This window comes from Micromys minutus (assembly GCF_963924665.1).
Source record: "Micromys minutus genome assembly, chromosome: 7".
In the NCBI taxonomy this organism is placed as follows: Eukaryota; Metazoa; Chordata; class Mammalia; order Rodentia; family Muridae; genus Micromys; species Micromys minutus.
Genome location: NC_137976.1, coordinates 339,843 through 461,738, shown reverse-complemented (window position 1 = coordinate 461,738; position 121,896 = coordinate 339,843). Strand labels below are relative to the sequence as shown.

The window sequence follows — 121,896 nt, the reverse complement described above, 5'->3', positions numbered from 1 at the left end:
AGGTTGCAGTCCACACAAAAGCTTTGGAGAGAATACTCTTCCCTGGAGAGTTACAGCTCAATGAGACAAGCACTCTCAGATAATCTTTAGTGAAGTAACTCATGCACCTTATTTCTGGTAGATTGGATTTTATAAATATTTTGGGGTGGGATAGGATCTAAAGGCAGATGCTTTCTATTAGCTTAGTCTAAAACGTTAGGGATACTTCATCTGCATGTGAAAGGACTTCAGGTGTTGTCCTCTAATGTGACTGATTGTCATAATCTTTTCAATGAGGTATCATGGTCACATGTTCCAGGACAAGAAACTGGTCAGGAGTAGATTTAAATGTCTACCATTTTGAGAATTATTGGGGTTCCTGAATCTGCTTGACCTTACCAGGTTTTTTTTTTTCTGTCTGGTGGTACAGTCCAGTGCCCCACAGTTCCCTCACAGTGCCTCACAGCCTCAGTCCAGCCTCACAAACTGCTCCAATGTGCTTGTACTTTTCTAGCCCAAGGAGCTCCCAGAAAGCCTAGCCAGCATGTGAAACAGCCTATTCTTTCTGGCCTTGACCAGCAATCTAGCTTTCTTGAGTCCCTAATAAGGGCATGCTACTGTCAACAGAAAGTAGTTATAGGAAATTTTACACCTCCCCTTATCTCTTATTTATTATTAACAGAAGACTGGGACGTTAGAGGTGCCCATTAACATTGTCTTAGTTTGAGTTTCTATTGCTATGAAGAAACACCACCAGCAAGACAAGTCTTAGAAGGCAAAACATTTGATTGGGATTGGCTTACACTTTCAAGGGCTCAGTCTATTATCATCCTGGCAGGAAGCATGGCAGCATCCAGGCAGACATGATGTAGGAGAATGAGAAGAGAGTTCTGCATGTTGATCCATGGCAGCCAGGAGGGGACTCTCTTCCAGGCATCGAGGAGGAGAACCTCAAGACCATCCCCACAGTAACACACTTCCTCCAACAAAGCCACATCTCCTAACAGTGAAGTATTCCTTCACATGTTTGCCACAGCAAAATATCATCCAGCACAACTGACTTTTCAAACAACCCTTAAGTTTCCACTTCAGTTGACATCTGGTTAAAGTATCTGAAAATGAAACACAGCCTTTGGCTGGTGTCTTTGTTACTTTTCTATCATTGTAATAAAACACCAAGACCAAGGCAACTTGTAGAAGGAAGGTTTAATTCCAGCTTTTAGTTTTTGAAGGATAAGAATCCAGCCCAGGGCTGTGGAGAACAAAAGCTGGACCAGCAAGCAGACTGAAAGCTCATATCATGAACTACAAACACAAAGCAAAGTGAACCAGAAATAACATGAGTCATTAAACTCTCAAAGCCTGCCCCAGTGACACATTTGCTTCAGCAAGATCACATGTTCTAAATTATTCGAGCAGTACACATTTAGTTGGAGCCTTCAGTTTACCCCCTCCTAAACCCCCATGGTCCAGTAAACTACATTTTTCCCTCTGTCTCAATACTACCTGTCACCTCAGAAGGCCTCCAAACAAAGAAAAGGCACCAAAGGCCTAGTTCTGCATTCCTGACATTCCAGATAGCTATTGCAACCTCCTCTCCTGAAGTTGGTAGCCACCCACATACCCACCCTATGTAGGTGCACAAACTAGAGCACAAGCTCGTCCTATAGCAGACACATCATTTTCCTCTTGTGGAGAGCCATTCCCAAGATAACCTGCCCTTTAAATTTTTTTAATTTGGCTTAAATTTGCTTATTTCATCAGTGGAGGAAACCCAAGTGTTCAAATGTTTAAGACTATGGGGGACAACTCATCTAAACCACCAGTGATAATCTGCCTACCTGCTGTGTATTTGGTGAGCATCTGCAGCAGTGTGTTTGGTAAGTAGAAAAGATGATGGGAGAAGTAGGACCTGGTGGTTACCATACCTTCCCTTTCTGTTAGGATACGGAAAGTGAGCTCTGGCTATGTGCTGTCTTTTAGCCCCCGAGTTCTCTTGCTCCTTTCACCTTTCCTCCCATCCTTTAATACAAACTCCACATGCATCTGTGCCTGTCTGCTCTGCTCTCAAGCTTTTCTTCAGTCCAAACACTGCATGAAACACAGGGTCCAGAGACCTCTCCTGAGGCAAGGACAGAACCTAAGCTGTGGAGGTCAGGGTTTGGTCTGCAATTCTTTCAGTCCTGGACACCAGCAAACAGTGTGCAGGCTGCTGCAGCATGGCAGCCAGAGCACAGGGCAAATGGTAGCATAGGCCAGGTGCTTGTCCTCCCATATCCAAGGCCACTGATCCCAGTTCAGCCCAGTTCTTTCCCCTGTCTCACAAGCTCTCCTAGGCCTCTTGTTCTCAGCACTGCCCATCGATAACACCCCTGCCCCTTCTCTAGTCACTGTGACCTCCCTGAGGTACAGTCCACTGATTCCAGCCTCCCTCCAGCTTCCCACTGAGGTTTAGCCCTGAATCAGACAGGCACAGACTGAATTAATTTCCCAGGAACCAGAGAAATGAAAGTGAAACTAAGTCTGAGCCAAGAAATGCAACAGGGAGGGAGGAAGTGGGAGGGAGTAGAAGGGAAGACAGCTAAACAATTCAGAGCATAGGGGGACATCACGTGAGCAGGGTCACTGACCCTTCCTCATGCTTGATCCTACTTCTGAGAGCTACTAACATGGACCACATATTAGCCACCAAACCTGCCTTAGCCTTGGGGCAGAGGTCAAGACCTTGTGACAAAGCCACAAGAGACCATGTGATATGATTTATTGTAAGAGGAGGCTGGTGTATGTCCCCCCAGTTCCCAAAACAGTCAGCAAAGGAAAGGGCTGCAGCAAACAAGATACTCCAAGGGCTCTGAGGAGGCACACTTCTCAGAGCTGGGGGATGTTTTCTGCAGAATAGGGCTCTACTCTGGAGAGTAGGACAAGGTGCATCAGGCCCCTGAAGGCCAGCACCTGTCACTCACCAGCCCTGTAGCAGCAGTGTGTTCATCCCTCTAAGGGACCCAGAAGGGCTGGCAGGGCTCCTCAGTGATTCCTGGTATTGTTTGTCTCTGACCCTTCCGAGTGCAGCTGGAATAATCCAGTAAAAAGAGAAAGCTAGTTTAGGCTGTGTTAAAGTGAGAGGAGATCAGGCTGAAGGTGCAGCTCAGAGCTGGGAGGACCCTGAGGGAAAGCAGGCAGCCAACTGAACTGGTGTCCAAGTCTTAGTGGGTTGAGAAGACAATATCAATTTCCGGACCACAGGACTGAGCAAAGGTCCCCTGAGGGTGAGTTTCATTTCTGAGCTCTGTGTGTGATAGAGGTGGGGGTGTGCAGTAAGCTCAGGCCTTTTCACTAAGTTTCAATTCTCCTGTGGAAGGGGTGGAGCCAGCACTGTTTAAAGAGGTCTGAGCTCTGGCAGCTGCACACTCTTGTCACCAGCCAGGAGTGGTGAGTATTGCACAGGATTCTGTGCAGGGATAGAGGATACATTCTAGCTGTTCCTGTACACACTGGTGAGCACTGCAGGGCATTTGTTGGTGCTGTTACAATGTTGGGGTCAGTGACAGTTCCTGTGTGTTGGGAAGGCAGAGAGCTCAGGCAATCTCTCTCAGTTTCGATTCTCTCTGGGAAAGGGTGGGGCCAGCACTGTTTAAATACACAGGAGCCCAGACAGCCAAGCTCTCTGTCACTAAGCAGGAGACTGGTGAGTATCTGGGGGCATCCCTAGCTCAGGGCAAGGATGCCTGAGTTCCTTGTGGATCCTGATGGGCACTGTGGGACATTTCTTGGTGCTATTAAAATAAGGGGTCAGTGAGAGCACAGGTGGAGCTTCTGGGCTAGACACAGTACCCTACCCAGCTGCTGATTGTGGTGGCAGTGTGAAATAGCTCCACTGATTAAAATTGTCTCTGCTAGGAGACAGCAGGAGAGGGTGGGGTCCCCTGGCCTTCAGGAACTGTGCCTAAGGCCTAGATGAGAAGTTCTAGATTCCATGCTGACTACGCCAGAAGTCCATAGAAAGCAGATGGAGGTCTCTTGTTAAGGGTGGGAGGGAGCCAGGTGACCCAGGGGAAGGCATTGAAATGCAGACAGAAGCCTGCTTTGGGGACCCTGCTAGAAAGGCTAACAAAGGATGTGTGTGGAGAAATGCATCTGTCCATGGTCTTCCCAGTCCCTAGTCAAGACATGCTCTGGGTGGTCTGAAGCCCTCCTTGTGCTCAGAGTGCAGGTGTCTCTCAGACCTTTGATTTGTTTATTGTGTGTGCCTGACCCTGACCTTCAGGTGAGGCATGAATCTACATGAAATGTGGTGGTCTCTTTCTGATGTGATCTACAGTGGGAAAGAGTTAGCAAGCTGTCAGACAGGAGACAAGGGTGTCCTAAAGGTTCCCTGAAAACTAACGTGGATCTAATTCTGGGAGCACTGTCTGCTTGACTAGACCAAGATCTGGATGGGCAGATGCATTTACCTCAGGTTGACAGTTCAGTTGGATACCCAGGGCACTGAATGTGCAGAAAAGGGTGTGATTTTTCAGGCTTCTCTTCTCTGAAGATCCACTAAGTCTCAAAGAGACTCCGGAGAATTGTACATGCTTATGATTTGGAAACAGAATAAAGGGTTTGGATCCCAGAAGAGGAAACAGAAATAGAGCAGATTCCTAAGTGCTCTTTTGACTGGTCACTAGGAACCTTTGGTCATGGAACACCAGGCTGAAACTAGTGATATTCCTTGATTGTGCAGTGAGACTAATCAAGACAGCCACGAACCAATAGATGAGGCTCCAATGAAGTAAAGGGGTGTCCACTCTGCAGCATGGGCCCCCTTTCCAATGCTGTGTCTGAAGGACTTTTTTAGACTAACAGACTCCATAAGTTCCTTTAGAATTACCTCCCTTTCATCATCCCCTCCCACAGGAGAAACAAATATCTGCCTTTCCAGAAGGTCCCTCAAAGATGAGATGGGCAGGAAAGGCAGGAGGTGGTAATGCTGGTGTAAGTCTTCGCCAGGGCCCATAAAATGGCTTTCTAGACCTTTCTAATTTATAATACTCATTTCCAACAGAGTGTCCAATTGGAAGAAGAAATAAAAGATGGTTCTTAGCACAGAAGAAAACAAAAGTGTTGATTCAGACAACTTACCCAGTAACCCACTGCCCAATGGAGAGACTTGCCTAGAAAAGAATGACCAGGTATGACCCATCTCCATCTGAGCTGCTTCTTTATGTCCTTCCCACTGGAGATGAAGTATGCATCCTGGAGCAGGATGCAAATGTGCCTGCTGTTGTCTTAGCTTGGGCCAAGATGAGACCAGTGGCCATCTCATGTCCTTCACTGAATGTGTCCAGTATTCAGTCTTGCTCTGGGAAAGGTGGTATTATTAGAGACTGGCAGGGCCCTGGACAGTGCTATCCTGTCCCCTGCCCATACCAAGGCTGTGTCTCCAGCTACAACACCTGCTAGGACTCATTTAGTCATTACCTTCTGGAGAAGTCACTTGGTGTCTGCTTTCATAGAGCTGGGATCCAGTTGAACCAAACCTGTTCTCTGGAAGGAGACCTATCATCATGGTCCCAGTATAACCCAGTCAGCTATCTGATCTTGGGAATGTCTACCTTTCTTTAGCAGTGAGTTTTCTATTTCCACAGTGGGATCAGCAACATCGTTGTTGAGAGGAGTCAGTGCAGCTGATGTTGGTACTCAGAACTCTATTGTTATTTTATGTTTGAGACTTTGGGCCACCTGGCTGCCTGTCAAAGTAAAGCTCAACACTTAAATCAGTATTACAACAGTAGCAAAGGTCACAGGCAATGAGAAGAATCACTGTTTCTCCCTAAATTTGTTTGCATTTCCTTCATGCTAGGCTTTCAACCCCAGAGTGAGGGGCACGAGAAACTCACACTCAATGCATCAATCAACTATTTGTTGATATGACCAAGTTCCTGACAAAATCAACTTATAAAGAGGAAAGGATATTTGGCTCACAGTTTCAGAGGTTACATTTCATGCCCATTAGACACCACTGTTCTACAAAGCCAATGTTTAAATGGCTGGGAAAGAAAAGAGGTAGAGGAAGGGGTAGGGTTCGTGTTCATTTCAAAGCCATGTTGCTTATGGTTAGTACCATTCCAGGTACCCCCAATTATTCTAATCTCACCACCATCCAAGAACAACCAGAAGGGACAAACCTTTACCAGGAGGACTTTGGTAAATGTTTTAGATCTAACATACTTTGAGAGCAGCTATCTATGTTTACTTAGCAGAATCTCTCAGCAGATAGGTACTGAGTTTCTGATATGTTTTCAGGCTCACGGTAGCAGCACAGCCTCCTCTGCCTTTGTAAGAGTCCTAGGGCTGGATCTACTTGCTTTAACAGGTGTGTTCTGTTAGAGTTGCAAGTGAGACTCCTATACCTCTTGGGAGTATAGCTGTTTTTCAGTAGTAAAGCAATCCCTAGAGGACCTGGTATTGCAGAACTGGGAGCAAGGCCAGGTGTGTAGGGTACTATTGCTAAAATTTTTCTCTAGGAGAGACAACTATATGTGTCCCTCCTTTTTAGGTTTCAAAGAAAAAACAAGGTGCAGTTCATCCAGCATTCAGCAGGGAAACTGCATTTATTAGGCTTCCTCACAGAGCAATGGGTAAAGGTTTACAATAGCAATGTGAGTGGCCTTAAAGCAACCTCACTGGAAGGTTTGCACCCAGCAGGAATGATGGCTTCCCCAAGGCTTTGCAGTGGAAGGTCTCTCTCATCACTTTTGCTCACATATATTGTCTAGTCCTATCTTCATCCCATGATCCTGTATTCTTCCCTCATGTGAGGGAAAGTCCAATAGTCTATAAACTTGCAAAGGAATTGGCTGTGTGCCTGCAGAAAGCCTTAGCAATGCTTCAGCATAGGGAGTAGCTTAGGAAGAGGCAGGCAAAAGATACTGAAAAGGAAGGCTATGGTTGCTGAGAGACCTGCTGGAGGGTAAGTGATGGGAGAGATTAGATATGGATGGAGGTTTCTGGCTCTGGCAATGGTAGTTTCCCTCACATGGGCATGGGGCACCTGTGCCTCAGCTTATTGCTCTATTTTATCCACTGTTCTGAAGGGATGAAAAGAAATTGTTACCAGGACTCCAACTCACTGCTGTGTACCATGGGCATAGTACGGTCTCAGACCCAGTCACCCAGAAGCTATCAAGAGTATATTCAGTGGGGTTGGACCACAGACGGCTAGGAGGTTCATGTCAGTGTTGTCTGTGTTAAGTTGGAACCGAGGATTAATCCTTTGTCAAAGATATACTTTGCAAACATTTGCCCCCAGCTGATGCCTTTTTTTTTTTTTTTTTTTTTTTTTTGAGACCAGGTTGCTCTGATGACTCTATGAGTTCTTATCTGCCTCCTGCCTTTTGGACCATTTCTAAGAAACGAGGACCAAACCTGCTTTTGTAGATTTTGTTATTGTTGTTTTCAAGAATGTCTATATTTTATGTCTTTTTTTTCCTATGTACATGATAGATTATGAGTCAATTTTTAAACTAATTAATGAATTCACAGCCTGGCTGCAGCAGTTTTTTCCTTTCAATTCTTTCCACTTTACAGTTCACTCCTCCTCCATTTCTTTTCAGAAAAGGGCAGGCTTCCCATGGATATCAACCAGCCATGGACTATGATGTTACAGTAATTCTAGTCACCTCCTCTACTATTAAGGCTGGATGTGGAAATCCAGTAGGTGGAAAGAGCCCCAAAAGCAGGCACCAGAGTCAGAGATAGCCCCTGTTCACATTGTTAAGAGTTTCACAAGAAGACCAAACTACACAACTGTAACATGTACAAGAAGCCCTGGTCAGATCCATGCAGGCACCCTGGTTTGTGGGTTAGTATGCTTTATGGTGTAATATAGCAATGTAGGCCTTTTCTTTTAAGTGTAGATAGTGAAACATTCCAATACAGCTTAGTTAAAAGCTGGTCCTTTCCTAGATACTTCCTTTGTATCTAATTTATGTCAGTTTCATGTAGTGACTTTCAAGGTTGTATGTTGTGTTTTACTAATACCATGTTCTGTTCTATGAAATACCACATCATCTCAGCTACAATGTTATTACTTTCTTGGAACCAGAGGCATCCATCCTTCCATTTCGTAGCTCTCTTTTAGAGTCCTTTTGCATCTTGGAGCAGAATGTAAGCCATTTATATTTAATGTGCTGTTGCTAGATGAGAACAGTTATTTCTAATTTTTTATGTGAAACATTTGATCTTCCCCTTAACTTTCCTTACATTATTACACCTTTGGGGTTAAACAACAATAATTTAGGAGTGCATGCCATGTCCTATGCTGGTGGTTCACTATGTTAGTGTGTAACTATGTAGTGTTCACCTTTAACAAGCACAAAATGTCTATCTATGAAGGAAACAATAACAAGGTTCTGTGTGGCATAAGAAAGGTTTTTCTGCTATTGGCCTTCATCCTATCTGTTATGATCTTCCTTTTCCATTCATCAGAAACCCCACAATGTATTGCTGCTGTTTATGTTCAGCTGTCATCAAAGGGTGGTGGAGTCATGAGAAACTGGTACAGGTCAGCCCCTCTTGTAGTGTCTGATCCATGATATAATACATTGTATAAATATGTGCTATAATAAATTATATAATTAAATATATCATATAAGTATATGAGATAATTTATATAGTTTATCTTAATTGCTTTACCATAGGGGTGGAGAGATTTATGCACAATGCTCAGTGACATACCCAACACTTACCACTAAGCTAAACTCTCTCATCTTCCTTTCTAACCGAGTTGCAATTTAGTTAACACTTCTAAAAAGTAGATAATTAAATAAATAATTTTTAAGAACCCTCCTAGATTCTTGCACTTTATAAGAGAAAGGCCGTATTACTGGCCAAAGACATACTAATTCTAAGCCATCAAGATTTTATTTCTAGTCCTCCATGTAGCTTCCAAAAAGATATTTGTTGCAGGTATAGCAGTTTTTACCATTACCCTATAAAACTGAATGGCTTTACTTCTGCCTTGAAAACCTATGTCTCTCTCACCCAGTCCCTGTCCCTGTCCCTGTCCCTGTCCCTGTCTCTGACTCCTCTCTCTCTCTCTCTCTCTCTCTCTCTCTCTCTCTCTCTCTCTCTCTCTCTCTCTCTGTCTCTCTGTGTGTGTGTGTGTGTCCTGGAGATGGTGACTCTAGAGTCAACTTTTAGATCCAATACTCATAATCAGGAGCATGCTGTTCTTTAGGTGCTTGGGAAATGCGCAACATGGATTTTGTCTCTTTCATCATCAAGACAGAAGAATCAACATTTTGGTATTTCCTCAAATATATTTTGCCTATTTCTCACTGTTTGGGGAATTCTAACAACACCTATATTGGTCCTGGACTCCGTTGGTTTTGCTGGAACATCTCCTGTGGAGCATGACCTCACTCTTGATTTTTCCCCCATCTAGGATTCTGTGAACAACCTCTGCAGTCAGTATGAGGAGAAGGTGCGCCCCTGCATTGACCTCATCGACTCCTTGCGTGCTCTTGGTGTGGAACAAGACCTGGCCCTGCCTGCCATTGCTGTCATTGGGGACCAGAGTTCAGGAAAGAGCTCTGTGCTGGAAGCACTGTCTGGAGTGGCCCTCCCCAGAGGCAGTGGTGAGAGCTCAGTTCCTATTACTCTGCTAGGCTGCAGTCCCTGGGACTTTAAGGTTAGGATCAGGTCTCCTCCCAGTTTGTTGGCATAGCAGAATAAATGTCAAGGTGATCTAACATTTTGCCTAGTGTTGTCATCTTATAGCTCCTTCCTCCTCTCACAAGGGCACCAGGTTCAGTGTCAGTCACTATGGTTCCACTCATGCACCTTCCTAAGCGCTCCATTAGACCCTCTTTTCAGGCTCTATATCCAACAGTCACTCCAGGTTTTGGGGTTGAACACATGTGCTGAGTGTGGAGTCACCTTTGAATCTATCATACTCTCCCATTGCATATTTTGAGAGTCACTTAGAATCTGCAGTTTGCAGGAGCTCTGACTCAATGGGTCAGTTCCCCAACCCCTTCCTTTGAGTGAATACTCCCTTCAGAGAAGATTCTGGTGCCCAGGTTAGTGTTGCCTTTTAAACTCTATGGCTGAGGCAGGTATTGGGCACTCAAAGAGACAGTGGTTCAGGACTAAGGTGAAATGTGACATATGTGACAGGAATTGGAAGGAGATCATGATACAAGGCATGATGAACTGGCCTAAGGGACACAGGGACCAGCATGTGTAGGCTAGTATGACATGTCAGTTATGTTAAAGTTTCAACCAAGGTCCCTGTGGAGCTGAGAGTACCACACTAGAAGGACTTCCTAATGGTTCCTTAGCTATCAGCTAGAGGTAGTTATTAGCTTTTACCCCAAGTACATAGCCATGACCTGGGTTCTTGTTCTCAGAATATAGGCCTGAGGTCACCCTGGATGGGAAGCATCAGAGCAAGGCCAGATGTTTCCATTCCCAGCATTTCTGTAGATGAAAGTGTGAAGGTGTGGGCACCTCTAGCTAAAGGCTCCATACTGGTGTGTGCTTCAGAACACTGCATTAACATGGATCTCACCTTATAGGCATTGTCACCAGATGCCCTCTAGTGTTAAAACTGAGGAAGTTGAATCAGGGAGAAGAGTGGAGAGGCAAAGTCACCTATGATGACATTGAAGTGGAGCTCTCTGATCCTTCACAGGTGGAAGAGGCCATCAACAAAGGTCAGTGCCCTATTTCTCCCTTATCCTCTCACTGTCTGTCAAGACCTTGCTCCTATCAAAGCTGCTGTCACCCAGACCCCTGCACAGAAGAGGGTCTGAATTCATTCTCTGTGGCTGTGGCACAGTACCTTACAGAATGTGTTATAAGAGGATTTACATTCTATCCTGGACTGAGAGAGTTTCATCCATGGTCACCTTTTCCTATTAACCTGGGACAAACATTATTGTGATAAGGACAAGTGGTATCAGACAAGAAACAGAATGCTAGGGAAATAAGACTTGAACCTGCCCCCAATACCTACTTCCTCTAGCATAGTTCCACCTCCTAAAGTATCTAGAAGCTCAAAATATGATCAGTTGAAGACCAACCCAACTTTTCAGTTTAAGATCCTGTTGGGTCACTGCATAGCCATTGCATTCTTTCCGAGAATTCCCTGGAATAAAATCCCCTCTATCTGATCCTTCTACCCTATAGTTCTTTATTCTACGCCACTATGCTTGACCAGGATATTTTTTTCTTTCTTTCCAGGTCAGAACTTCATTGCTGGGGTAGGGCTGGGGATCAGTGATAAACTCATTAGCCTAGATGTCAGCTCCCCACATGTCCCAGACCTGACTCTGATTGACCTGCCTGGAATCACCAGGGTGGCTGTAGGCAACCAGCCTGCAGACATAGGACGCCAGGTGAGACTCTAGACCCTACTCTGACACACAAGGCTGCAGGGGTGCTGGGATATGTCCAAGGCTATGTATAAGAGAGATTGTGTGGGAATGGAAGTAAGATTGGATGGCCAGGCTTTACCATGACTTTCATGTTTGATGGAGACAGTGAAACATTGGGTGCAGTCCACTGAGGCCAGGGCCCAAACCCTGAAGCAAGTGCATGGTCAGGACCATTTTGCTCTTGATCCTGTCTTTATAATTAAGGTCACCATCTCATTTCTTACAGATCAAGAGACTCATCAGTACATACATCCAAAAACAGGAGACCATCAACCTGGTGGTAGTCCCCAGCAATGTGGACATTGCTACCACAGAGGCCCTGAGCATGGCTCAGGAGGTGGACCCTGAAGGGGATAGAACCATAGGTAAGGAAAGTGGGACATAACAGTGGTGTGTAAGTGCAAGTGAGATACATCTTCTGGATCCAATGGACCAAGCTCAGGATCCCACTGAGGCCAGAGAAATGGAACCCTTTGTCTCATCTCCCTGATGCACAAGTCTCTTGGTGGGTTTTTATTTTGCATGAGTATTTTAATATGTCTTCTCTGCCTCAGCTAAGAATGGGATCCTGGTGGTCTATGAGAGCTGAGCTTCCTGCTATGTTGGAACTGTGTGTGTCCTCTGATCCTAATGCCTGTTTTTCAGGCATCTTGACCAAGCCTGATCTGGTGGACAGAGGGACTGAAGACAAGGTTGTAGATGTGGTGAGGAATCTGGTGTACCATCTGAAGAAGGGCTACATGATTGTCAAGTGCAGAGGTCAGCAGGACATCCAGGAGCGGCTGAGCCTGGCTGAGGCTCTTCAGAATGAGCAAGTCTTCTTCAAGGAACACCCTCATTTCAGGTGCCTCTGCTATACTGTCCCATATAGTGAAAATTGCTGATCAAGAGCAGACCTGACATGAGGGGTGTGTTTGTGCAACATCATGATGATGATGGAACCTTGGGAACCACTGTAGAATTTTCCTGAAGGAGATAAAAATGTACAAAGCAATTTTTAATGAGTAATAAGTAGTAAAATAGGGAAGGGGACTTGCCAAAGTGCCGCAGTCAAAGGGTACAGGAACCAGAGTCACAACTAAAGCAAAGGAAAAGTAGGAGACCCAGATCCTGGCTGTGCCTTTGATATGTCATAAAGGTAGACTCAGCTACAAGATGGCAAGGCTGACTGATCAATATCTTCAGAAAATACTTAATATGCTGAGGACAAGGTTGTGGATGTGGTGCAGAATCTGGTGTACCATCTGAAGAAGGGCTACATGATCATCAAGTGCAGAGGTCAGCATTTTTCTTGCAATGTTAGAGCAAAGTCTGAGCAGCAAAAGACACAGGTGATAAGAGCTGAGCGTCTATATGCACCTGCTGATGATGACCTAAAATCCCACAAGTCCTTTGGAACTTCCTACTGCACAAGCATTCTCTTTGAAATGAAAAGGCTTTCCTAATCTTAATGGGAACTGTTTGATATTTTTTTCATTCAGTGTAAATGTTGGCTATAGGTTTTTCATATATAGCCTTTGTTAGTTTGAGACTAACTTTCTCTATCCCAAACTTCTCCATGACTTTTTCACAAAAAGGATATTAGCTTTTTGTTAAAGCCTTATTCTGTGTCTAATGAGATGATTGCATGATTTGTCTTTGAGTTCATTGTGTGATGGATAATATGAATTGGTTTACTTACATTTAAACATTTATTTTTCTGAAATGAAACCAACTTTGTTGTGATGAATGATAGTTTTGTATGAGTTTCAATTTGGTAGCCAAAATTTTTTTGAGAACTTTTGCATAATTTCTTTATCCAGGAGAGTGGAATATAATTTTCTTTTTCTTTTCTTTTTTTTTTTTTTTGTTTTGTGTTTATCTGGTTTTGGATCAATACTGGCTTCATAGAGGAGTTTGAAAACTGTTCTTCATTTTCTATTTCTTGGAAAATTGGAACAGTATTGGTGTGAATTTCTTGAAGGTCTGGTAGAATTTTCAGTGAATCCATCTGGTACTGGGCCTTTTTTAATTAAGAGAGTTTTTATTACTGCTGCAGTTTCATCTTGGTTAAGGATATGTCTAAACTGTTTATTTCCATTTGTTTTAATTTCATTATGTTGTATACATCTAAGATTTTACCCATCTAAGATTTTAGGCTTTTCAGTTTCATGGAATATTTATATTTTTAAAGAGTGTTCTTATGTGTTGCTACGTTCCAACTGAATCTATTGCAATATCTCTCTTCTCTCTCTCTCTCTCTCTCTCTCTCTCTCTCTCTGTCCAATTTAGCCAAAGATTTGTCAATCTTGTTTATCTTTCCAAAGAACCACTTTATTGAATTTTTTCTATTTTATTTCACCTATTTCAGCCCCAATTTTAATTTTATCTTCCAATTCACTGTTTGGGGATATTGTTTACTCTTAATTTTCCAAGCCTTTAAGGTGCATCATTATTATTTTGTTATATCTCAAATTTTTGATGTACTTACTTGTAAACATTCCTCTCAAGACTGCTTTCAGTATATCATAGATTTTTATATGTTGCTTTCATTACCACTCAATTCTTAGGGTTTATTTTTATTTATTCCCTCTATCATCTACTATCTATTCATCTATCCATCTTAATTTTTCAAGACAGGGTTTATCTGTGTATCCTCTGTCCTGAAACTCTGTAGACCAGCCTGACCTTGAACTGGGAGATCTGACTGTCTCTGGCTTTCAGGTATTGGGATTAATGGAATGCCTTACCACCACCCAGCAAATTATTGAAAATTTAAAAAATTTCCATATTTCTTTCTAATGATAATCATTATTCAGTAGTATGTTGTTTAGAGTTCTTGAGTTTGTGTATTATTTGTAGTTTTTATTGCTGTTCATACATAGCTTAATTCTATTGTGGTCAGATAGAATGAAGGATGTTATTTAATGTCCTGTGTTTGTTGAGAATTTATTTGTGTTCTAATAGGTGATACATTTTAAAGAAAGATTCATGGAATACAGAAAAGAATATATTCTTTAGTGTTTGAGTAGACTTTCTATAGATGTCTGTTAGGTCCATTTGATTTTTATTACTTTTTTTTCTTTGTCTCTCTTCTCTCTCTCTCTCTCTCTCTCTCTCTCTCTCTCTCTCTCTCTCTCTCTCTCTCTCTCTCTCTCTCTCTCTCTCTCTCTCCTTTTTGAGGTAAGGTTGCCATGTGTTTAGTGCTATATGTTTAAGATTGTAGTGTCCCTTTGGTATTTTGTTTCTTTGGTAAGTATAAAGTGTTTCTCCTTCTGTGTTCCTCCTCCTTCATTTTTTTTGGGGGGTTTTACTTTTCAAGACAGGGTTTCTCTGTGTAGCCCTGGTTATCCCGGAACTCACTCTATTGACCAGGCTGACCAGGCCTGCCTCAAATGCATAGAGATCCTCATGCCTCTGTAACCCTAGTGGTGAAACTAAAAGTATGCACCACCATGCCCGGCGCATTCTTATTTCTATTCACTAGTTTTAGATTTACTAGATATTACAATGTATACTGTTTGTATCCTAGATCCATTAGCTTTTCTACCTTTACCCTGAGGTTATGTCTATCATTGATAGTAAGCTGTGTTTTCTGGTGGCAGCAAAAAAGATGGATTCTATATTCAGATTCAGTCTACTAGTTTGCCTTTATTAGAGTTCTCAGATTAAATTTTCAGAGTTATTATTGATGGGTGTATGTTAATTTCTGTCATTGACATTGTCTTATTTGTTTTTTTATTTGGCAGTTTGAGACAGGATCTCACTATACAGTTCTGGCTGCCCTAGAATGAACTATGTAGGCCAGACTCACAAAGTGCACTACCATGCCTGTCTTTGTTGTTGCTTTTGTGATGTTCTTTGACCTTTTTTGATAGACAGTTGTGGTATTGCCTATTTATTCCCCATATATTCTTGGGTATGTTTATTTTTCTGTTCAGATCCCAGAATTTTTTTAAGAATACTCTGTAAATCTGTATCAGCAGTCATAAATCTACTAAATCTGCTTTTATCATAGAAGTTTTTATTTCTCCCTCAATTTTTTTAACAACTTTATTTTACAAAACAAAGATAAATGTACAGATTTTAAACATTTTTTTGCTTAAAATTATACATTTTTGTCAGTACTTTTATTTCAGATTTTAACATAATTTTTACATAAAACTATATGAATATATTTTTAGTCAGTACTTGATTTTTTTCAAGGTTTGATAGTATGCCTTGAAAACTTAATAGTTACAGTGAGCTAAAGTACATGTAAAACAAAATGTAACATGGAAATAGTTAAAGTTTTCTTGTTTTGTAAATTTTTTTTGTTTTGTTTTGTTTTCTTTATTTCTTGGACTTCATACAGTCTGTGAGTTGTTTCTGGGGGAGTGCAAGCCTCTGGGGTTAGCATCCCACTATCAGTGACTGCATATTATGTCTGTTCTTTTGTGACTGGGTTATCTCACTCAGGATGATATTCTCTAGATGCAGCCATTTTCTTAAGAATTTGGTTAAGTCATTGTTTCTGGTGGCTGAGTAGTATTCCATTGTGTATATGTACCACAATTTTTGTATCCATTCATCTTCTGAAGGACATCTGGGTTCCTTCCAGCTTCTGGCTATTATAAATAGAGCCGCTATGAACATTGTGGTGCATATATCTTTGTTGTGTATTAAAGTGTCTCTGGGGTATATGCCCAGAAGTGGAATAGCTGGGTCTTCAGGTAGTACTATATCCAATTTTCTGAGGTATCGCCAGACAGATTTCCAGAGTGGTTGTATTAGCTTGCAACCCCACCAACAGTGGAGAAGTGTTCCTCTTTCTCCGCAGCCTCGCCAGCATCTGCTGTCATCTGAGTTTTGGATCTTGGCCAATCTGACTGGTGTGAGGTGGAATCTCAGGGTTGTTTTGATTTGCATTTCCCTGATGGCTAAGGATGTTGAGCACTTCCTCAGATGTTTCTCGGCCATTCGGTGTGCCTCAACTGAAAACGTTTTGTTTAGCTCTGTACCCCATTTTTTAATAGGGTTATTTGATTCTCTGGTGTCTAGCTTTTTGAGTTCCTTGTACACCTTGGATATAAGGCCTCTATCTGATGTGGTGTTGGTAAAGATCTTTTCCCATTCTGTTGGTTGCCGTTTTGTTTTCTTGACGATGTCTTTAGCCTTACAGAAACTTTGCAATCTCATTAAGTCCCATTTGTTAATCTTTGACCTTAGAGCTTGAGCCATTGGTGTTTTGTTCAGGAAATTTTCTCCTGTGCCTATGTGTTCTAAGGTTTTCCGTACTTTCTCATCTAATAGTTTCAGTGTATCTGGTTTAATGTGGAGATCTTTGATCCACTTACACTTGAGTTTTGTACACGGAGATAAGAAAGGGTCTATTTTCATTCTTTTGCATGCTGAGTGCCAGTTGGACCAGCACCATTTGTTGAATAGGCTGTTTTTTTTCCATTGAATGTTTATGGCTCCTTTGTCAAAAATCAGGTGACCATATACATGAGGGCTCATTTCTGGATCTTCTATTCTATTCCATTGATCCACATGCCTATTTCTGTACCAGTACCATGCAGTTTTCAGCACAATTGCCTTGTAATATAGCTTGAGGTCAGGGATAGTGATTCCCGCAGATGTTTTTTTTTTTGTTGTTGAGGATGGATTTCACTATTCTAGGTCTTTTGTTATTCCATATGAAATTGCACATTAATCTTTCCAATTCCATGAAGAACTGTGTTGGAATTTTGATGGGGATTGCATTGAATCTGTAGATTGCTTTTGGTAGGATGGCCATTTTTAAGATGTTGATTTTTCCAATCCATGAGCATGGGAGATCTTTCCATTTTCTGAGATCCTCCTCAATTTCTTTCTTTAGAGGTTTGAAGTTCTTGTCATACAGGTCCTTCACTTGCTTAGTTAGAGTCACACCAAGGTATTTCATAGTTTTTGTGATGATTGTGAAGGGTACCTTTTCCCTAATTTCTTTCTCCACATGTTTGTCCTTTGAGTATAGGAAGGCTACTGATTTGTTTGAGTTAATTTTGTATCCAGCCACTTTGCTGAACATGTTTATCAGCTGTAGGAGTTCTCTGGTGGAATTTTTGGGGTCACTCAAGTACACTATCATGTCATCGGCAAAGAGTGAAGTTTTTATCTCTTCCTTTTCGATTTGTATCCCCTTGATCTCCTTTTGCTGTCTAATTGCTCCAGCCAGGATTTCCAGTACTATGTTGAATAGGTAGGGGGAGAGCGGGCAGCCTTGTCGAGTCCCTGATTTTAGTGGGATTGCTTCAAGTTTCTCGCCATTAAGTTTGATGTTGGCTGTTGGTTTGCTGTATATTGCTTTTATTATGTTTAAGTATGGGCCTTGGATTCCTGTTCTTTCCAGGACTTTTAACATGAAGGGGTGTTGGATTTTGTCAAATGCTTTCTCAGCGTCTAGTGAGATGACCATGTGATTTTGGTCTTTGAGTTTGTTTATATGGTGGATTATGTTGATGGATTTCCTTATGTTAAACCATCCCTGCATCCCAGGGATGAAGCCTACTTGGTCATGATGAATGATCGTTTTGATGTGTTCTTGGATTCGGTTTGCAAGGATTTTGTTGAGTATTTTTGCATCAATGTTCATAAGTGAGATTGGTCTGAAGTTCTCTTTTCTTGTAGGGTCTTTGTGTGGTTTAGGTACGAGGGTTATTGTAGCCTCAAAAAATAAGTTGGGTAATATTCCATCTGATTCTATCTTTTGGAATAGTTTGAAGAGTATTGGTGTTATATCCCCAATAAATGTCTGATAAAATTTTGCACTGAACCTGTCTGGACCTGGGCTTCTTTTGGTTGGGAGGCTTTTGATGACTTCTTCTATTTCTTTAGGTGTTATAGGGCTATTTAGATGGTTTACTTGGTCCTGGTTTAACTTTGGGATCTTGTATCTGTCTAGGAATTTGTCCATTTCCTCCAGATTTTCCAATTTTGTGGAGTATAAGTTTTTGTAGTAGGATCTGATGATTTCTTGAATTTCCTCAGTTTCAGTTGTTATGTCGCCACTTTCCTTTCTGATTTTGTTAATTTGGATACTATCTCTTTTCCCTCTAGTTAGTCTGGCTAGGGGTTTATCAATCTTGTTGATTTTCTCAAAGAACCAACTCTTTGTTTTGTTGATTTTTTCAATGGTTCTTTTTGTTTCTATTTGATCTATTTCTGCCCTAATTTTGCTTATTTCTTGCCGTCTACTCTTTTTGGGTATATCTGCTTCCTTTTGTTCTAGGGCTTTTAGCTGTGCTGTCAGGTTGCTGGTGTGAGCTCTCTTCAGTTTCTTTTTGGAAGCACTTAGGGCTATGAGTTTTCCTCTCAATACTGCTTTCATTGCATCCCATAGGTTTTGGTATGTTGTGTTTTCGTTTTCGTTGAATTCTAGAAAATCCTTAATTTCTTTCTTTATTTCTTCTTTGACCCTGTTATCCTTTAACAGAGTGTTGTTTAGTTTCCATGTGTATGTGGGCTTTTTGTTGTCTTTGTTGTTGTTAAAGACCAGCCATAGATCATGGTGATCTGAGAGGATGCATGGGAGTATTTCAATCTTCTTATATCGATGGAGGCTCGGTCTGTGTCCAATTATGTAGTCAATTTTTGAGAAGGTGCCATGGGGTGGTGAGAAGAAGGTGTATTCTTTTACTTTAGGATAGTATGTTCTGTATATATCTATTAATTCTAGTTGGTTCAAAGTCTCTGCTAGTTTTGCAGTGTCCTTGTTCAGTTTCTGTTTCCCTGATCTGTCCATTGGTGAGAGTGGGGTATTAAAGTCTCCCACTATTATTGTGTGGGGTGAAATGTATTTTTTGAGCTTTAGTAGGGTTTCTTTTATGAATGTGGGTGATTTTTTATTTGGAGCATATATGTTAAGGATTGAGAGTTCCTCCTGACAGATTTCCCCGGTAATGAGTAAAAAGTGTCCTTCCTTATCTTTTTTGATAACTTTTGGTTGGAAATTTACTTTATTCGATATTAGAATAGCCACTCCAGCCTGCTTCTTGGAGCTGTTTGCTTGGAAGTTTTTTTCCCACCCTTTTACTCTGAGATAGTGTCTTTCTCTGTCTCTGAGATGAGTTTCCTGTATGCAGCAAAAGGCTGGATTTTGTTTATGTATCCAGTCTGATAGTCTATGTCTCTTTATTGGGGAGTTGAGACCATTTATGTTAATAGATATCAAGGAATAGTTGTTTCTGTTTCCTGCCTTTATTGCTTTTTTGGGTTGAGTTGTGTCTGTGTTTTTTTCTTCTTTTAGTTTTTTTGTTTAGGAGTTTTCTTGTTTTTACTAGGCTGTATTTTCCCTCATTGTATTGGGTTTTCCACCTATAATTCGTTGTAGTGCTGGGTTTGTGGCCAGATATTGCGTGAATTTTGATTTGTCTTGAAATATCTTCGTCTCTCCATCGATGGTGATTGACAGTTTTGCTGGGTATAGCAGCTTGGGCTGGCACTTGTGCTCTCTTAAGGAGTGCATGATGTCTGTCCAGGCTCTTCTAGCTTTCATAGTCTCTGTTGAGAAATCGGGTGTGAGTCTGATTGGTCTGCCTTTATATGTTACCTGACCTTTTTCCCTTACTGCTTTTAGTATTCTTTCTTTGCTTTGGGCACTTGATGTTTTTACTATTATGTGTCGGGAGGTATTTCTTTTCTGGTCCAACCTATTTGGAGTTCTGACGGCTTCTTTTATGCTCGTGGTCATCTCATTCTTGAGGGTAGGGAAGTTTTCTTCTATGATTTTGTTGAAGATATTTACTGTGCCTCTTAGTTGATACTCTTCTCCCTCTTCTATTCCTATTATCCTTAGGTTCGGTCTTCTCATTTTGTCTTGGATTTCCTGGACATTTTGGGTTAGGAGCTTTTTGTTTTTTGCATCTTCTCTGACTGTTTTGTCTATGTTTGCAATGTTGTCTTCTGCCCCCGAGATTCTCTCTTCGATCTCTTGTAATCTATTGGAAATGCTTGCTTTTCTTTTTATTTATTTATTTATTTATTTATTTATTTATTTATTTATTATTTTTTTTTTTTTGGTGTTCTGACTCTAGGGTTATCTCTTTTAGCGTTTTCTTTATTGTGTCAATTTCTGTTTTAATTTCCCTCTTCCATTCCTTTATTTCTTTGGTTCTGTTTTCCTCTAGTTCTTTGAGTTCTTTGAGTGTTTTTCTTGTTTCTTCTTTAAAAGCTTCTGAGTCTTTTTGCTTTTCCTCCCTTTCTTGTTTAAGTATCTCTATCAGCATCTTGAGGTATGATTTCAGGTCCGTGTCTTCTTTTTCTGGAGTGTTTGGAATTCCGATGTTTGCTGTTATGGGAGAGCTGGGTTCTGGTGTTGCTAGATTGTCTTGGTTTCCTTGGGATATACTCTTTCTCTTTCCTCTTGCCATTTTGTTGTCAGTGATATGTTCTTGATTTCCCTTGTATCTGGTCTGTGTCCCTGGTTCTCCACTGGTCCAGGTGTCAGATGGGCAGAGCCCTGTTTTATGCCTCAGAGTCGTTGTGTGTGAACAGAAGTTCCAACGTTCTGTTTCTTGTTGCTGGATCAGGCACGGCAGGGCAGGGCAAGGCAGGGGGTGCTCTTTCCGTTTGCACTCCGCAGAGATCTCTCTGCTCCCCTGCAGCCTAGGTCTCCCACTCACCAGTTGTTCAGCCTTTACAAGCTGCTGTTCCGGGTAGAAGATGGGCTGGGCTCCGCTCTGCATCCTGAAGTCGCCTCTGGGTGGAACCAGAAGTTCTAATTTTCTGTTCCCAATTGCTGGATCCGGCAAGGCAGGGCAGGGCAACGCAGGTGTGCACTTTCCGTGTGCACTCCGCAGAGATCTCTCTGCTCCCCTGCAGCCTAGGTCTCCCACTCACCAGTTGTTCAGCCTTTACAAGCTGCTGTTCCGGGTAGAAGATGGGCTGGGCTCCGCTCTGCATCCTGAAGTCGCCTCCGGGTGGAACCAGAAGTTTTAATTTTCTGTTCCCAGTTGCTGGATCCGGCAAGGCAGGGCAGGGCAACGCAGGTGTGCACTTTCCGTGTGCACTCCGCAGAGATCTCTCTGCTCCCCTGCAGCCTAGGTCTCCCACTCACCAGTTGTTCAGCCTTTACGAGCTGCTGTTCCGGGTAGCAGATGGGCTGGGCTCCGCTCTGCATCCTGAAGTCGCCTCCAGGTGGAACCAGAAGTTCTAATTTTCTGTTCCCAATTGCTGGATCAGTTTCTCAGCCTCTATGAGCCGCCGTTCCGGGTGGCAGATGGGCCAGGCTCCGCTCTGCGTCCTGAAGTCGCCTCCGAGTGGGAACAGAAGTTCTAATTTTCTGTTCCCAGTTGCTGGATCCGACAAGGCAGGGCAGGGCAGGGCAACGTAGGTGTTCACTTTCCGTGTGCACTCCGCAGAGATCTCTCTGATCCCCTGCAGCCTAGGTCTCCCACTCACCAGTTTCTCAGCCTCTACAAGCCGCTGTTCCGGGTGGCAGATGGGCCAGGCTCCGCTCTCTTCTCCCTCAATTTTAATAGATAACTTTGCTGGGTATAATAGTCTGGATTGACATTCACATTCTTTCCAAACTTGGAATACATCTTTCCACGTTTTCTTGGCTTTAAACATTTTGATTGTGTCCATGCCTTTAATCCCAGCACTTGGGAGGCAAAGACAGGTGGATGAATCTCTAGAAGCTAGAGACAAGCCTATTCTACATAGTGAGTTCTAGGACAGCCAAGACTACAGAGAGAGACCCTGGTTCAAAATAAAAAAAAAAAAAAAAAAAACTAAACTAAAGTTTTCATTCAACTCCATTTCTATTCTACCATAGTATGATTGTTATTTTTTTGTTTGTTTAAATAAATTTAACAGTATAGAAATTGGATCCCTAATAAGAGTAAGCTGTCACAGGTGGAAAGAGTTCTAACCTCCTATACCTTATATCCTACGTATAGCAGTGTACTGTGTGAACACAGAATTTGGCAGCATAAGTATACTGTAGCTTCATTGCTTTAAGAGCTTATGGAATAAATACAGGGTGAGTAGGGAGCTACTTTACTTGTTCATCACACATATGTAAATACATGTCAGTGAATTTGTATAAAGATCTGGATATATATGTATTGTGCATATTTCTGTGTATTATGCATGTGAGTGTGCATGCATATACCCATATGTGTAGCCTCTATAAAGGGTATGTATACTAATAATATGTTGTATATATGTATAGTATAAAACACTATACATTACAAGCTGTTAGCCTATTTTCTGGGCCAGACCCTCAGCTAGCCATCCAGAATCTACCTGTCTTTCCTGCCACTGTGTGTCTATCACATGGCTCTCTCTGCTGTATTTCAGTACTGCTACTGTTCTTCCTCTGCTTCAGTTCTAGCCTTCATCTCTTTATTCATCAAGAACCACACTCCTTTCTCATACAAAAAAGTTATTAGCATAGTGGGAGAGCTTCTACAGCTTACTCTAAGACAATCAGCAGAAGGCAGAACTGTGCTCTATATCTGCAGCTGACCAGAGTGAGAGCTACTTAACCTCCCCTCCACCCACACTAATGGCAAATTGCTTTCTGAACATAATAATCTCAGATGATCACTTTTTTTGATAGATGAGAAGGTGGCAAATGTTTACATTTAGGAAGTAGGTATTGTGGGTTATAGAAATGACAATACCATATACCCTGCCAGCACCTGTTGCTGCCAGCTCAGCAATTAACAACTGAGATACAGGAACACACCTTCATAGTCAGTTGATAAAATATCTGTGGGGATAGGTTACTCCAACACATGGAATGTGTGTGTTTACTCACTTACCACACATGGAAGAATTTTTTGTATACTTGTGTGCGTGTGTTCATGTGTATCACATATGGACAGGAATATGTGTGCTATGATAACATATCTGTAGCTGTGTACATGTGTTTTGTGGAAAGCAAATTTTACTCTGATTATTACATGAACCCAGAGGGATCATTGCAGCCCACTGTAGAATTCTCCAAGCTGATTCCCCTGCATCATTCCACAAACCCACCTCTGACTAGGTATACCATTCACTAATAGTACCCAAACTGTTCTGACTACCCACAGCAGACTGCAGACTTGCTACTGGACAGGTCTGATGTAACCCACCCTCCTCTTTCCTCAGAGTTCTTCTGGAGGATGGGAAGGCCACAGTGCCCTGCCTGGCAGAGAGATTGACCACGGAGCTCATCTCGCACATCTGTGTAAGCTTTAGAGATCCTGTTTAGAAACAAGAGTTCTTGGCACCTGTTGACCTGTTGAAAACAACAGAAGAGTTTAGGGGTCTTGTTGTTCCAACTTCCCGTGTTTTAGAAGCTACTAGAAGGTTCTCTGTCACATTTTCTTACAAAGATTTTATGTCTCTGATACAGAAGGAGGAAACCCTGTGTGGCTCTTTAAGTAACTAACCATGTGCAGTGGACAGGATTATGTACCATATGGAGGTGTAGGCAAACCTGGGTGGGAAGAGATGTTTCTCAACTACTGCTCTGCATCAGGAAAAATGTCTCAGGACTTTAGAATGTTGTCCATGTGTCATGATGACTGTGTAGTGTAGGTTTGAAGCCACCTTTGTATTCTAGTCTAAGTATCTATGCTACTTCACCTTTTTCCATTTCAGAAATCTCTTCCTTTGTTAGAAAAACAAATACAGGAAAGTCACCAGAATACAAGTGAGGAACTGCAGAAGTACGGTGCAGATATACCAGAAGATGACAATGAAAAATCTTTCTTCCTGATCGAAGTGAGCATTGTTTATGTTTTTAGACATAGTGACTACATCATTCTCTCCACAAGAATCTGTCTGGTAATCTTCAGATCTCAGGCCAAAGCTGATGGAAATACATCCTTCCAATTTAGTGTTAAAAGGGAGTCAGGATGGAGACCATGGTTGAGTCCTTGGGTGGAGCTGTGTGGTATCTTTATTTCATCCACACTGAGAGGAGAGTTCTCCCTGAGTATCTCAAAGATTTCTTTCTGTAAAAGACTCTTCTCTATACTATTCTGTTGGGCCCACCCATGAGTATGAGGTGATCCTCCTGCCTTCAGGGCACACATGTCCTTTCACTACCTTATCCCTTGCTTGAAAGATCTCTGCTTATATTGATGTTTTTCTCCTTAACAGAAAATCAATGCTTTTAACCAGGACATCACTGCTATAGTGCAAGGGGAAGAGAATGTGGGGGAAGGAGAATGTCGTCTGTTCAACATGATCCGTAGAGAATTCTTGTTGTGGAGTAAGGAGATTGAAAAGAATTTCCAAAAAGGTGAGTATCTTGTTCAATCTGTGTTGCTATCCTTAACAATCTTACACTCCATTGTTATAGGCACTAGAAGTTCATCATTCAAAGTTCTGGGTGCTAGGAAGTCCTAGTTTAAGGCACCAGAAGATGAGGTGTCTAGTGAGGTCTTCTCTCCTTCCACGTTGATCTATCCTAGTTCTTGTTTGAGGAAGATGAGAATCAGCTTCCTCTGTCCCCTGATCTGAGGACATGAGTCTCCTCTGTAAGGATGGGGCTGTCATGTCCTAGTCACTTCTAGAACACTAGAAATGAAGTTCTACTTATTAAGTTGGCTCAGAAAGGACCTGTCAACAGACCAAAATACTGATACTACTAAAGTCTAACTTGGTGAACCAAAGAGATTGGGGTGGGTAGGGGTTACTTACAGGAATATGGGTGATCACAGGCACAGAAATGACTCAGGGACATTTATATTTTCAAAGCCCTCCCAAACATGAGTGAATGCCCATGAAATGTAACGCATACTGTACAGCCTTCAGGGAAGTGTCCTGTCTATGTAGTTCAATTGTTCTGAGCCTCTGCCAGGAAGCTTGACTTATCTATTCTTCTGCCAAGTAGCCCAAATTATCTGAGAGTGACTCTCCATAGTCCCAAGTAGGAGGGGAGTTAGTGAATCTTATCAGTATCAGGAACTTTATAAAACCACTCAGTTGTTTACTTCCTAAGTTTAAGGAACTTCCCAATAGGTTGTAGTCAGGTTCTTCCCTTTGGAACATCCTGTTTTTCTTTTTGTTTTTTTTTGTTTGTTTGTTTGTTTGTTTTTTCCCCCGCCTCCTTTTTAACATTTTCTGCCTTAGGAGCCTTCCTCCCAAATGGAAAGTTTTAATCTTGGAGGTAACTGCTGCCTGTGCAGGACCTTCAGTCTGAGGTGACTTAATGTGTTTCATTATGGCAATGAGACAATAATAAAAATGCATGCAGCCCTCTACCTCTGCAGTACCCCACTTCTCCATCTTCATATCTTCAAAATCTGAAGCAGGGGAAAAGTGTTATGAATCTATTCTTTGATGATACATCAGTGCTGTCATGACTGAAAGGAAATCTAGGGAATTTGCTTTCCTTGAAGTTGCTTGATGAAGAAAGACATAGAATTGGTTGAACCAATCAGAGATTCAGACAAACAGTTTCCCTTGGCATGAGTGACAGATATATAAAGTGGAAGGTTCTATCTCCTGTAGGCCTCATGTGGAATCAGTTAGTCCCTAGCAGAGGGTGTGGCAGGTGGTCAGGTTGGGCAGCAATGTGCCTTTGTAGAGAGCCTTTTGAGATAGTTATTGAAATGCTGAGACGTTCCATGTCCCCACTGTGCCCACCATTTCTGGTATGCTCACCACTGAGCTCAGACAGCCCAAGCTGAACACTGTAGGCTCTGTGGTGTGGCTTCACTCCAGGGAAAAGCCACTGTCCCCTTCTGAAAATTGAGACATATCTGCCACTATATCTGATAGATGGGGACAGGGATGATAAAGAACAGAATATGAAGCAGCTTTACACCACCAAGATAAAAGAACAAGATCCAATTAGAAGATGGGCAAAGGACTATAAAAGACATTCTGAGGAGAAGATATACAGATGAATAGTAAAACACTTAAAATCCTTATGACCAGAGGCCATCAAAGATACAAATGAAAACACAAGAAGAATTTGTGTCCCAGGACCTAAGGAAAGTAGAAAGGCAGACACTACCAAATGTTGGAGAGGCAGGGAAAAAGAAAGTCCTGGTATACTGATGGGGATGGGAAATGGTACAGTTGCTGTGGAATACAGTAGTGACCCCTCAGAGAAGGGAGTACAAGCTACCCACTTTCACTCCCTGGGCAAGTGGGGTGGGGAGATTTTTTGAAAATTCTCAGGAAACAGACAACGTGCTAGTTCTTTTGCCTTGAACCTGATATTCTCCCTAGGTCTTTATAAGTCTCCTTCTCTAGGAATTTATGGATTCTTGTCAATGCATATAAGGGCATGAGCCACAGTGGATTAGAGACAACCCTAATAGCCTCCATTATACTTCTTTAGTCAGTACTTTTAAAAGCCTCATCTGCAAATAGTCCCACCTTGAGCTGCTAGGTGGTTAGGACCACAGCACAAGAGTTTTGAAAAAGGAAATTCAGCTCTTAGCATCACTCAGTGGAGTATTTTAACCCACAGAAAGTCATGGAAGGAGTAGACTCTCAAGGTACTTGGCTGATGAGCCTTGTGGGAAAGATACTGAGTGAAAACCACCAGTCACAGGAGCCCGTGTCCTGTAATTCCATTTCAAATACACTCAGAATATGCATATGGTGTAGACAGAGTCAGAGCACAGGATGCAGAGTTGGAGACAGAATTAGGTGAGGTACCAATACTGGTGAGAATAGTGGTTCCAGAGGGGACAGAAACTTCCCAGAACCAAGGGTAAGACTATAGAGCTTGACTTACAAGTCCGGATGTACTTTATGTCTTATTTAATTGGGTAAGCTTTCTTTTAATTAAAAAATATTCTTTGCAGGCTGGAGCTATGGCTCAGTGGTTAGGTGCACTGGGTATTCTTCCAGAGGATTTAGGTTTGATCTTCAGCACCTACATGGTGACTCACACAACCACCTGTAACTCCAATCCCAGGAGATCTCTATTCTGTCCTGTGGAGGCATTGTATGCACTCTGTGCACAGACATGCATACAGACAAAACTCACTTATATATAAAATGATTTAAAAAATAAAGCAAACACAACAACAAATGGAAACAAACAAACAAACAAAAAAGTACCCAGTATCGCAGACTAAATTAGTGCCATTTGAGTCTGCTGCCTACTTCCAGAGAGACTAATTGTTTTGTGTCATGAACAGAGGATCAAGTCACACTGGGGACAACAAATGCCTATTTGCTGTTATCCCTTGCTGAAGGGTTCCTCTCCTCCCACCCAGCTCATGATGCTGTCTAGGGTTCACAGGGCCTCTTGAGCCATGTGCACTGACCCTTCTTCTTTGGTCAAAATCCAGTAGGATTCATAAATCCACATGATCAGGTCTTTTTGAGGCTGTATTTTTCTCTGGTTTTCACCTGTTGGATTCTGCCATGATCTCCAGCTCTGATCTTGCCTTTTGCCTTAACTGAGTACACTTGAGAATGCATTTTTCTCATAACCCTGAATATTTTTCATTTTCCTTTCCCTTTTCATTTTAAAGATTTATTTGTTAACTTTATGTATATGTGAACAGTGTCGCTCTCTTCAAACATACCAGAAGAGGGCATCAAATTATATTACAGAGGGTCATGAGCCACCATGTGGTTGCTTAAAATTGAACTCAGGACCTCTGGAAGAACAGTCAGTGTTCTTAATTCCTGATTCATCTCTCCAGCCATCTTAAATATTTTTCAATGTGCAGACATTTGTTTGCTTCACTTTATTTTGGTAAATTCAGAAATATCAGAATGTGTTGTTTAGAAAAATGTGAAATACAGTTTTATAAACACGTAGCTGTTTCCTCCTATTGTAGGTTATGATGTTTTATATAAAGAAGTCTGGATATTTGAAAAGCAGTATCGTGGTCGAGAACTGCCAGGGTTTGTGAATTACAAAACATTTGAGAACATCATAAGAAGACAAATCAAAATCCTGGAAGAACCAGCTATAGAAATGCTGCACAAGGTCACTGGTGAGCACTGCACAGGGTCTCACTAAAGAATGTTTCCGTTGCTCTTACCCATTTTTAATTCTGGGATGGGAACAAAGGCAGTGCTGCACCTCAGAGCTGTCTGTCAGCCTGGGTTCTGGGCCAGTGGCAGGTGTTCTGTGGTCCCAGATACTACTGTGGTGTTCAGGCATCTAACCTATTCTGAGCCTATGGGCAGATTTGCTGTCAAAAGACAGAATCATGTAACTTCCTAGGTTCTTAGCACAATCCTATAGGAAGCACAACCAGAGTACTTCATGTAAGATGATGTCACCCTTCTCCTGAAAGTATATTATCTCTGGAAATCTGGGTGTACTCCTCTCTTCATTGGGCAAAGAGAAGAGAAAGAAGGGCAAGAGCAGGAGAGCAGACACATCCCTCACCTCTGCCCTGGTTTTGTATCTACATAGGGTGAGCACAGGTTACCCTTAAACACATTAAAATGTTTTTTCTCTCTCCAACCAGAAATTGTACGAGCTGCCTTTTCACGTGTTTCTGAGAAAAATTTTTGTGAGTTTTTTAACCTCCACAGAACTACCAAGGTAACACCAAATGTATTATCTTTAAAGCATAATGAATAAAGCAGTAGGGAATCATTGTTTTAGATTGAGATTATTTTTGATTTTATGCACTTGTTTGGAAAAAGGCTTAATTAAGTTCTTTCTTAAATTTTAATGAAAGGAAACAGAGGGTGGGAGGAACAGAAGGAGAGAGGGTTCAGAGATGAATGCTGAAGTCCACATATGAGTACGCAGTCAGGGAAGCTCCAGGCCCGTGCTTAGAAAGACATTCCTTACATTGAGTGAAAGGTGACAGATATAGCACTCAAGGGAGACATTAAGATGGATCATAGGAAGTAAAGACATTTATTAGAAGAGTTGCTAGTGTTATAGACACACAGTATACTAGTTGCTCTGGGGAAAGTCAAGCCTCAGGGCTCTAGACACCCTGACACGGATCTGAAGAGGAACAAATCTCACAGAATAGACTAAGGGTTCCTTATAAGTCTCTGAGAAAGAAGGAACATTTTATAACCCTGCATGCATGCTTTCTGATACACCAGCAGGAGGAAGGGAAAAGGCTGGGGAAAATGTGACCATTGGCAAGTATCAGATAACTATCAGTAGCCTTTTAATGTACTTTGATGTGTGCAATCTGTCTTAGAAAACATATTTCCCAAAATGGGAAATTCAGGCATCTGAAAGCCTGAAAGCTTAATAGGATAGCTGATATTCTCTGAAGCAGAGGAAAAGGAAGGGCTGCTGGATTCTTGGGGCCAGAGTAGCAGTCTGGGCTGTATTCCATCTATGAGGATGCTGAGTGAAGGCTTTCCTCTATGGCTATCCATAAAGCCCAGAACATGATGCCCATAGATGACTGACCCAAAGTGAGCCATTCTTACATCTGCACATTCTCAGATAGAAACTACTTCCTTCCTGTAGATGTCAAAGCTGATAAAATAGCAAGGAGAATAGCTGGTCAGAGCTGAGAGTCCACACAGGCCCCAGCCCTGACCTACCTGTTTCCTTACTTCTCTCCTTGTTGTGACCAAATACCTGATAAGAACAACTTAACAAGGGTTTATTTGGGCTCACATTTTGAGGAATTACAGTCTGTTGTGATCAGAAAGACAAAGCAGTAGGAATGTGAGGCAGCTGGTCACACTGCTCTGTTCAGAAAACAGATGAATGCTGATATTCAGAAACCTAAACTATAGGATAGCACTACTCACATTAGGGTGGTATTTCTATCTCATTCAAACATCTCTGAAAATACCATGTAAGGCATGCTCAGATGTAGAATTTTGTGTGATTCCAAATCTAGTCAAGGAACTGTGGGGGTGATTCAGTAGTTAAGAATCTTACTTACTGCTCTTGGAGAGGACTTGGGTAGTTTCCAGTACCCACATCCAATGGCTCCAGTTCCAGGGGATCCAGCCCTTTTGTGTGACCTTTATAGGCACTTGCATGAAAACAGTACACAAACACAAACACATCTAGCACACACATACACATAAAATAAATAAACAAATCTTTAAATTCACTCAAGTTGACACTGAAGATTAACCCCTGTGGCAAGGGGCTACTCATGCCTGGCTCAGAACTCTCCTGGTTTCTACCTTAAGCTCAGGGGGCCTCTGCACAGATGAGCTGAGCTGGGAGGAGGGGGAGACACAGGGACTGCTCCTAGATAATGACTGCTTTTATTTCTGCCAGTTGACTAGATGCTTGTTGACCTGTTGGATGTCCTGTGTTGTTACTCCATGGTAAGCATTTTTTGATGACTACTAGCTTGCTTTTATCTTTGTAGTCCAAACTTGAAGACATCAGATTAGAACAAGAAAAGGAAGCAGAGAAGTCAATTCGGCTTCACTTCCAGATGGAACAAATTATCTACTGCCAGGACCAAATTTACAGGGAAGCCTTGCAGAAGGTCAGAGAGGAGGAAGCTGAGGAGGAGAAAAAGACAAAGCCTGGTACCATCAGATCCTCTCAGCCCCAAGATTTACAGAACTCATCCATGGCTGAGATCTTCCAGCATCTGAATGCCTACCGCCAGGTAAGTGTGTGAAGTCATTGGAACTGGATTTTAGGCCATTTGTTCCCTTTGTTTCTGTGTGTCTTTCTGTATAGGGTAGAAGTCTGCAAGGGGATTTAGTACAACTATGTCAGGCAGCTCTAGGTGAGCCTCTGGGACGTGGTTCTAATTCATTAAAATGAGTGGGTAACGTAGAAAGTGAAACATCTGCATTTTATGGTCCATATGACCCTTGACTGAGTGGCTTAGACTCTTAGAACATCAGCTTCTTCTCTGTAAGATGTGGTGTCCCCATCCTGAGTACCCTTAGCACAGTATCAGGACTCCATGCACTTATCAAGTAGAAGTTAGGTCCTGACACCTGTTTGGTGGGGAACACATCCTGTAACCCAAGTAACACCAGGTCCTACTCAGTCAGAGCCACAGGGACTTGAAGCATCCATACAGGGGAAGTCATGGTGACCTCATGTACAGGCCTTTGTCCTAACGCTAGCTACCAGAAGGCCAGCCTTGGTTACTGGATTCTATGACCATATACCTGTAGACAATCAGGTTTGCTATCTGTCTCTGGAACTCTGGGAACTCTAGAGACCTCAACAAGTGGGGGAGTAGAAGTTTTATCCTTCCCAATTAGCTTTTTTCTCTCCAAGTATGATGTCCTTGATGTCACTACATGTCATACTAAGCATAAGAGCTTTCTGCAGAAGTCATCCCTTTCTTTTAGCCAAAGCCCTATTTCCACCAAAAGCACCCATCACTAGATATCTTGGGTCTCAGTGCCTTCTCTACGTCTTTCACATCTGTACCTCATTCTTTCCCATTTCCTCTGTCTGCTGCCAGGACACTGAGGGGACAGAGTGAAGCCTGTATCTGCCTGAATCTCACAGAGATGACATGGGCATTACATTAGCCATCTGTCCTATGTCCTGCCAAGACTTGAAGTTTGTTCTCCAACTGTGACTCAATCCTTATCACTTGTCTGGCATCTTCTTACTCTGGTGTCTTATGACATCCATTTAGCCATATTCAGAAGGCAGTGGTCCTGTATATTTGTGTCATAAAGAAGAAAACTGAGTACCAGAGAGACACCATAGGGGAAATTAGAGTCAGATGACATAACTTGAAGAGCAGCTTATCTCAGGACTGTGAAAACTGAGCTAGGAGCACAGATGGAGCAGGTGGAGGCTGACTTCCTTCAGGTAGCTCATTTAGGACTCTGCCTAGCCATATTTCCCTCCTACTGAGAAGCCTGGGTCTTAAGAAAAGTTGAGCAATGCTCTCAGAAGAAGGGACAGCCATTTTGAAATGGAGTTGGGTTATCTCTGTGGACTGTGTTCCACTACATATTACTCTTTTCCATTGAAAATTCATTTGATGGTTAGGGCAACTGATGGAATCCAGAGTCTAGCTGCCACTTAGAACCTGCACTGCCAGGACACTGAGGGACCTGAGGGAGGCCTTGTACCTGCCAATATCTTACTTCTCAGAGATGATACAGTAAGCTCAGGCTCCATGCACCTCTCCCTCAAGCCTTCTGTTTCTCCCTCTATTAGGAGGCTCACAACCGCATCTCCAGCCATATTCCCTTGATCATCCAGTATTTCATCCTGAAGATGTTTGCTGAGCAGCTGCAGAAGGGCATGCTCCAGCTCCTGCAGGACAAGGATTCCTGCATCTGGCTCCTGAAGGAGCATAGTGACACCAGCGAGAAGAGGAAATTCCTAAAGGAGCGACTGACAAGGCTGACCCAGGCTCGGCGCCGGCTAGCCAAATTCCCTGGTTAAGCTGGCTGTCTTTCCATGTGTCTCCTAGATACTGATTCAGAAGAGCTTCTGCTTTCCTGTAGCTATACTACCACACTTTATTCTTAGTAAGTGTTAGCACTAAGATTTGCAGGGGCTTTCTGCTCACTCTGGAGTGAGGAAAAGAAAGAGGCTCTTAAAACTCAGCAAGAAGATGGGTAGAGGCATCCACTTTGCTGATAAGACAATGGCTTCACCCTGAGTACCCTTCCTACCCACTGTGTCCTCTACCTTATAGCACCCTGCCAGGAACAAGTATTTGATACAAAAATGGGCCATGGTGTTGGGGGTTGCCTATTGCATTTCTTAATAAACCACTTTTCTTTGACTCACTTTGAATTAGGGGAAAGGTTTACACAGGACTAAAGAAGGTGGAAGGCAAATGGGAGAAAAGATGGGTCACTAAAGTCAACCCCCTTTGAATTGAGAACTAAGGAGAGTTTACTTTCTAGGGACCACAGCAAGTTTAGACAAGCTTGGAAAGACAAATTATCAAACACATGCATGCTTTGTGCATATGGGAACTGGCATGCAGGAATACAAAGCAGTCTCAGTGTGAGCAAAGCTGTGGAAGGTTCTGTATGCCCAGCTGAAAACCAGTAGAAAAAAGATCCAGCGTAGGATCAGGTCAGGTAGGTAACCAAACCTTCCCTGCAGGAGAGCTGCAGAGTCCCCCCATGACTGGGAGATAAGTAGATATCCTAACCCTCAGACTGACTCTTTCTGAACCCAGGTCTAAAGCCACACAGCACTTACTGACTTCAAGTTTAAGAAGCCTTGGCTGGAGGTCACAACACTAGCTGAGGAAAGATACCCAATAGAGGCTTTGACAGCAGGTTTGTTGAAGCACAGAAACATCAGGAATGCCAGGCCCAGAAGGGAGAAGATGCCTCCAGTAGGGAGAGAGAAACAAAGACCTGAAGGACATTCTCCAAGAAACATAATGAAGAACATGGGACACAGTAAGACTTCTAGAAAGGCTGACTGCCTCAAAAGTGCCTTGCTCCCTGAGGAGAGCAGCTGCATAGCCCACTCTTAGATGGCAGATGGGCAGTTCCCTTCTTACAGATCCAACATACATGTCTTCTGACCATTGAAACTCTATCACTGACTTTGGGATTCTTACAAGGATGCTAGAAAGACAATGGCCACTGTCCATATGCGATTCCATAGCCTGGGCTGGATGGCACCAATAGACCTCTTCAGGGCTCACTTAGTACTTGTCATTCTTATGGTCACTGGAGCTCCTAGAGGTTGGCTATGAACTGGAGCTTGAAGTAACCAAGCCTCTCATCACAGAAGATTCTGGGACAATGTGGTGGGCAGGGAGTTTAAGCACATCTGACTCAAGTGTGTGTCCCTCCAGCCTGGTGCCTTAGGAGTTTTCCATGCCCAGGCCTAGCTCCATCTTATAGGGACATTAGATTCTGATGGACCAGAAACAGAGGCATCCAAGTATCAGATACACCTTGTCTGGCTGCATTAGTTCCCTGTATATATAGAGGGGAAGAGGGGCAGGTGAGAGTCTATGCTATAAAGGAGGAAGTTTTTGTAGTCTGCTGAGTATGGTTCTCCCAAAGAGCTAAGAGGATTATCCTTTAGAGATATAAAGAACAAGTGTCCAGACTCTCTTTCTGTGGTGATCAGAAATCAGAGGGCTCTGGGAACCCTTCCAGGAGACCCAAGGACTAGGAGAGGCTAGGTTCAGGCCAAAGCTCTAGGATGACTATCATGTCCAAGCTATTGTCACCTGTTATGTACCACATGCCTGACATGATGTTAGAATTTGTAGCTTATCCTCTCCTGGATCCTCAGCCCAGGAAGGTAAATATTATAGAACGGGCCTTAGTGAATATTACAGAGTGGAGGACATTTGGTGTAATAAGGGGAGTAAGAGGAGGCCTAGACTGATATTAACAGACAGCAGTAGACTGAACACTTGGGTGGCATGCTTCAGGAGCTCAACCTATATGTGATTGGGATCCATGTGAGCTATGTTTCAGAGGTCATGTGAACATAATGTTTTCAACGAGGAGAGGCTTCTGCTTTTAATAAATCCTCTTCAAGTGGAGCATATACTTGCTGTCAGCCAGCCAGCTGATCCCCACAGAAAGCCTGGTATCACGGAGGGAAGTCAATATGAGTGTAACCCAATACCAGGTGACAAAGGATCTGATGAGCCACCATTCCCGTTGTGTCCCTATCAGACTCATTGTATCTAGACCAGGCAGAAAATAGTTTGTCAGTGATGTGTCCCCTTTGTTCCCATAGAGGATGCTTCAGTGGCCCAGTTTGTTGTGCCTCAAGTACCACCATGCAGGATGGTGTATTTGGGATTAGTTAGAACCCCCCCCCCCAGAAAGTACTTAAGGCTTCTTTCCAAGTACAGAGATTTTAATGTTCTTGTCAAACATTACACCCACCCAAGTGAGCCTGTGTTATCTCATGCCACATAGTCACCCCTTTACACTGTGACTGGACAGAACTGGACAGCAGGTATGCCTCTGAAATCATAACCTTGGCCTAAATGGAAAATAGCTTTGAAATCAGCGACCTAGATCAGAGGAGAACCTCAGAGACACTACCTCATGCAAAACAATCATTCCCAAATTCAGCCAACCAGTGATCATTTCAAGGCTGGGTTCAGCTCCTTGCCCAGCTATGAAAAGTGGCCAATGCTGATATTTACTCTAATGAATAGCTGGGTTAAATTACACTCAGAAAATTAATAGTATTATTCAACTACCCCAACATCAGTGTTTTCCTCATCTTGTTGCTCTTGGCTTAATCTTTCAAGTGAAGTAAGCACCATGTATAAATGAACCCACCTAAGATGAAATTTTCCAACATAGAAGAAGCAAACATCCCACCTTGTTTGCCCATGAATCACATTAAACCAGCATCAGTCTTCACTGTCCTCAGTGTCTGATTGTGGTAACCCCAAGGCAGGAATTTGTAGCTGTGAATGGGCATGCCACAGTGGCAGCCAGCAGCTAGCACTTCTCTTGCTGTTCCAACACACGCTGAGGCAAGTCCTTCTCCCAGCAATTTACTTCTGTTAGTTGGCTTTTTTTTTGTTTGTTTGTTTGTTTCTTTTTTGTTTTTTTTTTGCATGTTTCCATTTTCATTATAATTTTCCTGCTGCACAGCCACAAACACAGGGTTGCACATCTGTAATCTATCCTCATTGCCATAAGCAAATGGGAACATGTTAGGGAAGGTTTGTTCAGGCTGAGATATGAGGCTGACAGATGTGAGTCAATGGTGAGGAATCTGCAGGGTATGCTAGATATGCTGTTTAGGGATAAAGATGTAGCCCAGTTGGTACAGTGCTTACCTAATATCCAGGAAGCTCTGTGTTCAACTTTAGTACCACATAAACTCAGGGTAATACATGACTTTAAGTCTAGCACTCTGGAGGTAGAAGGATAAGTTCAAAGTTACCATCTATGTGTCTATATATCTTCTTTTTTCCCTTGTTTTTCTATCTATGTAGAGCTTGAGACTCCTAGTGGTCTTATATATAAGGTCCTGCTGGAAGGTAAGACAAGAAGAGGAAATGGTGTCACAGCAGAAACACATGTGTGCTAAGAACTTCAAGCAGGGTGGCTTTTAGCTCTTATGTAGAAAACCACATCCATCCTCCATCTATAACCCTAACTACAGGGCAGAGAAGTGAACACTGCATGAGACAGCATCTCTGTCACCAGGAACCATCTGGGACATTGGGGAGAAACCACAGGATACAGATTCTGGTCTTAGTCTAGGTCAGGTTGCCTTATTATGTGGGAGCCTGGAGCTGTGTATCCAGAGCTAAGGACCTCCACGTGTCAGCTGACAGAAATAGGCTTTACCAGGTGCCTGTTCTGCTCATTTTTAGAGCTAAGGGACTGTGAGGAAGGCCTGAGGAGGAGCTGGGATGGAGTGGAGTGGTGGTAATTGTAGTATGACTTTGGGAGGCTGTGCTGGGAAGCTGGTTGAGATCTTGCAGAAGTCACTGGAAGACTATGTCCAAACACAAAGTTCAACCAGAGCCTGCCAGTGCTGGAGTAGTGTTCTCATGGAATCTCTCCCCAACATAGCAGCAGCACTGGCATTCTTCCTGAACTGGGAACTGTAACTTACCCTGCCCCCTAGGGCACATCTACAGAGCAGATGAATAATGAAAAGAATTATACGCTTTATTCATATATTTCACAGTGGAATCTTACAGCTCAGGACAGACACAAAGCAGTAAATAATCAACCAACAGCAAAGTCATGGAGAGCTAAGGAGGGAACATGTTCTCACACTTCAAGGTGCTTGCACATTTAGTCTGTAAGTAGGTACCTTATAGCATCTAAAAAGGTCCCAACGGTTTTGTTCACAGAAAAAGCATGCAGAAACTCATTACATGGAGTGTCAACTATTCCTTGGGTGGGAGATCCTCCTCAGCAAAGATGGAGTGCCAGCTATGGCACATTCACTGTCATCTAAAGAGCCAGGCATAGAAAAGGAGGCTGAGACTCACCATGGGTAAGACATTCATACTTCATATTTGGTAATTCTGGCATGGCTTTCCTGGTGTAAACTCAAGGCCAGAAGAGGACAGAGACAGTAACTTGATCTTCTTTCATCTTTGTCCCAAGCTAGGAACTTCTAATTCCATCACCAGTCTAGAGAATAACCTACCATCTGGAAGAGGTCTAATGTCTGAGGCACAATCACACAGTCCAAATGCAGGTAAACTCCAGACATTCATCCAGACTAGTGTGCAGGTGCAGTGAGGTAGTAAGGGAAGAAACATGACCCAGAAACAAGGTGCCTGGAATCACAAGTCCCTGATTCTGGTGGAGCTCAGCCTCCAGATGACTAGCTGAGCTATACAGGCTCCACCAGATACCAGTTTGCCTTGCCTGTAGCCAAACCTAAGAGGTAAGCTTCAGGCTCTGAGAGGCTGAGAGAAACAGTAGGGGGAGCCAAGAACCAGTCTGAATTACACCATGTAGAGCTCACCCAAGGGACATGCAGACATTAGTTTCTTGCCCTGAGGGCTCTGCCTAGGCCTTCAGCCCGACAAAAGCTCTATCATCCTTGTAAATGGCTGTCATATCAACATGCAGGAGAGCAAGCCCTTTACTCCAAGCCATATTCACCCAGGCTGTTAATGAAGTCATTACTGTATGACCAGCCCAAATTGCACAGCAGAGCTAGGCCACAGGCAAAGGGTTCTGCCCCCCCCCCCTTCTCTCTTTCTCTCTCTCTCTCTCCCTCTCTTAGTACCTGTTCCTTGGCACTCTCTTGTCCCTCCTCTTCTCAGGTCATGAGGCTACTCAGAGGTCATAGTCCTCACACATCCAGAAAAGGCCTGAGCATGAGCCAAAAGAAATCCCAGCATGAGATTGCCACCCTCCTCTGCATTTGGCTTTATGTACCCGAACCCAACAGGATCTTGTCATCCTTTCTGATGGGAGCTGCAGAAGTGACTTGGGGGATGGGGCACTGAGCCCGCACAGGACTAGCGAGCACAGTCAGACAAGTCACTCTTTAATAAAGGTGAAAGGCCTTTTGGATCATCTCAAAAGGTACATTGTGCACAGGAAGTTAAAAATCAGCCTCTTGGTTTTCTTGCAGAAGGTGTTGAAGACAAAGGAAGTCTGGGACAAAGCCACAAGGATTAGCTGTTCGCCTGTGCAAACAGGAAGAAGAGATGAGGTTACTCTCCTAAGACAGACAAAGCTGCCTTTTTCCCCTGATGATGTGAGAGTCCCAGATTCTGACACAGGCCTCAAAGACTTCTGCAGGTAGAGCTTAGGCTATGCCTGCAGGAAGTACATGGGCCTCTTCCCAGAGCGTCACTTGGTTCTAGCCACTCTCTACCTGGAGAGGTCTTCCATCCATGCCTGTGGTATCCCTCCCACTTAGCACTCTTCTTCCTCAAGGCCATGCTGTGTGGCCTAGAGGCTTAAATATACCTGCTGGCCAGTGCCCTCCATTGTGCCTCTCCCTCTAGTCCCCTATTTATGCCCCTCAGCATAGTCTGGCTTGTCTGTTCCCAACTCTTCCTCTGCCAGGAGGGATTTCCCTCAAGAGATGTGACACTGTGAACCCAGGTGTCACTTGCATTGACATGATCAGGCTTCATGACAATGCCTCAGTCCCATTTCTTCTTTATCAGGCAGATACTAGGAGAGATGCTCTTTCTCTAGGAACCGTTCCTAGGAGTTTATGTCTAAGTAGACCATCATTTTGACCCCTAGAATGGAAGGGATCAAAACAGATTGTTATGATGAGCAAGGAGGGTAGGATCACAGGAACTCCTGGGCTTCTTCCTTGCTCTACAACCTCCCCTGGACCCTAGTTGGGGACTTGAGATCTCTAGCCCTCTGAACATGAACAAAATGCCCTTCATGAGATCCCTCTGAGGAACAGTACCATTCTGACTATTCCATCACCCAAGTATCTGAGTGGGTGAAAGCTGGGAAGGTTCCTGGTTCTGCTGATCCTGCACTAAAATGGGGAGCCAAGGGGATTCTATGAGTCCAGCTCTACCATCTGTGCTAGCAGAAAGCCAGTGAGGTTGACAGTACCACCCCTCAGGTATACAGGCACCATAGGTCTGGAGTGGGTGTAGAGGAGGATTGGGAAATCATAGGGATGGGGGATCTGGAACAGAGGAGTGAAAGGTGATCCAGGAGAAGCTTGCTCAAAAGTACTGTCTGCCAAGGTGCACTCCTCCCAGACCTGTGGCTTGAACTCAAGGAGATCAACAGCCCAGGAATTGAGGAAATTACCCTCATTTGCTGATAGATCCAGTCTGTAAATACTGTCACGTTCCCGTATACTCCGGGTCTGTATGCCTTGGCACAGCCCGAGCCCCAGCTCGTGTCCCCAATCAGCCACCAGATTCCATTCTTCAAAGTAACCAGCGGCCCTCCACTGTCTCCCTGGGGAACACAGCAAATTACTAAGAAGAAAAAGGCACACTAGATAAAACACACATGCAGAGGGACACAGAGTCTCTGGATACGAGAGAAGGTGTGGGTCTCTCTTCCCTGCAGGAGGCAGTGGCTGCAGAGGCATAATACAATAGCTGATGTTGGTTCATGCCAGCTGCAGTTAGCAAATGCATGTCAGAACACACTTCAGCCACAGCAACACTTGTGTCAAGCTAAAGCTTCTCTAGAGACCATAGTGTGCACAGCTTTGGTTCCTGCCAGAGGTATAAATGCTGCTAGTGGCCATCCTTCCCCACAGCTGCTCCCAACTGTTTCTGTGTCCCCGGAAGGTATCTCTGATACCAGCAGAACCCCATGTCTCACAGGGGCTCAGTGGGAACTGCACATACAAAGGTTAAATAAAAACTCACAATTACCTGGCAAGAGTCGACAGAGCCCTGGAGGAAGCCGGCACAGATCATGGCTGGTGTGACTAGGTTGTTGTATATGTATTTACTATTACATTTGGAAGGCTCAATCAAGGGTACCATGGCAGCATTCAGCACGTCCGAGGTCTTCCCTAACAAAAGAGGCATCAGCCAGCAGCTCTTGTGGACATTTTCCTCAAGAGGCCCATACTCCATGCAGACGATCTCATACCTCTCTCCCCTCCTCCCTCCCTATAATGGTTAACATTGATTGACAGGATCTAAAATCACCTAGAAAACAAACCTCTGAGCATGTCTATGAGGGAATATCTAAAGTGGGTACATCAAGGAGGGAAAATGCTCTAAATATAGATGGGCCCAAGACTGAATAAAAGGAAGAAAGTGGGCTGAGTATCAGTATTCATCTCTCTTTCTGAATCTGGAATATATTATAGATGTGACCCATCATTTTGTGCTCCTAATAGGGTGCCTTCTCCACAATGATGGACAGCACCTTCAAATTGTAGACAATAAATCCTCTCCCCTTCAGCTAAGTAAGTCCCTTGTGTTACTTTTGTCAAGAATTTTGTCACAAGAATGAGTAACTAGTATAGTCCCTCGGTCCATCAAAATACCAAGGTCTTCCTATATTGCTAGGTAGGGCTAATTTGATGATTTCTGTTAATCAAATGGGAAAATTAAAGTATATAACATACGCAAATTGTCCAAAGCCAAAAGCCGTTGAATAACTGAACTGGTATTCAAATTAAGAGGTCCCACTGTAGAAATCAATGTTTCATCCTGTGTTACACAAAACCTCACCTTTCTCATAGGTGGCCCCCCATCCTGAAATCCAGCACTTCTGGGATAGGTCCAGCATCATGCCTGGGTTTGGCAGACACACTGGCTTCACTACATCTGTTTAAAGAACAAAAGATGAGTTTCTCAGTTGTCTTAAGAGATATGGCTTAGTAGTTAGGAGCACTGACTGCTCTTCCAGAGGACCCATGTTTGATTACCAACACTCACATGGTTGCTCACAACCGTCCCAGGGAATTTGACACCCTCTTCTCGCCTAGTGGACACCAGGCACACAAGTGGTGCACAGATATACTTGTAGGCAAACACCCATACACATAAAATAAGTGTTAAAAAAATTAAACATTTTCAAAAACCAGTAATATTTACAAATTATCAACTGGATGGCCTCAGTTGGAGAGGATGTTGTTCCACAGGGACACTAAGTGTTGTCTGAAGCCAGCTCTGACCCACTCGTGCTACTGCCCTCTAGTGAGCTGAGTCTCACGTACCATTAAAAGTCAAAGGTGTCTGCAGCTTCATGAGAGCAATGTCATTATTCTTGGTCTTAGAGTCGTAATTTGGATGGGAAATCACTTTTTCTACCTGGTGTCTACTTCCATAGAACATGAGAGACTGTCTCAAAATTCCCGCAAATGCTGTCCAGTACCTTGGGCTGCTGAGGGGTCTGAGAAACAAAAGGACAAACATGGAAACTCAGGACCACAGATATGAGGTATTTATTCCCTTCACAATCTTTAAAACACATATGCTGAGTCCTCAGGTTAGATGACAACCTAAGCTACTGAGTAAGGCTGAGGCAGGGAGCTTCTTACTTTCCTCCCACCTCCCCATAGCCGAATGGCTCCCTGAGGAATCTCCCATCTTCTGCACCAGCCCACAAATAGAACATCACCTTTCTGTGATACTTGAAATTATATTCTGACAGGACTTTGTCTCACTAATCTTTATATACCAGTGCATTTACTGGCACAGGAGGTGCTTAATAAATGTATAATAAGTGTGTACCAATGGACATACTTGGAGACTTATAGTGGTCATGCTTTTCTTTCATCTGGGGATTTTCTTTGAAACTTTTAGTTTCAACTAAGAGGAACCTCAAAATCTGGAATGTGCGAGGAAGGAAGGTACACTCTCAGGAGAGATAGCTTCCCTAACTTCCCGGCAGTGCCTGGGAGGAAGAAGAGGAAGACACTCCTGTGTGGCAGCAATAGGCTAAGAGACACTGAGTCATTTGTCCAAGGATACACAGGCAGAGAATAGCTGGGCCAGGAGTCGAGCCAGGCTGAGGCTCACTTAAGGTAACAAGTGCTCAAAAGCTCTGTAATAAAGATGTAGTTTTGTTGTAAGTAGGTTGCACCTGTACACCCAGAATCCTGGGACATAATTATTCATTTGAGGCCATCTTAAGCTACATAATAAACCCCTTGGAAAGGAAAAGAGGAGATGGAAGAGATGGAAGAAGAAGGATGGAAGAAATAAGAAAGAAAACCAAAATGGGAACATTGTGTTTGGCAAGAGCTGACACTATGCAGTATGGTTGTTACCACCTTTCTTGCCCACCTGTGAGGGCAATGCCAAGGCAGAGGGAATCTATACAGCCTCCCACAAAGCCTACAAGAATAGTGTGAGGTTATCAAAGTGGGCTTTGCCCACTTTAGCATCTAGGAAAAATGAGCAGATAGAGCAGGAGCTCTGGAAACTTATAGATAAAGCACATCTAGTCACAATGCTTTTGATAATCATCCCTCTCCCAGGCTTGGATGCAGCAGCAGGCAGGAGATACCATGGAAACATTTGTGTAATGAGTGGATGAGGCTGTGCACCTGTAATGCCCATGTCCCTCATGCAGAAGCACTGTCACCTCAGCAGGAGATGGGAGCTTCCACACTGCTTGGTGTGGGTCACATGGTGAGAAACCACACACCAAACCCAAATGTCTGTGCCATGTGACTCCACTCTACTACCCCAGACTTCATAGAATGTAGACATACTCTTCCACACAGTGGGCAGCCGTCACAATCCACTCTGGGGTGATGATGGAGCCTCCACAGACATGGACACCTTGGACGTGCAAGCTGACCTGCCAAGGCCAGTCTCCTGGTGAGGCGTTCAATCCACCCACAATCCTGCTCTGACGGCTCAATGAACGAACCCCGCATTCTGAAGGTGACAAGCACATATCAGGTGTCAGTCAACAGAGCAGAAGACACCAGGGCCAACACAAAGCAATCATGTGTTCCACCCAGCTGCCTTTCCCTGACCTCATCAGGCAATGGGGTCATTAGAAGGTGACTATTGCTGTCTCTGTCTCCCTATTATTAGGAGTATGAAAAGCAGGTGGTGAGTAGATGCTCTCCTAGGTCCTCAAGGAGCCACTCCTTCCCTGACTGGAGCACAGGCTAATTCTTATTGCTACCTGATTTCATCAGATCTCTGACAGGATTAGGAGAGCAATGGATAACAGTCTCCTCATGGAGACTGACACACTCAGCACCTCAACCTTCCAGACTTCTGAGCAAAGAAGAGGGAAGTATATAAGGCTGAAAGTAAGTGAGGAGGCAAGTGAGAGCTTCAGCAGGTGGTATAAAAGTGAGCCAAGAGGCAAGATCATGTGTGAGGTGAGTCAGTAGGTAAGTGAGGGGCAATCAGGATTGATGAATGCCCACCCTCCAGGAAATAAGACACAGAGGTTCTTTACTGAGCAGGGGCGAGATCTACTTCAGGGTGAACAGTCCTTGCTAGTCTGGAAAGGGAGCTCTAGAAACTTCACAGCTGTGGGTCAAGCTCTCAGTTGAGAGAAGCCAAGGGAATACAAAAAGTAGTAGATGTTAGGGACTTCCTTATGTTCCAAAAGGTCCCCACACTAGTGGCTGGTGTCAAGGTACTAGCTGAGGAGGCCTGCTACACCTCAGCACAGTATGGGGCAGGACTTCTAGAAGCATTCTCTATGTGTGACCTGCACCTCTGTGAGCAACTGTGAGTACCTGTGAAGCATATGTGAACAAAGGGCTAACAACAGTGCTCTTCTGGATATGCAATAAGAGGACCTTAAGGAGATTCAGAGCTCCTTAGCTAAAGTGTAGGCTTCAAATCCCAGACCAAGGCTGGACCTCTATATTTACATAGTGTCCATGAGTAATTCACACACACACACAAAGAGAGAGAGAGAGAGAGAGAGAGAGAGAGAGAGAGAGAGAGAGAGAGAGAGAGAGAGAGACAAAGACAGAGACAGAGAGACATAGACAGATACAGAGAGACCCCAGTTAGCCACCATGCAAGATCCTGAGGGAAGGTAGAAAGCATATAGGCATACTTGAGGTCAGGCTCTCCTTAGGAAACTGTGTCCAGTGAAAGACTGAATGATACTGCTCTGGCTTTGGCCTAGGCTAGGTCACTGATGCTGAGGCTTCAGGCTTACACGTAACTTGCTAACCATTCTTCTGCTTTATGAAGAAGGATCCACCAAGGCCCCCTACTCATAGTGACACCTAAAAACAAGACCTGCTAGTATCCAATCATTACCTACCCTCAGTAGACACTACAGTGAAGCAAAGTTCCAAAATAGAGATCCTAGTGTAAGCAAGAAGCTTCCAGGTACATCCTTGCTGGTTCCTGGAGGACTTCCCTCACATATCCCAAGACCCAGGGACATTTTCCCAAAACCACAGACTAGATCCTACTCAGAAGCATAGAAAAGCACCACTGGGAAGTACTCACTCACCTATACAGCGCAAAGAAACCACCATGCGGGATGAACATGAGTCACTGGAAAGAAGAAGGAACTCCGGTTACCACAGGCAGGGAGAGATGCTGGTGTCTTCTCCTAGTGTTGCCTGTCCACTACTAATGACCCTATTAATATGACTAGACCTTCCTGAAGACAGGGGCAAAGAATGGATTCTATCAGAATACCAGATTTAGAGTTCAGCTATGCTACATTGGGTGTGATCCTTACCCTCTCTCTGCCTCTTCTCAACAGGTAGAATAAGATGACAACTCAAGTTGATCCTCACTGTGCCAAAAACTTACAACTTACAAATGGGAAATTTCACACCTAACCATATCTGAAGTGTCACTGTCAAACCATAGTTATACTAGAATGCAATGACATTCAGTTTATGCATATAAGATATACACAAGAGACAGAGATGGCTCAGTGGGTAAGGGTACTTGCTTCCAAGTCTGAAAGTCTGAGTTTAATCCCTGAAATCCACATAGAAAGGACTGATTCTTCTGACCTCTATATGTGTGCTATGACGGCATCCCCACCACAGACTAAACAAATTCTAGTAAGTAAGGGAACACATGAAATAAATGAATTCTGTCCTTAGATTTTATCCCTAACCCCAAGATATCTCAAACACAAGCATTTTAAAAACTGAACTCTGCAGGGGCAAGGTGAGCTGGTCTTAAGGGTACAAATGTAGGAAAGCTGACCCCACAACTTGTCAGCCATCCTGTGGGTGGGTGAGGGAGAGATGTCATTTCCCAACTCCTTGTCCGTTGCCATCTGCAGCCAGAAGAGCTGGCCCTGGGGTCATAAGAGTGGGAGAGATAGCCCTGCCCCTCACTGGCCATAGCATTATGGAAAAAGGGCCCTGCATCTTGCCTAAGCAGAACAATAGAACTGGGCCTGCTGGTGTTGGTGTGGGTGAGTTAGCCCCAAGGGCATAAGAGTAAGAGAGCTGGCACTGCCCCTTGCCAGCTGCAGAACTGGGTGAGCTAGCTGGTTCAACGCTGGAGAGACCACCCTGGTGGTGTAGGTGCAGGAGGGCTGGCTGGCTGACCAATTCAGCTACTATACAAATCCAGATCTAGGGCTTTAAGTTGGTCCACCCCCCAACATTTATCCCATCAAGGAGCTGCTGGAGTCCATGAAGGAACCAGTCCTTTAGAACCAAAGCTGCAGGATCTCCTTGACAACAATACATCTGGGGAAAGTCCTGGTAAGGATCTAGTTTTAATAGTGTAGCAGAAGCTTAATGACTTGAAAATGAACATTTGCAAGTAAAGAAGTGTGGACAAAAGGGTATGCTATGGGACACATAGTGACACACTACAGCTTCCACAATGAGATCTTTTCTTTTTTGGTAGGTGGAGGTTTTAAGGGTGATGGGTAAGTATAATAGGATGGAGAGATGAGTCGAACTAGGATGCATGATGTGAGATTCACAAAGGATCACTGAAAAGTTAAATTGAAAAATTTGAACTCTGAAATTCTTTCTGCCCCCAACATTTCAGATAAGAGTGTTCAACCTTTGGCACCCACTAGGATCGTGGCTTGGGGGAAAGGGTAACTCAGTTTTTACTTATCAGTTGTATACTTTAAAATTATTCCCTAGTTTTGGATCACCAGTTCAGAGCCAGTCTGAGATACACAGCAAGACCTTGTTATAAACAAATGGGCAGCTATCCAGTAGTGCCATCAGGACGTTGTTTGGAAACTTTTGATTTCCCTGAATGGCTTTACATATAAGCCACAGATCACAACATAACCAATACTTTGCCAGGAAAAGAAAAACAAGTCACTCAGTTTAAAGTCAACTTCTCACGTTGTGCATGAGAAAGAGTCAGTGCATTCTGTCCTATAGACACTGTCCCTGGTATGCTGATAAGGCCACGGCATGCCCTGATGGCGTCAGCTACCAGCTATGATCTGTGGGGAATCGCTGATTTCCCAAACATCAGTGTCCCAGCGGGCCACTTGGACCACGCACCAGTCCACTTCACTGTCACTCATGCACATACTGAATGGGGACCTTCTCAAACCCCCAAATAAGGAGCTACCATCACCTGTCCTGGCTACTTGTGCTTCCACCTAGGTACCAGGTAGGATGCCTACACTGGAAAGAGGGTACTTCTGCATCATATGACTTCATGAAAGCCTTGATTCTAAACACATACCATGGGCACTTTGTACTGAGCACACAGTCAGGCCATGTGCACCCATGAATCCCTCTGCAAATGCCTCAATGGAAGTTCTAGACATCTGTGTGTAATGAGCTGCAGAATGCTACTGAAATGCCTCATTTTTGTGTATAAAATATTCAGATTCAATTGCAGAATGCAGGGACTCCTGTATATGTAAGTATATTTGCATCTTTTTAAGTTATATTGTGCTACACATACACATCCATCTCATTTATTTTAGTATGCAAATTTGCTTTTATCTTTAAATCATATACACACACATAAACATAAATACATACATGCATACAGAAATTGTATGGAGATAAATTTCTTTATGATTTATTACCAGTAAACATTTGATTTGTATATCTTATAGTCTTATATACCTGGAGTCACGTAAAAGTTTCTAGGATGAAAAAAAGGGTCACAACTTTAAGAATCCCAATGCTAGACAATAGCTTTCCTGTCAGCCACCTCGGAGTTATAAAGGCCCTCACTTAGGCTGACAGCCTGAGCCTACTTTTTTCTGCTATACCTGCTGCCTCTTCTAGGCCTGAGTCCTTGTGGAAGACAAAGAGCAACTCAACTCACAAAAAGCACCCTGACTCCTGTGCTAAGCCCTGCTGTCTGAGTGAACACACACCAGGGCACTTCTCTCCAGCAAGTCCAGCCCTGCCACATTCTCAGGGACAGCCAGCCTACAGCAGAACATTCTGGCTGGTGGCCAAGAGGAAGGCAAGCAGCTCAGTAGAGATGTGGAGTGAGTGATTAGTTCTCCAGCCCTGATATGCTGTACCTGACAGCTGGCCCTAGAGGCAGCTGAGCCACCTGGTGAAAAGCAATGAGGCCCTCGAGGAAAAAAATCTCTGCACAAAGACATTATGGGTCCCCAATATCAAAACTATCAGAAAAGAGTTAAGGCCCTGTAAACTTACGCACAAATGATGGTTATTTTTGTCCTCCTCCAAACTCACAATGGCTCAGGCATCAGCCCTATTATCTGTGGTTTGAGGACAGCAAATGTTTATTGAACTAGCCATTCGCACCAGAGCCCCAAACATTACCCCATGGCATCCTCTCACTGACAGTCATAAATTGAAGCCAAGGGCCAGAAAGTCTCTTGAATTCTTGGTGCCCAGTGCCACAGTGTCATACAGCTTGTCCCTCTGAGCTTATAGTGAAAAATAAGCCCCAGAGTCATGGTACTGAGAGCAGAAACTTGGTGAAACTGTGATGCTCAAAGGTGGGGCTTTGTGAAATTGAGTCATTGAATGGGAGAGTCTCTGAGACAGAGTCCTGGTGGCCTCATAAGGACAAGGAGAGAGGCCACATAGGGCTTAACATTCCTGGAATGCTGAGATGAGGCCCTGGGACCCTGCTAGAGCCACACCATGTCATATGGGTCTTCTATCTCTAAAAGCATGACTCAACACAATAAAAACAAAAACAATACCCTTTTCTTTATTAAGTAGTCTGCTTCAAGCATTTTGCTACAGTAACTAAAAGGCAACCAACATATACCCTAGCACAGTCGACATACCTTCCAGTGTCTGGAAAATAAAAACTAACCAACCAAACCAACAATGAAAGTCTAAAATGTTAGCCATTACTAAGAGTGGGTCAGACAGTAGAGATTAAAACTAAAATGGCAAAGTATTATTTAGGTCCCAGAAGTTGGTAAGAATAAAGTCAAGGTCACTGCATGTCCTGTTTCTAACCTCCAGCAGTGTGAAGCTTACCTCCTAACTCCACCCAGAACATAGTCTAGAAAAATCAGCTCAGGACAGCATTGTCTGTGGGATCACCTCATCCTTCTCAAACTCTGCAAACCATAGGAGCCCTCCCATACCTGTGGTAGAGTTTTTTATAGAGGTCAATGTTGCCTGCGCTCACATTCAGCTTCATGAAGCTAGTTGCCCCACTGCTGTCTGGTATTCCTTGGCTAGAATAAAAATTGTTCCTGGAAAAGAGACAGAAATTTTACTTGAAATAATGCTTCAGGCATATTAACTCACATAGCATACTCACAAAGCCACCCTTTGATGGTGGTTGCAATTAAAGGGACACCTGAACACTCTAGAAAAGAAAACCCAAGTTCAAATTCAGCCATGCTGTGTGAAAACCACTGTCCAATCCAGAAACCTCATAAAGTTAGAGTCTCCCATCAGCTGTGTTTCAGACCAAGGGTGAGCTAGGACAACAGGATGTGAAGGATGTCCAATTACACGCTGTCTAATAAAATGTACAGATGTTAGTCTGCCTCATTATAAAATTCCCACTGGTTCTGCATATGGGGGTTATCACTGTGTACCTAAAAACTCTGAGTCACAGATGATATTTGTGTGTGTGTGTGGAGACCAGAAGCCAACACTGAGCATCTACCTCAATTGCTCTCCACCTTGTATTTATATTTTTTTAAAGTATTTTGTTATTTTATGTTTCTGCCTGTATATATGTCTATGTATCCTACATGTGCCTAGTGCTTTTCTTAGAGGCCGGATGATGTTAATGTCCACTGGATCCCCTGGAGATGGAGGTAAAGATGGTTGTGAGACACCATGTGGGTGCTGAGGACTTTTCTGGAAGAGGAGCCTATGCTCTTAACTGATGAACAATCTTTCTAGTCCCCTCTACCTTGTATGTTGAGCCTGGATCTCTTACTGAACCTGATATTATGAATTCAGCTAAGCTGGCTATCCAGCAAGCCCAGGAGATCATCCTGTCTCTGCCTCCCCACTACAGATTTCAGCTTGCCCCCACAGCTAGCTTTTAAGTGTGTGCTGGGGATCAATCTGAGGTCCACATGTTTTTGTGGCAAGCACTTTACCCACTAAGTCATCTTCCTAACCTCATATTGCAGCATTCTGAAGCATCTCTTTAGCTAAGACGTCAACTTTAACACCATAGACCAATTCACCTTTGAGAATTGATGAATAGAAAGCCCTACTGTGCATAGGAACTCATGGTGACCCCATGGAAGAAAAATCCTCATTAAAACCACAGCTCTCTTCCCAGGCTTAAGGCCTGCCATATTTTATGAGAGCCATAGTCTGTGGGTGGTTTGTCTGTTGAGAGGACTCTGATACAGCAGTGTTGAAATGTATAAGAACTTTAACATTTGTGTAACAAGAACTCCACTCCCACGAGGGATAAAGTCTGTTCTAAGGTGTTGACTTTAAGCCTCTGGAGAACAGATCCAGCTCCTCAGTCCTCCCCACCATGTGTGCTCATCAGCTCTCCTACTTTTCTACCATGAGATGAAACAGTACAAGGCCTTCGCCATAAGCCAACACACAAACTTTGATTTCCTTAAGAATGGTGAGCTAAAATGAACCCTCATTCCCTATAAAGTACCCAGTCTCAAGTGTTTTGTTATAGCAGAAGACACTGGGCAATGCTGGAGCCCCTGGTCAAAAAGTGATGGCAGGAGATATCCAATATTCCATCTCAATGCTATCCAATGTGTCTGGATGCTGCACATAGGTAGAAATTCTCTGTGTAGCCCAGGCTTTTCTGTAATGCATTCTGTAGACTAGGCTGGCCTCAAAATCAAAGGACCACCTGCTCCTGTCCCCTAGGTGCTGGGATTAAAGGTATATACCACCATCACCCAGCAGAAAGAAATTCTTAAGTGTGACTCTGCAGGTCTCTTCCATGCCCAAAGCCTTCACTGGATCCCACTTACAATGAACAGAACAAAGGCTTAGCTCATCTGACTAATTCTGAGTACAGAATAGGACCTATTTTTCTTGTTTTGTACCCTTCCTCCTGGCACTCCATGGGCATTTCTAAGTAGCCAAGAAAGGATGCAGGACAGGTGTGGTGAGGCTAGGTTGACAGTTTCGGGTGATGGGGTTTCCCTCTGCTTGTAGAGCCAGCTTTTGGAAGTTAACAAGTGTCTACAGCATCCAGTTTCTGGCACATACAGCGAGCTGGAAAGACAGTCTTTAAGTGTCATTATGATAACATTATGTCCCTCCTGGGCTGCCATACTTACTTGTATCCCATGTCTTTACACGCTGCTCTCCCATAGCTCTCACTCCAATCATCCTGGCACACGGGATACCAGGCTTTCCTCTGAGATGAATAAACCTGGAGGGTGAAGCTTGGTCCATAGAGGCGAACTGTTCAAGGTCAAAGATACTCCATAAGTCCTTAAACCTCATATCTTCTAGTTGCTATTCTACCCTAATACTGCCCATGCACCCAACTACAGCTTCTTCCTACAGTTATGCACACAAAGAGAGACTACAAATAGTATACAAGCTAGCCAACACATAACATATAGATTTTAAGCCTTTTTAAAGCTAGGATAGATAACAAAATGTTCTATTTAATTGACAAAAATGTTGAACTGGGTGTTAGGTGTATTTTATACTTTGTAAATCACAAAATGGTAATAGTTGTGCTCAGCTTATATTTGAGAGAAAAGTTCTTTCTTTCTTTTAATTAGACAGAAAATCTTAATTGTTGATATACAGGTGAGGGCAGGCACAAGATAAGGCAAGACCTGTGATTGGGCAGTGAAAAAGTAAGGTGAGGACAGAGTTTTGGAAAAGGGAGATAAGCCAAGAGAGAGGAAGAATACAAGATGGAGGAGGATGAGGAGGATCAGTCTCTGTGTGGCTTTAAATAGCCACAGGTAGCTATGAATATCTTATAAGAGATAGATCATTATAGAACAATTTGTCTTATCTAGGTGAAAAGATTATATAATATCAATTGGATTTGAGTTTATTGATTGGATTTTTGTGGAGTGAAAATTTACTGAAATAAATCTGATTGTTAAATTGCAAGTTTCTAAAGTTTTGATTTTGTTGGGCTGGTAGGCGTTGTTAATGGTGACCACAGGGGCCAGTTGTAGGGACTGTGAGCAAAGCCTGTGGCAGGGAGCAGCAAGAGGGCAGCCACTGCTGGGACCAGAGCATATCCCAGACCTGTGGGCGACCAGTTACAGGTGGGACCTCTACAGTCTTGACTTTACTGTGCTGCTGGGAATGGGAGCAAGGTCTACAGCAAAGAGCTACAAGATATGTGGAGCTAGTCATAGAGGTGGAGAGATTACCTCTATGGGACCAGAGAGTAGCCAACAGCAAAGAGTCGGGACGCCTGAGATGAAAATACCCTGCTTATGGCAAGGGTTTGCAATCATCCTTTAAAATATTTACTGCAACAGTGGTCTCTCTTTGCGGGCCTAACAGTGTTTTCAAAATTAAAGTGCTTAAGTGTGGCTAAGACTATATGCTTCCAGTTAGTGATGGAATTCCTGCATGGTGGGGTAGGGACAGTGGCATGATGGATGGCTGTCATCCCTCCTGTCTGCCTCATCACACTGATGATGCAAGAGGGAAGTAACATGATGGCAATAGGCTCCTAAGGAGATATTTGTAAAAGTTGGGATTTTTTCCCTAAGTCTTACAGAGCTATAAATGATAACTCAAAATGTGTGTTTGTGGGGTCCACGGTGATGACTTGGTTAGTGTCCATCATGACACATCTCCACTACCAGTTGAGCATGCTTGCCTCCTTTCCTCACACTACATTTCTTCTCCTATCTATGGTGAAGACACTTGGGACTGGATGAGTGACTTAGCACAGGGCTTTTGACCACAGTCACATTATAGTTCTTCAAGACTTCTGACAGTTTTGAGAAAGACTCGATAAAATGAATAAGGAAAACTGGTGGGTTCTGGTATTAACACACGCCCTACCCTTAGAAAGAAAGTGCCATGCACATCAGCACACACACACTCCCCCTTTTGGATTTTTGGGACAAGGGTGTAATAACCTTGGCTGTGCTGGAACTTGCTTTGTAGACCAGGATAGCCTTGAACTCACCGAGATCTCGCCTCTGCCCCCTGAATTTGGGACTAAAGGCATGCACAACCATGTCTAGTTTCCATGCACAATCTTAAACATGTCACATTTAATAGCAGACATGAAGAAGAAGGTAAAAGTATGCTATTCCCATCTATGCGGGGAATATACCACTACCCAAAGTCAACTCTGAATAAACAAAACCCACCTTGGACAATTAGTTCTGCGGGTTTTTTTATCTCAAATTCCAAGAAGACTGGAGACCACTTGGGTGGAGAGAGCAAAGCTTGGGAGATTCCTGGTGAGACTTAGACAGCAACAAGAAGTTCCCATTTAGGAGACTAGCTCCTCAGCTGGGACACATCTAAACTTAACAGGAAGTCAGAGAGGAGCCAGGGCTGGCCTCAGTCCCTGGGCACAGGCAGTGCTTGTGGAATGAGGTTCAAGAAAGGCAGAAAAGCAGGACTAGACATCTGTTATAGGCAGCAAGACAGTGGCTCACTGTCAACTGCAGAGCCAGGGAAACACAGGGTCAGCATCATCTCATCACACCTTTAAAATAGAGAAGTTGGATAGCAGGCTGGACCCACAGTGCTGGGATGTCAAACTGTCTAGCTTCAGTCTCTGGAATATGATTAACACAACCCTGCTCCAAGAAAGGTGTCTTTCTTGGGCCAGTCTCTTGACTGCCCTTGAAATCAGCTTCAAAAATTACAGCACAAGAAAGACAAATCCATTTAAGAAGCTCAGTGGGTTAAGAAACCTGTCATCAGGCTGAATTTGATCTCCCAGAATCCTCATGGTGAAAGGAGAGACCCAATTCCTGACAGCTGTCCTCCACCCCCACACATGTATCAGGGCATCACTGTCCTTGTTATACACATAGTATGTAAACATATATTTTTAATTTTAAAAGTACAAAATTGAAATTTCTTCAAAGGGATATTGCCTTGTGCCTGTTATTAACAGAGTGGCTGTCATTAAAATTTTGAACATAACTTGTACTGGTGAGGGAGAAAAGTGAAGGGAGCTTCTGAAATCAGCAGTGGAATTGTAATATGTCTAGCCAGTAATGAGAAAACAATATGGACACTCCTTGAAACCACTTAAACAGAATTATCACACAAGCAACCAACCCAACATCTAGAAACAAACTTAAGAATCCACCAGCTGGTGCATGGTTGAAGAAATGTGGTACATGTACACAATGAAATAGGATCCAGCTATAAAAAAGATGGAACCCTGCTACTGTGACAATACAGACATACTTGAAGGACTCTGCACTAAGGAAGGAAGTCAGTTCAGAGAGACAAGCACCACAAGGACATGGAAATGAGAAGTCATACTCACTGGAGCTGAGATCAGAGTAGTGCCCACCAGGAGCTGTAAGGAAGTGTTTGGGGACTGCTTGCCAAAATACACAAAACATTAATTACACAGGAGGAGCAAATTCAAGAGATCTATAGTAGAAGATGATGATAAGTGTTAACAGCACACTGTCCATTCAAAGACAACACAAAGACCATGCAAAGTCCACCATAAACATAAGAGCACGGGGAATATGTGTTAAGCAGTGTGACTGTCCCATCCACGGGAGTACATGTATAAGGACATCACACTATACCTTACAAACGTAATACGAGCTTAGCTTGCCAGTTATTAAGTAAATGTGAGGGTTGGCACTAGTTAGGTCAGGGTGGTACATGGCTGGACAGTAGAGAGTGGGACAGGGACACAGTTTTTGTAAGGTGGCAGAGAAGGAGAAGAGGCAGAATCAAGGGAGCCAGAAGGGGAAGGAGCTGGAAGCCAACATAGTGGCAGATGTAAATATTCTCTGCACATAAATACAGGTTGTTATGAGTATTTTTGGTGTGTTCATTAAGGTGGCAATTTAATTGAGTTCAAAGGAAAGTCTAGTGGTGGGACGCACAAAGCCCACCTTGGAATTGGGATGTGTGTGTGCGCCAGGCATGGTAACAACCCACTAAGAAAAAGTGAATGAAAACAGCACGCTCGGAAGGTCATGGATCATCCAGGTCAGAAGCAGCCAGGGCAGGTAGAGCAGGCCACCTGGGTCAAAGGAAGTACTTGAGGGCAGCTTGGAGTTTCTGAGATAAAAATACTCCACAGTGCCATGTGGCCCAAATGATGCTGGAACTAGCATGGGAGCAATCGCCTGGGTCAGAGAGAGCTGGAGGCAACTCGGAGTGGTAAAGCACCAGAACTGGTCTAGTCTTTTTTAATATTTACCACAACAAAAAGTAAATATACTTGTTTGATGGTATAACAGTGGACACAACCTTAAAGGTACTCGTTTTAAAACTAGTATAGTGCACCCTAACTTATTTTCAACAGCCTGCTTGTTTTAACAGTCATCCAATGGCAGTCAAAAACATGTGTTTGAGTTACTGAGTCCTTTCGGTTTTGTCCCTTCCCCATCATTCTGCGTGGTGCAGGGCCAAACACAATCCTGAGCCTTGGCTCAACACCCTGCCTAGCTGTCCCCAGTTGCCACTTTGTGGCAGACATACAGAACCCAGTGCTTCCTGAGCCAGGGCCAACTCACCACACCGGTTCTCATCTTCCCCGTTGGGACAATGTGATACCCCATCACACCAGAGAGAAGAACTGATACATATGCCTGAAGACTCACACTCCATCTGAGATGTAGAGCACTTGCTGTCCCCTGGAATTGGATCAGGAGAAAGAAAGGAAAATTCATCAGGCTGGGAATCCAAGAAACTGAAGAGCCCTTAGGAGTCTTGTTTTTCACCCTCAAGTCCAGTGAACAGGAGAAGTGAAGGAACATGCCATTGCCACCAGTAGTGGTTTGAATAAGCTTAGCTCATAGGAAATGGCACTGTTAGGAGGTGTGGCCTCATTGGAATGGGTGTGGCCTTGTTGGAGGAAGTGTACAAAAGCTCAGCAGAGTACAGCATGATTAGTACTAGGATGAGTGAACTAGTTTAGGATTCCCAAAAGCCACAGGTTAGGGGAATCAAGAGTACACTGTCAAATAGGTGCATGGAGAAAAGGGAGGAAAGGACAGCCTTGTCCTCAAGGAAAACCAAATTGTAAGGCATCAGGTGGCTCCTCCAGCCTGGGGAAAGGGGTCACAGTCACAGCCATTAACACAGTGGCAGCATCCAGCCCAAAACTTACAGAACCTCCAAAGCAAGATGGCAGCCACAGCAGCACCCACGAGGACAACGCCCAGGACGAGGGCGACACACAGTGATTTCTTAGACTCTGCAGAATAGAGGGATGCTCAGGTCAGCTGTAAGAAGATGGGCCTTACACCATCTTACATCATGCTTAGAGTCATTCAACTTGAAAATATCACATGTCAGGCTGGGCATGATTGCACATGCCCGCCTATAACCCCAGTACTTGGGAGGTGGGGACAGGGACAGGAGTCTAAGGCCAGTCAGGAATACAACAGAGAGAAGGAGAAGCAGGAAGGGGAAAATCTCAGAACTCCAAGTCCAAAGTACACTTGCTACACATAGGAACCAGGTTGGTTTAACCTGGGCACCTTTAAACTTGCTTAGAACTCTTGCATTACCCAAAGCTGGGGAAACCACCCAGTTAGAAGCCTGTTCATATTAAGGCACTGAATTCTGCATGCTCCTCATTGAAACCACACTGTGTGTGTGATTTTACGGTATACTTTCACATTGCCATGCAGCCAAAAGTCCTAGTTTGGCTACCATACGTGGATCCATTTAGATACCACATTAGGGAAGAAAAATTTGTCATTTGATTTAGTCATTTAATTATTGTGCTGCTAAGAATCAAACAGAATGTCTCACTCATGCTAAGCAAGTGTTCTACCACTGAGCTACACAACCATCCTAAGAAACAGCATTGCCATACACATACAGTTTTAATGTGAAGGCCACCACTTAGGGAGTCTCAGTGAGTCTGTGGCATGAAAACATGTGCTTGGAGAAATGGAAGCTGAATCTCCAACTTCAAATTCAGCAGAACTAAGCTCTTAAAACATCAGGATGCCTCAGAAAGGGTTTGGAAATGGGCCAGTGTTCACATCAAAAATGGCTCAAAGAAGATAGCTGACTGATTTCAGCAACTGCAAGTATAAGTCTTATAATACTGGTCCCCAAAACATCATGGGGATGATGGGGGACTCCAGGTAGAGCACCTATCCTTCCCATGATAACTTTGGGATCTTCCTCTTGGTCACTTGGTTCCCAGAAATAACAACTCTGTGACAAATTATTTATGAATAAATGCTTAGGCCATAAGCTCCATCTTGTCCCCCAACTAGCTCATAATTCAGTTACCCTGTTGATTCTATTCTGTGTCTTCCACATGGTAGGTTGCCTCTCCTCAGGTTTATACAACTGTCTCCTCCACAATTACAGCTGAATCTCCCCTGTCTATTTCCCAAAATCCCCCTCTCCCTGACAGATGTCCCACCTTCTAATTCTTGCTACAGCTCATTGATCATTGTTTGTTTGGTTGGTTTTGGTTTTTTGTTTGTTTGTTTGTTTGTTTGTTTGTTTGACAGATGATGCTTGAGAGACTCTCTCTACATCCCGTAGCTCCTGAAAGAACCCTGTGGAATTACAGCCACTAGCCACTTATGGCTACTGACACTTTCAGTAATTGTTAAGTGGAATTAAACTACAGTGTATAAATTGAGTTACTCAGTTGCCACAGGAGATTTACAAGATGGTTTGTATAAAAAAGATAAAAGCACTTACTCCCAAGTCTGATAACCTAAGTTTGGTCCCCAGAACCTACATAAAAGAAGGACAGGGCTAAATCCAACAGGCTATTCTGACCTCTACACACTCTTTAGTAAACAAATAAATGTTTAAAACAAACAAACAACAACAATAAAAAACAAAGAAGGAACTCTTTGTTTGGAGATATGGCTCAATAGTTAAGAGCACTTATTGCTCTTGCTGAAGTCATACTTGGTGACTCACAACTGGCCTTGGCCCCAGTTTTAAGGGATCCAGTGCCCTCTGCCGGTCTCTGTGGGCACTACATGCACTTGGTGCACATATGTATGTGCAGGCACTCATAAGAATAAAAATTCAGCTAAGCGTAAAATAATTTAGAGAATGATTTCCAATAGCTCACTGATTTCTTCCAGCCATACCAAACAGGAGTTGCACTGCTGAATAGATGTTTAAGCCAAAAGTAGCATCAAGGTCTAAAGAAAGAGCCAGATGTCAGACCCTGGGGAGTCTGAAATTTGTCCTCAAACAGTGAGGGGCTGGTCACTCCCAGCAACTCCCTCTCCAGGTAAAGTCCCAGATTTTCAGAGGGTAGGGAGCGGGATCCCTGGAGCTTTCCTTGGAAGACAGGCTGAGAGATAAAGTACAAGGCAGGGGAAACATCATTGAAATGGACACTCCTAGACTAGAAAGCTCCTTCAGGCCTGGGGAGGCCAGCTGCAGTGCCACCGTGCTTTCAGAAGTCAGCAGGGTGGGCTCAGGTTGGGCTCTGGAGCCAAAAGACACAAGCTGACCTGCTTAGGACTGAAAGGCTTGCTTTTATCTGTTTACTCCATCCTGCTAATGATATAAAAAGCTTTCAGAAAATTCCTGGAGATCGGTCCTCATCCCCATCAACGGGGATTGTGTTCCTATGGTAAAGTGGGTAACCTGTACTCTCAGCAGCCTCATGGGAGGCCTGAGTCTGAAAACCTCACAAGGTAGTGATTTTATCAAAATGCAGTGAGGGGTGACGGTGCCTTCAGGCACAAGGGTGGAGACACAAGAAAAATTCTTTATGGCTCACCTGATGAACTACCAAGCACACTTTCCTCTTTGGGCAACTTATCTGCATGCCATTGTTTCTGAGATAAAATAACTTGCTTAAAGCTGCCCATGTGGCTCCATGGTAAACATTTGCCTAGCATGTTCAGGAACCTAGTTCAGCGGGAAAAAAACAAACACTAAATCAGTAACTTGGCTGGTGAGTAAGGGAGATTATATCAGGTGCCCTTCACCTCTGGTTGGGGCATGTGCAGAGTCACAGTCTGGCTGGTTTGCTCAGGACCATGTGTGCAGCAAAAAACACCCATTTCACCTCTGAACAGGCATTTGTCACCAGCTACAGTCTGTACAACATAAATGTACAAGATTCAGTCTTGGGTCATTTTGTTCATTTATATCCATCCTTCCCAACAGAGCCTGATGACTCAGCCCTATGGCATCTCTGCATCACAGGACTTGTTGACTTTGGTCTTCAAAGGCTCTTTCAGGTGCATTCACTGCCACTCAAATGGGTAAGTTCCATGACAGTTGCTAAAGCAAACAGATAAACCCAAAGCAGAATGTCCTTACACTCCTGACTTCTAAACTACTGCTTTCAACATCATGTAGGACATAGGTTCAGAGCTTAATATCATTCTGGCAAAAACATGTAGGCCTTTTGATGTCTTAATAGCAATATGTTTTTTATTTCTCATTTTTCTTTTTGGGGTGTGTGTGTCTGTCTGTCTGTCTGTCTGTCTGTATACACCCTCAGAAGCCAGAAGATAACACTGGATTCCCCCCAGCTGGAGTTGTAGAGGACTCGGTTGCTCTGTGAAAACAGCTAGTGTTCTTTACTACTGCAATGTGATTTTAAAAACATTGTCAAAGTGAGTGTAAAAAATAATAAAATAAAATTACTAAATTACTTTCCAGTTCATGGGACATGAGAATCAGTTTGTATTTCTGGCAGGCTAATGGTGGAAAGCCCAAGACTCTAGTCTGAAAGGCTGACCATCAGAGAGTGATTTTATTAAAGCATAGCCAGAGGTTTTAAAATGCAGGTTTATAATGGAAAATTACACCTCAGTGTGTATCCTTCTTATTTACAGCCAATTGGCAAAAAACTAACATGTCCCACCCCACCCCATTTTTCATGTTCTAATTACTCCCTGGGAATGCAGAAGTATTCAGTAAGGTACACTGGGACCCTTTTGCCTTCTAGGCTGACCACTGATAGCTAGACAGCTAAGCATCACTTGATTGCTGAAGAAGTGATGGGTTGCCCACAGAATTTACTTCCTTATCAATCTCAAACTATACATGAAACACACTTCATAAAGCAGAAACTTTCCATTAAAAAGCTGGTGTGGACCTGGAGAGATAACCATCGGTTACCCAGCATTTGTGTTGAGTGTTTACAACCAACAATACCTGGGACTCCAGCTCCAGAGGGTCTAGCACCTTATTCTGGCCTCCAAAGGCACAGGCACATATGCAACACACACATGCTCTCACACACATTTTAAAAACTAAATATATATATATAAAACATAGCTTATCAATAGAGTCACTGGTGTCTTTTACACCAGAAAGACAACTGGATAACACCGGTAATGAGACATAGAGGTAAGGAGTCTGGATAGTAAGAGCAACCATTGAGTGAAAGGGACATAGGAGAGGGTAAAGAGATTCAGTTTTCATATTCAAACTCCAGCACTATTCTGGGGCTACAGGGTTAAGGGGCTATGGGGAAGACATGGTAGATCTAGGGGTGGGAGAGTATTTGTGCCAGGGGATGGGCAGCCTGGCTCCCCTAGAAAGTATATGGGCATGCCCTGGAAGAGGAGAAACCCCCCTCATGGGGAAGCCCCTTCTTCTGCTAGGGCAAGTACTGGCAGAGGTGAGAACAGCAACAGGTCTCTAACTAGTCATAGGAGGTATCTTAACCCTGAGCCCTCTGTATTCCGAACACATCAATAACATGTAACACAGTTCACTCCCAACCTTGAGTGCTTACTGTTGATTCAAGACAACACATCCACAGAGGCACAGAGGCAAGAAGGGACTGGAAAACCATGCCCTAACAGTCCAGCTGAGCTGGGCAAATACACAGTGCTGCACCAAAGGCCAAGGGGAGAGGAAGGTCTCTCCCAGCCAAAGAGAGGTGAAGCAGGGCCCTTGGCTCTAACCAGCCAGAATGGAGGGCAGGTAGAAAAAGACTGGTCTTGTAGGCAGTGCAATGTTATTGACAAGGTAGAAGAAATAGCAAACCACAAAAGATGGAAGATCCTGTGGTCCCTTGTGCTACAATACTGAAGAGCCTTACTTGAGGTACACAGTGTCCCTGAAGACTTGGGCTGTGTGTGGATGACAGGTGTTGAGGCTTGTGTTGTAACCCTCGGAGCATACTGGGGCAGCGGAGTTGGGTAGCCCTGAGCTGGATACAAGTTGTAGCCATTGGGAGTCACTGGTGGCCTCGGGGGATAGATGTGCTCAGACTGATACCCGTGATTCTCATAGTAAGGTCCAATTCCTGGAGGTGACCCCTAAATGATAGGAAAGGAGATAAATCAATTATAGCTCTCACACACCCTAAAGCTTTGGAACATTAGCATCATTCACAGAAGACAGGGAGAGAGCCAGCTGATTCACTAAGCACTCTGGCATCACAGCGACTTGCTTAGAATGAGTAAACTCTGTTTCTGGATCAACTAGGATGCTCAACAATCTGTGTTTCATTGGCTTTGATTTCCTGGTCCATTTGTTTCCATTATTTGTTCTTCGAAATAAAGAAAAGGTGACTGATAACTAAGATTCTGTAGAAAACAAAAAAATACATACAAATTTGGGGTCAAAAGTCACATAGCAGGAGTCCTGTTCTCTGGTTCCTCCTCTACGTCACCTCCTGAGCCTTGAGGTGTGAAATTATGAGCCAGACTAATGTCAAGGTTCTGAATAGCTCATATCTGAGATAACTCACCTGCTGAAGAGACCTCACATTCAGATCCTGTGTGCAACCTCAGGTGTAGTAAATATACACTTTTCAGCTGAACTGAGAAACTGCTAGAAGGCACCCACAATGCACTCCTGTGGCCATTCTCTTCTAGGGTCCTTTCTTTCATTCTGCTGCAGTTGGCAGTCATTTACCCATCTGCTCTCACCAGGGTGGTGTTAGTTCAGTGTAAGCATCTCTATACTGTGTGTGCATTTGGTACTGAGAGCACAGGTGGGAACTTGGAGGTCAAAGTATGAGTTGTTTAAATGTGAAAATGGCAGAATCCTCTGCTAGGGGGTCAATCTTCCCCTCGGTCCATTCACATGACTTTCCCCAGGTTGCACTCCTGGGACAGCCGAGCAGTCATCAGGCCTTCACAGCTTGGCATTCTTATTTCCACTCTCCCCACTCTCTCAGTTGCTGGACCTCTCCTGAAGACCCCAGTTACCCTTATCCATGTCTAATGGTTCTTACCCCAAAACTCTCCAGCTCCCTTTGAGCTCAGGCTCTCTCATGGGCCTCAGAAATGACAGGAAATCTTCTGGAAGCAGGTAGGGGCCTCAGTAGGGGCTACTAAATGTTCAGATTTTTTAAAATTAATTCATTTATTGTGTATGTTGCTCATGTGTGTAAACAGAGATCAAAAGACAGCCTGTGAGAATTGGTTGTCTCCTTCTACCCCGTGGGCTACAAAAATTGAATGCAGTTCATCTCTTACCTTATAAAGCTGTCTTACTGCCCTAAAGGTTGATAATTTTAAGGCAATACAAATGCTCCAAGGTTAATAATCTGTGTTTAATAACTCACTAGCCCCCTCCTTCAAAAGTTCAAAGATTATAAATTGAAAACAGGGGGGTGTGACAGTGAAAGCTATCCCCAGAGCACTCCAGATTAGAAATCAGGTGAGTGTCTGGCCCAGAACCATACTATTTAAGAATGTGTCCCCCTCTCCAGCAGGAAAGACCAAGATACATCTAGCACTTCATCCTGGATGAAGCTCTTAAAATTATAAAGGGATCCAGTAAAAAAAAAAAATTAAGAAAAGGAAAGAAAGAAAGAAAGAAAGAAAGAAAGAAAGAAAGAAAAAAGGAAGTAGTAGAGCTTCATAAAAATGGGGCACTGACTTTTTTTTGATGAAATATTCTTATTAGCTGTTGTGGTAAATATTAAACAGTGGCTGGCTTAACCTTTTATCCCGTGCTTTGCCGGCTCCCACATGAGGACATACGGCACTGCTGGGATCTCTAACTTGGCAGCCTTATGCTGCCTCTATGAACTCAAACTCGGTTCACTCCACCTTTTCTGCTGCATCTGTCCTAGGTGGATATGACAGCCCCAGCATGTTATTTTCATTCACATTCCCTTGGCGTGTTGTTGCCAAGCCTTAGACACACACATCCCAACTCTGTGGTGGGCTTTATAAGTTCTACCACTACACCCTTTGAACTCAATTAAGTAGTCACATCAAAGAACACACCAAACTACTCTGATCCAATAGGTATAATTTGCTAACCATTATAAGTCAAATTATCTTGTACAGTTATATCCCTTAAAAAACATTCATTACAACCTTATTTAGGAAGAGATGCACAAAGAGAAACATAAACATCTGCCTGCATCTTCATTCCTCCTGGAATCCCCTCTCTCTCCTCCTCTTCAATTTTCCTAGACTTTTTCCTGCCTACCTCTCCACTGACCAATCATGTAATCCCTTAACATCCATCCACACATCACCCTTTCTGTTTACTTAAAAAAAAAAAAAGCTTTTTTTCTCAGTTATCCAGTATTTATTGCACTAGGGAGTAGGCTCCCAGCAGGAATAGACCACCCAATGTCTAATCCAGATGTGACTGATCCCCAGTTATTGGTAGATAGACACTGAAAGCTTGGCCACAGACACTCTTCCCTAAACTGATACTCTCTGCCCCATCCTGCTTCTCCTAAATACACATCTGCTGTCTTTTAAGGAAGAAGAAAACACATAGAATAAACCAATCCCAGCTTCTGCCCAGCAGTGTTGCCTTCCCTCCCTGCCTTGCCCTTCTCAACATGACTGGTAGTTTGAGTAAGAATGTCCCCATATGCTCATATATTTAAATGCTTAGTCATGAGGAAGTGGAACTCTTTTATTTTCTTTTTAATTTTATCTCTTTCCTGTTTATTTATTTATTTATTTTAATTGAACAAATTTATTTTTAAAAACAGATAAATGTGCAGATTTTAAAAGCAGTTTTGCATAAAAATTATATGGATACATTTTGTCAGTACTTGATTTTTTTAAAGGTTTGATAATATGCATTAAAATTTTATTAGCTGCAATGAGCATAAAGTACATGTAAAATAAAATGTAACCTGAAAATAGTCAAAGTTTTCTTGGTGTGTAAAGGTAAAGTATAATGATTTTTCTTTTCTTTTCTTTTTTTTTTTTTTTTTTTTTTTTTTTTTTTTTTTTTTTTGGCCTCTGTTTTTCTTGAACTTCATATAGTCTGTGAGTTGTTTCTGGGGTATTCAGAGCTTTCTGGGGTTAGTATCCAATTATCAGTGACTGCATATTTTGGTTGTTCTTTTGTGACTGGGTTACCTCACTCAAGATGATATTCTCTAGATGCATTCATTTTCTTAAGAATTTCATAAAGTCATTGTTTCTGGTAGCTGAGTAGTACTCCATTGTATAAATATACCACAATTTTTGTATCCATTCACCTACTGAAGGACATCTGGGTTCTTACACGCTTCTGGCTATTATAAATAGGGCTGCTATGAACATTGTGGGGCATGTGTCTTTGTTTTATGTTACAGAATCTCTGGGGTATATGCCCAGAAGTGGAATAACTGGGTCTTCAGGTAGTTTTATGTCCAGTTTTCTGAGGAACTGCTAGACTGATTTCCAGAGTGGTTATACCAGTTTACAACCCCACCAACAGTGGAGAAGTGTTCCTCTTTCATCCCATCCTCACCAGCATCTGCTGTCATCTGAATTTTTGATCTTAGCCATTCTGACTGGTGTGAGATAGAATCTCAGGGTTGTTTTGATTTGCATTTTCCTGATGACTAAGGATGTCCAGCACTTTCTTAGATGTTTCTCAGCCGATCAATATTCCTCGGTTGAGAACTTTTTGTTTAGCTCTGTACCCAATTTTTTAATTGGATTGTTTGATTCTCTGGTGTCTAACATCTTGAGTTCTTTGTATACCTTAGATATTATGCCTCAATCAGATGTGGGGTTGGTAAAGATATTTTTCCAATCTGTAGGCTGCCATTTTGTTTTCTTGACAGTGTCCTTAGCCTTAAAGAAACTTTGCAATCTCATTAAGTCCCATTTGTCAATATTTGACCTTAGAGCACGAGCCATTAGTGTTCTGTTCAGGAATTTTTCTCCTGTTCCTATGTGTTCTAAGGTTTTTTTCCTACTTTCTCTTCTAATAGTTTCAGTGTACCTGGTTTAATGTGGAGATCTTTGATCCACTTGCACTTCAGCTTTGTATGAGGAGATAAGAAAGGGTCTATTTTCATTCTTCTGCATTGTGAGTGCCAGTTGGACCAACACCATTTGTTGAAGAGGCTGTCCTTTTTCCATTGAATGTTTAGAGCTCCTTTGTCAAAAATCAAGTGACCATATGTGCGAGGGCTCATTTCTGGATTTTCTATTCTATTTCATTGATCCATGTACCAATCTCTGTACCAATACCATGCAGTTTTTAAAACAATTGCCTAGTAATATAACTTAAGGTCAGGGGTGGTGATTCCCACAGATGTTTTCTTGTTGTTGAGGATAGATTTCGCTATTCTAGGTCTTTTGTTACTCCAGATGAAATTGCACATTGCTCTTTCCTACTCTAGGAAGAATTGGGTTGGAATTTTGATGGGGATTGGATTGAATATGTAGATTGCTTTTCGTAAGATGGCCATTGTAACAACGTTGAACCTTCTAATCCATGAGCATGGGAGATCTTTCAATTTTCTGAGATGTTCCTCGATTTTCTTCTTCAGAGATTTGAAGTTCTTGTCATACTGTTTCTTCACTTGCTTAGTTAAAGTCACATCAAGGTATTTCATGTTGTTTGTGACTATTTTGAAGGGTATCTTTTTCCTAATTTCTTTCTCCACATGTTTGTCCTTTGAGTAGAGGAAAGCTACTGATTCATTTGAGTTAATTTTATATGCAGCCACTTTGCTGAACTTATCAGCTGTAGGAGTTCTCTGGTGGAATTTTTGGGGTCTCTTATGTACACTATCATGTCATCTGCAAAGAGTGATGTTTTTACTTCTTCCTTTCCAATTTGTATCCCTTTGATTTCCTCTTGCTGTCTAATTGCTCCAGCTAGAACTTCCAGTACTATGTTGAATCGGTAGGGGGTGAGAGGGCAGCCTTGTCTAGTCCCTGATTTTAGTGGGATTCCTTCAAGTTTCCCACTGTTAAGTTTGACCTTGGCTGTTGGTTTGCTGTATATTGCTTTTATTATGTTTAGGTATGGGCCTTGGATTCCTCTTCTTTCTAAGAGTTTTAACATGAAGGGGTGTTATATTTTGTCAAATGCTTTCTTAGCATCTAGTGAGATGACCATGTGTGGTTTTTTTTCTTTGAGTTTGTTTATATGGTGGATTACATTGATGGATTTTCATATATTAAACCATCCCTGCATCCCACGGAAGAGGCCGACTTAATCATGGTGAATGATCATTTTGATGTGTTCTTGGATTCAGTATTCATGAATTTTATTGAGTATTTTTGCATCAATAAAATAAGTGAGATTGGTCTGAAGTTCTCTTTCCTTGTAGGGTCTTTGTGTGGTTTAGAAACTAAGGTCATTATGGCCTCAAAAAATGAGTTAGGTAGTGTTCCATCTGACTTTATTTTCTGGAATAGTTTGGAGAGTATTGGTATTAGGTTGTCAATAAATGTCTGATAGAATTCTGCACTGAACCCATCTGGACCTGGGCTTTTTCTTTGGTTGGGAGGATTTTGATGACTGCTTCTATTTCTTTAGCGGTTATGGGAATATGTAGATGGTTTACCTGTTCCTGGTTTAACTTTAGTATCTGCTATCTGTCTAGGAATTCATCCATTTCCTCCAGATTTTCCAGCTTTGTTGAGTATAGGCTTTTGTTGTAGGATCTGATGATTTCTTGAATTTCCTCAGTTTCAGTTGTTATGTCTCCACTTTCCTTTCTGATTTTGTTAATTTGGATAGTCTCTCTTTGCCCTTTAGTTAGTCTGGTTAAGGGTTTAACAGTTTTGTTAATTTTCTCAAAGAACCAGCTCTTGGTTTTGTTGATTCTTTGAATGGATCTTTTTGTTTCTATTTGGTCAATTTCTGCTCTGAGTTTGATTATTTCTTGCTGTCTACTCCTATTGGGTGTATCTGTTTCCTTTTGTTCTAGAGCTTTCAACTGTGCTATCAGGTTGCTAGTGTATGCTCTCTCCAGTTTCTTTTTGGAAGCATGCAGAACTATGAGTTTTCCTCTCAGTACTGCTTTTATTGCATCACATAGGTTTGGGTATGTTGTGTTTTCATTTTCATTAAATTCTAAAACAATCCTTAATTTCTCTCTTTATTTCTACTTTGACCTTGCTATTGTTAAATAGAGCATTGCTTAGTTTCCATGTATATGGGCTTTTTGTTGTCTTTGTTGTTATTAAAGACCAGCCTTAGACCATGGTGATCTGATAGGATGCATGGGAGTATTTCAACCTTCTTATATCTATTGAGGCTTATTTTGTGACCGATTATATGATCAGTTTTGGAGAAGAGGTGCTGAGAACAAGGTGTATTCTTTTGATTTAAGATAAAATGTTCTGTAGATGTCTATTAATTCCAATTGGTTCAAAACCTCTGCTAGTTTCACTGCGTCCTTGTTCAGTTTCTGTTTCCATGATCTGTTTATTGATGAGAGTGGGGTGTTGAGGTCTCCCACTATTATTGTGTGGGGTGCAATGTATTTTTTAAGCTTTAGTAGGGTTTCTTTTATGAATATAGGTGCTCTTGTATTTAGAGCATATATATTAAGGATTGAGAGTTCCTCCTGACAAATTTTTCCTGTAATGAGTAAAAAGTGTTCTTCCCTATCTTTTTTTATTACTTTTGGTTGAAAATCTACTTTATCCGATATTAGAATGGCCACTCCAGCTTGCTTCTTGGGGCCGTTTGCTTGGAAGATTTTTTCCTAACCTTTTACTCTGAGACAGTGTCTGTCATTGTCTCTGAGATGAGTTTCCTGTATGCAGCAAAATGCTGGATTCTGTTTATGTATCCAGTCTGATAGCCTATGTCTTTTTATTGGAGAATTGAGTCTATTTATGTTAACAGATATTAAGGAATAGTGGTTGCTGTTTCCTGCTATTTTTGCTTTTAGAGGTAGATTTGTGCCTGTGTGTCTTTCTTCTTTTGGTTTTCTTGCTTAGGTATTTTTTTTTTTAAACTAGGATGTAATTTTCCTCTTTGTATTGGGTTTTCCACCTATAATTCGTTGTACTGCTGGATTTGTGGTCAGATATTATGTAAATTTAGTTTTGTCTTGGAATATCTTGGTCTCTCCATCTAAGATGATAAGTGTGTGTGTGTGTCTGTGTGTGTGTGTGTGTGTGTGTGTGTGTGTGTGTGTATCTGGGTATAGCAGCTTGGACTGACACTTGTGTTCTCTTAGGGTCTGCATGATTTCTGTCCAGGATCTTCTAGGTTTCATAGTCTCTGTTGAAAAGTTGGGTATGATTCTGATTGGTCTGCCTTCATAGGTTACATGACCTTTTCCCCTTACTGCTTTTAGTATTCTTTCTTTGCTTTGAGCACTTGGTGTTTTGACTATTAAGTATCAGGAAGAATTTCTTTTCTGGTCCTATCTATTTGAAGTTCTGTAGGCTTGTTTTATGCTCAATGTCATCTCATTCTTAAAGGTAGGGAAGTTTTCTTCTACAATTTTGTTGAAGATATGTACTGTGCCTCTTAGTTAATATTCTTCGCCCTCTTCTATTACTATTATCCTTAGGTATGGTCTTCTCATTGTGTCATGGATCTCCTAAACATTTTGGGTTAGGAGCTTTTTGGCTTTTTTTTTTTATCTTCTCTGACTGTTTTGTCTATGTTTTCAATGTTGTCTTTGGCCCCTGAGATTCTCTCTTCCATCTCGTGTAGTCTGTTGGAGATGCTTGCATCTGTGACTCCTGATTTTTTTTTTAGGTTTTCTACCTCTAGTGTTGTCTCTTTTAGTGTTTTCTTTATTGTTTCCATTTCCATTTTAAATTCCTTCTTCAATTCCTTCATCTCTTTGGTTCTGTTTTCCTCTAGTTCTTTGATTTCGTTGAGTGTTTTTCTTGTTTCCTCTTTAAAAGCTTTTTGATGACTGCTTCTATTTCTTTAGCGGTTATGGGAATATGTAGATGGTTTACCTGTTCCTGGTTTAACTTTAGTATCTGCTATCTGTCTAGGAATTCATCCATTTCCTCCAGATTTTCCAGCTTTGTTGAGTATAGGCTTTTGTTGTAGGATCTGATGATTTCTTGAATTTCCTCAGTTTCAGTTGTTATGTCTCCACTTTCCTTTCTGATTTTGTTAATTTGGATAGTCTCTCTTTGCCCTTTAGTTAGTCTGGTTAAGGGTTTAACAGTTTTGTTAATTTTCTCAAAGAACCAGCTCTTGGTTTTGTTGATTCTTTGAATGGATCTTTTTGTTTCTATTTGGTCAATTTCTGCTCTGAGTTTGATTATTTCTTGCTGTCTACTCCTATTGGGTGTATCTGTTTCCTTTTGTTCTAGAGCTTTCAACTGTGCTATCAGGTTGCTAGTGTATGCTCTCTCCAGTTTCTTTTTGGAAGCATGCAGAACTATGAGTTTTCCTCTCAGTACTGCTTTTATTGCATCACATAGGTTTGGGTATGTTGTGTTTTCATTTTCATTAAATTCTAAAACAATCCTTAATTTCTCTCTTTATTTCTACTTTGACCTTGCTATTGTTAAATAGAGCATTGCTTAGTTTCCATGTATATGGGCTTTTTGTTGTCTTTGTTGTTATTAAAGACCAGCCTTAGACCATGGTGATCTGATAGGATGCATGGGAGTATTTCAACCTTCTTATATCTATTGAGGCTTATTTTGTGACCGATTATATGATCAGTTTTGGAGAAGAGGTGCTGAGAACAAGGTGTATTCTTTTGATTTAAGATAAAATGTTCTGTAGATGTCTATTAATTCCAATTGGTTCAAAACCTCTGCTAGTTTCACTGCGTCCTTGTTCAGTTTCTGTTTCCATGATCTGTTTATTGATGAGAGTGGGGTGTTGAGGTCTCCCACTATTATTGTGTGGGGTGCAATGTATTTTTTAAGCTTTAGTAGGGTTTCTTTTATGAATATAGGTGCTCTTGTATTTAGAGCATATATATTAAGGATTGAGAGTTCCTCCTGACAAATTTTTCCTGTAATGAGTAAAAAGTGTTCTTCCCTATCTTTTTTTATTACTTTTGGTTGAAAATCTACTTTATCCGATATTAGAATGGCCACTCCAGCTTGCTTCTTGGGGCCGTTTGCTTGGAAGATTTTTTCCTAACCTTTTACTCTGAGACAGTGTCTGTCATTGTCTCTGAGATGAGTTTCCTGTATGCAGCAAAATGCTGGATTCTGTTTATGTATCCAGTCTGATAGCCTATGTCTTTTTATTGGAGAATTGAGTCTATTTATGTTAACAGATATTAAGGAATAGTGGTTGCTGTTTCCTGCTATTTTTGCTTTTAGAGGTAGATTTGTGCCTGTGTGTCTTTCTTCTTTTGGTTTTCTTGCTTAGGTATTTTTTTTTTTAAACTAGGATGTAATTTTCCTCTTTGTATTGGGTTTTCCACCTATAATTCGTTGTACTGCTGGATTTGTGGTCAGATATTATGTAAATTTAGTTTTGTCTTGGAATATCTTGGTCTCTCCATCTAAGATGATAAGTGTGTGTGTGTGTCTGTGTGTGTGTGTGTGTGTGTGTGTGTGTGTGTGTGTATCTGGGTATAGCAGCTTGGACTGACACTTGTGTTCTCTTAGGGTCTGCATGATTTCTGTCCAGGATCTTCTAGGTTTCATAGTCTCTGTTGAAAAGTTGGGTATGATTCTGATTGGTCTGCCTTCATAGGTTACATGACCTTTTCCCCTTACTGCTTTTAGTATTCTTTCTTTGCTTTGAGCACTTGGTGTTTTGACTATTAAGTATCAGGAAGAATTTCTTTTCTGGTCCTATCTATTTGAAGTTCTGTAGGCTTGTTTTATGCTCAATGTCATCTCATTCTTAAAGGTAGGGAAGTTTTCTTCTACAATTTTGTTGAAGATATGTACTGTGCCTCTTAGTTAATATTCTTCGCCCTCTTCTATTACTATTATCCTTAGGTATGGTCTTCTCATTGTGTCATGGATCTCCTAAACATTTTGGGTTAGGAGCTTTTTGGCTTTTTTTTTTTATCTTCTCTGACTGTTTTGTCTATGTTTTCAATGTTGTCTTTGGCCCCTGAGATTCTCTCTTCCATCTCGTGTAGTCTGTTGGAGATGCTTGCATCTGTGACTCCTGATTTTTTTTTTAGGTTTTCTACCTCTAGTGTTGTCTCTTTTAGTGTTTTCTTTATTGTTTCCATTTCCATTTTAAATTCCTTCTTCAATTCCTTCATCTCTTTGGTTCTGTTTTCCTCTAGTTCTTTGATTTCGTTGAGTGTTTTTCTTGTTTCCTCTTTAAAAGCTTCTATTTCTTTATGCTTTTCCTCCCGTTCTTGTTTAAGGATCTCTATCATCATCTTGAGGTATGATTTTATGTCTGAGTCTTCTTTTTCTGGAGTGTTTGGTATTCTGATATTTGCTGTGATGGGAGAACTGGGTTCTGGTGTTGCCAGGTTGTCTTGGTTTCCCTGGGGTAACTTCTTTCACTTTCCTCTCCCATCTTGTTGTCTCTGATTATATGTGGTCTTGTTGTCAGTGATTGGTTCCTATCTTTCCCATGCACCTGGCCTGTGTCCCTGGATCTCCACTGTTCCAGGTGGCAGATGGCTTGAGTGCTTGTTCTGCTCACAAGGGTCCTCTGAGTGGAAACCGAGTCCCTATGGCAGAGTTTCTGCTCCCCTGAACCAATCGGGGACAGGGGGGTGTGCTTTCCGGGCTCTTGGCCCAGACCTCTCTGTGCCCTGCTACTCGCAGTGCAGTCTCACCAGGCCTGTGTCCCTGGATCTCTGCTGTTCCTGGTGGCAAATGGCCTGAGCATTTGGTCTGCATGCAAGGGCCTTCCAGGTGGAAACTGAGTCCTTATGGCAGATGTCCTGCTCCCCTAAACCAATGGGGGGGCACTTTCCGCATGCTCTGCCCAGACCTCTCTGTGCCCTGGCTACTCGCAGTGCAGTCTCACCAGGCCTGCATCCCTGGATCTCCACTGTTCCTGGTCACAAAATCCGGAGTGAAACTCTTTAAAAGGACTATGCTTCATATAGATCAGGATATAGAGCTTGCAGCTACTACTCCAGAAACTGCCTTTGTACCACCACACTCCCAAGATGATAGACTAAACCTCTGAAACTGTAAGCAACCCCCCAATTAAATGCATTTAATTAAGAGTCGCCTTAGTCACGTGTCTGTTCATAGCAATAGAACCATGACTAATATAAACACCTTAAACAATATCCAAAGGCCACCTGCTCCTACACACAGTTCTTAAAATTACTGATAAACACCCCTGGAAGATACCAGAGGAGTGAAGTAACAAGGAAAGGGCCAGATACGGAAGAAGTAACCACTTACTGAGTTCAGTGCCATCCTGGCTGTGTCAGCAGCATGAAGAAGTCAGTATGTGGCTTCCTCCACGTGACCTGAGGGAAAAATCACATGCAGTAATATTTAATGCAGTTCAGCTTTAGAAGATTCTGAGTGAAAGTCACACTGTACCACAGAAGTTCTGTCCCCAGCCTTCATCCTTCACTTCGCCTACATCTTCTTATGTCTCTTTATTCCCTGTCATTGCATATGGTATGTTTATGTCATGCAACGCAATGTCCTCTTCTGGGGTACAGAGAAACTCATAGTGGGCCTGGGTACACGTTGAACTACTGTGTCCAGAAAAGCCTGCCTAACCTTGGAGAAATGAGGACAAGCAGAGAACCCTGCCTACAGGGAAGCACCAGCCGCATGGCATCTAGCTTAATAAATTCTTGATAATTCTGTTTATTAAACTTTCAATACTTCTCAGTTCTCCTCCACCTCAAAGGATACCTCATGAGCCTGTCCTGCATTCAGGATTAACCCTGTCAAGTCAGGCTATCCAGATCAATACCAATCTTATCTCTTATTGATTTTCTATTTAAAGACATTCTTTCTTGCTGCACTGAGAATCAAAGCAGCCTCTTCACCATTGGCTCCCTGCCTGGCCCATCTCTCTGCTGAGATGTTTCTGAATCTATTAGTCCTCACCTTGTTTTAATGGAGATGTTGCATTATTTTTTCATTGATATCCTCTGTATAAGAGCTTTGCTTCATTCCTCCATGCTTGACTTGAAATGATATAAGATTATTCTCAGACACCATTCTGGGGAATCATCTATTCACCAGATGATGTGCCCAGAAGGGCTGGAAGAAGTTCAGAAGGGATAAGCCTCCCTCATCTATAAGAACCAGATACTTGAGTGTTGGTCAGTGGGCAAAGTGTTTGCTAAGCAAAACTGACGACCTGAGTTTGAATCCCAGATCCCCATAAAAGTCTGGATACAAAAGTGACCACCTCTAATCCTAGTTCTAGGAAGGCAGAGCCAGGAGAATCCCTAACACATGAATTTCATTCTCTTCATACTCTTCCCCATTCAGTAAACTTCAAAATACCCTACTTCAAAATTAAAGTGAAAAGAGACTAACAAAGACATCTAGCATCCACCTCTGGACCTCTGGGTCTCCATACATGCATACATACATGTGTATGGGACAGCTACACACACATGAATGTACACACTACATCACACACACATGTCTGACACTTAGGTACATTAAAAAGCAGTAGGCAACACTACATAGCTAGAAGCTATGACACTGGCTTTAGATGGGACTTGAATCCCAAGCTATATTCAGTCTCTCACTAGCTGTGACCTGGAAAGGTTCTATGCCTCAGTTCTCTATCAAGACAGAAAAGAGATGCAGCCTTTTATACTACTCTTGGGAGCACTTATTGGTGTTGGTTCACAGTGCTACCTTAGAGTTAAACAAAACTAATTCTACCTGGGGACATATCTTGGTGATAGAACACTTGCCAATCACACAGGAGACCATGGGTATGATCCATAAAAACCACCAAAGAAGTAATTCTAAAAGCTTCTGATGTTTCCTTCAACACTTGAAGATTGGTATTGGTAAATTCTTCCAAGCTAACAGGAAGTTCACCTGCTCTTAAGTTCAGTGTCTCTGAAGGGAGCAGCAGAGGCCACCTGCTCATCTCGTAAGCAAAGCTAGCACTTGGATCACTAAACACAAGAAGCCCTCCCCCCCAAAACAAACAACCTGCAATGAAAAAAGATGATTATAGCTTTGAACATTGAACAGGTCACAGTAAAAATGCACCAAGTCTTCCATTTCTTCTGTTATAGATCAAACAGAAGAACCAAGTCATGTTGATTCTAGGTTTTTCTCATATTGATGTCAGCAGCTTTCTGGGTATGAGAATGAAATTGAGTGCCATACAGTGAGAGGAATCACCATTTGAAATGCATGGGAAACACCTAAACCTGTTAAAATGATGCAGTTGTCACTCACTGGTGTGTCTTCTCTATAACCACTTTGCAAATAATAAACTCTAAGCCTGGACAACTACCTGGTGCATCCTGACTTCTTCCCATCAGCAGTGCCAGCCAGGCCCTGCCCAGTGTCCTTCCAGAAGAGCCCAGCTTCACTGGCTCTCACTCCTCTGAGTTCTTTCTAGCTTGTTTCAACAGGCTTGGTTGAAGTTTCAGGAAATAAAAATATAATCCACTGGCAGGCTTTTCAGCTAGGGAGCCCTCTGAAAGAAGAAATAACTAGGTGCTTGAAATTCATGCAAGGAGTTAGTTATGAATTGTCAAGGGAAAGTCATCAGAAACAGAAGACAGCAGAGACTCCTAATCTTATCCAGGGATCCCATGACCCACAAAACATGGAAACCAGAAATAAAAGGAGGGCCCAGCTCAGCTACCATGAACTTGGGATGAGAAAGAAAAGAAAGAGGGAGGAAAAGATGAAAGGAGAGATGCCCATGCTAGGTAGGATCTGAAAAGGTGTCAAAAAGAGCCAGGGAGTCACATTCAATTCTGGTCATCTTCTAAACAGGGATTTCCATGGTCACATGAGGCTCTGACTCCTACATGTTGACTTCTGAAAGGAGTAAGACCTAACCATACAAGAGAGATAACCTATCATTTAAAGAAACCTGATGCTTGCCTTTGACCCTGGAAAGCCAGACCTAAGAAAGCACTTTGAGTAACTGTCCTTTAGGGGTCAGGAAAGCAAATGAGGACAAGCTTCCTAAGGCCCCCTATTTGGCAGCCTTGTCTACTCTATCTCAATGGAACACAGTGCACTGATGCTGTCACACAACGAGACAACACAGTGGAGTCCAGTTTCATCAATGACATTAAAAAAACAAAACAAAACAAAACAAAAAACCTTTTTCCCAAACAAAAATCACCTTGTAGTTCTTTCCTCTGAAAATGATGACAAGCTTGTTGATATTTCCATTCAAGAGTGTGGGATAATTGGAATAACTAAAGTCCACTGATGTCATCACATACCAGCTCACATGTGCTGGCTCTTTCATGAGGTGCACAGAGTACCAGGTACTATTTAAGATGTTAGAAGTGGGAGGGGACCCCAGAATCTTTCTTCCACCTCTGCCATCACACTGCCACCATCACCAGACACTGTATAGCCAATAAACACACAGAAGAGAACCATGGCTCAAGTCACATTATAAGATACTCTCTCTTCTTAGTGCTCTGTTAGGAGAAAGCTAGTCAATAGTAGTATGGGGTAAAGGTGGGAGACATTAAGCATAGACAAGTACTGGACATGTGATTACTACTCTGATGGTGAAGAAGATATTTAAAGAGAGACACTTGTACTAATAATCAGAACAGTGAACCTGGAAGAATTAAGAGTTTCTCAGGGGCAAGCATAGTGGTGCATGACTGTGTTAGTTAGGGCAATCTAGAGTCACAGAATTTATGGAATTTCTCTATATATTATGGAAAATTATTGGAATGACTTACAGTCTGCAATCCAACTAACCCAACAATGGGCAACTATAAAAGGGGAGTCCAAGAGTCGAGTAGTTGCTCAGTCATATGAGGCTAGGTGTTTCAGCTGGTTTTCTGTATAAGTAGGTTCCCTGAAAAAGTAGGTTCCAACAGATGTGTTAGCAAGTAAGTGTAATCAGGCAAAAGAAGAATGAACTCTTCCATTTTCAATTGCCCTTATATTGGCCTCCAGCAGAAAGCATGGCCCAGATTAAAGATTTGGAGCTTGCTTTGTTCCAGGCTGGCCTTAAAGTCAGAGATCTGCTTACCTCTGTCTCCTGGGATTAAAGGCATGGACTACCTTGCCCAGGCCTAAGCTTCTTATGGCTACTATGCCTCAAGATCTGGATCAAAAATATGCATCATCCTATGTCAAGATCCAGGTCAGAAGTTTGTGTCTTCCAGCTTCAGGATCTGGATCACAGGTATGCCCTCCATTTCTGGATTATAGTTCATTCCAGATGTAGTCAAGTTAACAACCAGGAATAGTCAACAAAATGACTTTAGTCCCGACACTCAGGAGGCAGAGGCAGGCATATCTCTGGGTTCAAGACCAGCCTGGTGTACAAAGTGAGTTCCATGACAGCCAGGGCTACATGAAGAGAACCTAACTACCAAGACCAAAAGCTAAAACCAAACAAACAAACAAACAAAGAGTGCCTCATGAACAAAGAGTAAAGTAGGAAAATGCTGAAGCCTGGTGCCAGCCAGAAAAACTTGCTTCCCAGGAAAAGATTTCACACAGTTCTGACAGTGTATACAGTCATTGTAGGAGAGACTGGAGCTGAGACCATGATGGGTCAGAATGTGACTTTGACCAGGACTGCCTAGATAGGACACTTCTTGTCCTCTATTTAAACACGGATCTCACGTAGGACCCTCAAAAGAACTTGGGGACCCCTTTATTTTTCTCCTCCCAGTGTAGAATGAATCTCATTCTGCTCTTCACTGTGGTTTGTCTCTTTAGCTGGTATACTGGAGATGGGAGGCTAGGCCTGACTTGTTGGTAGTGCCAGCTCCCAAAAACTAGAGGGAGAGAAAGAAGTGAAACAAAACACCTCATAAAAGGCAGGCCCACATCATCTGCATTTCTTTTCCTGGGAATGTCTTGTTGTCCCAAGGAGATTACAAGATTTTTTTTTTTTTTTTTTTTTTTTTTGGTTTTAGTTTTTTAGAGTAAAAATTAAGTCTGTTTTGTTTTGTTTTTAATCTAGTTTTGTACCATACCAAAAATCAAGATCAGTCTCTCTCTCTCTCTCTCTGTGTGTGTGTATGTGTGTGTGTGTGTATGTGTGTGTGTATGTGTGTGTGTATGTGTGTGTGTATGTGTGTGTGTGTGTGTATGTGTCTGTATGTTTGTGGTATCTATGTGTGTCTGTGTATGTATGTGTGTCTGTGTGTGAACTTGATACAAGCTAGGGCATCTGGGAAGAGGAAACCTCAGATGAGAAAATGTCTCCATCAGACTGTCCTATAGGCAAGTCCATGGGTCATTTTCTTGACTGATGATTGAAGGACCCAGCCCACCATGGGTCACCTTGAAAAGGAGGTCAAAGTAGGTTGAGCAAGCCATGAAGTACAAGCCACAAAACAAAGTTCCTTGATGGTTTCTGCTTCAGTTCCTGCCTCCATGTTCCTGCCCTAAATTTCCTGAATGAGGGACTATAAAGTATAAGCTGAAATAAACCCTTTTATCCTGGAGTCATTTTGGTGCTGGTGATTTTTTATTTGTCTAATCATAGCAATAGAGAAATACAACACACATATACAAACATGGATATGTATGCACACATAAACACAGATATATACACACAGAGAGATACACAAATGCACATACAGACACAAAGACATGCACACAGACATTCACACATATGCAGAGACATATACTAAGACACACATATGCATGCAGAAACATATGTATACAGATACATACACATCCACCTGCACACAGAGACATGCATACACACACACTCACATATATAGATACAGACAGACCACAGAGACATATGCAAACATACACATATATACACAGAGACTTGCACACAATCACAAATACATACATATGCATATAGAAACATAGAGAGAGAGAGAGAGAGAGAGAGAGACATGCATACAGACACATGGATGTACATATACATGCACACACAATTTTTTGGTTTTAATTCTAGAGAATGTATAAATAAGATAAAATTGAACAGCCAGGAATGGGAAGTCCCCACCAGGACATTACCAGATTCACAAGTAGGGCACACAAGGGTCACCACAGAGTTCAAGTACCTAGAACTAACACTGATACAGGCAGAAAGGTCATGGCAGGCAAACTTTAGCACATGTTCATGCTCCTGGCTCAGGTTAAAGGCCTTACCCAGTCCGATCTATTTAATGAGGATGATGAGAAATAAATGAGGTGTTATAAAGACTGAGTGAAAGTATTTTCTCCAGCTCTGAGCTCAAAATGACAGGAGACAGCTTTGCCTCTCAGCATTTGTGCTATATAGAGAAGGAACCTGATTCAGGCCGTGTAAACCCAGAGTCTGGGCTCGGGATTAAGGATCAGAATCAGTCAGAAGGCAGGCTTTGAATGAGAGCAGGAAAAGCAAGTTTCCCACAATTCTAAAGTTTAGCTGAGTACATGAGCTACTAGGAAAACTCAAAGTCCTCAGTGCACAAGATCCAGCACGTTCTCCACCATAAATGTTATGAGGCCCAATGTGGTGAAAAGTCACTATCACAAATTATAGAAAAGTCACACAGACATGTAGAAAGTTCTGTGTAAAATAGCTTATAAATTTGTAGTCTTCAGAAACCCATTTCCTGTGTCTAGAGCTCAGACCATTCTGATCCCACATGAGCTCAGATAAGAGCTCAGAGCCACCTGCCTGGCTGCCTCATGGAAAGCAAAGGCCATAAACTAAAAAGAAATTGACTATTTTTACTGTACCTTGTATTGTATTGTACCCAAACAAACAATAACAAAGCCAGACTTGTTTCTTTTGCTAATTCAACTAACTTGAAAATACTACAGTGTCAGCACTCACTCTTCAGTCAGCACTGAGGCTAAGCCTCCAGTTTATCCATTGTTCTTGTGTGAATTTCCACAGCCACAAGCCATGATGGTCTTCACACACTAGGTGCTTTGTTATACTTCCCTGCCTCTTGAGCCCATGCCCCCATGCCTGATGTCTTACTATGTACACAAGCAAGGCATGCAGACCTTCTCCCTTCCCCCACTGCCTCCACTGAGAACAGTCTCTGGGCCATGTGACCTCTTCAAAGTCTACCCTGTGCATAGTGTAAGTCACTGACTACCCTTCAGTATCCCGCATGGATTCTCCCCTTTCACGAGCTGCCATTGCCCAAGATGCCCCTATGCATTCCTATTTCTTTCTCCTGTCAACCACCTGTTGAGAGAAGCAGCCCTAGGTCCAGTTCTACTCCTTTCCAGAACCCAAGGTCTACCCCAGGGATCATCCTTTAGAATAGCCACTGTGATCAGATGGGACATAAATGTCCATCTCTCTCCCCAAGAACCCACAGGCAGGTTTAGACCACAGTTGCCTGTAGAATGAGGTACACTTGAACCACCCTTCTTCAGTACCTGGGAACTGCACATAAAGGCTTCCCAAGTCAGGCTTTACAGGTCTCAGCTCTTAGAATCATACTTCTGAATTCCCAAAATGCTCTTAAAGGTCCCTGAGCTGGTCCTGGGGCCAGCTTGGGAGGTCCCTGAAGAGTATTCTAAAGAGTAAAGAGGAGCCTGAACAAGCAAGGCTTAGAAATTTCAACCTTAAGGATAGGTAGGGGAACAGTTCAGAGAGGACAGTGGAAGGAAAAGCCTCTAACAAGTTGTGTGGCTCCCTGGGAGCTCTCCTACCCATCCCCAGATACCTCTTCTGCCCTCCTCAACTGACGCAGCCAGTTTTCAGTCCTTCAGGAACCCAAACTGATCAGCTACCTAACTAACCAGCCATCTTTTCTTTCTTCCTTAATGCCCAGTACTTGGGATGACCAGGAGTTCCCAGACACATAACTTTCTGCAGAGCTTACAAAACTTCTGGTCCCCACTTTCAGGGCTTGAAGAATACTTGGGACCAGGGTAATGACCTCACATTAAGGAAGGCTCCCTCCCCCAAGACTTTCTAGGCTCTCTCAATGCTTAAATGTAAAGAGTGATATAGTCAGCTAGATTCTTGGTTTCCATTTCTTGGTAACTCCTGGTCCTGGGCTGGGCTCATCATGAGGAGCAGCCCACTTAGGCAATAAAGAAGATGGTACTGGAATACCACCCTTCACATATTCATGCTTCATCACCTGCAAGATAGTTGCACAAATGGCAGCCTTCTGGGTTAAGTAATCCTGGCCGCTGTGGGGCTGCAGACAGAAGTGGGCCTATGAGATTAGGCAGCATGGCAGCCTGGCCCTAGAGCACATGAGGTGTCTAGATTTCCTAGACTTCATTTTCAGTTCTCATCTCCTCTTCTTTTGACGTGCTGCTACACTGTGACCTTGACACTAAAAAGAGGAAAAAGAATTGAGACTTGTATCCCTAGGACCAGCTATGGCCAGCAAAGTCTCTTATGCAAACCTATGCCTGAGAGCCTAATGTTTATAGCACTGACCTACTAAGGCAGCTGCCCTGTGTTCTGCTCTGATTCTGCCCCTTTCATCCCATAGAGGCACCAGACCAACTACTAAGAGGTCAAAAAACTTTGGGAATAAAACTTTCAATTCCCTGGGAAGTATACTGGGCTCCTCAGAAGGAGTCACTGATGGGCCTTTAGTTAATGACAGCCCTGACTTAGGGGGAATAAGTCTGGAGCTGAGTCAACTCCTGGGACACTGAGTTGGAGGGGATAACAAAGCCAGAACTGAGCTGGTTTTCAAAGTTCTTCAAGCCCTCCTCACCAAATATAGAAAAACTTAGCAACCAATCAAAATAGTACTGCTCTGTCCCTACCAATCATATCAGAGGTGTCTTAGCCTTTCTGGAAAATCCCCCTAGCTTTGCATTAAAAGGAGCCTGTGAGCCCCTCAAGTCACCTTGATGAATGGTACACACACACACACACACACACTGCGTGCATGCAGTAATTTCTGCAGAATAAAGGCTCTTTGTCTTTGCATACTATTTGAGTCTGGGGTCTTCCTTCAACGATTCTTGGACCCGAACACTAACCTTTGCATCAGCCTCCCTATAGCTGAGGTAAACAGGTTATAAAGAACTCACTATGTTGTCCAGCTAGAAGAAATAAAGAATCACATCGTGTGTGGCTATTCTACATGGTGGTCAAACTTCCTCCTCCAATGACTATAGTGCCACAGGCAAGGCTCTCTGCACTTGACTCTAAGACCTTGTTGCTGAAAAGCTGACCTTAAAGGTGTAATGTACGAGCATGTGAGTGGGTGTGTGTCTGTGTGTGTCCATGTGTATGTGTGTGTGTGTATAAGACCAAGCCTGGGAATGAGCTGAGAACATTGACCAGAGATGTCTAAAAAGACCAAAGACTGAGATACGAGTTCAAGCCACAGGAACCACCTCACATTTCTTGTTCTTAGTCTCATGCTTGGTGACACTCTTCAGTTTCTTTCTCTCTTTATACAGAGTCTCACTAGTTAGCCTTTGAGCTCACAGAGTGCCAGATGTGTCTGCCTCTGCCTCCCAAGTTCTGGAATTAAAGATAAGTCTCATCATGCCTGGCTTATGAGTTTTCATTCTAACATCATATGACATGACCAGTTAGTGAGAAGGATCCCAAGCACCTCTTCAGTAGAGGGAGGTAAGAGTGAGCCACCTTGCCTAGCTGGAGGTCCTTCACCACCTACCACTGCAGTAGCTTAGTAGCCTGGGATCTCTAGTCCCTGTGTCCCTGGAGAAACTGCCCAACCCCCAGCCTTCCTACCAGGAAGAGAACCTCTTCCCCACCTCCTAAACCAGGTAAACAACCCCCACCTCACTTTGAATTTTACACCTTGTTAGTGGCCTGCCCTTTGGAACTTTCCACAATGCCTGACTCTTGGCGCTGAGAGTTGAAGGAGCCAGCCTAGATGGCTTGTCTTAGCCCCAGGACTAAAGTAAACATTTGCATAAAAGGTCTGCAAGCCCAACCCTCGTAGGGACCTTTGCTTTTTAAGTACACCTAGGGCTTTTCCTTCCCTTAAACAAGCTACCTTTGCGTGCTCTGTACTGAATTAGGGGCCATTGTGAAGGGCCTGGGCTCCCAGAAAGCAAAAGCCCAGCCACACAAGCCACCCACACCCTCTGGGGCTTTGATACACAAAACTTTGAGGCTATGGGACAGCTAATTTCTTCAACTGGACTTGCAGTTCTTTGGGCACCCTGCCACCATCCCAAGTCCCACCCGATGAGATACTCGGGTGGTCAGCCTTTTCCCCATGTGGACAGTTCGCCCTGGCAGCCCCAACTGCTGTCCCAGGACCAGCTCCTCCAAGGCCGGTTCCAGTGAATGCCCAAAGCCAAGGCAGTCGGGCCCGCACCGTTGCCCCGGGTCACCGCACGGGACCGCTGGAGCATTCCCTTCCCACAGGTGGCGGACAATTCTAGTCTTGCCAAGGTCCCCAGGGCCCAGCAGTGCTGCCTGTATCGGTTCTTGGCATCTCAGCCAGTTTCCAGTTTCTCTCCACCTCGGTAGGGAGCAAGGAGCGGAAGGAGTTCAGGTAACCAGCCCGACTGCCGAGATTTTTCCGAAACAAAGAGAATTGAGGACGAACCTCTGCCTCTGCGCTCTAGGAAAGGATATTAGCACGTGATGCGAGTCAAGGGCTTGCTCCACCGAAGGACCCCCGCTCCTAGGGACTCTTTTCTCCAAGCCATTAGTCAGAGATCCGCAGGACCACAAGCCAAGCCGCGAATCGACCTGGGATCTTTGCTGTGCGTCAGGGTATCTGGGTCGTCGGGATCCCCTTCCAGTTCCCAGGACGTAAACTCAGACCGCTCAGTCCCGAGACGGTCGCACATTTAGCACCCTGGCCTTGCCTAACTAACCTAAACCCTAGACGCCCAGCCCCGGCACCGCGGGACGGACCCGGGTCACCCCTATTTCCTTTTCTGTGCCGGGACTCAGAGCTTGTCCAGCGCGCTGCTCACCTGTTGCGCTCTCCGCCCCTCTCCACCTCTGCCCGAGCTCTTGGCTTCCTTGTCCGCTCCAAGTACACGACCTACTCCAGTTCTTGCTTAAATCTCCGGAGGCGGCGTCCCAGGAGCCAAGGTGACACCCCTAACGCAGGTGTCGGGTCACCTCAGCCAGGAAGAGGGAATGGCCAAGAAAGGCTGTCCGCGGGGAGGAGGAGGAGTTTCCCCGAGGGAAGCCCAGGGAGCGCTCCTCCCCTAGCACTGAAACACCAGACTGGACTCAAGGCATTTCCCTGGTAGCGACCCGCCTCCGGAGCAGCTGACCCTTGAGGCCCAGACCCATGGGAACGCCAGGGTCCCGGTACGACCAGTCTTTGGACTGCACTGTGAATGAAGGAGGAAGCCCCAAGGGAGCGCTAATCCGGTCCCTTGGAAGTCCAGGAGCTGTTACAACCCCAGCTCCTGGGACAGGTTTGGAGCCGGGTGATACCAAGAGGGCACCAATTGGGCACATCTCTTATGCATAGGTGTTTTAGCTCCTGGGCTTAAGGACCCTTCCCCGTGAGCCCAGGCTTCCCTACTAAAGAAAGTTCCTTGGGTCGGAAGTTCCCACCCCCAGCCCCCAGCTCCCAAAGACTGATATATTACTTGTACCGAGGGTGGGGCAGAAATGAGGTGACAGAGAAGCTCTCTGCAGTCTTTAAGACATAGTCTTCTGCTACTTGACAGACTCCGAAGACACTCTGCCAAAATAAGGCTCTAAGAGACCAGCATATTTGTCCCAAGCAGCGCTCTCTCTAGGAAGCACCGAGCTGTGATTTTTCGATTAAAGCTGCCCCTTTTGCATGGGGGCAGCTGCAACTACAAAAACAAAACAACAAAACTGCAAGTAAAGAAAACAAACAAACAAACAAACATCCTCTTTGTAAAGGTGTCTACACCAGGAAGAGAGCTTGATGAGAACTTGTATCTCCCCAGGCTTTTCCCTCTAGCCTCTCCCCGTTTGCTTCCATACATCCCCATAGTTTGCCTTCACAACCCAGCGAAGAAGTAAATCTCTTTTTCTCTGTATTACCTGGTGCAGTGATAAGCCTAGGTCCTTGGACAATCTCACAGTCTCAGATCTATTTTTATATATTCTGAGACAAGATCTTACTGTGTAACCCTGGAACTTGTTATGTAGACCTACCTCTGCCTACCACATGCTGAGATCAAGGGTGTTCAGAGCAATAAGGGCATTAGAAGCTGAGAACTTTATGGAGTTTTGCAAGACCTCCCTCCATGTCCACATGAATTTAAATGATTTTTCTTCTGGTGATCTGTTGTGTCATTTTAAAGACTAGATTACCAAAAATGATTCAAGAGCATTTTCTCACTTTGGTAACAGGCACTCATGAAGCATTGTTGCCCTAAAACTCTTGTTTCATCCACATTACACATAAGCCAACACAAGTTCTTTTAACTCAAAATAGAGGCAGAAGATCATTAGGAACGTGCTAATGCACCATGGCAGCTAACCCTGTGAGCCTTTCCTAACTTCCCTGAGGCTCTTTTCCCCTCCCATTCTTCCATGGTCCTTTCAGGAGAGGTGCTTAACATGTGAGTTTGTAAGGTTATATCTGGAAGAGATCAGATTGGCTCTAGACCTGGTGAACTTGAGGCAGGATAAAGAGAAAATAGAAGGCAAAAAAGCCCCTTCCTTGGGTGCGGTGGATTGAAACCTCTCTCCAGCCAGTCAAGAATTTCAGCACACTTGACAGAGCTGTGGGTATATCAGTGCAGTTGATGGTCCTTCTATAGGAAGGTGTTTCAAATAAGAATGTAAAAATAGCTACGGACCATGCTTGAGGTTTGAGCATGTGGGGCGCCTTATTCCTTTCCCAGTTGTAAACCTGATCTTTTTTTCTGGTAACCTCACAAACAAGACTATAAACTTCTCTTGTTAAAACATCTTGGTTTCTGAGCAACCTTGTGGCCAAGAGTTTTACCATATGGGCGGCAATCCATAGGCACCCCAGAAGCCAACTTATTTCACCTAACTTCCTTAACAACCCTTTGAGGTGTAACTCTAGAAGTTACTAATATTGTCTATTATGATTGTTGTAAAAACTCTTAAGCTTGACTATCTCCAAGAAGCCACACCTATTCTTAAATGCTTTATTGTTCTTTTCCCTAAGTGTGCTCCCTTCCCACACCCCTATCCCCTGTACTCCAGTTATGGTCTCACATACCCAAAACTAAGGAACTTATCTATAGACCATGCCTGGCTGTAACCTTGAACTTCTTGTTTTCCTGCCTGTACACGTTTTTTTAAATGTGATACTGGGGATCCCAAGTTTTCATTTTAATACATGCTAGGCAAGTAGTCTCCCTAACCATCCGTACTACATCCCTAACCCTAAAGAAGTCTCCTAAAATCTCCCAACTTTACTTCATATTGGCTCATCCTGAAAGTCTTTTCAATGGCAAAGTCAAGGTTCCTGGTTTTGATGGAATGGAAGTCTCTGAGAAGAACTCAGAGGCAGAGTACTTGCTGCCAAATCTAAGACCTAGAGCTTGATTCCTGGATGCCACATTATGGAGGAAGAGTCCTGACTCTTGAAAGTTGTCCTCTGACCTTCACACAAACAATGGCAACAACAAATAACAACAACAACAACAACATGGGGTTGTGTAAATGTATAACTGGTCTGGGCCAGTTACTGCCACTGGCTGACTGAGTAGATCAGATGGCCCTCATCAGTGCCATTAAGTATAGAGGGGACTTGCCCACAGTGTCACTGCTGTCTAAGTGGACTCCAGTGGGTCTATTCTCCTCCCCATAACTCAGGTCTTTGGTAACAACTTACTTGTGTTTTGACACTGTGTTGAGGGCTTCCAGTCATGACCCCTAATGTCCACCTGCACACAGTTAGCATATACATTCTGCTGTCTTGTGGAAGGTGCTCAGTCAACATCCATTTCCCCTGGGATATCACTTCTTCAGGGAAACAGAGCCAGAAGGAAATATTTAAGAGGCTAATTATCAAGAATTGACTCATGATTTTAGAGATGACAAGTACCATAATCTATAAACTAGAGAGAGAATGCTTGTATCATAGTTCAGAGGCCTGGGACCAAAGACCAGTCCACATCTGATAGAGAGAACGGAGAATAATAATGTCCAACACAAGACTCCTCCACCTTTGAAAAACTAAACAACCATGAGGACAAATCTGCTCTCCTTTATTCAGTGTTAATACTAACCTCTTCCGGAAATGAGTGCTAGTCACCTACCATCTTGGGCATCTTGTAGCCCCACCAACTTATAGTGTGAAATTAGCCATCCATCATAAGTCTGCCCACACCAACAACACATTCAAGTTGGTCTCTCTCAGCCATACCAAATTCCTGACTAAAGACCATGTGAAGCTGTAATATATAGACTATAGAACCTGAAACAAATAAACAAAACTAACCTTCACACAACAGAAAGATACTGATTCCTTTACCAGAAAGCATAGAGTCCTGTGTACTATCTCTGCTCCTCCCTGATTCTCCCCACAGCTTACATGCCAGGATGCTAAATTACAGCGCTTATGAATGCAATAATATGAAGTCAGTTCATCTTTGTGTATATGTCACATGGATGTATATGCATATAAAGGCCAGAGGAAACCTTGAATATTCTTTTTGAAGTACCACCACCTTTTTTGTTTTATTTTATTATTTTTTTTATTTTGAGACAGGGTCTCTTGCTGGCTTAAAACTCATCAAGTAGTCTAGGGAGCTTGTCAGCAACCCCCAAATATCCATCTCCCCCAGCACTGGAATTGTATGAATGCACCACCATGCCTGGCTTTTATTATATAGTCTAAGAACTAAACTTAGCTTCTCATGCTCGAAAGCAAGCTTTTAACCATATGAGCCATATTCCTAGTCCTAAAGCCAGTACATCTTAAGTATATAAGGGGAGGGAGGAAGGAAGGAAGGAAGGAAGGAAGGAAGGAAGGAAGGAAGGAAGAACACACATTTACACAAAAGAAGTATTCAAATCAAAATAAGGAATACATATTCATGACAACTACAGTGTTCCTTTCTATACAGGCTAAATGGACCTAACTGGCATTAATAAATACCTTTGTTCATTACCCACCATGTTCACTATGCTTTCTCTAAGCACCTGAGCTGGCTGGTGGTATGACACATACCTTCACTCCAGGGTCTTGACTGTTAGCAGTGTTCCTGAATTGGGTTGTTAAAGTTTCCATTTCCCTTCATTACAAGCATGATAAACTGAAGTGATAACTTAAGGAATGGTCTGCATTCCAGGCAGGGTCTGGAAAGAGACTGTGTAACTGATCTGGGCCACACTGCATGGTGCATGGTGAAATAGCAGTATTCTTTCCTCTTAGTGGCCCAGGTCACCTATCCTCAATAGGACTGCAACTCTCTTCTTAGCCTATCTACTCAAGGTGGTCAGGTGGTCCTTTTCACTTAAAGATGAATGGAAATTTTGTGTCTCCCAGTGGGAGCATCTGATCTCTGGAATGAAGTTAAGTGGAAGAATCAGGAGCAAAGATTTTTTTTTTTTTGAGTGGATGGCTGGTGCTATCCCTGTTTCCACCCCCCTTGATTCCTGAATCAGCAAGTCCTAGCGGTGAGAAAAATAGCACTTTGTACTGCATTATGATCTCCAGATCGCCCACGGCCTCTTGGAGAGCCCTGCCCCAATATTTACAAATTATTGTCACCTGGTTAGAGCTGTAACTGCATCTTCAAAAGGTCAGTCTACTGTTCTGCCCTGCCAGCTGCCTGAGGGTGGCAGGAATGTAGTACAACCAGTGAATTTTGTAAACCTTGTCCCAGTACTTCATTCCCTTGGCTCCTGAGTGAATTCCTTACAGAAGCAGAACTATGTGCTATAATGCTAAGCAAGACACTCTGTAAGTCCCAAGATGTCATCAATTCCAGCGGAAATGTTGCATACATCGAAGGTAATATATAGCCAGAGTGTCTGTTTTGATAAGAACAAGGCACTGGCCCTTCCATGGTTGAAATGATCCAGCATAATTAAACTGCCACCAGGTCACTGGTTGACCTCTCTGGGGAATACTGTCACATCAGTGAATCTTCTACTGGCAAATTGGGTATCCAGAAGTGGTTATAGCCAGGTTAGCCTATGTCACTGAGCTCTTATATGACCTAATTGTTCATAAATCCAGCAAATGACTGGGAGAAGCAGCAGGCTGGTGTCCACAGGATAGACTTTCCTAATTTTGGTTATGAAAATCTTCCTCTGATGAAGTCATCTTTGGTGAACATACCATACATTGTTGTTTGGGAGTGGTTTGTTTTTGTTTATTTGGGTTTTGCCACTTTATAGAGTTCTAATCTCATACCTTTTCCCCAAATTTTCATGCTAATCATCTTTTAGCTAGTGCATTAGCATTGACCAGATCACTGGTTGCAGGCCATGAATTAGTATACCATCAGATTTGGCCATTTTCTTCATCATCCTCCTCCTTCTCTTCCTCATGTGTCTCATGTGTAGCAGCATGCTTTGTGTATGCTCTTCCACCTTAGTCATTGAGCCAGGGTCTCTGAGTTAAACCTAGAGCTCATTCATATGATGAGCTTACATAAGAGATTCACTGTCTGTCTTCCAAGGCTGGGACCACAGGTAGTGTTGCCATGTCTGCCTGTCATTTACCTGAATTGCGAGGATCTAAACTCAAGTCTTATTGTTTGCACAGCAAACAAGCCCCCAGGCATTGAAGGCCTGCCCCATCTGGACATTTCTAAGAGAAGAGGGGATACTTAGCTCAGAGTTCCATGTGGAAGCTTTCTTTTTATCCTCTTTTCTTCTATCGGTGACTAATAAGGAATCTTTTATGACATCATTGGTACATGCTGGGATAAAACAGGCAGCATAGCAGGGCAGAGGCCTGAGCATTAGGGTCATGTAACTTGTTCCAGCAGGACATACCTGTTCTCTCCTTACTGTACATATCCTGCTTCAATATAATGATAAATTACTCCTGAGCAATTCATCAACTTGATTCACTGCTCAAATAAGACCCAGTTCATGAAGTGCAGGGCCAGTCACAGGGTGAAAACCTGGTGACCCTCGAGCTTCCACTGAGACCTAGTAGCAGGCCAAGAGCTATGCTCCAAAAGGACGATTATCCTTGGATCTGCTTTAGATTCTAAGGACATTTCTATGGGGCAGCCAAGAAGACCTTTGGCAGGCTCCACACAGCACCTTGTCTGCTGCTGCTGTCTCTAGTCCAAGGATGTGAAAGAGCTACCTACACAATAGCCTGGACCTGTTGCAGACCCTCCTGACTTAATCCGACTCAAAATTGAAAGTGGACAACTCAATAAGAGAGCCAGAGAAGCACACCTAAATGAGCAATTTATTACCACCAGAATCCAGATACACTGATTAGGCACTAAACCTCTGTTTTACTTTCAGAGAGGGCCTGCTATTGCAACTTGTCCTTTGCCTTAGAAGAAGTATCTCAACATGTTCCACACCACTAAACCTCTGTGCATAAAACAATAAGAAAAGCACCATCTCACATTACTCTACTCCAGCATGGCATCAGTGGACCTGGCCTGGCCTGATCTCTGCAGACTCTCTGACCCAGAGCTCCCGAAATTTCTCTACCCAACTCACTAAGTTGCCATGGCAGGTCACTGCCACACCAGCCCCACACATCCAAATTCACAAGGCTAGCTGGGGTGCACTTCTCACAGACCCATGCTTTGCCACCATCCCTTTCTATCTGTAACCCAGCTGAGACACCACATGAAGGAAAACACTACACAAACTTAATTTAGAATTAACAGGTAACACAATCACTAGGCTCAGAAACTAGCATCTTAATTTGTAATCCAGTCTAAGTTAAATCCTCTGGTAGTAGATACCAACAAATCCCCCACCTGAACCAGGGGCCTCCCCTATCTACATTTTTGGCCTCCACCTGTCCCCAGTCCAAAAGCAAGTCCTTTTTACTGCCTCCCCTCTTCCTTTCTTCAACCTAAAATTTCTGCCTATTCCTCACCCAGTTATTGGTCCTCTGAAATCTTTATTCACTAGGGGAAGGCTCTGGCACATTTCACCCTTTCTGTCCAATAAAAACAAACTTTTTCTCAAATATAAGCTGAGCACTATTACCATTCTGTAATTTACAAAGTACAAAATATACCTAACACCCAATCCATCCTTTTTGTCAACTAAATAGAACTACCTTTTCTATTTATCTGTTATCTATCCTAACTTTGAAAAGACTTAAAATCCATGTTATGCATGTATCGATGTCTATATGCAGGTTAGTGCAGGCACAAGATAAAGCAAGGCCTGTGATTGGGCAGTGAAAAGAAAGATGGGGACAGAGTTTTTGAGAGATAAGAAAAGGAGAAAGAAAGAGAAGATGGAGGAGGAGAAGGATGACCCCACCCCATGTGGCTTTAAGTAGACACAGATATCTATCAATATCTTATAAGGGATAGATAATTACAGGTTTGTCTTATCTGGGTAGGCAGTTTATATCAATATCAATTGGATCTGAGTTTATTGTGTGAATGTTTTGTGGGGTGAGAATTTACTGATATAAATCTGATTAATAAATTACAAGCTTCTAGAGTTTTGATTTTACCAGGTTACAGGGGTTTGTGACAGCTAACTCTGAGATATGTGACCATTACATGGGGCTGGCATGGCAGCGACCCACCATGGGAACTAGATGGACAGCCACTGATAGGACCAGCCATGGAGGTGGAGAGACCACTAGGGACAGAAAGTAACAGGCAGCGTGTGACATGGAGTCCATTTTACATTTTTGTTATTTACTACTACAGTTATGTCCTTGTTTTAGCTTATATACTATCTGAAAACTACCCAAATAAATATGTTCTCTCAATGTTAAATAGCCTGGGTTGGCTCTGAGAATATAACTTGTCTTTCAACCATGTCAGGAATCTGAGAGTGACTAATAATATCTGAAAACATAGTAAATCTAACACAGCTTCCAGAACAAAGACAAACTGTAGAGAAAGCTGCCTACCTATACAGCCCTAGCATGTCAGGAAGTTGGAGCCTCGGTTTTCAGCCTTCTGGCCCAGGATAACCTGACAGACCTTGAAAAACAGGAATTATTAATAACTAGCTTACTCTGTCTTGGCAGAACTAAGCTGTTCTAACCTGTAACTTTTGTCTTCTCAAGAACGATATAGGTCTATAAGGGGAACAGGCAATTTTTTGCCCAGTGGCTACCTAGCCACAATGTACAACTTTACTTGGAGGTAGAGATACTCAGCTGCTTCTTTGAATCCACAAATGGATTTAAAGCTGTTAGGAGGAGATATGTCTCAACAAGTAAATAAATAACATTAAAAGTCACATTCTGTGGACTTCTGACATTTTTGAAAACTATCTATGTTAAGTAATATGGACTGTTGTCCGTTAACTACTCTTAGCTATTTCTTATTATAATATCTTGAAAACACCCTAACAGTAAACTCAGAGCCATGAATTTGTTATCTGGTTCTTAATTCAAAGGCTTAAACATCTCAAAGCAATTTGTAATGGCATTTATAGAAGGACTGGGTCCCAGCCTTGTTTTCTTAAATATGTTGTATAGACACAATGCCTATATGAGAGTAAAAATATTAATCCCAATTTTATATTAATAAGAAATTCATGCCAATGAAAACCTTAAATTCATATCAAAATAAATTTCATATCAAATTAAGAAATTATGTCTTCAACTTAGTAACTATTATAAAGATTTCTACCAAATGAGATTATGGCTACATAATCAATTCTAGCTATTTTCTCCCTGTTCAAATCATGGTCATTTCTAAATTCCCCAGAAAGACAACTTAAAATACCACCTCCAGACCACCAAGTCCAGGGAACTGGGGCAACGACTATTCATATCTACTTCCAGCTGTATATGGACAATGAAATATCTTTGATGGGATGGTAGGGAAAATAGGGGAGTTGTTTGGCCTTAAGGCCAGACCAACAATTGTAGATTCTGATGTCTATGTCCTGACTGGACCCAGGTGAAAGTCCCTGAGATCAGGAGTTCAAGCAGGCCAGTTCAGCATGCCTGACAATGAAACTCATTCTGTAATATATAAATCTCAAAACAAAATTTCAGTATCATCAAGATAACTTTTTGTTTGAGTCTCTGAAATCTAGTTGTTTAGGGGGGAGTTTCCCTTGGTCATATCTGATCCATATAACTCTGGGAGGTGACCAGAGTCTAATCACCATTCTTAAAAATGCAAAGACAAAACCTTTCTCCCAAATCACCATATCCTTCAGTCGGTAACCAGGAAAGCGCGTATCTTGCATTCTCTCCCAGAGAAACAATAAAGGAACCTGTTTGTTAGCCTAGATGGATTCTTGATCTCTTTTTTCTTTATATCTTGTTTTGTGTTATGTGTTATACATTATTTGTGTTATGTATTCTCTTATACATAGGGAATATTTCATAATCTGAGAAGTCAGACACATATATAAAATCATTAAGCTAACTTGCTTCTTGTTTGTTTTGTTTGTTTGTTTGTTTTATCAAGACAGGATTTCTCTATATAGCCCTGGCTGTTTTGAAACTTGCTCTGTAGTCTTTGTGGTCCAGGGTGGCCTCAAACTCAGAGATTCACTGGCCTCTGCCTCCCAAGCGTTGCGATTAAGGGTGTGTGCCATTATGCTTAGCTAGTTAACTTACTTGAAAACATGTGTACCCGACAAGTTTCTTGGTGTAGATTATGTAATCACTGATGGTATGTCAATAGCAAAACATCATCTGGGGCTAGGAGGAATGGCTTAGTGATTAATAGTATGTCTCAGTTAGGTTTGCTATTGTTCTGTCAAATCACCATATTGCTCTGATAAATCGGTTGACAGTTTGTAGTTCATCATCCAAGCAATCAAGACAGGAACTCAATGCATGAGCTTGGAGATAGGAGCTAATGCAGAGGCCGTGGAGAATTACTATTGACTTGTTCCCCATGGAACTCAGCCTGCTTTCTTATAGCACCCAGGATCACCAACCCAGGGATGGAACTACCCATAATGGGCTGGGCTTTCCAACCTCAATCACTAATTTTAAAAATGTTCAACAGTCTTGCCTACAGACTAATCTTATGGAGGTGTTTAATTGTACTCCCTCTTCACAGATAACTCTTACTTCTGTCAAATTAACAAAAGGAAAAAAAAGAAAGAAAGAAAGAAAGAAAGAAAGAAAAACTAACCAGCACTGAGTATTCCTCTGACAGAGCATCGAATTTCCAGCACCTATGTCAGATGGTTCACAACCATCTTTAACTCCACTTCCAGGAACTATGATACCATGGACACTCCACGTGCACAAACCTATACACAGACACATATGCATAATTAAAAATAAAACTTTAAAAAGTATATCTGGCCTAACATTGCTAAGATGGAAAGTTTTGCACTTTAATTTGATGTTAAGCAGCTCCCAAATTCCCACAGGTACTCATGGTGTCTCGGACCATGCAAGAGAATTGAGGCCCAGAAAATGACTGAAGTCACTCCTAGACATAATAGTTCCAGTAGAGCAATTTACATGTCCTAAGAAATATGGGTAGCTTCTGGTATTTGGAGGCCTTCATTCCCCAAAAATGGGTGAGGTCCCAAATATATACAGTACTGCTTAGAAAAATGAAGACTCATACAGAATCTTAGGTCCTAGAAGTTCCAAAAGAAAAGAGGGAGATTTACTATTAATATTTGTTGTTCTGTAATTAAAGCCAGCCATAAGTCTATTGCCAAGGCTCAACATGTTCACTGTTAAAGTAATGACCTTTTATTAAATATCCACTGTGCAAGTTAGCATATTGAGGTTTACATTACTTCATGGAGAGATAGGTGTATTGACTTCTCTATTGCCTATCAAGAAAGTTGGGGTTCAAAAAAGGCACAGAACTCGATTGTGTCACACAACAGGCACTAAATGTAGTCAAGACCACAACTGAGATTCCTGCCTCCAGAACTTGAGAAGGGTCCCTTGGTGATGTGTCTGCTCAGTTCCCAGGATCCCTAAGTCTTCCAGATCCCTTCTACTTCAAAGTCAAGCAGGAAACAAATTTGGGGAAAGGGTGTTTGTGAGAGCACCAGGAAGCATCTGTAATAATGAAAGAGAAAGCCACATTTGATGTTACTGGCTGCTCACGGTGCAGTCTTCTCACTGTGGGATGGGTCTTCCAGGCTGGCTGTTGGTGTGACTGAGAACAAGTTTTCTCAACACAGGTTCAAGGTTGGAGGGGAGATGAGTTCACTACAATGAAGATCCACTGGGCAAGGAGAGATAATATATAACATCTGCCATCATCCCTATCCTGCTGTCCTGAGTAGTCCTATTGAACACTTGTCCCCAGCTCTGCCCTGTCTACCTTAGGAATGCTGTCTACTATATAAACCCTAGCAAGATCATGTTGGAGAACTCAGACCAGCCAACTGACTTGAACATTTCTTACACAAACCTCTAGAACATCCCCCTGCTGTGATTTGGCTGCATTTCTCCAAATTCATGTATTGAAAACATAGTCCTCCAATTCATTTGTTAATGGTCTTTGAGAAAGGGTCTTTAGGAGCTCTTAAGAGTTCATGGAGTCATGAGGTAGGACTCCAGGCAATAAAAAGGACAAGAGAAGCCCAGGCTAATGGGGCCTTCTGACTCCTCCTGTGGTCCCCTCTACCATGTTCTGATACATTTTGGGGTACCCCTAAGTGCCATGTTTCTCATTTACTAACCTGGAGTGGCATCAGCATCTACTATGTGTATAATACCATGTTTTAGTACAATGAAATGTTTTTCAGAATCAAAAAGCACATAGAACACACCCTTTGTAGTTAGTGGGCCACACAAAAGCCTTTCCCCAAGCCTCTTGATCTCTTCATCCTGCTGACCCCCAGTTAGACTGGAATAGATCACAACACACAGTAACAGCCATTACAATGACAGTCCTGTGTCAGTGTGTGTGTGTGTGTGTGTGTGTGTGTGTGTTTCATGCATAGTGTGGACATAGTACAGGCAGCCAGGAGACAGCATATGGGAGCTGGTTCTCTCTACCATATGTGTCCTGAGACTTCAGCCCACACTCAGTAGTTTTCCAACCTTCTACTCTCCATTACACTCAAGTCCTCTTGACCAGTAAATCTGGCCGTTCCTTGGGATAGCATTGAGAAGATGGCGGCAAGGCTACATCCTGCTGAAACTAGAATAACTGTTTATAAATAGACAATGGCTTTTAAACACAGTTATTACTGCCCAATAAAACTGACAAAAATAAAAAACAATAGTGCTTTCATTCTCAGTCATGAAGATATTTGGTCCTGGGTGCAAACTGTCTTTTAAAACACAGAATGCGGTTCTGCTTTAAAGAAGAGGAAAAAAGTAAAAGCTGCTTCCTTCCTTTACCCAAACATCCTTCAGAGGTTATTTGTTACTTCTTGGGGAAAACAGCTGCATGGAAATCATGGCTAGAACATCTGGGATCCTTGAGAAAATACAGCCAGTCTGCTGCACGGTGTGCATTACTCTAATGCACGACAGTAGTGCATTACACTAAAGGGCTTGCAGAGTGTGAGCAAGCAAGTGCACCTAATGAGCAGCCCTGGTGCCACTGGGAGAGCTTGAGTACACTTAGGACATGACAGAAGTCATCTGTGTGCAGCTTGGGGTAGAGGTGGGAGCCTCTTGAAGAAAGAACACTCGCTCCAGGGCATCCCAGTGATGCAGTATCCTGAAAACTAAGATCTGGGAGCTCTGGGCAGGGGTAAGGGTGTAACCTCCCAAATGATGCAAAAGATACTGGGATCATATATATCACCAGTGCATCTCTGAGCCCCAGGTCACTGGGATTTGCTCCTTGTGCTTACTGTATAAGGAAGTTGGTGATAGTGACTTTCTGTAGTCACAATAAAATATGTATCTGGACAAAGGAATGAGTGGTCCTGTAATAAAGAAAAGACTTGCAAATACCACATTCAAAGAATATTTCCTAACAGAGAATCCAAGTAACTAAGTGCCTTAGGGCTGGGATTGACAGGTGGGTGGGTGCCTTAGCATTTCTTCTAGGCTCCACCTCACAGTTACCTGGCAACATGTAGCTAGTACTTCAGGGAGAAGGGATGCCTTAGTATGGGCCTGCAGAGGCACCACTCCCTTCCCCCACACCATACTGAGCCTCCACCAAACATATCCCTGGCTTCTTTTTCTTCTTTATAAAACACAACAGAGTAGGATAGGTTGTGTACTATACAACCAGAAGAAGCATCACTCAAGTTAGTAGTCAAGAGAGGTGTGTACACTCAATATGACAGTCCCCAGTAGATGCCATAAGATGACTTGTGCAATTCATGATTTGTTGTAGATCATACAAAAGTCTCAGGAAAACACAGGCAAGGATCTGTGTCCATGTATGTCTCTAACCTGGAGAACTTAAACCTTACAACTGTGCTCTTTTCAATCTGGGTTGTAATATTGATCAGCTTTTTTGTTTGCTTTACCTTGTTAGACAATCCCACTGTGTAGCTCAGGCTGTCTTTGAACACACAATCTTTCTTCTCCAGCTTCCTAGTGCTGGAAATAAAGATATCTTTTATTTACCTTATTTTTCTTTGGGTTAATTAAATAACTGGAGGGCAGAAATAAAGGGTCAGCTTTCAAAACAAACAAACAAAAATAAAAACAAACCACACCATAGTCACTTAGTACGGTGATGCATGACTATAACCCTAGCACTCAAGAGACTGAGGTAGGAGAATTGAGAATTAGAGGCCAGCCTGGGCTACATACAAAGATCTTGTTTCAACAAACCAAAATTGATGCTGGGATATAACTCAGTGGCACAATGCTTGCATATAATGAATCCCTACATTCAAGTCCCAGCACCACCAAAAACAAAACATGAAATAAAAGTATCAATAATTCATTGTTGGTCAGCCTCTATTTCTCTCCCCCTTCCTCATACATCTATATAGTTGCAGTGTTAGACATGGACAGGGACCCCAGAACTCTGTACATACTAGGCCAGTTGATTAATCATCTTGATATTGATCTAGACCCAAACTCTTGGTTGTTTATAATGGGCAAAGTGATATACGTGTTTTGCTGAAAACAGGCATTTTAAACACAGTTGAGCTAGCTGCTTAAAATCAGGGGACTTCACACTAAAACCAGGTTTTCAGCTTCTTCCAACAACTTAGCAGAAGTGGCTTCCAAGGGTGGGCAGGAACAGTTAGTTTCCATTAAGTACAGCATGCCAGCTCTACTTGGAGCTGGAACACCTCTGCATCCCAAGCTGTCCCCAAAGCCAAGGGTCCAGCCAATGCCTGATACTCTGAATTTAGGTTCAGGTGGCCTATGTCTTCCACAGATGAACTGTGGGACTCAGAAGTCCTAGCAAATGAGGTATCTCTGCTTTCCTGTGGTACTTCCTGATTTCCTTAGCTCAGAGTCCTTGAGAAGATAATGGCATGGACCCCACATCCCTACATATATACTAGCTCTGCCCACCTGTGCTGCCGATTCAGAGAGGACAAACATCTCCTTTCACCTATTGCAACAGAGACAGCAGAAAATACAATAATTACGTGAGCCAGAGAGTGCTAAGTGTTAAAGAACAAAAGAAACACAGACTAGGTATAGGTCAGGGGAAGCAATAGGTGCCTCTCTGGGAAAGAATTACCCCACAGGAGTAGGAAGATGCATGAAGATAGTCAGGAATATTTTTGATTATGTTTAATTGGGTGAGAACTGAGAAATCAACCATTCTTGCTATTCCATCTGAATGGGGTGGGTTGGGGAAATATAATACTGAGATAACCAATGATCCTTCTGGGAACTGTCCCCTAGGTCAGTCTGATGAAGCAACCTGTTTTATCTGTAAAGCTGTTTCCCTCTGAACATTTGGCCATAGAGCTGTAAGATGGCCTGTGGACTACACACATGTCTGGCTCCATAGAGTTGTGGGTGGCCTGCACACTCTGCACATATGCCTATGCTAACAAGTCAGAACTCCCAAACTCCTCAAACACTTGCCAATAAAGTTTCCAGTCTTCTCTTTGTTTGGGGGACACTTGAGCAGCTGCCCACCTGGAAATAAATGTTGAGGCCTGTAATACTGTTCTTCATTTCCAATGCTCTTTCTATTGGACATTGTGCTGGCTAGTTTTATGTCAACTTGGCACAAGCTAGAGTCATTGGAGAGGAAAAAGCCTCAAATGATAATACCTCATAAGATGAGGCTATAATCAAACCTGTTGGCATTTTCTTAATTAGTGATTGATAGGGGAGGGTCCAGTCCATTGTGGGTGTGACCAGCCCTGAGCAGGTGGTCTTGGGTTCGATAAGAAAGCAAGCTGAGCAAGCCATGATCAGTAAGCCAGTAAGCCATACTCTTTCATGGTCTCTGCATCAGCTCCTGGCTCTAGGTTCCTGACCTGTTTGAGTTCTTGTCCTGACTTTCTTCGATGATGAACAATGATATAGTAGTGTAAGTCAAATAAACCCTTTCCTCCCCAACTTTCATTTTGGTCATGATGTTTCATTACAGCAATAAAAAACTTAACTGAGCCAGAGACCCATCTTGTCTCTGCATCTTTGTTTGACTTTGACAAGACAAATGGGAACACAGATGAAAAAAGAAATCAAATCTTTTTCTTGGACATGTTAAATTTACCATGCTGCCCGACCCACAGAACAGTCAACAGGAACCCAGGATCACCTAGGAGAGAATGGGGGACAAGAGGCACAAAGAAAGGACAAGAGATCTGATCAAACAGACAAATTTTTATTTTTCACATGCTAGTTTTATACAGGTAGAAGAAGAAAATAAGGCATGGGGCTAAGGAACTTTCCAGCTAAAGGACTTTTCACAATACCCTTTGTGGAGAATTACATGGGGAGGGGGACTACCCAGGTGCAATAAAATGTTCTGCCAAGCAGGATCTGTTGCCTGGGTGACCGTTCTACTCGGCTAACTACCTGACCAAAGTGAGATCACCTAATTTCTGGAAAAAGGTCTCTACTGTGGGAAACAGAAACCTAGGCCGAGATCTATATAAAATGGCGTTACTCAGGCTAAGGGAATTTCTTAATTCTGTCAGCTCCCGGCACCATGCCATGGAGATTTCTGGGCTTGTGTGGAGTTTAAGAATGGACGAAGGGGCTGAAAGTCATCAGCAAATTATGTTGCACAAAGCTAGACCTTGAATGAGACACTAGGGAGGGCTGCAGCCATGGATAGAGCTCGGGGATACCTGTGAGGGGAGATTGGCAGGAATTTTCAGGACAGGAGGTTAACAAAAGAGGCTCATTGATGCAGGAGAGGCCCTGGACAGGTGAAAGGTGGGTGAGGAAAGAGAAGATTTAAAGGTACCCAATGAATCCAGAAGGAGCAGTGAGGACCTGGAATCCCTAGGATGAAGGAGAGATGAAGATCCCAGCAGTGATAATGATCTCCATGATTCTGAGCACAGAAGCCTGGCTGCTGGGAAGTCCAAAAAGGAAAAACAGAAGTTACCCTTGCCTCTCCTGTGGCAATAAGAGGCTTCGGGCTGTTTTAAGAGTGGAGGGTTTTCTGTTTTAACTATGAAAGGAAGACTGGCCTACTTGGGCCTTTGCTAATGTGGCTGCATGAAGACTGAAACTCAGGGTTAACACATGAAAAGGGCTGGCTTGCAGAGAAAAACTGAAGCCCATCCTGACCAGCACTTCATCTAACAGAGGGAGGTAACTATCCCATCATCCCAAGACTATTGTACTCTAAGTTGCACACAGGTTTGGATGTGTATGAAAGTATGTAGTAAGTAGGTGGTGTGCTGTGTATATGCACACATGCATATTCATGAGTATGTGTGTGAAATGCCTCCAGTCAGAGCTTCAATGTAAACCAAGAGGAACTAGATCCCAGGTACAATGCAGGAGATACAGGCCTCCCAACCCTGCTACAGATTCAGAGTGCCTGCAGTCAGGGATACATTTTTTCCCATATACTTCTCAAAAGAATGTGAAGCCATCTTCAAGGTATACTTTTAGAAACCTCTCTGTGTAGCCCTGTGTATTGAGAAAGGTAAAGACTCTGGGAGTGTTGAATGAAACCATCTTCCAGGGGTATGTGTGCATATACATTTGTGAGAGAGTTGTGTGTATGAGTGTATGTATGTATGTATTTGTATACATGTTGTAGAAATGCTGAGAGCATGAATATATATATATATGTGTGTATATATACATATAGAAAAGGTATGTGTATGCATATATGCATGTAGGGGGAGCATGGATGTATACGTAGAAGCATGTGGGAGGGATATGTGTATATGTGTATGTATATGTACATGTATGTTAGAAGTATGCTATATGTATGCACGTGTGTATGTAAGCATGCTCGTAAGAGGTGTGTGTAATATGTTCAGTAATTCTCACATTCCACTCTATATTGGGGTCACCTAGAAGTCCAGACTAGAAATTTCAAAGTTTCTAGGCTTTGCCTCTAGAGTCTGCTGTGCTCTGGGCCTGGGAGAAACTAAGGTTAGTGTCCCTAAGTATTACTGCATACTCTCTCAGTAGTGTCCAGGATTGGAGAATGTGAGGTGTCCCCAAGAAATATCTGGCCTCATATGGGCTGAGAAGTCAGGTCTCAGCTTGGAAGGTAAGAGCCAACTCAGCATTGTGACTCTCCCAGGATAGCCCCTGTCCTCCATGGGAACGCTAGGGTGCCTGGTACAAGCCTGAGAATGAAGAAGAGGTCATGTGATGCTATTTTTTCTTCTTGAACCACTTGAGTCCAACTATCATAAAAGTTACCTCTGGGCTGTGGTGGTGGCTCATCAAAGCATTGACAACCACAGAGTTTAGATCCACAAACTCCATATAAAGTCAAACATGGTAGCACATATCTTTAATCCCAGCATTCCTATTCTGAGATGAGAGGTAAGGATAAGGAAATCTCTGTAAACTCACCAGCTAATCAGCATGTTGTTCAAAGTGTAACAAGAGACTTATTCTCAGATAAGGTAGAAACCATGACCAGCATGTAGATCTTCCTCTGGCTGACATAAAAACATTATGGCATGGGCACACTTACACCTACCTCACTCACAGAGAGTGATAGTTTAATTGTCAACTTGACAAAATCTAGAGTCACTAGAAGAGAGTCTCAGTGAGGAATTGCCTAGATCAGGTTGACCTGTAGGCACATCTGTGGGGATTATCTTGATTCTGTTAATTGAGGTGGGAAGACCCACCCACTACGGGCAGCAACATTCTGTACAGAAGGAATACAGAATGGTGTAAGAGTGGGGAAATTTGGGTGGAGGCATGTATCTACATTAAGAAAAGTTGTTGCTCTTACAGAGGATTGGAGTTGGATTACCAGCACATATATGGTAGTTTACAAGTATCTATAACTCCAATTCCTGGGGGTCCAATGCCCTCTTCTTACCTCTGTGGGCACTAGGGTTACATGTGGTGCACAGACATGCATGCAAAACACTGTTACATATTAAAAATAAAAGTATTAAATGTGGAGGTGGTGCATGCCTTTAATACTAGCACCTGAGAAGCAGGGACAGATAGATCTCAGTGAGTTTGAGGCCTGCCAAAACTACATAGAGAGACCCTGTCTCACAGAAAACAAATTAATTTAAAAGAGAAAATCAAGCTGACTATGAGTATGCATTCATTCTTTTTGCTCTTGACCATAGCTGGTTCAAGTTCCTGATGTTTTTACTTCCCTACAATGATGAACTATAATCTGGAATCATGAGGCAAATAAACATTCTCTATTATGTTGCTTTTGTTAAGGTCTGTGCTATATTTTTTGTCAACTTGACACAAGATAGAATCATCTGGGAAGAGAGAACCTCAGCTGAGCAACTGGCTCTGTCACATTGGCCTTTAGGAAAGTGTGTGGGACCTTTTCTTGACTAATTTGCAGTGGTTTAAATGTGAAGGGCCTCCATAGACTCACACATTTGAATACTTAGTCCCCATCAGGTAGAACTGTTTAGGCCTCTGGAACCCTGAGCCCCCAAATTATTTTATTTATTTTATGTATCTTCAGACACACTAAAGTAGGGCATCAGATCCCATTACAGATGGTTGTGAGCCACCATGAGGTTGCTGAGATTTGAACTCAGGACTCTGGAAGAACAGCCAGTGCTCTTAACCACTGGGCCATCTCTCCAGCCTGAGCCCCCAAATTAACCAGTTGGTGTTTTGTCACAGCAATACAACAGTAATAAAGGCACCTGGCTACAGCAATTTCCCCAGGTTGTTTACTAAGCTCCATTTTACCAGGGCGGAGTTTAGAGGGTGAATGAATGTCACCAGGCCAGGCTGGTTCTTGTTCAGTCATACACAAAGGATAACAAAAGCAATAGGGAAAACACATTAAAAGGGGGAGCTGAGGGTATGTGTATATTTGTATTTAATTTAATTTATTATTCTCAGTGTGTTTAAGATATGTGCACATATATCGAGGTCAGAGGATAGTTCTATGGAGTCAGTTCTCCACCATCTATGTGGGCTCAACTTTTCTCAAATGTAGCCCAAGCTACATTCAGACTTCAGATTTACTATCTAGCCAGGAATAACCTTGAACACCTCCTGCCTTTGATCTCCCAAGTGCTGGGATTATGGCTCAGTGCCACTGCACTTGGTTCATGTGATACTGGGGATGAAACCTAAGGCTTCAGGCATTCTAGGTAACACTCTGCTAACTGAGCCCCTGCTCATTACCCCAGTTTAGATACTTGAAACTGCAATGGATATAGATATTGACATTGCTGTGGTCCAGAGGAGGCTTGATCTGAGAGCAGTTTCAGAGTAGATAGCCCAGTGTCTTAGTCAGCCCTTGTCCACTCACTGTATCTCTTTCAATGTAGTTAAACTGTGCATCAGGTGAACATGCTGTCCAGATGTGGATGGTCCCTCCATACTTGAAGATGGACCAGTAAGCTGATGCCTGACAGGCATCTTCAAGGTGACCCCATGTCTCCAGATAACTCTGTTGGGAGTTGTTGGGGCTCCATATTTTTGACATTAATTTTAGGCTCCAGAGAAAGTGCTGGCCAGAATTAAGTTTGGCAGAAGATGACTTGCTTGTTCTACTTGGAACCTGGGAAGAAGGGCAACTGGCATGAATAGGGGGTGGTGGAGTGGGTGGGGATGGGCAATGGATTCCTGACTTCTTCCAGGCCCAGAGGGGTCTGGGAGAGTATGGGGGGGTGGGCTGTGAGGTCTGAGCTGCATCCCTTTCCCAGGGATCTTCCTATCTTTCCACCCACTCAGGAATGCAGGGGTCCACTCTGTTTATTGAGCCATCCAGCCTCTCTGCTCACTGCCTGCACCTGGAGGCACTTTTTGCCCAGTGGTTACCCAGAACTTGGCAGCATCTCTGGTTTTTCCAGTTGGACAGGGAACACCTGCAGAGCCAATAAACCCTGTGCCTGGGGAGAGAAAATGTTCCCCAGACACTTACTGGCTGTCTCGTACTGTCTGTCAGGTTGCATTCCTCAGTGGCCATGTGTGTGAACCTCAGGATACTGGGATTCCTTTCCAACATCGTGGCTGTAGCCAACAAGTGAACCTTGGCCATGGTCCTAGCCAGATAGAGCAGGGTATCAGAGACTACCTGACCTTCTCAGGGTTTTGTTCCAATGAACACAGGGAACTGTGGAGGTGATAAGACTAGTGCTTTGCAGAAGGAAGAAAGCCCAAAGCAACTACAGGACAAAGCACAAGGCCAAGGTCAACAGGACAGGAAAGGGGGTGCAATACCTGGATTCTTAGGCATTGTTTTCTTTAAACTCTTCCCTTCTGTCAACAGAGGCCAGGTCCATTCTGACCTTCTACCCTATCTGGCTAGGCAGTTAGCACTGCAAAATACTGCAAAATTAACAACAACAGAAATTGTTCTCTCGACTTAGTATATTGGTAGCTTGTTAACTAGTTTGTTTTGTGGGTGGCATGTCGGGTGTCATTGCCTCGCACTCTCAGTTTTCCTTGCCCAGCCTCTCAAGGGCTAGATGTAATTCCAGGCCAGTGCCACCAAATGCTGAATAAATTGCATTTATCACAGAAATGCAAAGGCTTAATTTATAATTTAAGAATTACCCCAAAATATAAACAATTCTTAGAGGTGACATCTATCAATACTTCTAGTAAATTCTGTGCTGTGATTATAGCCAATGGAATAAAGAAAAGTAAGAAAAGAGAGATGGAGAATGGAGAAGACTAAAGAGAGGGAGAGGAGAGGGACAGAGGAAAGGAAGAGGGAAGAAGAGAAAGAGAAGAAGGGAAAGAAAAGTAAGGAGAAAGATTAAGAGGGAGAAAGGAAAATGTACAATATTCTGGAAAATTCTTTATATGCAATTGATATCTTCGGAAAAATAAAAACTGAAGGTGAAAATTGCAAATTCTACCAAAAGCATCAGGGTTTATAATATGTCAGTAGCAGACTACACACCAGTCATCTTTTTTAAAATTCATTTATTATATATAAGTATACTGTAGCTGTCTTCAGACATACCAGAAGAGGACATCAGATCTCATTACAGATGGTTGTGAGCCACAATATGGTTGATGGGATTTGAAATCAGGACCTCTGGAAGAGCAACCAGTGCTTTTAACAACTGAGCCATCTCTCCAGCCCCACACCAGTCATTTTAACCCCCCAAAATAAGCTGTGCAGTCATAACATGGTTCGGACAACAGATCTAATAATAAGATGCAAAAAAAAAAAAGCTGGTTCTTTGAGAAAATTAAAAAGATTGATAAACCCTTAGCCAGACTAACTAGAGGGCAAAGAGAGAGTATACAAATTAACAAAATCAGAAAGGAAAGTAGAGACATAACAACTGAAACTGGGGAAATTCAAGAAATCATCAGATCCTACTACAAAAGCCTATACTCAACAAAGCTGGAAAATCTGGAGGAAATGGATGAATTCCTAGACAGATAACAGATAATAAAGTTAAACCAGGACAAGGTAAACCATCTAAATAATCCCATAACACGCAGAGAAATAGAAGGAGTCATCAAAATCCTCCCAACCAAAAAAAGCCCAGGTCCAGATGGGTTCAGTGCAGAATTCTATCAGACATTTATTGACAACCTAATACCAATACTCTCCAAACTATTCCACAAAATAGAATCAGATGGAACACAACCTAACTCATTTTTTGAGGCCACAATAACCCTCGTTCCTAAACCACACAAACACCCTACAAGGAAAGAGAACTTCAGACCAATCACACTTATGAATATTGATGCAAAAATACTCAACAAAATCCATGAATACTGAATCCAAGAACACATCAAAATAATCATTCACCATGATCAAGTAGGCTTCATCCCTGGCATGCAGGAATGGTTTAACATATGGAAATCCATCAATGTAATCCACCATAAAAACAAACTCAAAGAAAAAAACTGCATGGTCATCTCACTAGATGCTGAGAAAGCATTTCACAAAATTCAACACCCCTTCATGTTAAAAGTCTTGGAAAGAACAGGAATCCAAGGCCCATACCTAAACATAATAAAAGCAATATACAGCAAACCAATAGCCAACATCAAACTTAATGGTGAGAAGCTTGAAGCAATCCTACTAAAATCAGGGACTAGACAAGGCTGCCTACTCTCCCCCTACCGATTCAACATAGTACTGGAAGTTCTAGCTGGAGCAATTAGACAGCAAGAGGAAATCAAAGGGATACAAATTGGAAAAGAAAAAGTAAAAACATCACTCTTTGCAGATGACATGATAGTGTACATAAGAGACCCCAAAAATTCCACCAGAGAACTCCTACAGCTGATAAACAAGTTCAGCAAAGTGGCTGGATATAAAATTAACTCAAACAAATCAGTAGCCTTCCTCTACTCAAAGGACAAACATGTGGAGAAAGAAATTAGGGAAAAGATACTCTTCACAATAGTCACAAACAATACAAAATACCTTGATGTGACTCTAACTAAGCAAGTGAACAAACTGTATGACAAGAACTTCAAATCTCTAAAGAAGGAAATCGAGGAAGATCTCAGAAAATGGAAAGATCTCCATGCTAATGGATTGGAAAGATCAACATTATAAAAATGGCCATCTTACCAAAAGCAATCTACAGATTCAATGCAATCCCCATCAAAATTCCAACCCAATTCTTTCTAGAGTTGGAAAGAGCAATGTGCAATTTCATCTGGAATAACAAAAGATCTAGAATAGTGAAATCCATCCTCAACAACAAGAAAACATCTGCGGGAATCACCACCCCTGACCTTAAGCTATATTACAAGGCAATTGTGTTAAAAACTGCATGGTACTGGTACAGAAATAGGCACATGGATCAATGAAATAGAATAGAAAATCCAGAAATGAGCCCTCGCATATATGGTCACTTTATTTTTGACAAAGGAGCTGTAAACATTCAATGGAAAAAGGACAGCCTCTTCAACAAATGGTGTTGGTCCAACTGGCACTCACAATGCAGAAGAATGAAAATAGACCCTTTCTTATCTCCTCATACAAAGCTCAAGTGCAAGTGGATCAAAGATCTCCACATTAAACCAGGTACACTGAAACTATTTGATGAGAAAGTAGAGAAAACCTTAGAAATCAGACACAGGAGAAAATTTCCTGAAAAGAATTCCAATGGCTCACGCTCTAAGGTCAAAGATTGAGAAATGGGACTTAATGAGATTAAAAAGTTTCTTTAAGGCTAAGGACACTGTCAAGAAAACAAAATGACAGCCAACAGATTGGGAAAAGATCTTTACCAACCCCACATCTGATTGAGGCCTAATATCCAAGGTATACAAAGAACTCAAGAAGTTAGACACCAGAGAATCAAACAATCTGATTAAAAAATGGGGTACAGAGCTAAACAAAAATTTCTCAACTGAGGAATATTGAATGGCCGAGAAACATCTAAGAAAGTGCTGGACATCCTTAGTTATCAGGGAAATGCAAATCAAAACAACCCTGAGATTACACCTCACACCAGTCAGAATGGTTAAGATCAAAAATTCAGATGACAGCAGATACTGGCAAGGATGGGAAGAAAGAGGAACACTTCTCCACAGTTGGTGGGGTTGTAAACTGATACAACCACTCTGGAAATCAGTCTGGTGGTTTCTCAGAAAATTTAACATAGTACTACCTGAAGACCCAGTTATTCTACTTCTGGGCATTTACCCCAGAGATGCTCCAACATACAACAAAGACACATGCACCCCAATGTTCATAGCAGCAATAGCCAGAAGCTTGAAAGAACCCAGATGTCCTTCAGTAGGTGAATGGATACAAAAATTGTGGTATATTTACACAATGGAGTACTACTCAGCTATCACAAACAATGGCTTTATGAAATTTTTAAGAAAATGGATGCATCTAGATTATATCATCCTGAGTCAGGTAACTTAGTCACAAAAGAACAGACATAATATGCAGTCACTGATAATTGGATACTAACCCCAGAATGCTCTGAACACCCCAGAAATAACTCACAGACTATATGAAGTTCAAGAAAAACAAAGGCCAAAAAAAAAAAAAAAAAAAAAAAAAAAAAAAAAAACCTGTCAAACGTGGATCTCATCTGAGCAGGTAAATCCACACTGTGCCAATAAATCTGATGACTGGTGAGGATATCATAACACTAACTCCCTTTTTCCCAAACACATCTAATTCCAAAATTCACATAAAGAACTGAAGTTCAGAGCCATTAATGGGGAAGAGCAATGGATGAGAACTGGCTTCTGAGATGCCAAAAGTTTTGCAACAAGTAGAACCATATCAGGGTGAAGCTGTTTTCACAGAACAGGGAGCCAGGGGGACAAAGCAGGAATACAAGGGACTAAGCCACATGTTGGTTGGATTTGTACTGCAGGGATATAGGCATGCTGGGAAAGGAGGCTCTGGCATTGAGAGGTCAGGATGATCAGTGATAAAAGAGACTAGATTGCCTTGTGCCCAGCTTCAGATCAGTTCTGCTTAAGTGGCAGGTGTAAACAGGATGCTAAATGAGGGGGATAGGAAGGCCCACCCTAGAAGGAGAAACTTTACCCTAGCTCTGCTCAGGAGCTTGGCTTTGGCTGCAGCAGTGGAGAGCACAGATGATGGCTGATCATTTCTGAGAAACAATGACACCAGTCCTGGTGTTTAAACCACAGGGCATTGCTCAGTTTTGTTGAAATCACCAGTACTGGTGGCTCCTGAGGAGAACACAGAACACAGAATAGTGAGGATTTCTCATGCTTCAAGTAAAGTTAGTGATTTTCAGCATGAATAAAGACTATCCTGGCTGGAACAGCTGGGATTCCATCTTTCTAACATGGTGATGGTATAAAAATGATATGCAACAGCAGAAAGCATTCTTGGAGTTTCCGGTTTGCAGCTTTTCCTGCCTAGTAGGACCACCTTCAACGCTGCATAACATCTTCACAAGGTACAGCTCCTGAGGACCTCTTGCGGTATCAGGAAACAGCAGAAGTTCAGGTGCCTGAGCAAAAAGATACAGCAAGCCAAGAGAGCTCAGTGAGTCTTCACCTTCTGTTTTTCAGCAGATAATGTGTTTATTTTGAGGGAGAAGGATCTGTATCTTATATTCAGACAAAATTGGTGCAGACCATGAAATAAACATGCAAGCTGAGAAGGAGGGGAAGTCATGTGAATTACACACCAAGGCCTGGCTTCTGTGCTTTGCAAATGGTGAATAGCTGCGATGAGAGCTCTAGCAGGTACTGAAAATTTAAGGTTGGTATTAGGAACTGCTCTCACCCCCAGCAGTGGCACTGCCCACAGGCACAGGTACTGGAGCATCCTTTGCCATGGAAAAGGCCAAACATTCCCAGTGTACACTGGTTCTAATGCCCACCTACACCTGGGAACAAATGATGTTACAGCCCATAATTGAAATGTCAGTCAGTATCCAAAAGACACCACATTCTTTCTGTGAGTACTGAGATGAATGACTGGAGTATTTAAATGTCAGGAATGAAGGTGTAGCTCCAAGAGCACTTACCTAGAGTGTGCAAGATCCTGGATCTCTCTCTCTCTCCCACCCTCCCTCCTTCCCTTCCTCTCTGTCTCTGTCTCTCTGCCTCTGCCTATGTTTGTCTCTGTCTATGTCTCTCTATGTCTGTCTTTGTCTCACTGTCTCTGTCTCTACACACACACACACACACACACACACACACACACACACACACACCATAAGGGTTTCTACTGCTTCAATGAAACACCATGACCAAAAAGCAATTTGGGAAGAAAAAGATTGATTGGACTTGCCTTTCACATCACAGTTCATCATCAAAAGGAAGCAAGGGTGGGAACTCAAGCAGCGCAGAGACCTGTAGTGAGGAGTTGAAGCTTGCTATGGCTTGTTAGCCTCCTTTCTTTCTATCTATCAATTAATCAATTTACATCTTGACCACAGTTTGCCCTTCCCCCTTCTCCTATCAGCCCTTTCCCCTGTCTTGCCCACTCCTCCTTCATTCCTCTTCAGAAAAAAGGGAGGCTGCCTCCCATGGACATCAACCAACCCTGACATATCAAGTTGCAGTAGGACTAGGCACATCCTCTCCTATTGAGGCTAGACAAAGCAGCCCAGTAGGAGGAAAGGGTCCTGAGAGTAGGCAATGGAGCCAGAGACAGTTTCTGCTCCCAGTGTTGGGAGTCCCATGGGAAGACCAAGCTACACAACTGTAACGTGCTGAGGGCCTACCTCAGTCCCATGCAGGCTCCCTGGTTGGCAGTTCAGCCTCTATGAGCCCAAGTTAATTGATTCTGCAGGGTTTCATGTGGTGTCTTTGACCTTTCTGATTCCTACAATCCTCCCTTCTCATCTTACACAGGATTCCCCAAGCTCCACTTAATGTTTGCCTGTGGGGTCTCTGCCTCTGTTTTCATTTGTTGCTGGGTGAAGTCTCCCTGAAGACAGTTATGCTAGGCTCCTGTCTGTAAGTATAGCAGACTACGATTTGCAGTTTGAGTGTGGGCTCTCTCTCATGGCATAGGTGTCAAGCTAGACCAGTCACTAGTTGGCCACTCCCTTAATTTCTTTTTCATCTTTACCCCAGCACATCTTGTATGAAGGACAAATTATAGGTCAAAGGTTTGTGGCTGGTTTGGTGTCCCAGTTCCTCCATTGAAAGTCTTGCCTAGTTACAGGAGATGGCCTGTTCAAGCTCCATATCCTCCATTACTAGGAGTTTTAGCTACGGTTATCCTTATATATTCCTGGGAGTTTCCATTGCCCTAGGTTTCTAGCTCATCCCAGAGATGCACCCTCATTCCAGTTGTTTCTCCTAGTACTCTCTCCCCTCCCCCACATGATCCCTCCAGTTCTACAGCTCTACCCTCATCCAACTCTCCCTGCCCCAATCCCTTCCACCCATGATATCTAGTTCTCCTCAATGAGATTCACAGGTTTCCCCTTGAGCCTTCCTTGTTAATTAGCTTCTTTGAATCTGATTATTCTTTACAGCTATCCACTTATAAGTGAATATATTTAGTGTTTATCTTTCTGGGTCTGATTTACCTCACTCAGGATGATATTTTCTAGTTCCATCCATTTGCCTACAAATTTTAGGATGTCTTTGTTTTTTGTTGTTGTTTTATTTATTATATGTATGTACACTGTTGCTGTCTTCAGACACACCAGATGAGGATATCAGATCCCATTACAGATGGTTGTGAGCCACCATGTGGTTGCTGGGAATTGAACTCAGGACCTCTGGAAGAACAGTCAATGTTCTTAACCGCTGAGCCATCTCTCCAGCCCGTCTTCATTTTTAATAACTGAGTAATACTCCATTGTATAAATGAACCACATTTTCTTTATCCATTCTTCAGTTGAGGGCCATTTAGGTTGTTTGCAGTATCTGGCTATTATGAATAAAGCTTCTGTGAACATAATTGGACAAGTATCCTTTAAGTATGGTGGAGCCCAGAGGTCATGTAGCTGGGTCTTGAAGTGGAACTATTCCCAATTGTCTAAGAAACTGCCAAGTTGATTACCAAAGTAGCTGTACAAGTTAGCACTCCCACCATCAATGAAGGAGTGTTCCCTTTGCTCCACAACGACTCCAGCATGAGCTGTCATTTGAGATTTTTATCTTAGTCATTCTGATTACTGTAAGGTAGAATCTTATCTCAGAATCATTTGATTTGCATTTACCTGATGTCTAAGGATGTTGAACATTTCCTTATGTCCTGCACAAAACATCATGACCAAGAAGCAAGTTGAAGAGAAAAGGGTTTATTCAGTTTATAGTTCCACATTGTTCATCACCAAAGGAAGTCAGGACAGGAACTCACACGGGGCAGGAACTTGGGGGCAGGAGCTGTTATAAAGGTCATGGAGAAGTGCTGTTTGCTGGATTGTTTCTTCCTGGCTTGCTCAGATTGCCTTTTTATAAAACTCAGGACTACCAGACTAGGTATGGCACCACCCACAATGGGCCCTCCCTCATTGATCCATTAACTGAGAAAATGCCTTACAGCTGGCTCTCATAGAAGCATTTCCTCATGGAAGCTTCCTTTCTCTGATAACTCCAGGTTGTGTCAAGCAGACACACAAACCCAACCAGTACAGCTCAGTAGTCCCAATTTAGCTCTGAAAGCCTGGAAGATACTTGGAGATTCCCTGTTAGACAGCCAGAGAAGCTGACATCTGTTGTGGGTGGAAGGTGACAGGCCAAGGTAACACGGCAATTAAGACCTATATGTAATAAATTGACAATCACAGTTAGCCATCTCCTCCTGAGATTTCTATCCTATTATCTCCCAATAGTGCTACCAGCTAGGAATCAAGCTGAATGAAATATGACTCTCCAGGGATGTTGGGCTTATGGACAGATTCAAGTCAGGAGCATGAGGACAGTCTACAGCAGGAATAGAGACTACCTTTAGTCCTGGTATTCCATCAACTGACAGCTGGTAGAGACTTCTGGACTGCCATGCTCAGAACCACTCTTCCTCTCTACTCTCCTGACCAAGTGCTTCCCTTAGCTGTAACCCAGCAGTGCTCCCAGCTCACTCACCTGGAGGAAAGACCTTTGCATCCCAGGGATGCCTCAGCCACACTCTGGGCTACTTCAGTCTGAATCCTAGGGGAAGGATTACAGCCTCAGGAAGATGCTAAGCTTCTAGGTGATTCCAGCTGGATAGCCTTCTTTCCTCCAAAAAGAAGGCAGCCACCACTGAGCAGGATTTGTCAACATGGATTTACTTGGGTTCTGTCAACATGTACTTTAATGAGAAAAAAAAATATTACTGTTGTTGTTAAGTGGACTCAGGTCAGAGATCCAAAGTGTTTCCTTTTTCTGCTTTTTTCATAATCCAACCCATTCCCACAACTTACTATGCAGAGATGGGAAGATCTTATCCAGCTTTTTTTCCATCTTAAAACAGGGCCTGAACAAGGGTGATACAGAAAAGCCTCCAAAATTAGTTTTATGTTTGGTAGCACTTTATTTTAACGAATCAGACGTGATGGGGAAATATTTTTACACATCATTGAAATAGGTGATGCTCCAAATACCATGACAATGCCAATGTCTAGACTGCAACCAGATCTCAGCACAGCAGTCAGCATCTGAATACAGTCCATAAAACCATCCCTAACAACTGAACTACCTTCTTCATCACAACAGTGCAGGTAACATGAAGAGGCAAATGTCCTTTGAAATTAGTTCAGATATTATCATGTCAACCTCATGTTTCTTATGATCTTAGGCACCAAGCAATTCTTTGCTTCATTGCTACTCTTAATAGATGTGTTGGTTCTAATTTTCCAACATTTAAATGTTTTTCCAGAAAAGGGCCTGAAAGATGGGCAGAAGAGGGAAAAAGAACCAGGTCTGTTTTTTTGTTCTCTAACTTGCTTGTTTGTTTTGAGACAGGTGGGGTCTTGCTTAGAAGCTCTTTTTACCTGAAGAAGCACCTGTGTGTGTGTCTTGGTTGGAGTTTTTACTGCTGTGAACAGACACCATGATCAAGGCAACTCTTATAAAGAGCAACCTTTAATTGGAGCTGGCTTACAAGTTAAGAGGTTTTGTTCATTATCATCAAGGCAGGAGCATGGCAGTGTCCACACAGTCATGGTTCTGGAGTTCTTCTACATCTTGATCTGAAGGCCACTAGAAGACTAAGTTTCAGGCAGCTAGGAGGAAGGTCTCAAAGCCCACTCCAACAGTTACACACTTCCTCCAACAAGGCCATAGCTCCTAATAGTGCCACTTCCTGGGCCAAGCATATTTAAACCACCACAGTGTGTATGTGTATGTGTATGTGAGAGTGCAGTGCCTAGAGTCCAGAAGAGAACACTGGCTCCCCTAGAGCTGGAGTTAACAGGCAGTTATAAGCCTCTCAATGGGTCTTCTGCAATGACAGCAAGCATGCTTAACCAACTGCTGAGCCATTTTTTCAGTCATTGCTCTAGAACTTTCAAATAACTAAACTGTACTGGCTGGTTTTGTGTCTATTTGACACAAGCTGGAGTTATCACAAAGAAAGGAGTCTCAGTTGAGAAAAATGCTTCCATGAAATCCAGCTCTATGGCATTTTCTCAACTAATGATCAAGAGAAAAGGTCCCAGCCCATTGTGGGTGGTGTCATCCCTGGGCTAGTAAACTTGGGTTCTATAATAAAGTAAGCTGAGCAATCCATGGGAAGTAAGCCAGTAAGTGACATCCTTCCATGGCTTCTGCATCAGCTCCTGCTTCCTGACCTGCTTGAGTTCCAGTCTTCCTTTGGTGATGAACAGCAATGTGGAAGAGTAAACTGAATAAACACTTTCCTCCCCAACTTACTTCTTGGTCATGATGTTTTGTGCAGAAATAGAAATCCTGACTAAGACATAAACCAAAAGCCCATAGCTTTAGAGTTTATCTGTGCCCCCAAGTCCTTCCAGATAAATGTGTGTGGATGAAGCCTAACCCACTGCTGTGGTTTGAATATGAATATGAAGAATTCTAGTGTTCATCCAGGGCTGAAATCTTAATTACCCCAGCTGAGTTGGATCTAGGAGTGGTTGCTAAGAGCAGCCACATAATAAACTTTGTCATCCCATGTTGTTTGTGAGATTATTACCATCTAGGGCTCAAGATCAAGATAGTTTTCTATACAAGTTAAAGTAGTAAAAGAGAGGCAAAATCCGGGACATGACTGGTAGTGGTGAGAAAAGTATCAAATACAGAAAATAGTAGTAACAGAATCACAGAGGACTTTTATCAGGGATAGGAAAACATACATATAAAGCAGGCATGTATATGGTTGCATTGAGACTGGGGATGTCTTCTTCCCATGTTCTTCACCTTATATGTTGGAGCAGAATGCCTGGCTAAACCTGGAGAGCATGTGCTTGCCTGACTTTTCAGAAACTTTGGCTTGCCAGATTGCATTTCATTCTCCAACTTTCCATTCATACGATTTCAAGTGGCTGTCATGCCTACCCAGCTTTTATGTGGGTGCTAGGGTTCAAACTCAAGTCCTCATAGTATGCATCAAGTGCTTTACCTACTGAGCCATCTCCCCATCCCCTGAAGAGGAACTGCTATTTAGGGATTCATGCTTCAAGGTCCTCACTGAGGCCAGGGGCAGACATCTCCATCTATTTACAAGAGTTTTAAAATCTCCTCAGCAGCAGCTAAGTCTAAGAACCACTAAATGTGGATTTCTCTGGGTCAGAGACCCAAAGGAAACAAAGAGGGAGGAAGATGGAACCTGGGGAAAGTTCTAGAAATTACAGGTTGTTGGATCCTTTTGAAGTTGTGATTATGGTTCATTTTAACTGTTAGATAGGGGATTCATGCTGTCACCAAATTAAAACCCTCTGGACAGACTGGGGCATCTAGAGAAGATGGTTTCAGAAAGATATGCTTTACTGTTCATGCCCAGATCTGACCACTCACCGTTGCTTAGCAATGGCTAAGCAATCTTATCATGGTGCTTTTACTTGGGGGACTTTGAACAAATCAACCCAAGATGCTGTGGTGGTGTCACTTCCTTGAAGGGAGAGTGGGAAAACCCAACCCATCCCATATGTGGGCCAGTTATAAAACAATTTTCTAGTCAGCACTGGGCCCTGTGCTGGGTGGTTATTGGAGATAAGGTGATTGTTCCAAACTTCCTTGAGAGCACAGTGACCTTAAACCATTTCATAAGCATTTACAAGGAACACAGATCCCTGTGCCCTAACACAGACAAGTCCAGGATAAACTAGTCACAGCTTGCTCAACAGTCATTCTTAGAGTGAGGGTTTCTGACAGCAAAGGCATCATATGCTCATTGACACTATTAAGACTGGGTCCCTGGGCCTGGCCTCCAAGCCCCAGAGTTAGTGCGTATGAAGTAAAGCCCAGAAACCTGCATCTAAAAACCAATCCAAATGGGGCTGGGGAAATAGCTCAATCAGTAAAATGCTTGTCCTTACAGCAGGAAGATCTAACTTTAATCCCAGAACCCATTCAAAATAGATAACTGGACATTGTGGTTGAAGCATATAATCCCTGCTCTGGGGAAATGAAAACAGAAGGATCCCTGAGGCCCACTGGACAGCCTACCCTACCTAATTAATGATCTCCAAGTGACTTAGAGATCTCATCCCAACAAAACAAGGTGGGTAGTACCTGAAGAATGACACATACTCACATACATGTTCACCTTCACACATGCAAACACATGTGCACACATACACACACATATACAATAGCACATTGAAACCCATCTTAGGTGACTGGATCACCTTCTGAAGGAACCTACAGGTATGAGATCTTTTCCTGCAGGTGTGAGCTTCTGCCTGCAGGCTTTGTACTCTCTGAGTTGACTATATCTCTGTCCCTTCTAAGTTTCAGGGTCATTTCACACCCTGACATCCACCTTCTCCTGAGAAACTGTGAGGATAGAGAGGTCTAAATTTTCTTTTCCAGAGTATTCTTTAAAAATGGTCTGTACATTGCTGGAGACTCAGTGGACCACCTGTCACCACAGAGGCCACACAATCCTGAGGCAGGGATCACTGGGCTATTGGCAAATGGGTAGTCTTTAGACATCACCTGGTTTGTTTCCACCTTTGCTGCCCTCTGGCCTCAGCACTGGGACAGAGCTAGGGCAGACAGCCCTGCTCAGGACTCTGCTGCTAACCTGCACCAGTTATTTTATCCTTGTCTGGTCAGATTCTTGGGCCAAATTGTAACACACTTGAGTTTGGGGTGAGAACAACCTCCTGTCTCAAGGCCTTTGCATTGGCACAGGTTCCTGTCTCTTGTTGACTGTGTGAGCCAAAGACCCCTACAGTTGGAAAGTTAGCCTATAATCTGTATCCCAGGCTGTGGACATGGTTCAGTTTCTTCCTAGCCCCAATCAGGAGGATCTTCAGCAGAATGTGAACTATGGACCACAACTGGTCTCTGGAAGGTTCTGGGTTCCAACACGTTCCCCATAACCCTCCCTCCCTCCCCTAGACCCCCGAAGCAAGGTTTCATGTAGCCCAGACCAACCTTGACTCCATTATGCAGTGTAAGGTAATGTAAACTTCTCGTCCTGTCTCCATCATCTGAGTACTAAGCTCACAGATGTGCAGCGCTAAGCCTGGCTGCTCTCTCCTTCACTCTCCATGTAATCTTTCTACATTAGGGCTTTGTAGGTTTGGTCTGTCCCCACCAAGAAGAGAGCACAGGAGGGAGTGAAGGAGGGAGGGACTAAAGATAGTGTCAGCCACTGCTCCAAAAATAATTCAGGCAGAGGAGGGCCTAGAACCTCACTTCATTCTCTAGAACACACAGCCTGGGAGCTATGTTAGGCCAATCACCTCAACAGCAATTACAGTCATTGTGAGTTATAGCTAGAGCCATCAAGCACAGGATACACAAAGTACATTGTACTTTGTCTGACATGTAATACTGACAGAGCATTAGTTTGCTTCACACACACACACACACACACACACACACACACACACATACACACCCCTTTTAAAAATACAAATTTTAACAAAGCAAGCACCTGCTCAAAATAAGTGTCCCATAAACCTCTGTTCATGAAGACATTGTTTCAGAACCCTGTCTCTCTAGGCCAGCAACAGGTAGGTGAATGACAGTTTAGAAAGGCCCAGCAATAGTCCCTGTGAATGAGTCCAGCCTGCTCTGCACATGTGGCCCAGTGCACTCTAGCATGGCCATTGACCTTGTAACTCTCCTAGCAGGGGTAAAGACATGTCACACAAAGACCCTAGTGTCCTCCTTTCTATTGTAAGACTATTGTGATGGGACCCCAAGCAATTGAGATTTCCCCACTGCCATGCTGGGAGAAGGAAAAGAGAAGAATGTGTCTGCCAGGAAGAATCCTCCTCCAGTACTAGCAGTGGACACAATGTCTGCAGGGGAGAAGAGACTGGAGACTAGAGTTGAGACCATGATGGGTCAGGGAAGGGCAGAGCTTTGACCAGGCCTACTTAGCTCTTCATAGATTTTGCCCTCTATTTAAACCTAAACCTCATGTCAAGACCCTGAAGGTGAACTTGGGAAGTGATCACTGGCCCTTTATTTTTTTTCTTTCTAAAGCAAGGAGGTTGGTAAATCCTCAGTCCCAAGGTTCCAAGTCCCCTGATGGGTATCAGGAACAACAGTTGTTGAAAGAGAGTATGGGTTCTAGAGGAAGGTAAACTTCCTGAATTTTTTCTGTCTAGAAATCTCCATGGTTCCATGTGGGTCCTAGAGGACAAGACCAAAGGGTGAGAAAGAAAAGAAAGGGAAGTAAGGGAAGGGATAGGAGGGTAGAGGAGGAAGGAAGAGGGGAAGGAGGAAGAAGATGGGATGTGGGGAAAGGAGGATAAAGAGGATGGTTATGGAGGAATTGCAAGTATCATATGCTATCGAGAAATGTCTAGAAAGAAATGTAGGAAAGAATGCCTTTGGTTATTGGACAGAGGGACACACTTGTGAAGATGTCAGGGGAAACAGGGATCACAGCAGAGAAGGGCCTGCTTCTTCTCTGGGGTAGCAGACCTCATAGGTAACTGGCATATTCCACTGAGGTAGGGACATGAAAGAAATGGGCCTGAGATTCTCCAGGGATAGCCCAGGCAGCCCAAGAGCTGGGCAGAGTCTGGAAGGGATTCTATACAGATTGAAGGCATTGTACCTCTATACTCACTCACAGACATGAGGTCAGGAAATGGTGGGAGGATGGGGATAGTGCCAAGTCTTGTCCCTCCACTTTGAATATCCTTTGGTCTCATGTTTCCAGGAACTGGAAAGACAAAAGCAAAAATCAAAATCAAAAACAAAAACCAACTAAGCAAACAAAAAATAATAATAACCAAAAAATGACTCCAGTCTTATTACTTCCTATCTTATGTGTACTCTGAGCTTAGAGACTGTATCCTTTGATACATATCCTGGAACATTTTTGCATCTCAGTAGTCTGGCTATGGCTGTTTTAAGCCTACCAAGTAGGGAGAAACTATGAGGTTGGCCTTCCCCAAAGTGTGGCCCTGTCACTTGACTTCCCCCGGGACCACTGTTTCCAGATAGCAGAGAAAGACTTCAATTACTCTGACCTATCTGAGACACCCTCTGTGTTCTGCATGTTTAATGAAACTCCTGGTGGTGTCTGGCAAACAGTGACTCATTTGTTCGTGGAAGACAGAACAAAGGGACCCTCCCAAGGACCTGGCTGTTTCCTTGTTCCTAAATCGTTATTGATTTTTTTTTTTTTACAGCTTTCTTTTCAAATAACTGGAGGCTATTTAGTGCAGGGCATAGTTCCTGGCCTGTCCCTCAGCTCCACCTTCTCTCATGTGCCCTCCATCTCCAACAGCTGGAAAATACCTGGATTTTCTGACATCCCCAAATTTCCTAGTCAGTACAGAACCCTCTTCTAGTGTTCATTTTTTTTCCATATAGAGGACTTCAACCTATCTATCCACTTACCTGTCCAAACTGTTTTCTCCCTCTCTCTACCTCCTTCCTTTCCTATTGTTTTTCTTCCCTAATTTTTAAAAAATATTTTAATAATTTATTTTATGTATATGAGTGCTCTATCTACATGTATACCTGCATGCCAAAAGAGGGCATCAGATCTTATTATAGATGGTTGTGAATCACCATATGGTTGCTGGGAATTGAACTCTGGACCTCTGGAAGAGCAGCCAATAATGCTCTGAACCACTGAACCATCTCTCCAACCTTTCTTCCCTACTTTTGTCTAAAATGCTGGGGAATGGAGCCTAGATTGTGCTGGGCAAGTGCTCTCTGAGCTGCACAGTAGCCCTTTTGTCCTCTTCTCCCAGAGTATTGTTCTGGATTTCTGACAATATTTTTCAAATGTCATCTCTGTCATCCTCCAACTTGTCACCTTGGCTGTTCCCACCTGAAGCTGTGTTTAGAATCAGCTCAAGGCCCCTGCTTGCGATCTGGGTCTCCTTGAACCATATGGAAAACAGTATTGCTTCTGGAAGGGAGCCATTTACCTAGACCTTAGAGATGTCATCAGCATTACAAACACAATGAACTGGTCCATCCCATGAATGACTGTGTATGTTCTGGCAGGAAGCCATTTACTGTTTCTGAACCTTAGAGATATTATCAACATCACAGCACATGAACTGGCCCATCCCCTGAAGGACTAAGGAGGAAATGTCCATTTTAAATGGAGTTTTGATCTAACAAATGCAGACATGGTAAGAGGAAGAATCCAGTGCCTGATCCTATGCTGAGTTAGAGCCTCTAGGTTTAGTTAGACGAAGCATGGGGCCAGTGGGGACACCTGCTAACATCTCACTGGCTGGGCTCTATGACTAGACTGACATACCACTTCTGTTGTTGAACACTCTTGATTCCTCTCTACCTGGTTATTGCTCTGAATTCTTTTGCCTCTCTTCTAGAAGACCCACTTTTCCCCAATCTCCTAAAGGTGAAGATCCCCAGGTCTTAGCATACAGCAGCTGCTATCTTGCTCTAGCTCATATATACCTGGAGTCTGCTCTGCCATCCTGCCTCTGCCCAGATGACCCAGGCATTGGGATACGCAAAAGGGGCTACTCAGCACCCTAAATACCAGCATATTTGCTGCAAGAGTATACACTTGTGTACTGGAAAGCCCTAACTTGATTGAATATTGTCCCAAGGCAATACTCACACAAGCTGAGCCTTAACCATGGAGCTGGAAGCTTCCCAGTTTTTAAACCATAGCAGCTTCTGCTAAGTTCCTTCAAACTGTGGCCCTTTAGCTAACCTCCTCCAGCCCCTAACTGCAATTCCAAGGTAGAAGAATAGAGCTTTTATCCAGCCTGGTATGGTTTGGCATCACTTACAAATTCTATTGTCTTTGCTCAGTGGAAATTTTTATAAGATATAAAATACTACAATCTTGGCCAGTCTTTTACATGAGGATTAATATAACCTAGAGCCCATTCTCCTGAATTCTGGTTATATAGAAAGGAGAAGAGGGGAGGAGCCACTGGCTTCCTAAGACTGAAAGGGTTTAAAGTATCAGAAAGTTAGAAAAGGCCTCTGAATAGAATCTTTGTCTAATTTATAGTCTTCCTGGATCCACCCTTCCTGGGTTATAAGTATAGAGAAGCAAGCTGGTACAAAAGGGCTGTAAAGAGAACTCCCAGAAGAAAGCAGGCCTGACTATAAGATTAACACCCTCCCCAACCCTCCCTCTCTCTCAGGGCAGACAGCGTGGGCAGGTTCCCAACCAAGCATAAATGGGGTCTGAAAAGCTTCATAAATGGCAATAGTCTACTCTGCTCCAAAGTATCCTTGTAGCTGAAAAGTCCCTATAGCTGAGGCTCCTTTCCTCATTACAGAGCTAAGAGACTATTAGAGAGTGTTATAAGTCATTCACATAAGATGCCACAATATGGGTACTGTCTGCGAACCAGGATGTAACTGTGAGTTGGCATGAGGTATGACGTCCTCCAGAGTCATATTCTCTGGATGACTGATGGCTCTAGTAAGGTTTCCTCATAAGGAAAGTCTCTTCAGGCCACTGCCATTTCAAGTACCCTTGATTCCGCAAATATGCTGAAAGAGAGGAGCAGATACTCTTTCCGGTCTGACCTTTATCCCACTGTTTTACAGTGTATTTGGAATATAATTATTTGGGATTGTAAGCCAGCTGTAAGCTCATTGCAGCTAAAAAGCCCAGCATGAGGGAACAAGCCAGAGTCAGAGGGTGACATCACCACTTATGCATCAAAATATACATCACCTAGAAACTGCAGGTGACTCAAATCCAAGGGCATCTAAGCATTCACAACCCAGCCCCCCGCCCCCACACACACAAAAAGGTTCAATCAGATATTGTTCCATGTTCAAGGAGGTAGAACTGCATTGCAACCAAGCACAGCTTACAAGCTGGACCACATAAAGCATGCTAAGGAATGGGATAAACCTTGGATGCAGTTTGTAGGTGACATGATGTCATTCAATATGCTCATTTTTCAATTTTGATAGTGCCCAGGGGCCCTGGAAATGCTACCTTGAGAGAATCAGAGCTAAGAATGCTACTATAACCCTTAGTAGAGATACATTCAGAAGTGAAAAGATAAGACACTGAGGGGCCTGAAGAAATTACTCAAAGATTAAGAGGACATGCTGATGCTGCTCTTGCAAAGGACCTGGCTTTTGTTCTCACCACCCACATGGCAACTCATAACCATTTTAACTAAAGTTCCATGGGATCCTGAACCCTCTTCTGGCCTTCATGGGCACTGCATACACATGGTGAACCCAAACACACATGCACATAAAATAAAAACACATCTTTCTTTTAAAAGATAAAAGCAGTGAACAGTACATTTGGTATTAAGGATGAGTGTTGTCTAGAATGCAGCCAAGAAAGACAACAGGAAGAAAAAACACAACTGAGTGATATGGAGGGAGGACATCTGACAATCACCATGGGGACAGAATCCCAGAGGCTATGGGGAAACTTGATAACTGGGAACTCTCTAGAATGTTGAGAAACCTCAAACCCCTGGACTCAGGAAATGGATTGGGAGCTGAGGATGGTATTGTGTAGACAAAAGAAACTTCACATCTAGAGGCAGCAGAAGACATTTCAGCATCAAAGGAGAAAAAAAAAAAGACAACCTATGACCAGTCAGGAGCATGGCGAGAAAAGGAAGATTCTAGGTCACATATCTTTCCCAGACCTTGTGAGTCTGTGTGCATGCATGTAGAAAATCCTGCAAAGACAAGCAAACAGAAACCAGATGGAA

The 121,896-nt window shown here is 42.9% G+C and overlaps 2 protein-coding genes across 3 annotated transcripts; one reads left to right on the top strand and one right to left on the bottom strand.

The window, feature by feature from the left end:
- The first annotated feature begins 3,106 nt into the window (after positions 1–3,106).
- On the top strand, positions 3,107–32,897 carry MX1 (MX dynamin like GTPase 1). Of its 2 annotated transcripts, none has more exons than XM_080919581.1 (14): positions 3,107–3,245; positions 5,024–5,150; positions 9,407–9,599; positions 10,542–10,679; positions 11,209–11,363; positions 11,629–11,767; positions 12,048–12,246; positions 23,505–23,583; positions 24,000–24,122; positions 24,504–24,645; positions 28,160–28,318; positions 28,802–28,878; positions 30,647–30,895; positions 32,428–32,897. In XM_080919581.1, the coding sequence occupies exons 2-14, from the start codon at positions 5,052–5,054 to the stop codon at positions 32,656–32,658; spliced, it is 1,983 nt and encodes a 660-aa protein (XP_080775707.1). In that variant the 5' UTR covers positions 3,107–3,245; positions 5,024–5,051; the 3' UTR covers positions 32,659–32,897. The 2 variants fall into 2 exon arrangements, with proteins under 2 accessions (XP_080775707.1, XP_080775708.1); XM_080919582.1 differs by lacking the exon at positions 3,107–3,245 and adding an exon at positions 3,298–3,408.
- A 5,362-nt stretch (positions 32,898–38,259) lies between these two features.
- TMPRSS2 (transmembrane serine protease 2) lies at positions 38,260–82,669 on the bottom strand (the record flags this gene model as incomplete). The annotated part of the gene is made up of 14 exons (XM_080919212.1): positions 82,653–82,669; positions 72,042–72,109; positions 60,632–60,851; positions 55,733–55,819; positions 55,137–55,256; positions 50,751–50,877; positions 48,603–48,713; positions 44,565–44,608; positions 42,835–43,003; positions 41,332–41,507; positions 40,844–40,939; positions 40,031–40,173; positions 39,400–39,602; positions 38,260–38,344 (listed from the first exon to the last, which is right to left on the bottom strand). Exons 2-14 carry the CDS (start codon positions 72,054–72,056, stop codon positions 38,260–38,262), a joined length of 1,596 nt encoding a protein of 531 aa, XP_080775338.1. The 5' UTR covers positions 72,057–72,109; positions 82,653–82,669.
- Between the last annotated feature and the right edge of the window lie 39,227 nt (positions 82,670–121,896).

Excerpts from the sequence above, each read along its gene's own strand:
- MX1 (XM_080919581.1), top strand. The coding sequence starts at position 5,052 with ATGGTTCTTAGCACAGAAGAAAACAAAAGTGTTGATTCAGACAACTTA. Across the intron at positions 11,768-12,047 it reads TGAAGGGGATAGAACCATAG|GCATCTTGACCAAGCCTGAT; the intron begins GTAAGGAAAGTG and ends CCTGTTTTTCAG. Across the intron at positions 28,879-30,646 it reads ACCTCCACAGAACTACCAAG|TCCAAACTTGAAGACATCAG; the intron begins GTAACACCAAAT and ends TTATCTTTGTAG.